Source organism: Dendrobates tinctorius, unplaced genomic scaffold (assembly GCF_039654945.1).
Source record: "Dendrobates tinctorius isolate UK_male_01 unplaced genomic scaffold, ASM3965494v1 ptg000158l, whole genome shotgun sequence".
NCBI classification, from domain to species: domain Eukaryota; kingdom Metazoa; phylum Chordata; class Amphibia; order Anura; family Dendrobatidae; genus Dendrobates; species Dendrobates tinctorius.
Window position 1 is genome coordinate 27,504,119 of NW_027361825.1, and position 123,646 is coordinate 27,627,764.

The 123,646-nt window shown below is 46.4% G+C and overlaps 1 long non-coding RNA gene and 1 pseudogene across 1 annotated transcript; both read left to right on the forward strand.

Annotated features, from left to right (window-relative positions):
- Positions 1-23,095: 23,095 nt before the first annotated feature.
- Positions 23,096-81,457, forward strand: LOC141051637 (cytochrome P450 2C23-like; annotated as a pseudogene).
- A 1,415-nt stretch (positions 81,458-82,872) lies between these two features.
- LOC141052009 (uncharacterized) lies at positions 82,873-103,112 on the forward strand. The gene is made up of 3 exons (XR_012220725.1): positions 82,873-83,114; positions 95,985-96,126; positions 102,793-103,112. It is a non-coding gene; the product is annotated as an uncharacterized lncRNA (long non-coding RNA).
- The last annotated feature ends 20,534 nt before the right edge of the window (positions 103,113-123,646 follow it).

Sequence of the window (123,646 nt, forward strand, 5' to 3'; positions counted from 1 at the left end):
AGCTGGCTTACTACTGTATCTCATTTCAATATCTAAGAAATCCCCGTTCTTTTGTCACAACCATTGCTGTCATTGCTATTAAAAAGAGACAGTATGCCAGCCCCAGAAAATGTGCAAAGCAAACCCAACATCTTAATCCTATCCCAACCTAACCTTAAGGCCTCGTCACACTAAGCGACTTACCAGCGATCCCGACACCGATATCAAGGTGTCAGGATCGCTAGTAAGTCGCTATGTGATCGCTGGTGAGCTGTCACACAGACAGCTTCACCAGCGATCAGCGCAGCGATGCCGAGCGCCCGGCATCGCTGGCCATCCCTGTAAAAAATAGAATCAAAATTAAAAATATAGTTATTCTCACCTTCCGACGTCCCGTTCAGCCATCCCGCCTCTCTCCACGCTCCGGTCCCAGTGATCCTTTGCACGAACGACCACGAGATGTCACGGTCTCGAGGGATAACAAAGTCTCGCGGTCATTCGTGCCAAGGATCACTGGGACCGGAGCGTGGAGAGAGGCAGGATGGCTGAACGGGACGTCGGAAGGTGAGAATAACTATATTTTTAATTTTTTTTATTATTTTTTACACCTGATCGCTGGTATCCCGCCTGTCACACACAGCGATGCGTGCTGGCCAGCGGGAGACCAGCGACCAAAGAAATGTCCAGAGGTTTCTTCCAGCGATCAGCGATACCGGCAGAGGGGCCGCTCGCGGATCGCTGTCACACACAGCGATCTCGCTGGTGAGATCGCTGTTACGTCACAAAAGTTGTGACTCAGCAGCGATCTCGCTACCGAGATCGCTTAGTGAGACGGGGCCTTTAGCAATCTCCTCAAAAATCAAGGTGCCATTCCCAATTTAGTAAAGGATATTTTCAATGTTGTTTTGGGGCTCATGCAGATATCCATACATGGACAGTCTGTAGGTATCCTGACCCAAGGCATATATCAAGCAGTCGAGTTCAGATTGGGAGACCAGCGGACAATCGATGCATTATGATCTGGGCTCGGACTACGTTTACCCAACGTTTGCATGAGCCCTTATTGTGCATAGAGCTTCGTTAGAGAGCCAGGTGGTATTTATAATGGTCAAAAAAGAGTATTTTCATCTCTAAAATCCTATCCCAATATGTAGTAGTTTATAATAATAAATATATTAGCAAATACCGGCAATTAGAAATGTAGCATAGTTCTTCTGATTAGCTATGTCGCTTACTCCATGTGAAGGTCATTGCAGTAGCTTAGGTATCCATAAAGATATTTGCTAATATTATTTTTATTACACGTATTACATATTGCGATTGGATTTTGGATATTTCTTTAAAGCGAAACGTTTTCTTTTAGTGATCCGTTGAGCTTACCATGTAGCTATTGTATGCTAAGTTGTATAGAGTTAGCAGTAGGAGTATCTGCATAAGTCTTTGAAAATACTATACTTTTTATGAAGAGGATAAATAAACATTTATTACAATTGAAGCAATAATTCCTGCTCTACAGTACAAATGATCAAAAATAGGGTGAACGTAAAGTCAGACATAAAGTACCTTGGACATGTTTACATTTCTTTTTCTTTCGGTAGTTTTGTTAGTGGAATTCCCCTAAGGGTGTGTGCACATGCTGTGGATTCTGCTGCGGTCCCGCAGCGGATTTGGCCCTGCGGGGTGTACAGTGCCATTATTCCCTATGGGAAATGGAAACCACAGTGCAGATGCTGCGGAATTTTCCGCGCATATTTTCTGCGGTTTCTAAACCGTAGAAAGAATTGACATGTCAATTCTTTCTGCGGATTCCGCAGTGGTTTACCATCTCCTCCATTGTGGAGATGGTAAAACCGCAGGCCAAAACCGCAGGCTAATCCACAGATAAACCGCAGGTCTTTTGACCTGCAGATTTATCTGCGGATTTTGAAAACCTGCGCGGATCAATCCACAGCAGATTCCGCAGCGTGTGCACACAGCCTTAAAGTCTAAAAAAAATCTTCAAAAACTTGGTGTTTCTGCTTCAAAAACTCAACCTCAAGATAGTGTGCAAACACCCTTTAGGCTTTCTTTACACTGATGTCTTTTTCAGGAGTTTTTAAGCATAAAGTCATCCTAAGAAACTGCTTAAAAAGCTCTTGAAAAATTCTTCAAATTAATTTAGATGGAAAATCAATTTTGCTGTTCATTTGAGCTATGTAAACGTATTTTTCTGACGAAATTTCGAAAATGCATGCCGCTATTGTGAAGTAGATCCTAAAAAAAACCTCTTCAAAGTTACAGTAACCCTATCCAAAGAAAAGGCTGTAAAAAAACTCTTCAGGTTAAAAAACTCATTAAAAATTCTTCAAAATAACTTCAGAAAAAAAACACCCCAAAAATGAGTTTCCTAAAGCGGTTTCTGCTTGAAAACGTGAGATTTTTTTTTTAACGCCCCCCAATAATTCAGTGTGAACAAAGCCTTAAATTTCTCGATGATAGTCTGCTTAGTTCTTGATCCATCCATGTGAAAAATCCTTCACTGACTATGAAATGAAATTGTCTCTCTAGTGCCACATATAGGTTGCAACTAAGGCTAGTTTCACACTAGCGCTTTTGAGCGCAGCGACGGCCTGCGCACGGCCGCCGCTAAGCCCCGCCCCCTGCCGTGCCTCCGCCGGTAACTCCGCCTACCGGCGCATGACGCTACATGCGTCCTGCATCCCCTATCTTTATCACTGGGGGCGCAGGCCGTGCGCAGTATGCATTTGGCGGCACATGCGTCCTTTTGACGGTGCGCTGACCTGCGCCAAACGCAACCTGCTGCAGTTTGGTTGCGCTCGGCATACCGTCAAAAAGGCGCATGCGATGCCAAACGCATACTGCGCACGGCCTGCGCCCCCAGTGATAAAGATAGGGGACGCAGGATGCATGCAGCATCCTGCGCTGGTAGGCGGAGCTACCGGCGGGGGCGGGGCTTAGCAGCGGCCGTGCGCAAGCCGTCGCTGCGCTCCAAAGCGCTAGTGTGAAACTAGCCTAAGTCAATGTTTGACCATTCACCGAGTTAGTTATCAGTTATGGCAGAGACTCATACAGTCAACCAGAGTCCCATTAGCCTTTACACAATTGATAGCTGTGGGCCAACCGATGGTTTGGCTGGCAGCTATCTCTCTCAACTCCTGCATACACAGGAGCGCTCACTCTACCAAGTGATCCCGTGTCCTCTACGAGAGAGCCACCACCATACTCTTCTTGTGTCAGCTTGTGTTGCCAAAAACAATAGACTCTCGGTTAACGTGTGGGGGGACGCTACTCAATAATGATGAGAAGAGTTGAGCGAAACGGGTCGAAAAAATTCAAAACTCGCCGACTTTTGGCAAAGTCGGGTTTCATGAAACGAAACCCGACCCTAGGATGAGGTCGGCCATGAGGTCGGCGACTTACGCGCCAAAGTCGCGTTTCAAAAGTTTGTTTTGCGCTCTTTTTCAGCCAATCAGGATCCACGGACACTGTGGGCAACGTGATAACATAGGCACGGGTCACCACCATCTTTCAGAAGGGCATGCAAGTGATTGGCTTGCTTTGGTGGGCGTCACAGGGGGTATAAAAGGGCGTGCACGCCGACCGCCATCTTACTTCTGCCGATCTTAGTATAGGGAGAGGTTGCTGCTGATTCTGTAGGGAGAGCGTTAGGCAGGGAAGAAGACAAAAAAACTGCTTCTGCTGCTAGCGATTTGGCCTGCACAACACACAAGTCACTGTGTGTGCAGTGCAAGGGGAGGCTATATTGTGGTGTATCAGTGGTGTTGGTTGTTGGGCTGCCTTCTAAGGCTTCCTGACACGCTGGCATTGCTGTTTACCCACTGCTCCGCAAACTGCTTTTTTAAAAGCAATCCAATCTCCCTTATCCTCTCGTCACTTTGGTCACAGGCAGCTGTGCCATCGAGCGTGTCACATAGCGCTCAGATATCAGTGGGCCGCACACAATCCACAAGTGTCCACTGTCCACAAGTGTACGCAGAGATTCAAAATCTCCATTATCCTCTCGTCACTTTGGTCACAGGCAGCTGTGCCATCGAGCGTGTCACATAGCGCTCAGATATCAGTGGGCCGCACACAATCCACAAGTGTCCAGTGTCCAAAAGTGTACGCAGAGATTCAAAATCTCCATTATCCTCTCGTCACTTTGGTCACAGGCAGCTGTGCCATCGAGCGTGTCACATAGCGCTCAGATATCAGTGGGCCGCACACAATCCACAAGTGTCCAGTGTCCAAAAGTGTACGCAGAGATTCAAAATCTCCATTATCCTCTCGTCACTTTGGTCACAGGCAGCTGTGCCATCGAGCGTGTCACATAGCGCTCAGATATCAGTGGGCCGCACACAATCCACAAGTGTCCACTGTCCACAAGTGTACGCAGAGATTCAAAATCTCCATTATCCTCTCGTCACTTTGGTCACAGGCAGCTGTGCCATCGAGCGTGTCACATAGCGCTCAGATATCAGTGGACCGCACACAATCCACAAGTGTCCACTGTCCACAAGTGTACGCAGAGATTCAAAATCTCCATTATCCTCTCGTCACTTTGGTCACAGGCAGCTGTGCCATCGAGCGTGTCACATAGCGCTCAGATATCAGTGGGCCGCACACAATCCACAAGTGTCCAGTGTCCAAAAGTGTACGCAGAGATTCAAAATCTCCATTATCCTCTCGTCACTTTGGTCACAGGCAGCTGTGCCATCGAGCGTGTCACATAGCGCTCAGATATCAGTGGGCCGCACACAATCCACAAGTGTCCAGTGTCCAAAAGTGTACGCAGAGATTCAAAATCTCCATTATCCTCTCGTCACTTTGGTCACAGGCAGCTGTGCCATCGAGCGTGTCACATAGCGCTCAGATATCAGTGGGCCGCACACAATCCACAAGTGTCCACTGTCCACAAGTGTACGCAGAGATTCAAAATCTCCATTATCCTCTCGTCACTTTGGTCACAGGCAGCTGTGCCATCGAGCGTGTCACATAGCGCTCAGATATCAGTGGGCCGCACACAATCCACAAGTGTCCACTGTCCACAAGTGTACGCAGAGATTCAAAATCTCCATTATCCTCTCGTCACTTTGGTCACAGGCAGCTGTGCCATCGAGCGTGTCACATAGCGCTCAGATATCAGTGGGCCGCACACAATCCACAAGTGTCCAGTGTCCAAAAGTGTACGCAGAGATTCAAAATCTCCATTATCCTCTCGTCACTTTGGTCACAGGCAGCTGTGCCATCGAGCGTGTCACATAGCGCTCAGATATCAGTGGGCCGCACACAATCCACAAGTGTCCACTGTCCACAAGTGTACGCAGAGATTCAAAATCTCCATTATCCTCTCGTCACTTTGGTCACAGGCAGCTGTGCCATCGAGCGTGTCACATAGCGCTCAGATATCAGTGGGCCGCACACAATCCACAAGTGTCCACTGTCCACAAGTGTACGCAGAGATTCAAAATCTCCATTATCCTCTCGTCACTTTGGTCACAGGCAGCTGTGCCATCGATCGTGTCACATAGCGCTCAGATATCAGTGGGCCGCACACAATCCACAAGTGTCCACTGTCCACAAGTGTGTGCAGAAATTCTAAAACTCCCCTGTCCTATAGACACCTTGTACCTTGTTTTACATTACTATATAGTTTGTTGGATTTTGTCTACATTTCTACCAAAAATGAGGAAGGCTGGTGGAAGAGGCCGTGGAATTGGGCGGGGGTTGGCAGCTGGTAATGATGGTGTTGGTGGTGGATCTGATGGTAGTGGCAAGAGCAAAATAGGACCAAATGCAGGAGGTGCTGACCCTGCGTCATCGTCTGTCTACATAAGGCCTCGAACGCTTAGTTTTCTAGGAGTTGGCAAACCGCTTTTAAAGGCAGAGCATCAGGAAAAAGTTTTGTCTTACATTGCTGACTCAGCCTCCAGCTCTATCGCCTCCTCTTCTTCAGTTGTAAAAAGTAAAAGCACTGAGTCGTCATTGGAGGCTCATGTTCATGAACCACACCTTTCCTTGTGTCCTTCACCCCAACCAAGATTGAAGGATGACGCAGGCCATACTACTGATTACTCCATGGAGCTGTTTTCACATACCATGCCTGGATTATCAAGTCAAATGGTGAATTACCCAGGCCAAGATGAATCTGACATGGAGTGCACTGATGCACAGCCGCTGATGGATGATTCTGCTGGTACATTCACTCAGAGCACTACATTGTCCTCGCAGTGTACAGAGCCAGATTTTGACCCTGATGACACTCAGGTGCCCCTTCCCGCACACTATACCACCATACACGGTGACACAGAGAAAGGTGCACAAGACATAGAAGAGGAGGTGATGGATGACCCAGTTGTTGACCCAGATTGGCATCCATTGGGGGAAGAGGGTGCTGCTTCCAATAGCTCAGATGAGGAGCATCCACAGCAGACATCGACATCGCAACAGCTGTTATCTGGCAGGCCCGGAGCACTCCAAAGACAGGTTCCAAACATCAAAAGAGTTGCTGGACAGCTTGTCCAGAGGGTCAAAAGATCACAGCGTGCTAGGCCGCAAAATGTCTGCCAAAGTAGGAAGAGTGCAGTGTGGCAGTTTTTTGAACAAAATCCTCATGATCAGGCCAAGGTTATCTGTAAGAAGTGCGCAAAGACCTTTAGCCGAGGGAAAAATCTGAAAAATTTGAATACCAGTTGCATGCTTAGACATTTAACCAGCATGCACTTGCAAGCGTGGACACAACACCAAACCTCAAGTGCCACATGTGCAACTGATCACAACGAAGGTAGTCAGCAACGCTACATTGTTTCCCCCACTGTAAGCACACCGGTTAGCACAGCAGCAAATGTTGAGGTGTCGTTGCAAGGCCACAGCAGTCAGGGAATCCCACTGTTATATCAACGAAAGACTGATTCTAGGCCATCAGAAAGAACACCAACTCCATCACCATCATCAACCCTCTCTCAGTCCGCCCTGTCCACCTCTACTTCCACCATATGCAGCTCTCAAGTCCAGCTCACCCTCCCAGACACTATGAGTAGGTCAAGAAAGTACTCAGTCTCTCATCCGCGTACACTGGGTTTGAACGCCCACATTGCCAAACTAATCTCATTTGAGATGATGCCCTTTCGGTTGGTGGAAAGCACAGCTTTCCGCGAACTCATGGCCTATGCAGTACCACGCTATGACCTACCCAGTCGCCACTTCTTCTCTCGCAAAGCCATCCCAGCCCTCCACCATCATGTGAAAGACCGCATTGTCCATGCACTCAAGCAGTCAGTGAGCGGAAAGGTGCACCTCACAACTGATGCATGGTCCAGTCGGCATGGCCAGGGCCGTTACGTGTCCATCACTGCGCACTGGGTTAATGTGGTGGATGCAGGGTCCACAGGGCACAGCGGTGGTGGGACAGTGCTGCCTAGCCCACGGTCTAGGAAACAGTTTGCTGTAGGCGTTCGACCCTCCTCCTCCTCCTCCTCCTCCAGAAGCGACAGCTCGTCCACAGAGCGCAGTCGTACGAGCACTCCATCTGCAGCTGCCACTGTTGCACACGATGTGTCCCCCTGTCGAGCAGCTAGTGGAAAGCGTCAGCAGGCTGTGTTGCAGATGATGTGTTTGGGCGACAGACACACCGCCGAGGTGCTGGCCGAGTACTTGAAGCGACAAACTGAGTCATGGCTGGGCAGTGTACATCTTGAGGCAGGCAAGGTAGTTAGTGATAACGGCCGTAATTTTGTGGCAGCCATAGCCCTTTCAAAACTCAGCCACATACCTTGCTTGGCTCACACCTTGAACCTGGTGGTGCAGTGCTTCCTCAAAAATTATCCGGAGTTAACAGCCCTGCTCCAGAAGGTGCGAAGACTGTGCGCGCACATCCGCCGGTCGCCTGTACACTCCGTTCGTATGCAGAAGCTGCAGCGATTGCTCCACCTTCCCAACCACCGCCTCATTATCGACATTGCAACAAGGTGGAACTCCACCCTGCACATGGTGGAGCGGCTGTGCGAGCAGAGGCAGGCCATAATGCATTTGTGGGAGGATACACGGCCAGGCACTTTGAGAGCAGACATGGAGTTGACAGGCGTGCAGTGGTCGAAGCTGAAAGACCTTTGTAAAGTCCTTCAGTGTTTTGAGGAATGCACACGGCTGGTAAGCGCAGACGACGCCATCCTAAGCATGAGCATCCCACTTATGCGTCTGCTCATGCAAACTTTGACGCACCTTAAGGAGCAGGCGTCTGCAGCCAATGTTGATGAGGAGGAAGAGGAGGAGGGAATCCTTGATGACATTCAGCCATTGTCTGCTCAGGGACCTCTCATGGACGAGGTGGAGGAAGAAGAGGAGGAGGAGGAGGATGATGGGGATGATTACTTAGGGGAGGAGGATGCATCTCGTGGGGCAAGTGAAAATGTTGGCGTGGCAAGGTCTGGTACAGGGTTTGTGCGTGACTGGAGGGATGTGGATTTGCCAGAAAGTGCTCCTCCACCCAGCACTCGCAGTGCATCATTGACACCGGGAACATTGGCCCACATGTCAGATTATGCCTTGCGGATCCTAAAAAGGGACCCCCGCATTGCCAAAATGATGAACGATGACGACTACTGGTTGGCCAGCATCCTGGATCCACGCTATAAAGGCAAATTACAAAATATCATGCCACAGGAGAACCTTGACCTAATATTGGCTAATAAACAAGCAACTCTGGTAAATCGGTTGCTTGAGGCATTCCCAGCACACAGCAGCGGTGATGGTTCTCACACGAGCCGTACGGGCCGGGGGCAGCTTGGCAGAGGTGTTCGTGGTGCACACAGCAGAAGTGGCGTTGGAGACAGGGGTTTCATGACAATGTTGTGGACTGATTTTTCAAATACCGCTCACACAACTGGTAATACTGCATCAATGGAAAGTGACAGGAGACAGCAGTTGTCAACTATGGTTACAAACTACTTTTCCTCCCATATCGATGTTCTCCCACACAGGTCATTCCCCTTTGACTATTGGGACGCTAAACTGGACACCTGGCCTGAATTGGCCCAATATGCCTTACAGGAGCTCGCTTGCCCAGCTGCAAGTGTGCTATCGGAAAGAGTCTTCAGTGCAGCTGGATCAATCCTGACAGAAAAAAGGACCCGTCTGTCAACCCAAAATGTGGATGATCTAACCTTCATTAAAATGAACCACGCATGGGTTTCCAAGGATTTTGTCCCACCTTCCCCTGATGACACATAGGGTGACAGAAAAATGGCTTGCTTTGGTCCACCTCTTCCTGGTACTTCACCTATTTCGCCTTTTGCATCAGTTGAATGTCCAACATCAACATATGCCACTTTCTAAAACTCCCTAACTGTGCTGCCTCCCCCCCCCATGGCCGGGGTCACCACCTAGCGCACGACACCGTGCGAGTGCCGTTGCCCTGGACAGGTGGGTAGGCCGACTCTTGGGCGTGGGCACTGGCACAGGGTCCCTCATAGTGCAATCAAGTGTCTCTGACGGTGGTGGTGCACACCCGCCGTCAGACACACCGCTGTACTATGAGGGGCCCAGTGCCAGTACCGACGCCCACGAGTGGGCCCCCCTTGCTTGGGCAGGGCCCCAGCATTTGCAATCTTTACCTCTCCCTGCTCCTCCGCTGTGTAATCTGGGCCGTCAAATCCATACTGTGCCTGACACCGTCTGAGCCTGCCTCCTGATGTATAGACATATATTTTGAATGTGTACGCTATCCATACATGTTATCCGGGGATACGGTACCCCTTCTAACCTTTGTGCAATGACGTGCAATCCATACTGGGCCTAACACCGTCTGAGCCTGCCTCATGCTGTATAGACATATATTTTGAATGTGTACGCTATCCATACATGTTATCCAGGGATACGGTACCCTTTCTAACCTTTGTGCAATGACGTGCAATCCATACTGGGCCTAACACCGTCTGAGCCTGCCTCCTGCTGTATAGACATATATTTTGAATGTGTACGCTATCCATACATGTTATCCAGGGATACGGTACCCTTTCTAACCTTTGTGCAATCACGTGCAATCCATACTGGGCCTAACACCGTCTGAGCCTGCCTCATGCTGTATAGACATATATTTTGAATGTGTACGCTATCCATACATGTTATCCGGGGATACGGTACCCCTTCTAACCTTTGTGCAATGACGTGCAATCCATACTGGGCCTAACACCGTCTGAGCCTGCCTCATGCTGTATAGACATATATTTTGAATGTGTACGCTATCCATACATGTTATCTGGGGATACGGTACCCCTTCTAACCTTTGTGCAATGACGTGCAATCCATACTGGGCCTAACACCGTCTGAGCCTGCCTCATGCTGTATAGACATATATTTTGAATGTGTACGCTATCCATACATGTTATCCGGGGATACGGTACCCTTTCTAACCTTTGTGCAATGACGTGCAATCCATACTGGGCCTAACACCGTCTGAGCCTGCCTCATGCTGTATAGACATATATTTTGAATGTGTACGCTATCCATACATGTTATCCGGGGATACGGTACCCCTTCTAACCTTTGTGCAATGACGTGCAATCCATACTGGGCCTAACACCGTCTGAGCCTGCCTCATGCTGTATAGACATATATTTTGAATGTGTACGCTATCCATACATGTTATCCGGGGATACGGTACCCCTTCTAACCTTTGTGCAATGACGTGCAATCCATACTGGGCCTAACACCGTCTGAGCCTGCCTCATGCTGTATAGACATATATTTTGAATGTGTACGCTATCCATACATGTTATCCAGGGATACGGTACCCTTTCTAACCTTTGTGCAATGACATGCAATCCATACTGGGCCTAACACCGTCTGAGCCTGCCTCATGCTGTATAGACATATATTTTGAATGTGTACGCTATCCATACATGTTATCCGGGGATACGGTACCCCTTCTAACCTTTGTGCAATGACGTGCAATCCATACTGGGCCTAACACCGTCTGAGCCTGCCTCATGCTGTATAGACATATATTTTGAATGTGTACGCTATCCATACATGTTATCCGGGGATACGGTACCCCTTCTAACCTTTGTGCAATGACGTGCAATCCATACTGGGCCTAACACCGTCTGAGCCTGCCTCATGCTGTATAGACATATATTTTGAATGTGTACGCTATCCATACATGTTATCCAGGGATACGGTACCCTTTCTAACCTTTGTGCAATGACGTGCAATCCATACTGGGCCTAACACCGTCTGAGCCTGCCTCCTGCTGTATAGACATATATTTTGAATGTGTACGCTATCCATACATGTTATCCAGGGATACGGTACCCTTTCTAACCTTTGTGCAATCACGTGCAATCCATACTGGGCCTAACACCATCTGAGCCTGCCTCATGCTGTATAGACATATATTTTGAATGTGTACGCTATCCATACATGTTATCCGGGGATACGGTACCCCTTCTAACCTTTGTGCAATGACGTGCAATCCATACTTGGCCTAACACCGTCTGAGCCTGCCTCATGCTGTATAGACATATATTTTGAATGTGTACGCTATCCATACATGTTATCCGGGGATACGGTACCCCTTCTAACCTTTGTGCAATGACGTGCAATCCATACTGGGCCTAACACCGTCTGAGCCTGCCTCATGCTGTATAGACATATATTTTGAATGTGTACGCTATCCATACATGTTATCCGGGGATACAGTACCCCTTCTAACCTTTGTGCAATGACGTGCAATCCATACTGGGCCTAACACCGTCTGAGCCTGCCTCATGCTGTATAGACATATATTTTGAATGTGTACGCTATCCATACATGTTATCCGGGGATACGGTACCCCTTCTAACCTTTGTGCAATGACGTGCAATCCATACTGGGCCTAACACCGTCTGAGCCTGCCTCATGCTGTATAGACATATATTTTGAATGTGTACGCTATCCATACATGTTATCCGGGGATACGGTACCCCTTCTAACCTTTGTGCAATGACGTGCAATCCATACTGGGCCTAACACCGTCTGAGCCTGCCTCATGCTGTATAGACATATATTTTGAATGTGTACGCTATCCATACATGTTATCCAGGGATACGGTAGCCTTTCTAACCTTTGTGCAATCACGTGCAATCCATACTGGGCGTGAGAACGGCTGGCGAGCTGTTAAGCAAGCTACAGTACCTGTCCAGACAAGTACAGGGATTCCCTAGCGAGGAGACTTATTTGATTGTTTTCTATGTTGGGACAGCAATTTTTGGGGAGCACTATACTCTGCAGAATGATAGATGGGGCCCACCATACACTGGAACATTCCAAAGGTGGACATCAGACACTGGAGCAGCATTTACAGGGCCCATTATACACTAGAGCATTAGAAATGGGGCCCATTATGTTTGGAGCATTATTTGGGCCCATAAGACAGTGGAGCTTCATCCATGGGGACCAACATATACTGTAGCATTATGTGGAGCTCATCATATACTGTTTCAAACATTATATGGGACCAATGATTCTGTATGGAGAAATAGATGGGCCTCGTCATGAGATGTAAAAAGTGAAGTATTTTTCATTGTACTATACCGCTATTTCTCTGCCGTATCGGAGCATGATGAGTTGTGGTATGTGTTAAAGGGGCGCTCTTTCGCCCAGGGCACATGAAAACCTGCAGCCAGCCCTCCCCCCCCACAAATTTAGCCAAATAACCCCCATTTTTCAGTGCGTAACTTGTATTATGAAGTTAATTAAGGTTGACAAGCTTAAGTAAGAAGAATTGATGCTTTTGGCATTCAAATGGGCACTGTAGGTGTGTTTCCTGTCCTCCTCTCACTGCCGACTTTTATTCCCCATTGACTTACATTGGGTTTCGTGTTTCGGGACGACCCCGACTTTTCCCTATAATCGGCCGATCTTGCTCGACCCGACTTTTGGAAAAGTCGGGTTTCACGAAACGAAACGCGACCCTAAAAAAGCAAAAGTCGCTCAACTCTACTGATGAGTATTGACAATTTGGTAACCACGCTGTCTTTCATATGAATGTTTCTGATCTCGTGATAAACTGAGTCATCTGTTAAAGAGAACCTGACCGCTGATATATGCTGTCGATCCAAGGGCAAGCATGTATCAGACACTGGCTCTGCGATTTCAGTCATATATGTTTGACTCTGAAACACAGATCAAAAATAAAAGCAATGAAGTGGGCACGGCAGAAAGATAAATCTAGTAATGATGGAAGTACACAGGGTGCAACTAATTCTCCTAAAGATATATATAAGAAAAAAGAAGAAGATAGCTTAAATAAAAGTGCACACACAGAGAATTTGAATAATACAGCGTTATTGAAAAAAAGTGCCAGAAGACGGTGACAAGCATTTAAAAAGACATGCAAATAGACACAAGAAGGAAAAATAACCCATATATCAACAAATATATAAATGTTATAAAATGATACACAGAACCAGATATGGCATGTAGATGGCAAATTGTATGATAAATATCACAGTAGAATGGGAGAACTCACAGGGAAATCCATACATAAGTGCACAATCCTCCATACTGCCCTTAGAATAGGTACAGGGGCTTCTCACAAAATTAAAATCTCATCAAAAAGTTAATTTATTTCAGTTATTCAATACAAAAAGTGATATCTAATATATAAAGCTCAATGTGTTTGTGTATGTATGTATGTATGTATGTCCGGGATTGGCATCCGCACCGTCGCAGCTACAGCCACAAAATTTGGCACAGTCACACGTCTGGACCCCGAGAGCGTCATAGGCTATGTTGTGAGGCGAAATTTTAACACCGCATGTTCCAATTCAGCAAACAATTTTGCCCCTATGTACATAATGGGGAAAAAGTGTATGTATGTGTGCATGTGTATGTATGTGTGTGTGTGTGTGTATGTCCGGGATTGGCATCTGCACCGTCGCAGCTACAGCCACAAAATTTTGCACAGTCACACGTCTGGATCCCGAGAGCGTCATAGGCTATGTTGTGAGGCAAAATTTTAACCCCGCGTGTTCCAATTCACCAAACAATTTTGCCTATTATTCTTATCATTTCTATGGTGTTATCATCCTTTTGTAAGGCTGGAAATAACACAATTTATTACTGTGACAACACAGACCACCCTCTGACACAGACTGCAGGGGGAGCCCAGTATCACACAGGATAGGATTAGATACACGGCTCAGCAGACAGTATCACACAGGATAGGATTAGATACACAGCTCAGCAGTCAGTATCACAAAAGATAGGGTTAGATACATGGCTCAGCAGTCAGTATGACACAGCATAGGATTAGATACACAGCTCAACAGTCAGTATCACACAGGAGAGGATTAGACACATTGCTCATTAGCCAGTATCACACAGGATAGGATTAGATACACAGCTCAGCAGTCAGTATCACACAGGATAGGAATAAATACACGGTTCAGCAGACGGTATCACACAGGATAGGATTAGATACACTGCTCAGCAGACATTATCACACAGGATAGGATTAGATACATGGCTCAGCAGTCAGTATAACACAGCATAGGATTAGATACACAGCTCAGCCATCAGTATCACACAGGAGAGGATTAGACACATGGCTCAGCAGTCAGTATCACACAGGATAGGATTAGATACACAGCTCAGCAGTCAGTATCACACGGGATAGGAATAAATACACGACTCAGCAGTCAGTATCACACAGGATAGGATTAGATACACGGCTCAGCAGGCAGTATCACACAGGATAGGATTAGATACACAGTTCAGCACACAGTATCACACAAAATAGTATTAGATACACGGCTCAGCAGACAGTATCACACAGAATAGGATTAGATACATGGCTCTGCAGTCAGTATCACACAGGATAGGATTAGATACACGGCTCAGCAGGCAGTATAACACAGCATAGGATTAGATACACGGCTGAGCATTCAGTAACACACATGATAGGATTAGGTACACGGCTCAGCAGTCAGTATCACACAGGATAGGGTTAGATACACAGTTCAGCACACAGTATCACACAAAATAGTATTAGATACACGGCTCAGCAGACAGTATCACACAGAATAGGATTAGATACATGGCTCTGCAGTCAGTATCACACAGGATAGGATTAGATACACGGGTCAGCAGGCAGTATCCCACAGGATAGGATTAGATACACGGCTGAGCATTCAGTAACACACATGATAGGATTAGGTACACGGCTCAGCAGTCAGTATCACACAGGATAGGGTTAGATACATGGCTCAGCAGTCAGTATCACACAGGATAGGATTAGATACACAGCTGAGCAGTCAGTAACACACGATAGGATTAGATACACAGCTCAGCAGAAAGTATCACACAGGAGAGGATTAGGTACATAGCTCAGCAGACATTATAACACAGGATAGTGTTAGATACACAAATACACATGTTGTTTATCAAAAGGCTCTTGAATGAGTTGAAAATAAAATACCATCAATACTTGGGTAATCATTTATTTAATTTGTGTTGCAAATCTGTAGTGTTCAATATATAAATAATAATCTTTATTTTTATATAGCTCTAACATATTCCGCAGCACTTTACAGTTTGCACAAATTATCATCACTGTCCCCGATGGGGCTCACAATTTAAATTCCCTATCAGTATGTCTTTGGAATGTGGGAGGAAACCGGAGTGCCCGGAGGAAACCCATGCAAACACGGGGAGAACATACAAACTCCTTGCAGATGTTGTCCTTGGTGGGATTTGAACCCAGGACTCCAGCGCTGAAGTGCTATTCACTGAGCCACCGTGCTGCCCGATGTGAAATGTTTTTATTATTATTATTATTTATTGTTATAGCGCCATTTATTCCATGGCGCTTTACATGTAAGGAGGGGTATACATAAAAACAAGTACAATAATGTTAAATAATACAAGTCATAACTGGTACAGGAGGAGAGAGGACCCTGCCCGCGAAGGCTCACAATCTACAAGGAATGGGTGAAAATACAGTAGGCGAGGGTAGAGCTGGTCATGCAGGGCCAAGTCTGTGATGCCAAGGGATGAGAGGGTCTGTAATAATAGGGAATGGTCCACTGTGTCAAAGGCAGCCGACAGGTCCAGAAGGAGGAGGACAGAGCAGTGTCGCTTGCTCTTGGCGGTTAAGAGGTCATTGGTGACCTTACAGTCATATGTAAAAGTTTGGGCACCCCTATTAATGTTAACCTTTTTTCTTTATAACAATTTTGGTTTTTGCAACAGCTATTTCAGTTTCATATATCTAATAACTGATGGACTCAGTTATATTTCTGGATTCAAATGAGGTTTATTGTACTAACAGAAAATGTGCAATCTGCATTTAAACAAAATTTGACCAGTGCAAAAGTATGGGCACCCTTATCATTTTCTTGACTTGAACACTCCCAACTATTTTTTACTGACTTCCTGAAGCACTAAATTGGTTTTGTAACCTCATTGAGCTTTGAACTTCATAGCCAGGTGTATCAAATCATGAGAAAAGGTATTTCAAGTGGCCACTTGCAAGTAGTTCTCCTATTTGATTCTCCTATGAAGAGTGGCATCATGGGCTCCTCAAAACAACTCTCAAATGATCTGAAAACAAAGATTATTCAACATAGCTTTTCAGGGGAAGGATACAAAAAGTTGTCTCAGAGATTTAACCTGTCAGTTTCCACTGTGAGGAACATAGTAAGGAAATGGAAGAACACAGGTACAGTTCTTGTTAAGCCCAGAAGTGGCAGGCCAAGAAAAATATCAGAAAGGCAGAGAAGAAGAATGGTGAAAACAGTCAAGGACAATCCACAGACCACCTCCAAAGACCTGCAGCATCATCTTGCTGCAGATGGTGTCACTGTGCATCAGTCAACAATACAGCGCATGCATATCGCCTTTTTGTATGACCAAACAACTCAATCTTTGTTTCATCAGTCCACAGGACCTTCTTCCAAAATGTAACTGGCTTGTCCAAATGTGCTTTTGCATACCTCAGGCGACTCTGTTTGTGGCGTGCTTGCAGAAACGGCTTCTTTCGCATCACTCTCCCATACAGCTTCTCCTTGTGCAAAGTGCGCTGTATTGTTGGCCGATGCACAGTGACACCATCTGCAGCAAGATGATGCTGCAGGTCTTTGGAGGTGGTCTGTGGATTGTCCTTGACTGTTCCCACCATTCTTCTTCTCTGTCTTTCTGATATTTTTCTTGGCCTGCCACTTCTGGGCTTAACAAGAACTGTACCTGTGTTCTTCCATTTCCTTACTATGTTCCTCACAGTGGAAACTGACAGGTTAAATCTCTGAGACAACTTTTTGTATCCTTCCCCTGAAAAGCTATGTTGTTTTCAGATCATTTGAGAGTTGTTATGAGGAGCCCATGATGCCACTCTTCATAGGAGAATCAAATAGGAGAACTACTTGCAAGTGGCCACTTGAAATACCTTTTCTCATGATTTGATACACCTGGCTATGAAGTTCAAAGCTCAATGAGGTTACAAAACCAATTTAGTGCTTCAGGAAGTCAGTAAAAAGTAGTTAGGAGTGTTCAAATCAAGAAAATGATAAGGGTGCCCATACTTTTGCACCGGTCAAATTTTGTTTAAATGCAGATTGCACATTTTCTGTTAGTACAATAAACCTCATTTGAATCCAGAAATATAACTGAGTCCATCAGTTATTAGATATATGAAACTGAAATAGCTGTTGCAAAAACCAAAATTGTTATAAAGAAAAAAGGTTAACATTAATAGGGGTGCCCAAACTTTTACATATGACTGTAGTAAGGGCAGTTTCGGTGGAGTGGTGTGACCGGAAGCCAGATTGTAAGTGGTCGAAGAGGGAGCAAGAAGAGAGATGGGAGGACAGTTCAAGGTAGACGTGTTGCTCCAGTAGCTTGGAGGCATAGGGGAGAAGTGATATAGGGCGATATCTAGATACAGAGAAAAGGTCAAGAGAGTGCTTTTTGAGGATAGGTGTGATGGAGGCATGTTTAAAGCTTGAGGGGAAAACACCAGTTGTTAGTGATAGGTTGAAGAGATGGGTTAGGGTTGGGATGAAGACTGTGGAGAGGTTTGGGATGAAGTGGGAAGGGATCGGGTCAAGTGCACAAGTGGTGAGATGTGATCTTGAGAGTAGAGTGGAGAGTCGTTCTTCTGTAATGGTGGAGAAGTTGGTTTTGGAGGTGGAGGGCTGGGAAGTCGGGAGGAGGGGCTCTGGGGGTTGTTGACCAAAACTGTCTCTGATGTTATGTTATGTTTTTATGTGCAATATAATCATTATAATTTGTTATATATAACTAACCACAGTTGGTTACTATGCCCAGGTAACGCCTGGCTCTTCAGCTAGTATATTATAGAGTCATTACAGAGTGATCTATTTCAAGTGTTTATTTCTGCTAATGTTGATGAGTATGGCATACAGCCAATGAAAAACCAAAAGTCATTATCTCAGTAAATTAGAATAATTAACAAAAATCACCTGCAAAGGCTTCCTAAATCAAGGGGAAGACATCTGACTTGACCAATGTCCAGAAGGCAGTCTTTGACACACTCCACAAGGAGGGTAAGCTACAAAAGGTCATTGCTAAAGAAGCTGGCTGTTCACACAGTGCTGTATCCAAGCATATTAATGGAAAGCTGAGTGAAAGGAAAAATATGGTAGAAAAAGGTGCACAAGCAGCTGGAATAACCGCAGCATTGAAAGGATTGTTAAGAAAAGGCCATTCAAAAATTTGGGGAAGATTCACAAGGTGTGGACTGCTGCTGGAGTCATTGCTTCAAGAGCCACCACACACAGATGTAACCAGGACATGGGCTACAAGTGTCGCATTCCTTGTGTCAAGCCACTCATGACCAATAGACAGCGCCAGAAGCGTCTTACCTGGGCCAAGGAGAAAAAGAACTGGACTGTTGCTTAGTGGTTTAAGGTATTGTTTTTAGATTAAAGTAAATTTGCATTTCATTTGGAAACAAAGGTCCCAGAGTCTGGAGGAAGAGTGGAGAGGCCACAATCCAAGCTGCTTGAGGTCTAGAGTAAGTTTCCACAATCAGTGGTGGTTTGGGGAGCCATGTCATCTGCTGGTGTATGTCCACTGTATTTTATCAAGACCAAAGTCAGCACAGCCGTCTACCAGGAAATTTTAGAGAACTTCAGGCTTCCCTCTGCTGACAAGCTTTTTGGAGATGGATATTTAATTGTCCAGCAGAACTTGGCACCTGTCCACACTGCCAAAAGTACCAATACCTGGTCTAAAACAACAGTATCACTATGCTTGATTGTCCAGCAAACTCGCCTGACCTTAACCCCATAGAGAATCTATGGAGTATTGTCAAGACGAAGATGAGAGATACCAGACTCAACAATGCAGACGAGCTGAAGGCTGCTATCAAAGCAACCTGGGCTTCCATAACACCTCAGCAGTGCTACAGGCTGATCGCCTCCATGCCACGCCGTATTGATGCAGTAATTGATGCAAAAGGAACCCCTGACCAAATTTTGAGTGCATTTTCTGAACATACATTTCAGTAGGCCAACATTTTCAGATTTTAAAATCATTTCTCAAGCTGGTGTTATAAAGTATTCTAATTTACTGAGACTTTTGGATGTTCATTGGCTGTAAGCCATAATCATCAACATTAACAGAGATAAACCCTTGAAATAGATCACTCTGTTTGTAATGGCTCTATATAATATATGAGTTTCACTTTTTGTATTGAAGAACTGAAATAAATTAACTTTTTTGATTATATTCTAATTTTGTGAGAATCATGTGTAGCTGAAAGATCTGCTGAGAGACCATGCTCTCGGAGTACTTACGGCACAGGTTGATCAGCAATTAATGTAACCAATGCAGAACTTTACGAGGTCAGTGTAACAAGGTGGCACGGGGTGGTAGTCGTGGGCGAGTTCACTAAACAACAGTCAGTGAGCACCCCGGCACTTTTTACATGAAAAGATAAATAATGTCCCTTGTACTGCATGTGCAGCATGCACCACAGCACACTCACAGGCTCTGTCAGAATTCCCCTCAACTGTTGCCATGTCAGCTTCACATTCATGAGCTGCGCAAATCACTTCAGAGATGAGGTCTTTTTCTAACAGCTTAACTTTACTAGACAGCAGCATATTCATCACACAGCAAAAGTCAAACACAGAGACATCTTCTTATCTGCATTCTTCACACAGGCAGCACAAGTTAAACACACAGAGACATCTTCTTATCTTTCCCTGTCATCCGGACAGACTCAGTTATTCTCAGCTTCCCTTTCCTGGCAAGCTCTATTATATCCCTGGACAATCCGTGTCCCACGTGTTTCCTTGGACAATCTCTGTCCCACTCGTGTTAAAGGCTCACCATATTCCTGCCATTTCCCTGGTTCGGCTGCGGGTTATAGGGTGACAGATTCACTGACTCAGTTGCCTCCTAATCCCAGCTGCTATCTTTGGATCCTTCCTTGGAACGGTTTTGTATAAGCTGGTGACCACCTGCACGATTCTCAGCCCAGGGCCCCTTACTGCAATCCACAGACTTATCCCCATGGCCTGTAATACTCTGCTCACACATCCTGCCCTTGTGCAAGGTGCCTGGGTGTCTGACAGAACCAGGAAGTATCTGTCCTATAACCCCCTGCTCTGTGACTCCTCCCATCTGGTTAACCCCCATGCTGCCTGTATCTAACTAATGCTTCTATCTATTCTATGCTCTATCTCTACTGTGCCCCCTCTATTCTAATACCCCCATGGTTCTGCACTACTTACTAATCTATCTCTAAGCTAAAGCACAATACATCACATTACAGTACATGACAAATACATTACAGTGCACACAATAGCAAAACATTAGTAAAACTTCAGGGTGCCACATGTGACACAGGTGAACAGCATTAAGGAGAGAGAAGGTACAATAGAGTTTCCATCACCTCCTTACATCAGCATAAGGAGAGCTAACAGCATTTGGTAATGTAGGACTCCATGTATCATATCAAAGCATAAATATATACAAGAAGAAGAGTGTTATCAGATTACATATAGCCAATTCTCCTGTGTCAAAGCAGCAGGACATCTCTTAATCAGCATGCTGCAAAGGGCAAGAGAGGTGCTTTGCTGGATAATCCTTGTACCCAATTTATATTCAGACTGGAGTACCAGTCCTGCTTTAGTAAATACTTTGGCTTGGCTTCTCATAGTCTATTTTGAATGCATTCTTTACATTCTCAGATTTCTCTTGGCAGCATTAGTAGGTCACGTGTAGACAGGACAGGAATTCTCATTCAGTGTGCTTTCTACACTCACACAATGAGATGCTGTGCTGCTCTTGAATAGAAAGCTTATGTAATTCAGCGGTGAGATCCAAGGTCACTCATAAAATTCACATACCAGGAAACAGTAGATTAGTTCCAAAAAGGGGACACTTGTTGGACATTGCCACTGTTAAGGCAAATCTAGATAAGTTCCTTTGAGGGTCTAGTTTCCAAAATATGGTCACTTGTGGGGCATTTCCACTGTTTAGGCACATCAGGGGCCCTCCAAAAGAGACATGACGCCCACAGACCATTTCATCAAAGTCTACATTCCAAAACGTCACTACTTCTCTTCCGAGCTCTGCCATGCTCCCAAACAGTAGTTTTCTCCCACATGTGGGGTACCAGCATACTCAGGACAAATTGGACAACAAATTTTGTTGTCCAATTTCTCCTGTTACTCTTGGTAAAATTAAAAAAATTAGGGCTAAAAAATGATTTTTGTGTAAAAAAATGTTTGCGTTTTTTCACGGCCGGGCATTATAAACTTTAGTGAAACACTTGGCGGTTCAAAGTTCTCCTCACACATCTTGATAAGTTCCTTAGGGGGTCTAATTTCCAAAATGGGGTCACTTGTGGGGAGTTTCCAGTTTCGGCAAATCAGGGGCTCTGCAAACGCAACATGACGCCTGCAGTCCATTTCATCAAAGTCTGCATTCCAAAATGTCACTACTTCCCTTCTGAGCCACAACGTGTGCCCAAACAGTAGTTTTCTCCACATATGGTGGTACCAGTATACTCAGGACAAATTGGACAACAACTTCGGGGGTCAAATTTCTCCTGTTACCATTGGGAAAATAAAAAATTGGGGGCTAAAATATCATTTTTGTGGAAAAAATGCTTGTTTTTTTCACAGACGGGCATTATAAACTTTAGTGAAACACTTGAGGGTTCAAAGTTCTCATCACACATCTAGATAAGTTCCTTAGGGGGTCTAGTTTCTAAAATGGGGTCACTTGTGGGGGGGTTTCCATTGTTTAGGCTCATCAGGGGCCCTCCAAACGCAACATGGCATCCAATTTCAATTCCAGCCAATTTTGCTTTGGAAAAAGTCCGAGCTCATCATACTCAGGACAAATTGCACAATTACATTTGGGGTCCAATTTCTCCTTTTACCCTTGGGAAAATAAAAAATTGGGGGTGAAAAGATCATTTATGTAGAAAAAAATATGACTTTTTAATTTTACGGCTCTACGTTATAAACTTCTGTAAAGCCCTTGGGGGTTCAAAGTGCTCACCGCAAATCTAGATAAGTTCCTTGTGGGGTCTAGTTTCCAAAATTGTGTAATTTCTGGGGGGTATCCACTGTTTAGGCACATCAGGGTCATTCCAAACGCGACATGGCGTCTGATCTGAATTCCAGCAGTTTTGCATTGAAAAGTCAAGCGGAGCTCCTTCCCCTCTGCCATGCGCCAAAACAGTGGTTCCCCCTCATAACTTACTCAAGACAAATTGCACAATAATTTTGGGGTCCAAGTTTTCCTGATACTGCGCTTGTGTGCCCCGGTCCGTGGTGCAGAGGGACGCTACTCAGCTCCTCCCTTAGTAGCGTTCCTCTGCACCACTGACTGGGGCACACAAGCGCAGTTCACTGCCAATTCTGTTGCAACCACAGATGCGCATACTACATATTTATCCGCCCCTCAATATCCAGAGTATAACCCCGATTTGGGACCCATCCAGACTAGATGTGTTATTCTATTAGTCATAGCTCATACAGCAAAACACCATTTCCAGACAGCTTGTTTAACACCGCTTGAATTTAATATCCAAGGATATTCTTTCTAGTTTGAGCTATGAAAATTTTCTGATGAAGGTCCTATGACGGGCCGGAAACGTTCAACATTTATTTTGTCTGGATTCACAATAAAAGGAATTGATTTTTTTTCCCGCAATTGAGTGCCAAGTTTATTTTTATTTAGTTGATGGGCTGGATACCCAAATTGAGCACCGACAACAATAATTTTTCCTGAGTGCCGTGCTATCTATAGCCATATATTGTTCTTGCACAGTGGCCTCTTTTAGCTGTGTTCGCACCTGAATAAATGTTACTACTACACATAGGAGCTGAGGCTGCCTGGTCTTATGCAATACAAGAGTAATATGATCCCAGACCCGACCGGTTTACAATAACTCCATGTTAAAGCGGATTGCTCCTTGTTGCAAAGATCATTGTCTTCTACTCTCTGTCACGTGCAACTAGACGTAAATGACTCCATGACCTTCCAACATTTGTATTTTCTGCTATCATGGTGATGAGCATTGCATCTACCCTGGTCCTGACCACAGTGGTCACCCTCATTATTTACCTGCTAAAATAGTGGAAAGGAGTAAATGTGAAGAACCTGCCCCCTGGTCCCATGCCTATACCCATCCTGGGGAAATGCCTTACAGATCAGCACCACAGAAATGCCAAAGTGCTTCATTAAGGTAAATTTACATATTTTTATTATTTCATGCATAGTTAATGAAGAAATGCAGGTCTTTAGCCATGGCAAGTTCCTTCTTGAGTATAATACTCTATGTATTATATTCCCAATTCTCTCTGAGTTGTAATGATCTATATGACATGTATGCTCTTTGGATCAATATCTCACTCTGACTCATTAATCATACGAATTGTTTAAATTTAGCTTTATTAACTACATTGTCATAAGCTGACCACTAGAGGATGCTAGAGGGTCATACAGCAACACTACAAGATGGATTTATGAGCATTTGCTAAAAATGACCATAATATGATGCCTCAATAGATGCTTTTGACCAAAGGGCAATAGTAGGTTCAGATCCCAGCTTCAATGGCCTGGTTGTCCTTCCAGTTAATTTGTAAGAATGATATAACGGATTATCTCAAAACTCTCCGACAAGCGACAGTTTGTGATGTTGTTGGACTGTCTTTCTCCCACTAATTGTTGTTACATTTCATTTATGCTTCCTCTGTTTAAAATTCTTATAATGGGCAAACCAACCTCTGTATGTATTTATTACATTTGACTTGTTGCATTTATGATGTGTGTGAGTAGGCAGAAGAGCTGAGTAATAGCTTTTGTGCTTCTCTATTCAACCTTGTATCACAGGAGTTTTTCACTTCTGCATCCTCTGACATTTATTAGGCCACACGATGTCAAAACATTGTCCCATGTGTGCATTGTCAGGTCGGCTTGTAGATGTCAGAGGTGCCAGGACACCTTGTCCAGGATATTGGCCACAGAAGTGAAGACTTTCCTTCGGCTGCCACAGAAGACGAGGCTGAATTCCAGACTTAGGCAATCCTTTTGTTCAACTCTAGTGGATTCCAATTGGGAGTGTGCAGGGATGATTTTCAGCCATGTGGCTCCAGACTGCATTCCCATGAGAGTGTGTAAGTGGCTCTGTGAGCTTCTCAATCAGTGGTTGTAGTAACACGTTGCCTGTATGTTGTGAGTAAATGCTGATTGGTGTTGATGTATGTAAGACAAGTGAGGCAGTACATGTCAGACCACTCCCAGTGTGTCAGGAGGTGTAGGGGATTGAAGTAGAATATCCCTTTAATGCCTCATCGCCTTTAAGGAGTTCCAATATAAACATATTGTAAAGGTTGTACAGATATGATTATCTCCGGTACTGCTACACTCTTGTGTATTACCGCTGTTCTCATTGGTACTGCCACAATATACCGTATGTGTTACCATTTTATACATATTATATTGTATTAGGTTTTCATATAAATGTATAAGTTTAGGGTAAGACAGTGCATCCTTTGGGTTCAATAGTGGAGGGCATTATTAGTATAGAGTTCATAGAAATGAGTAATCGTAGTTCTGTTGTGGGCCACTAGGTGGGGGTATACAAGTGGGCCTTGTTAGGTATAGCTGATAGGAAGTTCACATAGGGGTTAACTGTAGTAGGAGCTGCTATGGGTTAAGTAAGTGTAGGCTATAGTAATAAGTCAGAAGGGCGAGCATGCCCAACAAGTCCACAAGGGCTCTAAGCCCAGGACGCCATATCAGCGACATAACATTGTTGAAAAGAACAAAAGCACGGGCACAGTCAGACGTGCTGGATAAGACCGGAGCACCCAGGGAAATTGCAGTTTATGACAGCAGCAGGGACAGAAAGGAAGACATGGTCCAAAAGTTGTGCAGGGCGCAGAGTGTTCACCATGTGGCAGATCTTTAGTAGGGCTGAAGCCTGCAAATCTGGGGCGAAACAGATGAAAGGGTTCCCCTATGTCTTGAGGTCCTACAGAAGTGATGCTACGGTACTGTCAAGGGCGCTACTACCCAGTGGCGTAGCATGGGGGGCGGGGAGGCGGTCCACCCCAGGTGGCACATGTGTGGGGGCGGTGCGGCAGCAGCAGCAATTCCTCTCCTCTGTGGGAGAAGCGCGGAGGCACAGAGATATAATGCACAGAGATCAGGGGCGGACCAACCGCCTGTGCAGCCAGTTCATTTCAGGGGGCCCCAGGGAAGAGGGGGCCCCTCCAGCCTCCAGCACCACATGGCTAATTATGCATGCAAATTAGCCATGTGGACTTGTGGAGCCAGCAAGGAGGAGAGGAGAGCAGCCCCCCCTGCAGGAGGCAACGGGAGGGGTCTGACTCCTCCTGAGGCTGCGTGCTAGCGCAGCCCAGTGCAGAGGAGCTAGCCCTGAGGGCTGAGCTGGACTGAGGTGAGAATTCATCAGCGATCAGCCAGCAGCCCAGCGTCAGTGCCGTGGGAGAGGAGAGGAGGGAAGACTGTGGTGAAAGTGGACTGAGATCATCAGCGACCAGCCAGCAGCGTCAGTGCCATGGGGGAGGAGAGGAGGGAAGACAGACTGTCAGACTGTCACTCACACTGCCGACCCTGACTATGGCGCCGGCCAGACGGTGGCTGCAGTTCAGCCGCAGGTCAGTGTGACTGTGGGGGGGGCTGTATACCATGCTGGGCTGTATTATACCATGCGGGGGGGCTATATACCATGCTGGGCTGTATCATACCATGCTGGGGGGGCTATATACCATGCTGGGGGGCTATATACCATGCTGGGCTGTGTCATACCATGCTGGGGGGCTATATACCATGCTGGGGGGCTATATACCATGCTGGGCTGTGTCATACCATGCTGGGGGGCTATATACCATGCTGGGGGGCTATATACCATGCTGGGCTGTATTATACCATGCTGGGGAGGCTATATACCATGCTGGGCTGTGTTATACCATGCTGGGAGGGGCTATATACCATGCTTTGCTATATCATACCATGCTGGGTTGTATTATACCATGCTGGGGGGGCTATATACAATGCTGGGCTGTATCATACCATGCTGGGGGGGCTATATACCATGCTTTGCTGTATTATACCATGCTTGGCTGTATTATACCATGCTGGGGGAGGGGCTATATACCATGCTGGGCTGTATCATACCATGCTGGGGGGGCTATATACCATGCTGGGCTGTATCATACAATGCTAAGGGGCTATATACCATGCTGGGGGGCTATTTACCATGCTGGGCTGTATTATACCATACTAGGGGGGCTATATACCATGCTGGGCTGTATCATACCATGCTGGGGGGGCTATATACCATGCTGGGCTGTATCATACCATGCTGGGGGGCTATATACCATGCTGGGGGCTATATACCATGCTGGGGGGGGCTATACACCATACTGGGCTGTATTATACCATGCTGGGGGGGCTATATACAATGCTGGGCTGTATCATACCATGCTGGGGGGGCTATATACCATGCTTTGCTGTATTATACCATGCTGGGCTGTATTATACCATGCTGGGGGAGGGGCTATATACCATGCTGGGCTGTATCATACCATGCTGGGGGGGCTATATACCATGCTGGGCTGTATCATACAATGCTAGGGGGCTATATACCATGCTGGGGGGCTATATACCATGCTGGGCTGTATTATACCATACTGGGGGGGATATATACCATGCTGGGCTGTATCATACCATGCTGGGGGGCTATATACCATGCTGGACTGTGGGGCCATGCTGGGGGGGCTGTATACCATGCTGGGGGCTATATACCATGCTGGGGGGCTATATACCATGCTAGGCTGGCTATATACCCTGCTGGGCTGTATTATATCATGCTGGGGGGGCTTTATACCATGCTGGGCTGTATTATACCATGGTGGGCTGTATACCATGGTGGGCTGGGCTGTTTACCATGTGGTGCTGGGCTATATACTATGCGGCTGTTATATACCATGGGGGGTACATTTTACATTATATTCTATAAGGGCACACAGTGCGTCACCCAGCTTTGCACATAGACTTGCCTCTGCACCTAGCATTCACATGGTATGTCCATCCACCCAGCTCTCCTGCTCTCCTGCTGTCTGTCTATGAAGGACACACAGTGCGTCACCCAGCTTTGCACATAGACTTGCCTCTGCACCTAGCATTCACATGGTATGTCCATCCACCCAGCTCTCCTGCTCTCCTGCTGTCTGTCTATGAAGGACACACAGTGCGTCACCCAGCTTTGCACATAGACTTGCCTCTGCACCTAGCATTCACATGGTATGTCCATCCACCCAGCTCTCCTGCTCTCCTGCTGTCTGTCTATGAAGGACACACAGTGCGTCACCCAGCTTTGCACATAGACTTGCCTCTGCACCTAGCATTCACATGGTATGTCCATCCACCCAGCTCTCCTGCTCTCCTGCTGTCTGTCTATGAAGGACACACAGTGCGTCACCCAGCTTTGCACATAGACTTGCCTCTGCACCTAGCATTCACATGGTATGTCCATCCACCCAGCTCTCCTGCTCTCCTGCTGTCTGTCTATGAAGGACACACAGTGCGTCACCCAGCTTTGCACATAGACTTGCCTCTGCACCTAGCATTCACATGGTATGTCCATCCACCCAGCTCTCCTGCTCTCCTGCTGTCTGTCTATGAAGGACACACAGTGCGTCACCCAGCTTTGCACATAGACTTGCCTCTGCACCTAGCATTCACATGGTATGTCCATCCACCCAGCTCTCCTGCTCTCCTGCTGTCTGTCTATGAAGGACACACAGTGCGTCACCCAGCTTTGCACATAGACTTGCCTCTGCACCTAGCATTCACATGGTATGCCTTTCAGCTAACCCCAGCTTACCCCAGTGTTATTTATGACCTTGTTTACTCTGGCTTGATCATATACATCTGGTCCACTCTTAATTGTCTGGCCAAGATGAGCAGAGACCACTCCTCTCTGCTTCACACCTGACTGCACTTAGTTGTACATATATTGCAGAGTACAAGTCTGCATAGACTTCAGTCTGCATTGTGATTGCTATAAGTGTGTGCTAGAAGTGTGAAGATTAATTTAAGAATTAAAACCAGAAATGAACCAGAAGGGAACTGAAGGTAACTGGACACAGTCACTGTAAACAATGTTTCTGTTTGTTTTCACTTTCACCCCAATAATCCTTCACTTTCTGCTAATTCCCCTAATCCCTACTCCTAGTAAGGAACTGTTCATCTCTTCTTCAATCCTCCCCATCCACCTCACCTCCGCCTCAAAACTGTTCCTTAACATACAATCCTCTGTCTCCAAACACAGACAGCCCCCTCATGCCCTCTCCTGCTCCCACCTGGTAACACTTTCTCTGCTCCTTCTCACTGCTGGTGATATCTCTCCAAATCCTGGTCCTCCTCACCACATTCCCACAGTCATTTCTACCTCCCATCCACGCTCTATCACAACCTTCCGTAACCTCTCCAACCTTATACCCATTCACCCAGCCCCCGCTTCCCCAGTCCCACTAACAGGAGCTCTGTGGAACGCTCGCTCTGTCTGCAACAAGCTTTCCTACATCCATGATCTTTTTGTCACTACCAAACTCTCCTTCCTCGCCATCACCGAAACCTGGCTCACCCCTTCTGACACAGCCTCTCCTGCTGCACTTTCGTATAGCGGCTTCCACCTTTCTCACACCCCCCGCCCCAGCAGCAAACATGGTGGAGGAGTTGGTTTTCTCCTGTCAGATACCTGCTCCTTCACCCCAATCCCACTGCCACCCTCTGTTACCCTCCCTTCCTTTGAGGTGCACTCTGTGCGCATCTACTCCCCCTCCAACCTCCAACTGGCTGTCATCTACCGCCCCCCAGGGCCAGCCACCACCTTCTTTGACCACTTCACCACCTGGTTACTTCATTTCCTTTCCGCGGACATCCCTACTATCATCATGGGCGACTTCAACATCCCCATTGACACTTCCCTCTCAGCTGCCACTAAACTTCTATCTCTCACTTCCTCCTTCGGCCTCACTCAATGGTCTTCTACAGCCACTCACAAAGATGGCCACACACTGGACCTCATCTTCACCCGCCTCTGCTCCCTATCTAACCTCTCTAACTCACCTCTTCCTCTCTCTGACCACAACCTGCTCACATTCTCTTCCCTCTTCACTCCATGTCTACAATCCCCACCCCACAAACTTTCACACCCTCGCAGGAATCTTAAACACCTTGACCTACACTCATTCTCCGAATCCCTCCTCCCTCTTACAGATATAAGTTCCTTACACAATGCGGATGACGCTGCCGCTCTATATAACACCACAATAGCTGTAGCTTTGGAATCCGCTGCCCCACTTACACATACCAAAACTCGCAAAATCAACAGACAGCCCTGGCACACCAGCCTGACCAAAGAGCTGAGGCGAGCTTCCAGGGCTGCTGAGCGCAGATGGAAAAGATCCCACTCCAACGAGCATTTCATCGCATTCAAACAGTCCCTCACTACTTTCAAGACCACACTCGCCACAGCTAAACAAACCTACTTCTCATCTCTCATATCCTCCCTGTCTCACAACCCTAAACAGTTATTCAACACCTTCAATTCTCTCCTCCGCCCCCCAGCACCTCCTCCCTCCCCACTCATCTCAGCTGAAGACTTTGCCTCATTTTTCAAGCAGAAAATTGATAACATCAGGGACAGTTTTGGTCAACAACCCCCAGAGCCCTTCCTCCCGACTTCCCAGCCCTCCACCTTCAAAACCAACTTCTCCACCATTACAGAAGATCGACTCTCCACTCTACTCTCAAGATCACATCTCACCACCTGTGCACTCGACCCGATCCCATCCCACTTCATCCCAAACCTCACCACAGTCTTCATCCCAACCCTAACCCATCTCTTCAACCTATCACTAACAACTGGTGTTTTCCCCTCAAGCTTTAAACATGCCTCCATCACACCTATCCTCAAAAAGCCCTCTCTTGACCCATCCTCTGTATCTAGCTATCGCCCTATATCACTTCTCCCATACGCCTCCAAGCTACTGGAACAACACGTCTACCTTGAACTGTCCTCCCATCTCTCTTCTTGCTCCCTCTTCGACCGCTTACAATCTGGCTTCCGGTCACACCACTCCACTGAAACTGCCCTTACTAAGGTCACCAATGACCTCTTAACTGCCAAGAGCAAGCGACACTACTCTGTCCTCCTCCTCCTGGACCTGTCGGCTGCCTTTGACACAGTGGACCATTCCCTATTATTACAGACCCTCTCATCCCTCGGCATCACAGACTTGGCCCTCTCCTGGATCTCATCATACCTAACAGACCGGACATTCAGCGTCTCCCACTCACACACCACCTCCTCACCTCGCCCCCTATCTGTCGGAGTCCCACAAGGTTCAGTCCTAGGGCCCCTGCTGTTCTCTATTTACACCTTTGGCCTGGGACAGCTCATAGAATCTCATGGCTTTCAGTATCATCTTTATGCTGATGACACACAGATCTACATCTCTGGACCAGATATCACCTCCCTACTAACCAGAATCCCTCAATGTCTGTCCACTATTTCATCCTTCTTCTCCACTAGATATCTGAAACTCAACATGGACAAAACAGAATTCATCATCTTTCCCCCATCTCACGTGACCCCCCCTACGAACCTATCAATTACAGTAAATGACTGCCCACTCTCCCCAGTCCCACAAGCTCGCTGCCTCGGAGTAATCCTTGATGCTGATCTCTCCTTCAAACCACATATCCAAACCCTTTCCACTTCCTGCCGACTTCAACTCAAAAATATTTCACGCATCCGTTCATTCCTCACCCAAGAATCTGCAAAAACCCTAGTCCATGCCCTCATCATCTCTCGCCTTGACTACTGCAACCTCATGCTCTGCGGCCTCCCCTCAAACACTCTCGCACCCCTCCAATCTATTCTAAACTCTGCTGCCCGACTAATCCACCTGTCCCCCCGCTATTCCCCAGCTTCTCCCCTCTGTCATTCCCTTCACTGGCTCCCAATTGCCCAGAGACTCCATTACAAAACCCTAACCATGACATACAAAGCCATCCACAACTTGTCTCCTCCATACATCTGTGACCTCGTCTCCCGGTACTTTCCTGCACGCAACCCCCGATCCTCACAAGATCTCCTTCTCTACTCCCCTCTTATCTCCTCTTCCCACAATCGCATACAAGATTTCTCTCGCGCATCTCCCCTACTCTGGAACTCTCTACCACAACATATCAGACTCTCACCTACCATCGAAACCTTCAAAAAGAGCCTGAAGACCCACCTCTTCCGACAAGCCTATAACCTGCAGTAACCACCGATCGACCAAACCGCTGCACGACCAGCTCTACCCTCGCCTACTGTATTATCACCCATCCCTTGAAGATTGTGAGCCCTCGCGGGCAGGGTCCTCTCTCCTCCTGTACCAGTTATGACTTGTATTGTTTAAGACTATTGTACTTGTTTTTATGTATACCCCCCTCACATGTAAAGCGCCATGGAATAAATGGCGCTATAACAATAAATAATAATAATAATAATAATAATAATAAGGGGAGGCTGTTTTATATAATATGGGGGGCTACATTATATTCTATGTGGAGGTGGGCTGTATTATATTCTATTTGGGGCTGCATAATATTGTATAGGGGGCTGTATTACATTTATTATATTCTATGGGGGCTGCATTATACTATATGAGGAGGGCTACATTGTGTTCTATGGAGGGGCTACATTATACTATTTAAGGGGCTGCATTATATCCTATGAGGGGGTTGCCATATATTCTATGGAGGGGCTGCATTATACTATATGGGGGACTGCATTATATTCTATGGGGGGGTTACATTATGTTCTATACAGATATAATATCCAGTCCTGCATAGCCTCAATATTAGATAACAACAAATAACTTTGTTGCCCTATGAAGGGTTGGGGGGGGCCATAAAAATTTCTTGCACAGGGGCCCACTACAGTCTGTGTCCGCCCCTGACAGAGATATAATGCACAGAGATATAATGCACAGAGATATAATGCACAGAGATATAATCCGCAGGCCACTGCACTGTTATAGCCCTGCCCCTGTAATGACTGACATGAGCTGATATTACAGGTGACTGCCCCATTATAAGCTGATAATAAATACTCTCCGCAGCTGCTCCATTATAACCGTTTATCTGCGGTTTTATAACACTGCCCCATCACAGTGTGTATTATGCTACAGGACGTTATTATAGGGGGGACTGCAGCGTAATAACAGCGCGGAGGTGGCGTTGCCGACACGGAGGGGGCGGGTCCCGGCACGGGTATTAGAGCTGCGGGTCCAGGGCGCTGGGGTAGAGCAGCATGTCTGCCATGGATTACTCCTACCTGAACTCCTACGACTTGTGCATGGCCACCATGGAAGCGTCCGCCTACGCCGAGTACAGCAGCTGCAGCCAGGCCGGCTCCTTCCAGTACACCCCGATCTGGAGCAGCTTCTCCTCCAGCCCCGGCTGCCCCCCGCTCACCCTGGCCAGCTGCACCCTGGGCGGCCAGCGCGACCACAAGCCCTCGCCCTACTCCACAGGTGAGACCCCCGAGTGCAACATGGGGGGGCAGGACTGGAGTCTACCAATGCTGCCTCTGTCAGGGGTCTTCTCTAGGGGTCTCCAGTGCTGCCCCTGTCATCTGCCCCCCACTCCTGACCCCCAAAGATAAGTCAGGGGTCCTCTCTAGGGGTCTCTAGTGCTGCCCCTGTCATCTGCCCCCACTCCAGACCCACAAAGATGAGTCAGTGGTCTTCTCTAGGGGTCTCCAGTGCTGCCCCTGTCATCTTCCCCACACTCCATACCCCCAAAGATTAGTCAGGGGTCTTCTCTAGGGGTCTCTAGTGCTGCCCCTGTCATCTGCCCCCCACTCTGACATACAAGGATGAGTCAGGGGTCTTTCTAGGGGTCTCCACTGCTGCCCCTGTCATCTGCCCCCCACTCCTGACCACCAAAGCTGAGTCAAGGGTCCTTTATGGGGGTCTCCAGTGCTGCCTCTGTCATCTGCCCCCAATTAGATCTTTGAGTGTAGTGTGGGCTCTTCGTATGCTTCCGGATTATCAACGACCAAAGGGGCGTTTTTTCGACCGCCCCGGGTGCCACAAACAGTTGCTACGCCACTGCTACTACCCCGTAATGCACATGAGGATACAGAAAGCAAGAAAGGGAAAGTGCAGGAGGAATGCTGTGTGGACTGTAATGTAACTGATGTGTCCGGCAACGTTGAAAAATAAAGTAAAATCGTTGAGTTGACTTCTGAACCAGTATTTGTGTCCGTTATTTCAACCTTAAGCACTGAAACCAAGTGTACAGGAGCTGGGTCGCACTGCAGTGGAATCCCTGTCCATGGACCAGCACACCAAACAGGTACGCCAGTAGAAGCTGAAAGCTTTCCTGTTTGAGGAGGCCGGGAAACCAAAGCTCTCGTGTCCTTGGCCACGGCTACCGTCCTGGCCCCATTTTACAGAGGTATAAAGGGCTCCATTTCCTGCAACTCTGCTTCAGTCTCAGAGGGTATTAGCAGCAATTTGGAGATTTACATCCTGAATAGCACGTGCAATTTAGGTGGGAGACAGGCACATGAGGCACAAGATCCTCGGGGTGTTACATAACCTGTGTATGAATGATGCAGAAAAAAGTGCAAGAGCATGATGTGGCGCCCCTGAGGCTCAGTCGCCACAGAGGTACTGCACCTTCTCCTAAGGTGTAGTGCCCCACCACCTAGGTGGGGCACTACACCTCACTCCAACATCTGCATCCCACACACAGGATAGTTCAGTAGGTCCGCCTAGTAGCTCCACGCTGGGGGTAGCAGAGCAACCTTCGTGGAACCCTGCTTCGTAACACGAGATGTGCTGGGAGGTGGGTGGAGTTAGTATAAAAAGAAGGGGAAAGATAGAATTAGAGGTCAGTCTCAGAAGGACAGTCTGGGGTGAGTCCCAGAGAAGTCAGACAAGGGTCTGAGAGAGAGAGAGAGAGCAGGCTGACAGCAGGTCAGCCTGACGGGAGTGAGGCGGAGAAAGACAGTCAGTGACCTGAGCCAGCTGGCACGGGAAAGGAAGGAGAAGTGTTATGAATGAGTCACCGTAGGAGGCAAAAGCAGAAATACAAGCTAAGTCCAGAAAACCAGAGAAGTTGGCAACTATCAGATTGCAGACCCCTGAACCTATCAACACAACTAGCAGTAGCCGTGGGGGGTTCCTACGATGCCCTAGACCCCTCGATCACAGCCGGAGAATTACATAGGCCTAAAGAAAGAAAGGGGAAATCTAAACTGCCCCAGAGCAGACCCCAAAGCAATAGGCAGCCCCCAACATATAATGACGGTGAAGCAAGATGAAAATACTAACACAGACAGAAAGATAGACTGAGCAAAGACGGGGCCCAAAACTACCTAGATAGGAAAGGACAGGAAGGCTGCTGTCTGCAATCTGCCAAAACCCTATCAAAGACATAAGCCAAAAAGCTGATATGAAAAAGGCCCTGAAGCAGCTAGGCTTCAAAAACTAAATCAGCACTCAGGTATATTCAGAAGACAGAGCTAAATGAATTCAGCACACCCCAGCAGGGAATGGCAGAAATCCAGAAAAACAAAGCAAAACATAGTCAAAGCACCAAAGCAAAAGGCCGAGCAGCAAACTTAGCTTTAGAGGAGCAGGAATTCAGACTGGTCTCCAAGGATCCCACAGAGAAATCACCCGCAGGGCAGAAGGGCGTCAGCAGCCTTATATCCAGTCAGTAACTCCACTCAGCCAGTCATCATCATCAGCCTCAGGTGTTTGATAATCAGGCTCACTACCTTTCTTTACCAGAAGAGGGAGTTCCTCGGGCCTCAGTAATGAAGGGGAAAATGAACTCACAACAGTACCTCCCCCTTGAGGAGGGGTCACCAAACCCTCAACTACGCCACCAGGGCGATCAGGGTGAGCCTGATGAAAGGCACGCACCAATCTTTTGGCATGAATATCAGAGGCAGAGACCCAGGAATTATCCTCCTGACCATAACCCTTCCACTTAACCAAATACTGGAGTCTCCGTCTAGCCAGACGGGAATCCAGTACTTTCTCTACCTCATATTCCATGTTACCTTCAACCAATACAGGGTCTGGAAGTGCCACCCCCCGGAACAACAGGTTCAACAAACCTCTTCAACAAAGATTTATGGAACACATTATGGATTTTAAATGTGACAGGAAGAGCCAAACAAAAAGAGACCGGATTAATAATCTCCACAATCTTGTAAGGTCCAATAAATCTAGGCTTAAACTTAGGAGAAGCCACCTTCATAGCAATATTTTTTGATGATAACCACACCATATCACCAACCTTAAACTGGGGACCAATGGTCCTATGTCGGTTGGAAAACCGCTGGGCCTTTTCCTGGGAGAGAGATAACTTATCCACCACTTGGTCCCAGATCTGGTGCATTCTCTCCACCACAGTGTCAACACCTGGGCAGGCAGAGGGCTCCACCTGCCCTGAAGAAAATCGAGGATGAAACCCAACGTTACAAAAAAAAGGTGACATCAAAGTGGCAGAACTAGCTCTATTATTTAAAGCAAATTCGGCCAAGGGCAAAAATGAAACCCAATCATCCTGATCAGCAGAAATAAAACATCTCAAATATGACTCCAAGGTCTGGTTTGTTCTCTCTGTCTGCCCATTGGTCTGAGGGTGAAAAGCAGAGGAGAAGGACAACTGAATTCCCAGCCTGGAACAGAAAGTTCTCCAAAATCTAGACACAAACTGGACTCCTCTGTCAGATACAATGTTCTCAGGAATCCCGTGCAAACGAACCACCTGTTGTAAAAACAGGGGCACCAACTCAGAGGAAGACGGCAACTTAGGGAGTGGTACAAGATGAACCATCTTAGAGAACCTATCACAAATCACCCAAATAACAGTCATCCTGTGAGAGACAGGCATATCAGAGATGAAATCCATTGAAATATGGGTCCATGGCCTCTTGGGGACAGGCAAAGGCATCAACAACCCACTAGAGTGAGAACACGATTTAGACCGGGAGCACGTCCCACAGGACTGCACAAAATTCCTGACATCCCGAGACAAGGAGGGCCACCAAAAAAACCGACTCACCAGATCTCTAGTACCAAAAATACCTGGATGACCAGCCAAAGCAGAGCAATGAACTTCAGACATCACTCTCTTCTTCCACTGGTCAGGAACATACAACTTTCCACTGGGACAACGCTCAGGATTGTCCTCCTGGAACTCTTCCAGAGCACGTCTCAAATCGGGCGAGATGGCAGAAAGAACTACCCCTTCGCCTAAGATGGTAGCAGGCTTGGTCACCACAGGAGAATCAGCAAAGAAGCTCCTAGAGAGGGCGTCTGCCTTGACATTCTTTGTTCCAGGAAGAAAAGAAACCACAAAATCAAAACGTGTAAAAAACAAGGCCCACCTAGCCTGTCTAGGGTTCAAGCGCTTAGCCGACTCTAGGTAAATCAAATTCTTGTGGTCAGTGAGGACCACGACTTGATGCTTAGGTCCCTCCAACCAATGTCTCCACTCCTCAAATGCCCATTTCATGGCCAACAGTTCCCTATTCCCCACATCATAGTTACGTTCAGATGGAGAGAACTTTCGGGAAAAGAAAGCACAGGGATTCATTTTAGATGTTACAGGATCCTTTTGGGACAAAACAGCTCCTGCACCAATCTCAGAAGCATCCACCTCTACCTGGAATGGAAGTTAGACATCAGGTTGCCGCAAAACCGGGGCGGAGGTGAATCTTCGCTTCAGCTCCCGAAAGGAAGAAACAGCCTCCGGAGACCAATTTAACACATCAGCACCCTTTTTAGTCAAATCAGTCAATGGCTTGGCAATACTAGAAAATTTTGCTATAAATTTCTGATAAAAATTAGCAAAACCCAAAAACTTCTGGAGGGCCTTCAAAGAAGTGGGCTGAACCCAATCGTGAATGGCCTGTACCTTGGCCGGGTCCATTTCAGTAGTTGACGTGGACAAAATAAATCCCAAAAAAGAAATCCTCTGTACTCCAAAAAGGCATTTAGATCCTTTGACACACAGGGAATTCTCCCTCAAGATCCGGAACACGGTCCGAACATGTTCCACATGAGAATCCCAATCCTTGGAGAAGATCAAAATATCATCCAGATAGATAATCAAAAATTTATCGACAAAATCTCGGAAAATATCGTTCATGAAGCACTGGAAGACAGAAGGGGCATTAGTGAGCCCAAAAGGCATCACCAGGCACTCAAAATGTCCCTCCGGAGTATTAAACGCCGTCTTCCATTCATCCCCATGCTTAATGCGAATAAGATTATACGCCCCCCTGAGGTCAAGCTTGGCAAACCAGCAAGCACCTTTAACTCTGGAGAATAGATCAGAAATCAGGGGTAACGGATACTGATATTTAACAGTAATTTTGTTGAGGGCACGATAATCAGTACAAGGTCTTAATGATCCATCCTTTTTGGCTACAAAAAAAAACCCGGCACCTAAGGGTGACGAGGACAGTCTAATATGACCCTTCTCCAACGCCTCCTTAATATAGGATCGCATAGCCTCGTGCTCAGGTACAGATAAATTGAAGAGCCGACCCTTGGGAAATTTACACCCCGGGCTCAGTTCAATTGCACAGTCATAACTCCTATGAGGAGGCAGAGACGCAGACTCATTCTCACTAAATACATCATAAAAGTCCGCCAAATAATCAGGAACATCATGCGACTGAGGAGAGGAGGAAAACACCGGAGCCTCACTAAAGGCACACCGACAACCCCAACTCACCACAGACACAGATTTCCAATCCAACACTGGATTATGAATCTGTAACCAGGGAAACCCCAGAACAATAGTATCATGCAGATTATGCAACACCAAAAATCTGCAATTTTCTTGATGGTCTGGGGCGACCCGCATTACCACCTGGGTCCAAAACTGGGGTTTATTTTTAGCCAAAGGAGTAGCATCAATCCCCCTCAAAGGGATAGGCGTCTGCAGAGGTGTCATCGGAAATCCACAACGTTTAGCAAAATCCAAGTCCATTAGGTTTAGGGCTGCTCCCGAATCCACAAAAGCCTTGGCGGAAAATGTGGACAGGGAGCAGATCAGAGTAATAGCCAGAAGAAACTTAGGTTGAACACCCCCAACAGAAAACGTGTGTGCAAAGCGTTTCTCTCGTTTAGGACAGACAGAAATAATATGCGAGGCATCTCCACAGAAAAAACACAACTTATTACGCCTTCTGAACTCCTGACGCTGCTCTCTGGAAAAAACTCTATCACATTGCATAGGTTCAGACATTTGTTCAACAGGTGGCAACACCTCTCGTGCAGCTTTGCGTTCGCGCAAACGCCGATCAACCTGAATGGCTAATGACATAGAATCGTCAAGACCAGAGGGAACAGGAAATCCCACCATAGTATCTTTTACGGCTTCGGACAACCCCTTCCGAAAGAGAGCAGCCAAGGCATTATCATTCCAGGTAGTAAGTACTGCCCACTTTTGGAATTTTTGACAGTACAATTCTGCAGAATCACGACCCTGGCTCAATGCCAGCAGGGTCTTTTCAGCCTGATCAATGGCATTAGGTTCGTCATACAACAACCCCAAAGCTTGAAAGAATGCGTTCACATTAGTCAGAATAGGATCATCTGGTTTCAAAGAAAACGCCCAATCCTGGGGATCGCCACGCAGCAAAGAGATGACAATTTTAACCTGCTGCGCGGAGCTCCCTGACGAGTTAGGCTTCAAGGCAAAAAATAATTTACAATTATTTTTGAAATTCAAAAATTTAGACCGATCCCCATAAAATACATCAGGTGTAGGAATCTTTGGTTCAGCAGCATGTGAATGAGCAAGGTAGGCGGAAATTCCCCGCACTTCCGCAGCGAGCAGCTCCACACGATCAGACAATTGCTTTATCTCCATTGAGAGAAAAAAAAAATTCCCCCTACGGCCTCAGAGATATAGATGAAAAAATATACACACTTTTTTTTTTTTTTACAAATCTTTCCTGCTATTGAGTACCCTAGGATCTGCGGTATGGCGGGTGATTCTGTTATGAATGAGTCACCGTAGGAGGCAAAAGCAGAAATACAAGCTAAGTCCAGAAAACCAGAGAAGTTGGCAACTATCAGATTGCAGACCCCTGAACCTATCAACACAACTAGCAGTAGCTGTGGGGGGTTCCTACGATGCCCTAGACCCCTCGATCACAGCCGGAGAATTACATAGGCCTAAAGAAAGAAAGGGGAAATCTAAACTGCCCCAGAGCAGACCCCAAAGCAATAGGCAGCCCCCAACATATAATGACGGTGAAGCAAGATGAAAATACTAACACAGACAGAAAGATAGACTGAGCAAAGACGGGGCCCAAAACTACCTAGATAGGAAAGGACAGGAAGGCTGCTGTCTGCAATCTGCCAAAACCCTATCAAAGACATAAGCCAAAAAGCTGATATGAAAAAGGCCCTGAAGCAGCTAGGCTTCAAAAACTAAATCAGCACTCAGGTATATTCAGAAGACAGAGCTAAATGAATTCAGCACACCCCAGCAGGGAATGGCAGAAATCCAGAAAAACAAAGCAAAACAAAGTCAAAGCACCAAAGCAAAAGGCCGAGCAGCAAACTTAGCTTTAGAGGAGCAGGAATTCAGACTGGTCTCCAAGGATCCCACAGAGAAATCACCCGCAGGGCAGAAGGGCGTCGGCAGCCTTATATCCAGTCAGTAACTCCACTCAGCCAGTCATCATCATCAGCCTCAGGTGTTTGATAATCAGGCTCACTACCTTTCTTTACCAGAAGAGGGAGTTCCTCGGGCCTCAGTAATGAAGGGGAAAATGAACTCACAACAGAGAAGGAGAGAGAGACGTAGAACTGTAACCTGCACTTCCATAAGAGAGAAAGACAAGTACGGAACGAAGGAGTAGGAGAACAGAGAGGAGTTGTGGGTTGGAAGAGGAACCCTGCCTATAGGTTCTCAGCGCAAGGCCGGGGCCCGGTCCCCGAGGTTGTACGGACACTTATGGTTCTGCAGCAGACACCGGTGGAGTAGTTGGCTGTAAATGCACTACTCCGATCTAAGACTTGGGACACAACAGCAACACGGATAGAGAGCCGGGATCCAAGAGGTCCCTGATCAGGCTACAGCTGTCTGTCATACAATTAGAGTTGTTAGGAACATCTGACAGGAGGAACTTCAGAGAACCACGGTACTGGAACTCTTCACACTAAAAGGCGCAATAGAGGAGTCGTTCAGGAAAGGCACATGTTGGTGGAGTGTTGGAGAGGAGAATCCTGACTTGCCCGGGATCTTGATTGAGTCTCTACCCCGGAGGACATGGCACAGAGGCAGGCACCAGTGGGTACCAAGAACTGTGAATAAAGCTTTGAAACTGCAAGCCCTGGTGTCCCTCCATTCATTCGCCGCTAACACCTTCAGCACCGCTACATCTGGGTAACAACATCCACTCCATTCTGTGCCTCTACTCCTCCATTGCACCTATACTGCCCTGGGATTACAGCTCCACCTGTGGGGAGCTACACCATCTTTGCTGCACCACACTATCAGTCCCAGCAGATCTGCAAGCAGCATTGGCTTACCATCTTACTTGCCAAACACCACGGGTGGCGTCACAAACTATTCACATAAACTATATTATAAACTTCACCGCCATTGATATTGGGCGCCCAGGGCCATGGACCGGGTCACCGCTTCTGTGACACGCACATCCCCCTGACACCGGCCCGGTACTGAGTACCCCGCTGCCCTGGGCAAGCTGGGAGGGTGACCCAATAACCTTATTACAGACTGTAGAGTATTGAGAGCACGGATGACCTGAGTGAACCTGTGAAACAGCAAGTCAAGGAGGTGACACAAGGGCAAGCACATCTGTGAAAAGGAGTTTGCAAGACTTTTGAGAGACTGTTATTCTTTCTTCTGATTTCATAGTGTAGCAGTGGTGTCTCATGGTGTAAGCTTGTTGAATTGATCTCCCATATCAAGTTGTGATTTCTCCTGTAGTGGCTACAGAATGACCAATTTTGCCTAAGGTTCACATAAATTCTACCCCTTTTTGACCCTAAAATTTCTTGGATTGAATATAAAAATTGAGACAGTGGCAATATTGGGATTGTTGGCAGCTATGCTTGTATTGTAGATATGCCATAGGTATAAGAGGATAAATAATGCAAGGGTACTTTACTGGGCCATCAAAATGTCATCCTAAACTCCATTTGGTTTTACTGTGATTTGCTGTGGTTTTATGGTTTTCAGGCACAAATTTTTAAAAGTCATCTGTAAAGAAGGCACGGCCAAAAATTTCATCATAAAACTACATGATGTGTACTGAAGTCTCCTGAATCTTCCCCAGCATGAAGACAATGACAGACCCACTAAATTTCTAAAATGAAAAGATGGTGTCACAGGGACATGCTGTTTTTATTGTCATTTAATCTCTCTCTACAGGTAAGCAAGACCTACGGACCCATATACACCACCTATCTTGCCAACTACCGTGGGATCATACTCATTGGTTACGATGCTGTTAAAGAGGCCTTGGTGGACCATAGTGATGTATTTAGTGACCAAAGAAACTTAAAAGTGAACAAAATATCGTTTAAAGATTATGGTAAGCTATAAAGTAAAGAAACCAGTACTTGATTCATCTGGACATGTATTTTGGACATATTTAATGATGTGTACAGATAGAGGGAGTAGAGATTAGAGCCTGAGCTGTCAAAATCATTGAAAAGTGCCTACAAGGGTTATGGCTCAGTTGCCATTTTTCTTCATCTTGTTAAAGGTATCTCCCTGAGTAATGGAGAAAGGTGGAAAACAATGCGACGGTTCTCTCTTATGACCTTGAGGGGATTTGGTATGGGAAAGAGGAGAGGATCCAAGAAGAGGCCCAATGTCTGGCTGAAAGATTCATGAAATACAAAGGTGTGTAGGGGAAATATGAGTATTGTGCAAAACTACAGAGGTTGTAAGTCCAGTGATTTCTGATTGTGTCGCTCACAGTCCATATTGAATAAATCGAGATGTTTTGAAAGTTTCAGTTCTAATTTTCATCATTTGTAGACCATTAACATGTCTATCCATCCTGTGATTTCCATAATTCCACAACATTTTCTTCTTGGTGTTGCTATCTATATATTGATGAGTATACATACTCACTAATGCACTATTCATGTCGTTTAATATGGAAACTCAACTTTTTGATGGATCTTTCAAGAGTCGGACATTGTTATCAGCCATCGGACCCCATAGACCTATTTTATCCAAATACTGGACTTCTTTAAAAATTTTCGTTTGGATTGTCTGATTTTCCAAAAGAGGATTTTCATCTGTGCTCCTCTTTTATCCATTGCAGCAGGGTTATGTTAAAGGGAATCTGTCACCTATTTTTTCGTATCAGGGGCTTATCTACAGCATTCTGTAATGCTGTAGAGAAGCCCCCGATGTAACCCGAAAGATAAGAAAAGTGAGTTATATTATATTCACCCGGGGGTCCGGTCTGATCCGATGTGTGTCGCGGTCCGTGTCCGGTGCCTCCCATCTTCTAGCGATGACGTCCTCCTACTTGCTTCTGGTGCACTCCTGCGCAGGTGTACTTTATCTGCCTTGTTGAAGACAGAGTAGATTAATGCAGTGCGCAGGCATCGGGAAAGGTCAGAGAGGCCTAGCGCCTGCACACTGCAGTACTTTGATCTGTGCTCAACAGAGCAGATAAAGTATGCCTGTGAAGGAGCATGACAGAAGCAAGGAGGAGGGCGTCATCACCAGAAGATGGGAGGCGCCGGACCCCGACCGTGACACCCATCGGACCAGACCGGACCTCCGGGTGAATATAATGTAACTCATTTTTCTTATCATTCAGGTTACATCGGCGGCTTATCTACATCATTACAGAATGATGTAGTAAGCCCCTGATGGTGGTGGCTGCAGCTTATATACGAAAAAATAGGTGACAGATTCCCTTTAAAATGCCAAGATGTCAAGAGCCTATGGCTACCCTCTTGAAAGAGAATACTCCGCTGACATTCAATATCAGACTTTAGCACTGTTTCCAGAGCTAATTAAACACTACCGTTTTCTCCCTTTCCTATGATGAAAAAGGAGTATTCTGAAATTATTCCATAATAGATGGCGGTAATGGCACGGTGGGGGCAGGCTTTGCAGTGTTGAAAATCTCTCCCCCATGTGTTCACCCACCTATCCACTCTCTATCCCCATGTGCTGATGTCGCCCATCTGTGCTCTCTTCTTTAACCTGTCTACCCCATGTGCTATCCCCGTTGTCTGCTGTCTCTCTCCTTCCTGTGCTGTGTTCTCCCCTCATGTGCTGTCCTGTTTGAGCTGTCTCGTCCCTGTGCTCTGTCTCTCTCACCCTTTGCGTCTGACTGTGTACAGAACATACTACAGCTCCTGGCAGGGGAGGAAGCAAAAGACAATACTGACATTACAGCAGGAGATCGCAGAGGATACATTTTGTGAGGTAAAATATTGATTAAAAAGAGTCAGTGAAATATTTTACCTCACAAAATGAATCCTCTGTGATCCCCTGCTGTAATGTCAGTCTTGTCTTTTGCTTCCTCTCCTGCCCAGGAGATGTGGTATGCTCTGTACATGGTAAGACACAGGCAATTTTTAAAATGAACTTTCGTTCGTGGGAAAACCCCTTTAATGTGACTGGCTTCCTCTGCCTGTAGGCACGTCACGCATCTTCCGCCGGGATCAGCCGAATGATTCCCTGCGCCTGCGACGGTGTTCCGCTGGTGATACCGCACAAGAGGCTGTGTGAGTGTGTAAGTGTTAGTGTGAGGTGCATACGGCGTATAGAGTGTGTGTGTGTGGTGCAACGGTGTTCCGCTGGTGCTACCGCGCAATAGGTTGGTACCAGCAGCAGTTTCCATATTGAGACACCCATCAATTGGGTGTCCCAATTTGGGGGTTGGTGTACTTCCTCCACTTGGAATTCTGGGATACCATGAGATCTGGACAGAACAGGAAATGAATACATTACAAGGCAATTATATAAATAGATACCTGCCTCCTTTTAAGTAATTACTTAAGGTAGAAGAGTGGGCAAAGACAAAATTTCAGGTGCTTCCCTCATCTCAAACCTAATGCTCTAAGTAGATGTTAGTGTACCACCTCTTCCATTCTGACATTTTAAAGGATCCATAAACATTAGATGAATGTTGCCCTAACTAGCTGTCATCTAATTTGTATAGGGGTATCCTAATTCTCCCCAAATGACAGATGTTAGGAGAGGAGAAATCAGGAATACTGGATCTGAACATGCCGAATCATTGTTTTTAATGCCAACAGCGCTGCCCGGTTTAGGATTGCAAAGTTACCAAACCCAAAACAGTTAAAAATAAAATAAAAAACTTAATTAGGGTCACTTATATCTGCATGTCTACAGTCAGAAAAAGAAAAATGTCAAAACTTTTGAGTGTCAGTGTAAGGCAAATATTTCATCCCTTCATAGTTACCATGACCATCAAATGTACAGTAGGGCAAAAAAGTATTTAGTCAGTCAGCAATAGTGCAAGTTCCACCACTTAAAAAGATGAGAGGCATCTGTAATTTACATCATAGGTAGACCTCAACTATGGGAGACAAACTGAGAAAAAAAAATCCAGAAAATCACATTGTCTGTTTTTTTTTCATTTTATTTGCATATTATGGTGGAAAATAAGTATTTGGTCAGAAACAAGCAATCAAGATTTCTGGCTCTCTCAGACCTGTAACTTCTTCTTTAAGAGTCTCCTCTTTCCTCCACTCATTACCTGTAGTAATGGCACCTGTTTAAACTTGTTATCAGTATAAAAAGACACCTGTGCACACCCTCAAACAGTCTGACTCCAAACTCCACTATGGTGAAGACCAAAGAGCTTTCAAAGGACACCAGAAACAAAATTGTAGCCCTGCACCAGGCTGGGAAGACTGAATCTGCAATAGCCAACCAGCTTGGAGTGAAGAAATCAACTGTGGGAGCAATAATTAGAAAATGGAAGACATACAAGACCACTGATAATCTCCCTCGATCTGGTGCTCCACGCAAAATCCCACCCCGTGGGGTCAGAATGATCACAATAACGGTGAGCAAAAATCCCAGAACCACGCGGGGGGACCTAGTGAATGAACTGCAGAGAGCTGGGACCAATGTAACAAGGCCTACCATAAGTAACACACTACGCCACCATGGACTCAGATCCTGCAGTGCCAGACGTGTCCCACTGCTTAAGCCTGTACATGTCCGGGCCCGTCTGAAGTTTGCTAGAGAGCATTTGGATGATCCAGAGGAGTTTTGGGAGAATGTCCTATGGTCTGATGAAACCAAACTGGAGCTGTTTGGTAGAAACACAACTTGCCGTGTTTGGAGGAAAAAGAATACTGAGTTGCATCTATCAAACACCATACCTACTGTAAAGCATGGTGGTGGAAACATCATGCTTTGGGGCTGTTTCTCTGCAAAGGGGCCAGGACGACTGATCCGGGTACATGAAAGAATGAATGGGGCCATGTATCGTGAGATTTTGAGTGCAAACCTCCTTCCATCAGCAAGGGCATTGAATATGAAACGTGTCTGGGTCTTTCAACATGACAATGATCCAAAGCACACCGCCAGGGCAACGAAGGAGTGGCTTCGTAAGAAGCATTTCAAGGTCCTGGAGTGGCCTAGCCAGTCTCCAGATCTCAACCCTATAGAAAACCTTTGGAGGGAGTTGAAAGTCCGTGTTGCCAAGCGAAAAGCCAAAAACATCACTGCTCTAGAGGAGATCTGCATGGAGGAATGGGCCAACATACCAACAACAGTGTGTGGCAACCTTGTGAAGACTTACAGAAAACGTTTGACCTCTGTCATTGCCAACAAAGGATATATCACAAAGTATTGAGATGAAATTTTGTTTCTGACCAAATACTTATTTTCCACCATAATATGCAAATAAAATGAAAAAAAAACAGACAATGTGATTTTCTGGATTTTTTTTTCTCAGTTTGTCTCCCATAGTTGAGGTCTACCTATGATGTAAATTACAGACGCCTCTCATCTTTTTAAGTGGTGGAACTTGCACTATTGCTGACTGACTAAACACTTTTTTGCCCCACTGTATCCTGATCACAGATCAAGCATGATAAGATAACAATAATAATGTCTAACAGTTTCTGTATTTCTATAAGCAGATTCCCCTTTCGATCCTAAATATTTGCTGGTATTGGCCGTGTCCAATATAATTTGCTCCATTGTGTTCGGAGAGAGATTTGAATATGAGGACAAGAAGTTCGTGACTCTCCTTTCCTACCTAAGAGAGATGTTCCATCTATTGAGTTTACGCTCTGCACAGGTGAAGCTGAAATTAACATTTCTGCTCTGAAATCATTTCATGTTATTTGTACAACTATATAATTTAAATGAATTGTATATTGTTAGTAAATATATATTAGCCATCATTATCCTTATAGAAGTTGATCTCCAGCTAAATAACAAAAATTTTCCACTTTCCACAATTTGTTAATATTCCTCCTCTGTTAAATATGATAGAACGGAAATTCTACAAGACACAAAAAACAGTCTTAAAGGGAACCTGTCACCCTCCCCCTGGGCATTTTTAACTAAAAGAGCCACCTTCAGCAGCACTAAGGCTGCATTCTGTGAAGGTGGCTCTTCCATTTCTGACCCCCAGTAATGCCGAAATATTAACTTTTATAAATAGGTCCTCATACCTGTAATGCGTCCCATAGGTATTGTGTGTCCCCCTGAAGCAGCCACCTCCCTGCCATCAATCATGTCTCTAGCGTATGGGCCCTGCCTCCTATAGCCATCCATCATGCCCCTGTGCTGCCGTCTGGGCCCCGCCTCCTATAGCCATCAGAGCTGGGAATCTGGGGCCTCCACAGCAGGCAGGCGTGATTGCCTGATATCAGTTCACAGGCAGCGCGCACTGCGCATGCCCAAGAACTGTTTTCACAGAGCAGGCACCAGCATAGGAGACAGAAGGAGGCGGGGCACAGACGGCAGCACAGGGACATGATGGACGGCTATAGGAGGCGGGGCACAGATAGCAGCACAGGGGCATGATGGATGGCTATAGGAGGCGGGGCCCAGATGGCAGCACAGGGGCATGATGGATGGCTATAGGAGGCGGGGCCCAGACGGCAGAGCAGGGACATGATGGACGGCTATAGGAGGCGGGGCCCAGACACTACAGAGACATGATTGACAGCGGGGAAGGCGGTTGCTTCAGGGGGACATACCATACCTATGGGACGCATTACAGGTATGAGAACCTATTTATAAAAGTTAATATTTTGGCATTACTGGGGGTCAGAACAGAAGAGCCACCTTCACAGAATGCAGCCTTAGTGCTGCTGAAGGTGGCTCTTTTAGTTAAAAATGCCCAGGGAGGGGGTGACAGGTTCCCTTTAAAGGAGTTGTCCACTATTGAAATATTGATGACCTATCCGTGGAGTGAAACAGTGTTTACCCCTTCCTGATTTCCTATCATTTTGCATGTTTGTCACACTTAAATGTTTCAGATCATCAAACAAATTTAAATACAAGACAAAGATAACACAAGTAAATACAAAATGCAGTTTTTAAATGAAGGTCTTTATTATTAAGAGAAAAAGAAATCCAAACCTACAGAGCCCTGTGTGAAAAAGTAATTGATCCCCCTTAAAACATATATTAACTGTGGCTTATCACATCTTTCAAAAGGTGAATTCAATTTCCATACCCACATCCAGGCCTGAATACTGTCACACCTCTTCCCAAACAAGAAATCACTTAAATAGGACCAGCCTGACAAAGTGGAGTAAACCAAAAGATCTTCAAAAGCTAGACATCACGCCTCGATCCAAAGAAATTCTAAAGCAGACCACAGTGAAAGTCATTATCCACAAATGGCAAAATCATGGAACAGTAGTGAACCTTCCCAGGAGTGACTGGCCAACCAAAATTACCCCAAGAGAGTAGGAACGACTAATACAAGAGGTCACAAAAGTCCCCACAACAACATCCAAAGAACTGCCAAACTCACTTCAGCAAAGGTCAGTGTTCATGACTCCACCATAAGAAAGAGACTGGGCAAAAATGGCCTGGATGGCAGAGTTTAAAGATGAACACTACTGCTAATTAATAAGACCATAAAGGCTCAGCTCAGTTTTACTAGAAAACATCTTGATGATCTCCAAGACTTTTGGGAGAATACTCTGTTGGAATGATGAGACAAAAGTTGATTTTTCTGGAAGGTATATGTCCCATTACATGTGGCATAAAAGTAACACACCATTTCAGAAAGGGAACATTACACCAACAGTAAAAGATGGTGATGGTAGTGTGTTGGTCTGGAGCTGTTTTGCTGCTTCAGGACCTGGAAGACTTGCTGTAGTAAATGGAATCATGGATTCTGCTGTCTACCAAAAAATCCTGAACGAGAATGTCCCCGGCCATTTGTTCGTGACCTCAAGCTGAAGCTCACTTGGGTTATGCAGCAGGATAATGATCCAAAACACACCAGCAAGTCCACCTCTGAATGGCTTAAGAAAACAAAATGAAGACTTCGGAGTGGCCTAGTCAAAGTCATGACCTTAAACCGATTGAGATGCTGAGGCCTTAAAAAGGCGGCTCATGCTTGGAAACCTTCCAATGTGGCTGAATTACAGCAATTCTGCAAAGATGAGTGGGCCAAAATTCCTACAGAGCATTGTAAAAGACTCATTGCCAGACAAACATGCAAAAGAATAGGAAATCAGGAAGGGGCTGAGGACTTTTTCACACCACTGTATATAGTCATAATAAATGGAGTCCTTTTTCATTATTTACATCCCAGTCATCCTCCTGTACCAGAGCTGTCACTTTGCCACTCATTTATAGTGCTGGTCACTAGCCTCTTATTTCCAGTGCCATAAATGCTAATTCTGAAGTAATACATATTTTTTTATTCTTTATGACAAATAAACATTGAGGCCTGAGGATGGTAACTACAGAAGAGTGTGATACTAAAGAATAAAGTTGACCTTCCCCTATACAATTCCTTTCCAATATATTCAAAGAAAAAAGCTTCATAAAAGCAATATAATTCCTATTGTGTAATTCTGTAGATACTTTTGTGTTATTTCAGCTGCTCAATATGTATCCAGATGTGATGAAAATCCTCCCTGGACCACATCAGAATTTATTCATACTTTTTCACAAGCTAAAAGACTTTGTCTTGGACTTGATCAAATCTCATCAAAATACACTAGACAGTAGAGATGAGCGACTTTGCCTTTTTTCGGATCGAGTCGGGTTTCACAAAACCCGACTTTCGCAAAAGTCGGGTCGAACGAAATCGGCCGATTTTTGTGAAAAGTCGAAGGCCGACTGAAACACGAAACCCAATGTAAGTCAATGGGGAATAAAAGTCGGCAGTGAGAGGAGGACAGGAAACGCACCTATAGTGCCCATTTTAATGCCAAAAACATATATTCTTATTACTTAAGCTTGGAAACCTTAATTTACTTCCTAATAATAGTTAGGCATTGAAAACTGGGGGTTATTTGGCTAAAGTTGTGTGGGGGGGGTTGGTCTGGCTCCAGATTTTCATGGGCCCTGGGCCAAAGAGTGTCACTGGGCTCGTTTAAAACATGCCACAATTCATGATCCTCTGATACGGCATAGAATTAACGGTATAGTACAATGAAAAATACTTTACTTCTTGCATCTCATGACTGATATCCATTTTAAATTCTCCAATAAATCCAAAAACAGACAGTATATTCCTCCATATAGTATTATGGGCACTGCATAGTGCGCCATACAGAGTAATGAGGCCCATATATTTCTCCATACAGAATCATTGGTCTCATATAATGTTCGATACAGTATATGATGAGCTCCACATAATGCTACAGTATATGTTGGCCCCCATGGATGAAGCTCCACTGTCTTATGGGCCCAAATAATGTTCCATATATAATGAGCCCCATATCTAATGCTCCAGTGTATAATAGGCCCTGTCAATGCAGCTCCAGTGACTGATGTACCTTTGGAATGCTCCAGTGTATGTTGGGCCCCAGATATCATTCTCTAGATTATCATGCTCCCCAAAAATTGCTCCCAACCTTTAAAACAATAAAATAAGTCTCCTCGCTAGGGAATCCCTGTACTAGTCTGGACTCCTCGTCGTCCCCATCTTCCCTCTCTCTGCACTTGGACTGTTTAGGCAGAGGGCGTACAGACGTGATGTCATCACGCTCTTTGACCAGAATGTCACTGTCAGGAAACACGCAAGACGTCACGGCGGAGGAGCAAGGAGAGGTAAGTATTTCAACTTTGTATGTGCTGTGATCCTTACCAAGCAGGGGGGCCCACTCGTTGGCGACAGCACTGGCACAGGGCCCCTCATAGTACGGCGGTGTGTCTGACGGCGGGTGGGCCGAACCTGCACTTTCATCTGCACCTTCCTCTTTGTCACCGTGTAAGGTGGTATAGTATGTGGGAAGGGTAACCTGAGTTTCATCAGGGTCAGATTCTGGCTGTGTAGAGTGCGAGGGGAATGTAGTGGTCTGGGTCAATGTTCCAGCAGAATCATCTAGCATTGGCTGGGCATCTGTGCACTTGTGGCACCCCAAGGAGTACGTTCGCCACAGTGGCATTACCTTCCTCCTAGGGAGTGTGATGTCATGCTTGTGAGCAACGAAGGATCTCTCTAGCAGGTAAACCAATTGGGCGGCGTTATTCCCACGAGTCACGACCCTCCAAACAGCGTCCATGAAGGCAAAGTGTTTGTTTTCCGGGGGCAGTATGGTTGTGTGGTGCCTCTGAGGCTCAGTCGCCACAGAGGTACTGCACCTTCTCCTTAGGTGTGGTGCCACACCGTCTGGGTCAGTTGGGAGCTCCTTTCCACGCTCCAACACCTGCACCCACACACAGGATAGTTCAGCAATGAACCAGATTGCAGCTCCTTGCTTAGAGGGTAGCAAAGCACCTTTCGTGGGTCCTTACTTTGTAACACGAGATCTGCTGGGAGGTGGGTGGAGATTCATATAAAAGAGTGGGAAAGTGTAGGATTACAGTTCAGGTCAGTCTGGGGAGAGTCTCAGAGGGGTCAGTCTGACAGAAGATCAGTCTGGGGTGAGTCCCAGAGGAGAGAGGACAGTCAGTCAGGAGAGTCTGAGGATGGGTCTGAGGAGAGAAGGAAGGAGTGCTGCAGCTGCCTCAGTGATCTGGGCTAGCTGGCACGGGAACGAGAAGAGAAGGAGAAAGACGTAGAACTGCAACCTAGGCTTCCATAGAGAGAAAGACAAGTATGGAACGAAGGAGAAGTGAGAACAGAGAGGAGTTGTGGGTTGGAAGAGGAACTCTGCCTATAGGTTCTTAGCGCAAGGCCAGGGCCCGGTCCCTGAGGTTGTATGGACACTTATGGTTCTGCAGCAGACACTGGTGGAGTAGTTGGCTGTAAATGCACTATTCCCATCTAAGACTTGGGACACAACAGCAACACGGATAAAGAGCCGGGATCCAGGAGGTCCCTGATCAGGCTACAGCTGTCTGTCATACAAGTAGAGTTGTTAGGAACATCTGACAGGAGGAACTTCAGAGAACCATGGTACTGGAGCTCTGCACACTAAAAGGTTCAATAGAGGAGTCATTCAGGAAAGGCACATGTTGGCGGAGTGTTGGAGAGAAGAATCCTGACTTGCCCGGGAGGTTGATTGAGTCTCTGCCCCGGAGGACATGGCACAGAGGCAGGGACCAGTGTGTACCACGAACTGTGAGTAAAGCTTTGGAACTACAAGCCCTGGTGTCTTCCATTCAATTGTGCGTCAACGCCGCCAGCACTGCTACATCTGGGTGCCGTCACTCCTCATGCCGCCTGTGCCTATACACTGCCCTGGGGCTACAGCTTCACCTGTGGGGAGCTCCACCATCTAAGCTGCAACACACCATCAGCCCCAGAGGATCTGCACGCAGCGTTGGCTAACACCTAACTTGCCAAACACCACAGGTGGCGTCACAAACTATTCATTTAAACTACATTACAAACAACAGCAACCGCCATTGATTTGGGCGCCCAGGGCCACGGACCGGGTCGCCGCTGCTGTGACACACATCCATCCCCCGGACACTGGCCCGGTACCGAATACCCCACTGCCCTGGGTGTGAGGGCGACCCAACTGCAAAGCTGAACCTTAAAGGAATGTCCAGAAGGGCACCACCAGGATTGGTGCCTGCGGCTTAGTTTGACTCAACACGGGCAACCTCAACCATCCAGCCACAGAAAAGATGCCCACATTGCAAGCTTAATTCCATTAACGAACGAGACTCCATCATGCCCCCGCGGTCCGCGTCCAGCTTACTAGAGGGACACTCAAGGCTCTGGCATGCGAGATCGGCCAATAACAGGTCTGTCATGCCCTTACATGTCCGTGGCTGCATGCGCGCTACACTGAAAGGACCAGCGTGTGTCGCTTACAGGTGCAGATAACTCGCTGAACACCGTTAGTGATGGGGATATGTGATTACAATTCTTCCCTGCGAAAGAGGATTTCCCAGTAAGTGCAGGTCAACCGGAATTCCAGAAAAAAAGGAAAAAATTAAGTGTCCAAATCAGAGGTGCTGAAGCTTGCTTAACAGCTGGGCTCTTCTGCTGAGTAGCACACAGTTCTTACCTAAACAGGCGGCATAGCTTTGTGGCCAACTCTGCTGACTAGCATACAGTACACAGTTACTAGGCCCAAAGTATTAAGTGGTGTAAATGCAGTCAAAAACTGTTTCTTTTATAAACAGGTGGCATAGCACGGTTCACGGGTGGGCTCCTCTCCTGAGTAGCAGACACAGTTACTAGGCCAAAAAGGATTTTCATGACAATATGCGCTAAAAAATTATTAGGAGCACACACGGTGCAGCTCCTTCACAGGTGTACTACACCGCTGGCTACCAGACATGGCCTGGTAACTGTATATTATCTTTGAAAATCATTATTAATGTGAAAATATAGTTACGCGTTTCTTTAAGGAAACTTTCTGGAACGGAAACTCAAACAGACGAATTGTAATCAAAGTTTTGTAGTTCAACAAACAGATCTAACACCGCCCAAAACAGCTAGAATTTGAACTTGGCTAACAGTTCCACTCAAACACCACTCAGCTGTAATCAGGAGGCAGACTCAGATGGTCTCAGGCACAGTATGGATTCGACAAGATTGCAGAAAGTAGAGAAAGGGTACAGTATCACCGGATTACAGGTATATATAGCATAGTTTACACATTACAAATATATGTCTATAGATCAGGAGGCAGACTCAGACGGTCTCAGGCCCAGTATGGATTTGACCAGATAGTACAAATTTGAGAAAGGGTACATTATCACTGGATAACATATATATATGTAGCATAGATTAAACATTTAAAATCTCCGTGTTGTCAGTATGGATTAGACAACAATCTAAAAAGTAGGAAAAAGGAAATGTATTTGAAGCGTACACCAGTATACACTTTTAACGATATTTTTAAATCTTCATATATATTTCTGTCTCAGTAAGACAGTCCAGACTCTCCACAATAGGAAAATGAGATGCATAAAAGTAGAGACATAAAGTCTAGTGATTGCAGAAATGTAGGAATTACTAATCACGGGAAAAACTTCCGGGAGAATTCTCAGTGGCGATGCTGACCCTCAATTACTTTTTGTGTGTGGAGACAGCAAAAACAGTTCTTTGTGAAGAAAGGGTTGCTGTATCGCAGTACCATTGATCCCATCACCGTTACTCATCTCCATCAAATTTTGATCACAGGGAGAGATGTAGACATGGTGCTCACTGCCTATCGTGATCTTTCACGTAACTTTGGAGTGCAAAAGACAGAAGCCACAGGCCGTAGGCGATTCTAGTGGATTGGCATGAGAGGGCACATTTAAAAATGTGCGCAGGTATGTCACACGTCTGTGAGTAGGAAAACTGCAAAAGCTGATGATAAACCACCACTGCATCTCATTGTGAGTCGACGTCCATAAGAAATGGAAGCCATTGATGATCTGATGCTAGAGCCCGGCCAGCAGGACAGAGCATAGCTACGTCTTAACCATCATGTATCAGTTCACCAAATTTGTAGTGGCAGTCCCAGTGAAGGATTTGACAGGCCAGACTACACAGCGGAGGAGAAGGGAGAGGTAAACATTGCAAATGCTGGGGCCCTGCCCAAGCAAGGGGGCCCACTCATGGGCGTCGGTACTGGCACTGGGCCCCTCATAGTACGGCGGTGTGTCTTATGGCATGCAACCCCACCATCAGAGACACTTGATTGCACTATGAGGGACCCTGTGCCAGTGCCCGTGCCCAAGAGTCGGCCCACCCACCTGTCCAGGGCAACGGCACTCGCACGGTTGCGTGCGCTAGGTGGTGACCCCGGCCATGGGGGGGGAGGCAGCACAGTTAGGGAGTTTTAGAAAGTGGCATATGTTGATGTTGGACATGCAGCTGCTGCAAAAGGCGAAATTGGGCAAGTCTGAGGAAGAGGGGCAACCTATGTGTCATCAGGGGAAGGTGGGACAAAATCCTTGGAAACCCATGAATGGTTCATTTTAATGAAGGTTAGATCATCCACATTTTGGGTTGACAGACGGGTCCTTTTTTCTGTCAGGATTGATCCAACAGCACTGAAGACTAGTGTTGAGCTTTCCGATACCGCAAGTATCGGGTATCGGCCGATATTTGCCGTATCGGAATTCCAATACCGAGTACCGATACTTTTTTCGTATCGGATACCGGAATCGGAAGTCCAAAATGCAATGAGCCACTTTTGTGGCTCTGATTGGCTGCCGAAATGACGTCATCATGATGCGCTGTCTGTGCGCATCATGATGCGCCGTCAGTTTGGGCCTTCGGGGGGTCTGTGCCGACTGTCCAGGGGTCTGTACCGGCCTGCCGGGGGGCTGTGCCGACTGTCCGGGGGTCTGTACCGGCCTGCTGGGGGGCTGTGCCGGCCTGCCAGTGGTCTGTGCAGGCTCCGGGGGTCTGTGCCGACTGCCCGGGGGTCTGTACCGGCCTGCCGGGGGGCTGTGCCGGCCTGCCGGTGGTCTGTGCAGGCTCCGGGGGTCTGTGCCGACTGCCCGGGGGTCTGTACCGGCCTGCCGGGGGGCTGTGCCGGCCTGCCGGTGGTCTGTGCAGACTCCGGGGGTCTGTGCGGGCATCATCCAATGGGACTACAAGTCCCATCGGGCGATGCCTGCTACCATGACAGTGATTGACACATTAGCCAATGATGGGACAGTAGTAGTCCCATCATCCGGCTAATGTGTTGAATGTAAAAAAAAAAAAAAAAAAAAAATTACATGCTACATACATGCTAGATACATACAACATGCATACTACATATATACTACATGTAACATACATACTACATACATGCTACATACTACATGCATACTACATACATGTTACATACTACATACATGCTACATACTACATGCATGCTACATACATACTACATGCTACATACATACTACATACATACTACATACATAATACATATATACTACATGCATGCAACATACATACAACATATATACTACATGCATGCAACATGCATACTACATATATACTATATATACTACATGCAACATACATGCTACATACTACATACATACTACATACATACTACATGCTACATACATACTACATACATACTACATACATAATACATATATACTACATGCATGCAACATACATACAACATATATACTACATGCATGCAACATGCATACTACATATATACTATATATACTACATGTAACATACATACTACATATATACTACATGCTACATACATGCAACATACATACTACATACTTGCTACATACATACTACACACATACTACATACATAATACATATATACTACATGCATGCAACATACATACAACATATATACTACATGCATGCAACATGCATACTACATATATACTATATATACTACATGTAACATACATACTACATATATACTACATGCTACATACATGCAACATACATACTACATACTTGCTACATACATACTACATACATGCTACATACATACAACATATATACTACATGCATGCAACATGCATACTACATATATACTATATACTACATGTAACATACATACTACATATATACTACATGCTACATACATGCAACATACACACTATATGCTACATACATGCAACATACATACTACATACATGCTATATACTACATGCATACTACATACATACTACATACATGCTACATACATACTACATACATACACTACATGCATGCAACATACATACTACATATATACCACATGCATGCAACATGCATACTACATATATACTGCATATATACTGCATGCATGCAACATACATATATACTACATACAATATAGACATACAGTACATATAACATAGAGTACATACTCACCGTCACTTGTCACTTTGATCCCCCAAGCCATTGTCGCCTGAGGAATAAATATCAAAATAAAAAAACACCAATTTACTTACCCCGATCCGCAGAAGTCCACGAGGGTCCCACGTCGATCTTGCGTGGAGAACAGCAGCATCAGCTGATGCTACCATTCTCTACCAGCTCCAGGAATACAATGACGGAAGGTAGGTATCCTTCCGCACTGTATTCCTCCACCACTGAAAAAAAAAAGTCCCTAGTCTCACTTTATGGCAAAAGCTGCGTGGGAACTTGGTGTTTTTTTATTTTGATATTTATTCCTCAGGTGACAATGGCTTCGGGGATCAAAGTGACAAGTGATGGTGAGTATGTACTCTATGTTATATGTACTGTATGTCTATATGTATGTATTGTATGTAGTATATATGTATGTTGCATGCATGTAGTATATATGTTGTATGTATGTTGCATGCATGTAGTATATATGTTGTATGTATGTAGTATGTATGTAATATGTAGCATGTATGTAGTATTTATGTTGCATGTATGTAGCATGCATGTAGTATATATGTTGTATGTAGTATGTATGTAGCCTGTATGTAGTATGTATGTTGCATGTATGTAGCATGTAGTATATATGTATTATGTATGTAGTATGTATGTAGCATGTATGTAGTATGTAGCATGTATTTTTTTTTTTTTTTACATTCAACACATTAGCCGGATGATGGGACTACTACTGTCCCATCATTGGCTAATGTGTCAATCACTGTCATGGTAGCAGGCATCGCCCGATGGGACTTGTAGTCCCATCGGACGATGCCTGCACAGACCCCCGGAGCCTGCACAGACCACCGGCAGGCCGGCACAGCCCCACGGAGCCTGCACAGACCACCGGCAGGCCGGCACAGCCCCTCGGCAGGCTGCACAGACCCCCGGGCAGTCGGCACAGACCCCCGGAGCCTGCACAGACCCCCGGGCAGTCGGCACAGCCCCCCGGCAGGCCGGCACAGCCCCCCGAAAGGCCCGTACAGACCCCAGAGAGGCTGTACAAGGCAAAAATAGGGTTTTTCTTATTCCGATACCGGAAGTCCCATAGACTTGAATGGGACTTCCGGTATCGGAATCGGCGATACCCGATATTTTTTTTAGATCGGCCGATCCATTCCGATCCGATACTTTTAAGTATCGGACGGTATCGCTTAACACTACTGAAGACTCTTTCAGATAGCACACTAGCAGCTGGGCAAGCGAGCTCCTGTAAGGCATATTGTGACCATTCAGGCCAGGTGTCCAGTTTAGCGGCCCAATAGTCAAATGGGAATGACCTGTGTAGGAGAACATTGATATGGGATGAGAAGTAGTTTGTAACCATAGTTGACAACTGCTGTCTCCTGTCACTTTCAATCGATGTAGTATTACCAGTCGTGTGAGCGGGACTTGAAGAATCAGTCCACAACATGGTCATGAAACCCCTGTCTCCAACACCACTTCTGATGTGTGCACTACGAACACCTCTTCCAAGTTGCCCCCGGCCCCTACGGCTCATGTGAGAACCATCACTGCTGCTGTGTGCTAGGAATGCCTCAACCAACCGGTTTATCAGAGTAGCTTGTTTGTTAGCCAATATTAGGTCAAGGTTCTCCTGTGGCATGATGTTTTGGAATTTGCCTTTATAGCGTGGATACAGGATGCTGGCCAACCAGTAGTCATCATCGTTCATCATTTTGGCAATGCGGGGGTCCCTTTTTAGGATCTGCAAGGCATAATCTGACATGTGGGCCAATGTTCCCGGTGGCAATGATGCACTGCCAGTACTGGGTGGAGGAGCACTTTCTGGCAAATCCACATCCCTCCAGTCATGCACAAACCCTGTACCAGACCTTGCCATGCCAACATTTTCTCTTGCCCCACGAGAAGCATCCTCCTCCCCTAAATAATCATCCCCATCATCATCCTCCTCTTCTTCCTCCACCTCGTCCACGAGACTTCCCTGACCAAAAAATGGCTGACTGTCATCAAGGTTTCCCTCCTCCTCTTCCTCCTCGGCTGCAGACGCCTGCTCCTTAATGTGCGTCAAAGTTTGCATGAGCAGACGCATAAGTGGGATGCTCATGCTTATGATGGCGTCGTCTGCGCTTACCAGCCGTGTGCATTCCTCAAAACACTGAAGGACTTTACAGAGGTCTTTCAGCTTCAACCACTGCACACCAGACAGCTCTATGTCTGCCCTCAAAGTGCCTGCCTGTGTATCCTCCCACAAATGCATTACGGCCTGCCTCTGTTCGCACAGCCGCTCAACCATGTGCAGGGTGGAGTTCCACCTTGTTGCAACGTCGATAATTAGGCGGTGCTTGGGAAGGTGGAGCAATCGCTGCAGCTTCTGCATACGACTGGAGTGTACGGGCGACCGGCGGATGTGCGAGCACAGTCTTCGAACCTTATGGAGCAGGCCTGTTAACTCCGGATAATTATTGAGGAAGCACTGCACCACCAGGTTCAAGGTGTGAGCCAATCAAGGTATGTGTCTGAGTTTTAAAAGGGCTATGGCTGCCACAAAATTTTGGCCGTTATCACTAACTACCTTGCCTGCCTCAAGATTTATGACTGCCCAGCCATGACTGAAAGTAGTCGGCCAGTACCTCCGTGGTGTGTCTGTCGCCCAAATACATCATCTTCAACACAGCCTGCTGACGCTTTGCACTAGCTGATCGATAGTGGGACACCTCGTGTGCAACACTGGCAGCTGCGGATGGAGTGCACGTGCGACTGCGCTCTGTGGACGAGCTTTCGCTTCTGGAGGAGGAGGAGGAGGGTCGAATGCCTACAGCTAACTGTTTCCTATACTGTGGGCTAGGCAGCACTGTCCCACCACCGCTGTCCCCTGTGGACCCTGCATCCACCACATTAACCCAGTGCGCAGTGATGGACACGTAATGGCCCTGGCCATGCCTACTGGACCATGCATCAGTTGTGAGGTGCACCTTTCCACTCACTGATTGCTTGAGTGCATGGACAATGCGGTCTTTCACATGAAGGTGGAGGGCTGGGATGGCTTTGCGAGAAAAGAAGTGCCGACTGGGTAGGTCATAGCGTGGTACTGCGTAGGCCATGAGTTCGCGGAAAGCTGCGCTTTCAACCAACTGGTAGGGCATCATCTCTAACGAGATTAGTTTGGCAATGTGGGCGTTCAAACCCAGTGTACGCGGATGAGAGGATTAGTACTTTCTTGTCCTACTCATAGTCTCTGTTAGGGTGAGCTGGATTTGAGAGCTGCATATGGTGGAACTAGCGGTAGACATGGCGGACTGAGAGAGGGTTGATGATGGTGATGGAGTTGGTGTTCTTTCTGATGGCCTAGATTCAGTCTTTCGTAGCAATAACATTGTGATACCCTGACTGCTTTGGCCTTGCGACGACACCTCAACATTTGCTGCTGGTGGTGTGCTAACCGGTGGGCTTACAGTGGGGGAAACAATGTAGCGTTGCTGACTACCTTCATTGGGAGCAGTTGCACATGTGGTACGTGAGGTTTGGTAGTCCGTCCACGCTTGCAAGTGCATGGTGCTTAAATGTCTAAGCATGCAACTGGTGTTCAAATTTCTCTGATTTTTCCCTCTGCTAAAGGTCTTTGCGCACTTCTTACAGATAACCTTTGCCTGATCATTAGGATTTTGTTCAAAAAAGTGCCACACTGCACTCTTCCTACTATGGAAGACATTTTGAGGCCTTGCACGCTGTGCTAATTTGACAGTCTGGCCAAGCTGTCCTGCAACTCTTTTGGTTTTTGTAACCCGTTTTTGGACTGAATCAGGCCTGCCAGATAACAGCTGTTGCGATGTCGATGCCTGCTGCGGATGCTCCTCCTCCTCTTCTGAGCTATTGGCAGCAGCACTCATTTCCCCCAATGGATGCCAATCTGGGTCAACAACTGGGTCATCCATCACCTCCTCTTCAATGTCATGTGCACCTTCCTCTGAGTCACCGTGTATGGTGTTATAGTATGCGGGAAGGGGCACCTACGTTTCATCAGGGTCAGATTCTGGCTCAGTACACTGCGAGGACAATGTAGTGCTCTGAGTGAATGTACCAGCAGAATCATCTAGCTGTGGCTGTGCATCAGTGCACTCCATGTCAGATTCATGTTGGCCTGGGTAATTCACAATTTGACTTGGTATGGTATGGTATGGTATGTGAAAACAGCTCCATGGAGTAATCTGTAGTGTGGCCTGCCGCATCCTTCTATTTTGGTAGGGGTGAAGGACACAAGGAAAGGTGTGGTTCATGACCATGAGCCTCCAATGACGACTCAGTGCTTTTATTTTTTAAAACTTCAGAAAAGGAGGCGATAGAGCTGGAGGCTGAGTCAGCAATGTAAGCCAAAACTTGTTCCTGAAGCTCCGGCTTTAGAAGCGGTTTACCTACTCCCAGAAAAGGGAGCCTATGAGGCCTTGTGGAGCCAGACGATGATGCAGGCTCAACACTTCCTGCATTAGGTGCTATTTTGCTTTTGCCACTACCAGCAGATCCACCACCACCACCAACACCATCATTACCAGCTGGCAACCCTCGCCCACTTCCACGGCCTCTTCCACCACACTTCCTCATTTTTTGGGAAAATGTACCCAAAATAACACCAACTGTATGGTACTGTAAAACAAGGTACAAGGTGTATATAGTAGTGGGGAGTATTTGAATCTCCTTACACACTTCTGGATACAGAAGTATTCTCTCAGGCCCTGTGTATATTACACCACAATGTAACAGGCTGATATTGGATGGTGTAAAAAATCTCTATAGAGGACTGGGGAGAATTGGAATCTCTCTACAGACTTGAGGACACTGTTGTATTCTCTCAGGCCCTGTGTATATTACACCACAATGTAACAGGCTGATTTTGGATGGTGCAAAAAATGTCTATAGAGGACTGGGGAGATTTGGAATCTCTCTACAGACCTGAGGACACTGTTGTATTCTCTCAGGCCCTGTGTATGTTACACCTCAATGTAACAGGGTGATTTTGGATGGTGTAAAAAATGTCTATAGAGGACTGGGGAGATTTGGAATCTCTCTACAGACCTGAGGACACTGTTGTATTCTCTCAGGCCCTGTGTATGTTACACCTCAATGTAACAGGGTGATTTTGGATGGTGTAAAAAATGTCTATAGAGGACTGGGGAGAATTGGAATCTCTCTACAGACGTGAGGACACTGTTGTATTCTCTCAGGCCCAGTGTATATTACACCACAATGTAACAGGCTGATTTTGGATGGTGTAAAACATGTCTATAGAGGACTGGGGAGATTTGGAATCTCTCTACAGACGTGAGGACACTGTTGTATTCTCTGAGACCCTGTATATGTTACACCACAATGTAACAGGGTGATTTTGGATGGTGTAAAAAAAATGTCTATAGAGGACTGGGGAGATTTGGAATCTCTCTACAGACCTGAGGACACTGTTGTATTCTCTCAGGCCCTGTGTATGTTACACCTCAATGTAACAGAGTGATTTTGGATGGTATAATAAATGTCTATAGAGGACTGGGGAGCTTTGGATTGTCCCTAGAGATTTTAGCAAGCTGACAATCATGCTCTCAGTCCCAAATATGGCAGCAGGCAGCCTAATAAGCAGGACTGCTACACACAAAAGTGTGGAAAAATGAACGCTTGGTAGCTGGGCAAAAAAGAGGATGAAAAGTATTTTTGCTTTTAAAAAAGCAGTGTGAAAACAGCTGTGCAGCTATCAGGGAACCTTATAAGGCAGCCTAATAACCAACAGAGCTGATGCACCAAAATATAGCCTCCCCTTGCACTGCACAGTAACTGGTGTGTTGTACAGGCAAAATCGCTAGCAACAGAAGCAGTGTTTTTTTATCTTCTTCCCTGCCTAACGCTCTCCCTACAGAATCAGCAGCTCTCCATATTCTGAGATCAGCATAAGTAAGATGGCGGTCGGCGTGCACGCCCTTTTATACCCCCTGTGACGCCACACAAAGCAAGCCAATCACTTGCATGCCCTTCTCCAAGATGGCGGTGACCGCTGCCTATGTCATCACGTTGCCCACAGTGTCCGTTCTTCCTCATTGGCTGAAAAAGGGCGCTGAAGCATCATTTGAAACGCGACTTTGGCGCTTTGGTCGCCGACCTCGTGGCCGACCTCACGCTAAGGTCAGGTTTTGTTTCATGAAACCCAACTTTGACAAAAGTCGGCGACTTTTGAATTTTTTCGACCGGTTTCGCTTAACTCTACTAGACAGGAACTGTCCAAGGGACTTTATTGACTGCTTTCTTATAAAGATGGAGGAGGCGAGTTAATATACTCCATATCTACTGCTATTTTTCAGTAGAGGAAAATCTGCAGCAACAAGATCTGTAAATTTAACTTTTCAAATAGGGGCAATAAATACAAAAAGTGAAATACAAAATAAACCTTAGTACCTACAAAAATCTGGGGAATCTCAATTCTCCATCAAAGGTCTTTTGGGGTTGGGAGGAGGGAGATGCAGCTGCAGAATCTTTTCCTTTGCATGCTTGAGAGTTTCAATAATAGGTAGACATTTGATTGGTTTAGAGCACACTGCTCTGACATCACTCTAGGAAGATACAGACCAATCTATCCTGCTTAACTTCCTTCTCATTTGCATCCATTACCAAGAAAAGCATGCTGGCGAGTGGAAGGATGGAAGGAAAATGACAAATATTCAGGACTTTTTCCTATAGTTTTCTAACCACTTTCAGTCCTTGTTGAAAAGTTGAGTATCTTTAACAGCACTTTCTTTAATAATTTTGCCCCCTTATGGACAATAATTTAGATCACAACACATCTCATAGGTTATTCAGAAATAGGCATTTATGTCTTGGTGCATTTTGGATGGTCTGGAGAAAGAAATAACCAAATGTTTGCAACTCCCAGGAAAAAAATAATAAAAAAACAGAGTTTCATGAGGACAACTTACAGGGGGCGGTTATTGACCTGTTTTTTGCTCGGACGGAGACTACAAGTATGACCATGACGTATGCTATCCTGATTCTGTTCAAGTACTCTGAAATACAAGGTAAACTACCAATTCATATACAGTGAAACCTGTTTTAGATGAGCATGCAAGAGTATATCTCTATATTTAATCGTCTTATCATGTCTGTCTGTAAGCGAAATCCCGCGTCGATGATTGGTCACGGCCGGCCGGGCTCAACCAATCAGCGATGCGGGATTTCCGTGACAAACAGACAGACAGGTACTGTATGATAATGAGTATGGCGCCGGAGATTGCGACTACATACTTACATAATTACCTAACCGGAAGGAGCGTTGCCGCGGCGCTTCTCTTCTTACGGTGACCGGGGCAGGAGGCTGGGGGAGGAGTGTGGCACTGACGCCGGAGTACGCGCATGCGCATAGCGCTATCAGGCGCCATTTTCCTGAAGACACATTTGCAGTGTGTCTTCAGGAAAATGGCGCTGGACAGTGCGGTGTGGGCATGCGTGCACTCCGGCGCCAGTGCCACACTCCTCCCCCAGCCTCCGGCAGAACGGGACAGTGCTGGACCACAGCCAAGATGGGTGAGTATAAACGTTTTTTTTTTTTAATGTGTGCAGTTTCCTAGGGGTGAGGGGGACCATACATACCAGGTAAAGGGGGTGAGTGGTACCATGCATACCACGAAAGGGGGGGTACCATGGTATGCATGGTCCCCTCACCCCCCTTTTGTGGTATGCATGGTACCCCTCACCCCCCTTTCCTGGTATGCATGGTCCCGTCACCCCCCCTTTGCTGGTATGCATGGTCCCCTCACCCCCCTATCCTGGTATGCATGGTCCTCTCACCCCCCTATCCTGGTATGCATGGTCCACTCACCCCCCAATCCTGGTATGCATGGTACCCCTCATCCCCAATCCTGGTATGCATGGTACCCCTCACCCCCCCTATCCTGGTATGCATGGTCCCCTCACCCCCCAATCCTGGTATACATGATACCCCTCATCCCCAATCCTGGTATGCAAAGTATCCCTCACCCCCCTATCCTGGTATGCATGGTCCTCTCACCCCCCTATCCTGGTATGCATGGCCCTCTCACCCCCATTTCCTGGTATGCATGGTCCTCTCACCCCCCTATCCTGGTATGCAAGCTACCCCTCACCCCCTTATCCTGATATGCATGGTCCCCTCACCCCCAATCCTAATATGTATGGTTCTTCTCACCCCTATTAAACTGCACACATACAAAAAAAAATCATTTATACTCACCTTTCTTCCCTGTGCTCCAGTGCTGTCCCATTCTGCTGGAGGCTGGGGGAGGAGTACAGTGCCGGAGTACGCGCATGCCCATACAGGTATGCATTCAGTGTCTATGCGTACCGCAATCTCCAGCGCTATACACACTCCTCTTACCTGTAACCGCTGGATGACTTCTTCTGTCTGGAGCCAGACGCGCCTGCTTGCGCAGTCTATAAAGGCTTTGGACAGCGTTAAGCTTGTAGCATTATATTATAGATTATTTGGTCATTATAATTAATACTATTATTTTCATTCATTGCTATGTCTTATATGCTCTACATGCGGAGGAAGTTCACCGACAGCAATACTGGGACACTCAAGTGATGGGTGTCTCAATATGGAAACTGCTGGTGGTACCAGCCTCTTGCACGGTACCACCAGTGTAACACCATCGCACCACACACACAAACACACACACACTGTATACGTCGTACGGACCAAATAGACACAAACGCACACTGTATGTGCCGTATGCACCACACACACACACACACACACACTGTATACGCACCACACACAATGTATATGCCGTACGCAGCCCCTTGTGCAGTACCACCAGCGGAACACCGTCGCGAACACGCAACCGCCGGATCAGCTGAATGATTTACTGACAGTCGCCATCTAAGTACAGGAGGAGCACATGCGATGTGACTTCCACTATCTGTCTGCACAAAGATGGCGGCAGTCTGATTTACTGCACCTGTGTGAATTCTGCGCAGGAGCAGTGAATGATTCGGCTGATCCCAGCAGCAGATGAGCGTCGTGTCTACAGCCAAAGGCAGCCAGTCACATTAAAGGGGTTTTCCCACAAATGAAAGTTCATTTTAAAAATTCATTTTCTGAGGTAAAATATTTCACTGACTGTTTTTAAACAATATTTTACCTCACAAAATGTATCCTCTGCGATCTCCTGCTGTAATATCAGTATTGTCTTTTGCTTCCTCCCATGCCCAGGAGCTGTGGTATGTTCTGTACACGGTCAGACACAGACAATTTTTTTTCATGTTAATAAAATGTTGCCTACCTTCTTTTGCTTTCATTCTAACACAGGGGGAGGGGTGAGTTAGGAAAGTGGACTCAAAGGGGGGAGATAGCTCAAATGAGAAAACACATGAGGGAAGAAGACAGCATGGTGGTGGAGAAAGAGAGAGAAAACAAGGGGGAGAGCACATGGGGTACACAGGTCAAAGAAGAGATCACATGAAAGGAGAAGACAGCAGATGGAGAGAGAGAAAGAGCACAGGGGTGAGAGAGACAGAGCACAGGGGGAGACAGCTCAACCGGGACAGCACATGAGGGGAGAACACAGCACAGGAAGAAAAGAGACAGCAGTCAAGGGGGATAGCACATGGAGTAGACAGGTCAAAGGACAGAGCACAGACGGTAGAAGTCTGCACATGGGGAATGAGAGTGAATAGGTGTTTGTGTAATAAGGTGCAGGAGGAATATATGTCACCACGGAGCTGGCAGACCAACAGTAAAAGGGGAGATTTATTTACAGGGAGTAATACTGGTAAACATATAATAAAACAGAGAAAATGCTTTAAAAGGTAATATCAGAAATTGGAGAAATAACAGAGGTGCAAAACAACAGAAAGTTATTCTCTTAAGGGGAAGAAACTTATCAGTTCCTGGAGATCTTGATTGCAGAGATCACTCTTCTCCCACGTAGGCACCAAGGCACAAGGGGTGCTTGATGTCCTCTGTATCTGGGGTCCTAGGTATAGTCCAACTGGCGTATGGGGGGGTTAACGGGGGAGCCCAAGGGGTATGCAGATGGCGGTATCCCCCTGTATTCAAGGTCCTTCCCTCTGCTGCGGCAGCGGCGTTCCCTCACCAGGGTCAGGGGCTCTGCCTGGAACAGTCTCTCTTGGCAGGTCAGTGTCACGTTACGGTATGTTCCTTGGTCACAGGGAAGCGTCTCAGGGTAAGGCAGGGTCTCACTGCAGGGGAGCGTCTTGTCAAGGCATGCGGTCAGTTGGTGTGACAAAGTCTCTACCAGGAGGGGAGCGACCAGCCCTCCAAGAGGTGCAGTGACAGGCTTCTCATACTCAGTCTCATGCCCAATGCTGACTGCCTGTGTCTGCGGTCCCTCAGTGTTCAGTCACTGCACCCATCTCCTCTCCTCTCCTGTGTCAGCGTCCTCTCTACTCCCATCCCTGCGCTGCTCTGCTGAAAGCGCGTGCAATTCTCCCGCTCTCAGTCCTGCCCTCTTCCTGTTCCTGGTTCTAGTCCAGTTCCCTAAAGCATCCCCCGGGGAACCTAATGCCCTGCTCGATGGTTCCGAGCACGGAACTAGGAAGGCAACTCCCCCTCGGCTCCTTCGGTGGTTCACCCCCTTACATTCCCCCTCTCTGTGAGCTCGCCATTCCACGGGCGAGAGTTTCTGGAGTGTTTGCTGACAATCGTCCAGACTTCGTACAATTTGCTGCCAGATGAATTCGTCCTGATTGTAGCATCTGGGGGGCTCACCTGCCATTGATCGTTCAGAACATCTCTTATCAGTGGAGGTTGTGGAATCAGCCACCGGGAAAGTGGAAGTTGGAGCCTAAACAGTTACTTCCGTCGTTTTAGGCACCAGCCCAGTTTCCGGGTCTCCCTGAAGGAGTAGAGTGTCTCCGTCTTCTTCGTCCTCAGGAATGAACATGGGTTCAGCCACCGGGGGCGCCGGGACAGATGTCACGACTGGAGGATCTTGAGACAAACAAGGACACAGCATATTACGATGTAATGTACGAGTGGGGAGTTCTTCACCTGTTTCAGGCTGATCTTCGTAGATGGGTCCCCGCCTACTGAGCCGTCACTTCACCCTACACAGGCTCTTCTCCCACCGACACTCCAATTTGCTGTTAGGGCGCTTCTCTCTGACTAAGACTCGATCCCCTGGTTGTAGGGCTGTCCCCTTCTGGGGAGGGACCTGCTGTTGTTCCAACCCTCGGAGCCGGTTCTGCACCAACCGTTGAATGGTCCGTAGCCGGCGATGATTTTCTTGAACCCAGGAGTACACTCCCATCCGCGGGTAGTCCTCCTCGGGCTCTAATGCCAATTCAGCCAGTCCCTTCCTGGGTTGGCCGAAGAACAGTGAATAGGGCATGAACCCTGTGGTACTGTGTTGACGGTTATTGTATGCCGACACCAATTCGGGGACGGACTCAGTCCAGCACGCTTTCTGATCTTCTTCAAGTGTCCTCAGCATTTGGATCAAGGTGTGGTTGAATCTCTCACAAGCTCCGTTCCCCTGTGGATGGTAAGGGGTGGTTCAAGACTTACCGACTTTGTACAAGTGATGCAACTCTCCCATCACCTTTCCCAGGAAGCAGGCTCCTTGATCCGAATGGATTAGCTTGGGACACCTGTATACTTGAATGAAATGTTTACAGATAGCATAGGCCACAGATTCGGCAGTCTGGTCCCGAGTAGTGGTCGATCATCACCAGGCAATGTTCATAGCCCTGGTGTGCTGGGCCAATCGTCAAGTAGTCTATGGCCAGTAACTCCATGGATGCAGAGGACCTCACCATTTCTGTAGGGGCTCGCTGTTCCGGCGGCTTAACTAGTTCACAATTTCGGCACTGCTGACATACTTTCTCCACGACGGTCCTCATGTGGGGATGATAGAACAACCGTTGCAGCCACTGAAATGTTTTTTCCGTCCCGAAGTGTGTCCCCTTCTCATGTGCTTCCTTAGCCACCTGTTCTACCAGGGACGAGGGGATGATCGTTTGTCAAAAGAAGCTCAGTTCAGATTGTAGGTACACTTTCCTGTACAAGATTCCATCCCGTAACTGTAGTCGCTCCCACTGGCGCAACATTTTCAACATCTCAGGGGCATGGCTGCCCAATCACTCTGGCCGGGCACCTGTTCGGTTACGAGCCACCACCTCAGCTGGGCTATCTCTCCATCTTCTTGCTGTATCAGGACCCACTCTTCATAGGGTTGTTCCAACAAATTCTCGGGTGAACTTCCTTGAACTGTCTCCTGCGTCGCTGCCACCATCCTGGCAGTTCCTCCAAATTCTGGAACTTCTATAGCCTCCAACTCTTGATCCCAGCTGGGCGCTGGCGGGCGGTACTCTACTCGCGAAAGGGCATCCGCATGAGTATTCTCCACTCCTCTCCTGTAGGAGATCCTGTACCGGAATTTTGCCATTCATGCTACCCAATGTTGTTCTAAGGCCACTACCTTTGCTATTTCGAGGTGGGCCAATGGATTGTTATCCGTGCGAACGTGGACTTCCGAGCCGGCCAAATACTCTCAAAATTTTCAGTCATCGCCCACACCAGCGCCAACAACTCCAGCTTGAGTGAGCTGTAATTTTCCGGATTTCTTTCTGAATCATGTAAGGAGCGACTGGCATATGTGATGACACGCTCCTTCCCGTTCTGCAACTGTGAGAGTACTGCCCCGAGTCCTTGTAGACTTCCGTCAGTCTGCAAGATGAATGGCTGCATGAAATCAGCGTAGGCCAACACCGGGGCCTCAGTCAGGGTCTTCTTCAGGGCCTGGAATGCCTTCTCCTGTTGCTCTCCCCAGTGTATGTTCCTGTTCTTCGCACATGAGGGTACTCCTTTCAGCAGTTCCAGGAGGGGGTTTGCGATGCGGGTAAAATCCTTCACAAAGCGCCGGAAGTATCCTGTGAGTCCCAGGAACGCTCGTACATCCTTCACTGTTTTTGGGGTCGGCCACTCCTGCACCGCAGCGATCTTCTCCTGTGAGGGCTTCATTCCCTCGGCGGAGACCACATGCCCCAGATAGTCAATTTGTGTTCGGAAGAGGTGGCACTTCTGGGGTTTCACCTTCAAACCAAATTTTTGTAGCTGACTCAGAACTTGCTCCAGTCTCCGGAGATGTTCTTCAACGGTGGGAGCAAAGATGATTATATCGTCCAGGTAAATCAGGGTGGCTTCGAAGTTCAGGTCCCCCAGACACCGCTCCATGAGACGCTGAAATGTTCCCGGGGCGTTGGCCAGCCCGAAGGGCATGCGGTCGAACTCAAATAGTCCCATTGGGAGAATGAAGGCCGTCTTGGCTCGGTCTTGTTCAGACATGGGTACTTGCCAGTACCCGCTGGCCAGGTCCAGTGTGGAAAAATATCGGGTATTTCCCAGTGCTGACAGGGACTCCTCTATCCGTGGTAGTGGATATGAATCTCGCACTGTGCAAGCGTTGAGCCGGCGGCAATCCACACAGAAATGTAGAGTTCCATCTTTTTTCCGCACCAAGACGATGGGTGCAACCCACAAGCTCTGACTCTCACGGATCACTACCTTCTTCAGTATCTGTGACAGCATTCCCTTGACCTCATGATACATTTGTGGGGGTATCTGGCGATATCTCTCCCGTATCGGTGGCGCGTCCCCAGTTGGGTATATCATGGGTAATGGCTGTCGTGCGCACAAAAACATCGTCATCCTTTGCGAACATCTCCTGGTACTTCCCCAGCAAGGCCTCCACCTGGGGAACCTGATGAGAGGGCATTTCTGAGAGTTCTGCCCACATTTGCTCTAGTATCCGTCAGCCTTCTTGAAACACCCGGGGATCTGGGGCGACCTCTGCTTTCACCGTCACCAACCATGGGTCTTCCGCTTTGGCAGTCAACTGCTCTGTTTCGGAGGGCACCAGCTCGTCTGGTACGCCTAGAATGTGGGCCAATTCTGCTCTGGGAGCCAGGGTCACATCAGTCTCTCCCAAGTTCACACAGCACACGAGGAAGCTGCTGTTTTGCACAGTGGCGAGGGTCCGTGCGACTTGTATCCCTGACGGCAATTGGTCAGCTGGGCTAGGCTCCACCTGCACCTCTGCTCCTTCTAGTGGGACTCCTGCTCGCACAGGCAGGGGAAGCATGGCCTGTCCAGGGGTAGCAGTCGGTTCACAGAAGCAGGGATGATGACTTTGCCTAGTTCTTTTCCACCGCTGCAGATTTCCCAGACCCGTGCTGCCTGGATCAGTTGTTGAAAGACCTTCTTCTGTGGGGTCTGATCACTCCACTGTCATAAGAATTGATCTGGGGTCTCATTGAGTAGTAGGCTTCCGAGGTCTTTAAGCACGTTCATGCCCAGGGTTACAGTATGATCCCGAGTGGCTTCTCCATCTACCTATACTACTCCTTTTCTCCCCACATCTTCTCCACAGACTTCTACGTTCAGCCACACCACCCCTGTGACCGGCATGTGTAGGTGATTGGCTGCCGTAAGTTTAATGACTGGGCCCCACTCAGGCCGCAGCGCTTCTGTGAAGTGTCTATGGAAAAAATTTTCGGGCATGGTTGTCACTTGTGAACCGGTATCTACCAGGCATCACACAGCTCTCCAGCTGATTTCGGCCCAGACCAAGAGGCACATGGAGACAAGGCTGGTGGAACTATTTTCACTCTTCCTCTGTTCTTCTCGCTCCGGGAGGTGTCCCTCGCGCTCGGAGCCCCCTAGTTTAACGGGAGCCGCGGGGATGGTCGGCTCCGCTGGGGACACCACCGGGCAATATAACCGGGCTCTCCACAAGTATAGCATGTGAGAGGGTGTCTTCACGGGGTAGCTTCTCTGAGGATGGGTCCGATGAGGAAGGAAGGAGTGCTGCAGCTGCCTCAGTGATCTGAGCTAGCTGGCACGGGAAAGAGACAAGAAGGAGATAGATGTAGAACTGCAACCTAAGCTTCCATAAGAGAGAAGGAACAGCGTGGAATGAAGGAGTAGGCGAACAGAGATTAGTTGTGGGTTGGAAGAGGAACTGTTATGAGCTCATTTTCGGGTTTGCCTCTGGCTTCTGGTGAGGGTTATGGAGCTGGCTGTGCTGACAGAGGAGTAGTAAGTTCTCTATCTGGACTCCCTCTGTTGGTGAAGGGAGGTAATGAAGCTGATCTAAATGGCAGAGACCGGCCACCTGAGGAAGAGGACTGCGATTGGACATCAGGAGTTTCTGATTGGATTTAAGGCAGCCGACTCCCTAGTTTCTTGCTGGTGATTTTTCCTGACTGTGGCTCCTGGTTTCCAGTTTGGTTCCTGCCTTCCTAAAGCTAAGTTATCTCTGCTATTGTTCATATGAGTTTTTGTCTGGTTTACTTAGTTTTTGTGTTCAGCCAGCCCTGGCTGGGACTGGGCTGAATCTCCATTTTTTACCTGATCAGTTGATCTCTTTTTCTCTGTCTTCAGAATATACCTGAGTGCTGATATAGTGATTTGAAGTCTAGCGACTTCAGGGCCTTTTTCTCTCAGACGTGTTGGACATTCTTTTTGGCAGGGTTTTTTGCGTGATTGCAGACAGCAGCTTTTCTTTCCTGTCCTTTCTAGTTAGCGAGGGCCCCATCGTTTCTACCTGTGTCTGTGTTTTCATCTTGTTTCACCGTCAATACATGTTGGGGGCTGTCTATTGCTTTGGGGTCTGCTCTGGGGCAAGCTAGATTTTCCCTTTCTTTCTTTAGGCTTATTTAGTTCTCCGGCCGTGACAAGGCGTCTGGGACCACCGTGGGCACGCTCCACGGCTACTGCTGGCTGTAGTGGATGGGATCTGGGGTCTGCAATCCGCTAGTTGCCAACCTCTCCAGTTTTCAGGGCTTATCTTGCTTTTTGTTTTTTCCTCCTCGGTGACTCATTCATAACAGAATCACCAGCCATACCGCAGATTCTAGGGTACTCAAAAGCAGGAGATATTTGTAAAAAAAAAAAAAAGTGTCAGAATTTTTTTTTATATGTATATTTTCTCCTCTTTTTCTCTGGGGCCGTAGGAGGATTCTTTTTTTTTTTCTTTTTCTCCTTGATGGAGATTAAGCAATTGTCTGATCGTGTGGAGCAGCTCGCTGCTGAAGTGCGGGGAATTTCCGCCTATCTCACTCATTCACATGCTGTTGAACCAAGGATCCCTGCTCCTGATGTGTTTTCTGGGGATCAGTCTAAATTTTTTAATTTTAAGAATAATTGTAAATTATTTCTTGCCTTGAAGCCTAACTCATCCGGGAGCTCTGCGCAGCAGGTTAAAATTGTCATCTCCTTGCTGCGCGGCGATCCCCAGGATTGGGCGTTTTCTTTGACACCTGAAGATCCTGTTTTGACTAATGTGGATGCATTTTTTCAAGCCTTGGGGTTGTTATATGATGAACCTAATGCTATTGATCAAACTGAGAGAGCCCTATTGGCATTGAACCAGGGTAAGGATCCTGCAGTTATAATACTGTCAGAAATTCCAAAAGTGGGCGGTCCTTACTACATGGAATGATAGTGCATTGGCAGCTCTCTTTTGGAATGGTTTGTCTGAGACTTTAAAAGATACTAAGGTGGGATTCCCTGTTCCCTCTGGTCTTGACGATTCTATGTCATTAGCCATTCAAGTTGATCGGCGTTTACGTGAACGCAAGACTACACGGGAGGCGCTGCCACATTTTGAACAGATGTCTGAACCTATGCAATGTGATGAAGTTTTGTCTAGGGTGCAACGTCAGGAGTTTAGAAGGCGTAATAAGCTGTGTTTTTTCTGTGGAGATGCCTCTCATGTTATTTCTGTCTGCCCTAAACGAGAGAAATGTTTTGCACACACATTTGCTGTGGGTGGTGTACAATTTAAGTTTCTTTTGGCAATTACTCTGATCTGCTCCTTATCCACATTTTCCGCGAAGGCTTTTGTGGATTCAAGAGCGGCCTTGAATCTAATGGACTTGGATTTTGCTAAATATTGTGGTTTTCCTATGACACCTCTGCGGACGCCTATTCCTTTGAGGGGTATTGATGCTACTCCTTTGGCGAAGAATAAACCTCAGTTTTGGACCCAGGTGATAATGCGGGTTGCGCCAGACCACCAAGAAAATTGCAGATTTTTGGTGTTGCATAATTTACATGATACCATTGTTTTGGGTTTTCCCTGGTTGCAAATCCATAATCTGGTTTTGGATTGGAAATCTGTGTCTGTGGTGAGTTGGGGTTGTCGGTGTGCTCTTGGTGACACTCCTGTTTTCTCCACCTTTCCCCAGTCGCATGATGTTCCTGACTATTTGGCTGATTTTTATCATGTATTTAGTGAGAGCAAGTCTGCGTCTTTGCCTCCTCATAGGAGTTATGACTGTGCAATTGAATTGAGACCTGGGTGTAAATTTCCCAAGGGTCGACTTTTCAATTTATCTGTACCCGAACACGAGGCTATGTGATCTTATATTAAGGAGTCGTTGGAGAAGGGTCATATTAGACCATCCTCTTTGCCCTTAGGTGCTGGGTTTTTTTTCGTGGCCAAGAAGGATGGTTCATTAAGGCCTTATATTGACTATCGCTCCCTCAACAAAATTACGGTTAAATTTCAGTATCCGTTACCCCTGATTTCTGATTTATTCTCCAGAGTTAAAGGTGCTTGCTGGTTTACTAAGCTTGACCTCAGTGGGGCGTATAATCTTATTCGCATCAAGCATGGGGATGAATGGAAGATGTCGTTTAATACTCCGGAGGGACATTTTGAGTACCTGGTGATGCCTTTTGGGCTCACTAATGCCCCTTCTGTCTTCCAATCTTTCATGAATGATATTTTCCGGGACTTTGTGGATAAGTTTTTGGTCATCTATCTGGATGATATTTTGATCTTTTCCAGGGATTGGGATTCTCATGTGGAACATGTTCGGACTGTGTTCCGGATTTTGAGGGAGAATTCCTTGTATGTTAAGGGATTGAAGTGCCTTTTTGGTGTACAGAGGATTTCATTCTTGGGATTTATTTTGTCTCTGTCAACTATTGAAATGGTCCCGGTCAAGGTACAGGCTATTTATGATTGGGTTCAACCCACTTCTTTGAAGGCTCTCCAGAAGTTTTTGGGTTTTGCTAATTTTTATCGTAAATTTATAGCTAATTTTTTTGGTATTGCTAAACCACTTACTGATTTAACTAAGAAGGGTGCTGATGTGCTGAATTGGTCTTCAGAGGCTGTTTCAGCCTTTCAGGAGCTGAAGCGGAGGTTCACTTCTGCTCCGGTTTTGCGGCAACCTGATGTCTCACTTCCTTTTCAGGTGGAGGTAGACACTTCAGAGATTGGTGCAGGAGCTGTTTTGTCCCAAAAAGATCCGGTGACGTCTAAAATGAATCCCTGTGCCTTCTTTTCCCGAAAGTTCTCCCCATCTGAACACAACTATGATGTGGGGAATCGGGAATTGTTAGCCATGAAATGGGCATTTGAGGAGTGGAGACATTGGTTGGAGGGAGCTAGACATCAAGTTGTGGTCCTCACTGACCACAAGAATTTGATTTACCTTGAGTCGGCCAAACGCTTGAACCCTAGACAGGCTAGGTGGGCCTTGTTTTTTACGCGTTTTGATTTTGTGGTCTCCTTTCTTCCAGGCACTAAGAATGTTAAGGCAGACGCCCTTTCTAGGAGTTTCTTTGCTGATTCTCCTATTGTGACCAAGCCTACTACCATCCTAGCTGAGGGGGTAGTTCTTTCTGCCATCTCGCCCGATTTGAGACTTGCTCTGGAATAATTCCAGGAGGACAAACCTGAGCGTTGTCCTATGGGAAAATTGTATGTTCCTGACCAGTGGAGGAAGAGAGTGATGTCTGAAGTTCATTGCTCCGCATTGGCTGGTCATCCAGGTATTTTTGGTACCAGAGATTTGGTGAGTCGGTCTTTTTGGTGGCCCGCCTTATCTCGTGATGTCAGGAATTTTGTGCAGTCCTGTGGGACTTGTTCCCGGTCTAAACCCTGTTCTCGCTCTAGTGGGTTGTTGATGCCCTTGCCGGTGCCTAACAGGCCATGAACCCATATTTCAATGGATTTTATTTCTGATCTTCCTGTCTCTCAGAGAATGACTGTTATCTGGGTGATTTGTGATAGATTCTCTAAGATGGTCCATCTTGTACCACTCCCAAAGTTGCCATCTTCCTCAGAGTTGGTACCCTTGTTTTTACAACATGTGGTTCGGTTGCATGGGATTCCTGAGAACATTGTATCGGACAGAGGAGTTCAGTTTGTTTCCAGATTCTGGAAAACCTTTTGTTCCAAGCTGGGAATTCAGTTGTCCTTCTCCTCTGCATTTCACTCTCTGACCAATGGGCAGACAGAGAGAACAAACCAGACTTTGGAGTCCTATTTGAGATGTTTTATATCTGCTGATCAGGATGATTGGGTTTCATTTTTGCCCTTGGCTGAATTCACTTTAAATAATAGAGCTACGAGGGGCGATCCAAAAGTAATGATAATCAATAATAAACACAATGAATCTAGTCAAAATTATTTTTTATTTTTCTACATAGTCTCCTAACAAGTCTATACATTTAGTCCATCTCTTTTCTAAACATAGAATTCCCTTCGAAAAAAATTCTTGATATTGACCCTCAAAAAACTCCCCAACAGAGGTTATCACGTCGCTAATGTCGTCAAATTTCTTGCCCCGGAGATGTTCCTTGAGCCGAGGAAAGAGAAAGAAGTCACTGGGGGCTAGATCTGGTGAATAGGGGGGGTGTTCCACCAGTTCAAAGCCCGCTTCTTCAATGGTAGCCATGGCAACTGCAGCTTTGTGAGCCGGTGCGTTATCTTGGTGAAACAGCACTCCAGCCCGCAGTTTGCCACGCCTTTTCTCCTTGATAGCCTCCCACAAGCTTCTTATTTGTTCTGCGTAGTAGGAGCCCATAATAGTGGCTCCCTTCTCCAAATAGTCCACCACAATAATTCCATCAGCGTCCCAAAAAACGGACGCCATAACCTTCCCTGCTGAGCTTAACACTTTGAATTTCTTCGGCGTCGGTTCGTCGACTCGTTTCCATGTCATCGATTGTTGTTTAGTTTCGGGATCAAAGTGGTGGATCCAGGTCTCATCCACGGTCAAAAAAACGTGACAAAAAATTCTCCTTGTCTGCTTGGAACTTTTCGAGATTTGCTATTGAAATGTCAACTCGTTTCTTCTTTTGCTCGTCGGATAACATTTTTGGCACCCAACGCGCGGAAACCTTTCTCTTATGCAATTCTTTTGCAAGGATTCTTTGAATACTGCCATATGAGATCCCTGTGACCTCAGCTACATGCCTGATAGTCACTCTTCGATCTGCCAACACAACTTCTTCAACTTTTTTCACGTTTTCTTCATTGAGGGACGTGGTTGGGAGTCCTTCGCGATGTTCATCTTCCGTCGATGTTCATCCCAGCTTAAATTCCTTGGCCCAGCGTGCAACTGCGGAATATGGAGGAGAAGAGCCCCCAATGTTTCCACCAAGTCGTTGTGTATGTCTTTGGTAGACATTTTTTTCAAGCAGAGGTATTTGATGACAGCTCTGAGCTCGTTTTATTTCCATTTTGATGTTCACTCCTTGACAGTTCGTATTCAAATGAATGTAGCTCCCGGGAATCGTGGCCTATTTAAGTGATTTTTTTTTCCTAGACTAGTGGGTACCTAAGAGAGAAGAAAACATTTTATTTTAATTTCTGTGTGCAATAGAAATAACCGATTATCATTATGTAGTTCTGCCACCTTGATGTCGCCCTTTTTCTGTAACTTTGGGTTTCATCCTCGATTTTCTTCAGGGCAAGTGGAATCTTCAGCCTGCCCAGGTGTTGACACTGTGGTAGAGAGAATGCAGCAGATTTGGGACCAAGTAGTGGATAAGTTGTCTCTCTCCCAGGAAAAGGCCCAGCGGTTTTCTAACTGGCATAGGACCATTGGTCCCCGGTTTAAAGTGGGTGATATGGTTTGGTTGTCATCAAAGAATATCTCTATGAAGGTGGCTTCTCCAAAGTTCAAGCCAAGATTTATTGGACCTTACAAGATTTTGGAGATTCTTAATCCGGTTTCTTTTCGATTGGCTCTTCCTGTTACGTTTAAGATCCATAACGTGTTTCATAAGTCGCTGATGAAGAGATATGTTGAGCCCGTAGTTCCTATGGCTGCACCTCCTGACCCTGTATTGGTTGAAGGTAATGTGGAATGTGAGGTAGAGAAAATACTGGATTGTCATCTGGCTAGACGGAGACTCCAGTATTTGGTCAAGTGGAAGGGTTATGGCCAGGAGGACAATTCTTGGGTCTCTGCGTCTGATATTCATGCCGATAGATTGGTTCGTGCTTTTCATTGGGCCCATCCCGATCGGCCCGGTGGCGTGGATAAGGGTTCGGTGACCCCTCCTCAAGGGGGGGGTACTGTTGTGATCTCATTTTCGGGTTTGCCTCTGGCTTCTGTTGAGGGTTATGGAGCTGGCTGTGCTGACAGAGGAGTAGTGAGTTCTCTATCTGGACTCCCTCTGTTGGTGAAGGGAGGTAATGAAGCTGATCTAAATGGCAGAGACTGGCCACCTGAGGAAAAGGACTGCAATTGGACATCAGGAGTTTCTGATTGGATTTAAGGCAGCCGACTCCCTAGTTTATTGCTGGTGATTTTTCCTGACTGTAGCTCCTGGTTTCCAGTTTGGTGCCTGCCTTCCTAAAGCTAAGTTTTGTCTGCTATTGTTCATATGAGTTTTTGTCTGGTTTACTTAGTTTTTGTGTTCAGCCATCCCTGGCTGGGACTGGGCTGAATCTCCATTTTGTCTCTGATCAGTTGATCTCTTTTTCTCTGTCTTCAGAATATACCTGAGTGCTGATATAGTGATTTGAAGTCTAGCGACTTCAGGGCCTTTTTCTATCAGACGTGTTGGACATTATTTTTGGCAGGGTTTTTTGCGTGATTGCAGACAGCAGCTTTTCTTTCCTGTCCTTTCTAGTTAGCGAGGGCCCCATCATTTGCTCAGCCTATCTTTCTACCTGTGTCTGTGTTTTCATCTTGTTTCACCGTCAATACATGTTGGGGGCTGTCTATTGCTTTGGGGTCTGCTCTGGGGCAGTTTATATTTTCCCTTTCTTTCTTTAGGCTTATTTAGTTCTCCGGCCGTGACAAGGCGTCTGGGACCACCGTGGGCACGCTCCACGGCTACTGCTGGTTGTTGTGGATGGGATCAGGGGTCTGCAATCCGCTAGTTGCCAACCTCTCCGGTTTTCTGGGCTTAGCTTTCTTTTTGTTTTTTCCTCCTCGGTGACTCATTCATAGCAAGGAACCCTGCCTATAGGTTCTCAGCGCAAGGCCGGGGCCCAGTCCCCGAGGTTGTATGGACACTTATGGTTCTGCAGCAGACACCGATGGAGTAGTTGGCTGTAAATGCACTACTCCCATCTAAGACTTGGGAAACAACAGCAACACGGATAGAGAGCCGGGATCCAAGAGGTCCCTGATCAGGCTACAGCTGTCTGTCATACAAGTAGAGTTGTTAGGAACATCTGACAGGAGGAACTTCAGAGAACCACGGTACTGGAGCTCTTCACACTAAAAGGTGCAATAGAGGATTAGTTCAGGAAAGGCACATGTTGGCGGAGTGTTGGAGAGGAGAACCCTGATTTGCCCGGGAGGTTGATTGAGTCTCTACCCCAGAGGACATGGCATGGAGGCAGGCACCAGTGTGTACCACGAACTGTGAGTAAAGCTTTGAAACTGCAAACCCTGATGTCCTCCATTCATTCGCCGCTAACACCTTCAGCACCGCTACATCTGGGTATCAAAATCCACCCCATTCTGTGCCTCTACTCATCCATTGCACCTACACTGCCCTGGGACCACAGCTCCACCTGTGGGGAGCTACACCATCTTTGCTGCACCACACCACCAGTCCCAGTGGATCTGCAAGCAGCGTTAGCTTACCATCTTACTTGCCAAACACCACGGGTGGCGTCACAAACTATTCATATAAACTACATTACAAACATCACCGCCATTGACATTGGGCGCCCAGGGCCACGGACCGGGTCACCGCTGCTGTGACACGCACAACCCCCCTGACACCGACCCGGTACCGAGTACCCCACAGCCCTGGGTGAGCGAGGGTGACCCACTTGGTCCGCTCTGTCCGTGTCTTCGTGTGACATCCTGCCGACTACGCCAAATGTAATAAGGTGCAGGAGGAATATATGTCACCAAGGAGAAGGCAGACCAACAGTAAAAGGGGAGGTTTATTTACAGAGAAAATGCTGTAAAAGGTAATATCAGAAATTGGAGAAATAATAGAGGTGCAAAACAACAGAAAGTTTTTCTCTTATGGGGAAGAAACTTATCAGTTCCGGGAGATCTTGATTGCAGAGATCACTCTTCTTCCACGTAGGCACCCAGGCACAAGGGGTGCTTGATGTCCTCTGTCTCTGGGGTCCTAGGTATACTCCAACTGGCGTATGGGGGGTTAACGGGGGAGCCCAAGGGGTATGCGGATGGCGGTATCCCCCTGTATTCCAGGTCCTTACCTCTTTGTGGCAGCGGCATTCCCTCACCAGAGTCAGGGGCTCTGCCTGGAATAGTCTCTCTTGGCAGGTCAGTGTCACGTTACAGTATGTTCCTTGGTCACAGGGAAGCGTCTCAGGGTAAGGCAGGGTCTCACTGCAGGAGAGTGTCTTGTCAAGACACGCGGTCTGTCGGTGTGACAAAGTCTCTACCAGGAGGGGAGCGACCAGCCCTCCATGCGGTGCAGTGACAGGCTTCTCATACTCAGTCTCCTGCTCGATGCTCACCGCCTGTGTTTGCGGTCCCTCAGTGTTCAGTCGCTGCACCCATCTCCTCTTCTGTGTCAGCGTCCTCTCTGCTCCCGTCCCTGCGCTGCTCTGCTGAAAGCGCACGCAATTCTCCCGCTCTCAGTCCTGCCCTCTTCCTGTTCCTGGTTCTAGTTCAGTTCCCTAAAGCATCCCCCGGGGAACCTAATGCCCTGCTCGATTGTTCGGGGCACTGAGCTAGGAAGGCAACTCCCCCTCGGCTCCTTCCCCTCAACGCTGCAAAGCCTGCCCCCATAGTGACATTACCGCCCTCCCGATGTTATTGCATCGGGCCTCCATCTAGTATACTCCATAAAGATCTTGTCTAATGGTGATGACCTCTTTTGCCCCAACTTTGCGATTACCCTTGTCTAGTCATACATTCTTCTACAGTGCCAGGTTCATCATAGGTGCTATGTATTCTGGCACATAAAGAAAGGTTACAAGTTGAGGACTTAATGGCATAAGGACAGGGTAACTCCTTTACCAGTGGACTGCCAGTTGTTTTGCGTTCCTGTTATATTCACTGCCGCTTTAGTGCAGTGTTCCTATAATTTACTAACTTAACTTGCAGAGAAGGTCCAAAGAGAGATCGACCATGTCATTGGCCAAATATTACATTCCAAAGGTCAGCCAAAATCATTCGAAAATATTTATTTTTTTCCCTTTAACTTGCTGGGTCATCTAATACATTTTTCAAACTCTTAGTGGATCAGATGGAAATAAAAGAAAAATGTCCAAATACTGTAATCTGAAGTTTAAATATAGATTTTTTTTTAATATAAAGTGAATTTACCTATTGCTTAAATTAGTTTTTTGAGGGTTAAATTACCGTAAATTTTTTCAGCCAATTTTTATTTTTATATGTCACAATTTGTATTTAAAATAAAAAATTAGAAATCTTGTAATTTTTGACACTGGCCTCTATTACTTTTTAAAACTTAACTTTCAGGAAATTCACATGCACATTAGCAGCAACAGACAGACTCAGACTATATCTAAAGCATCTAATGACTATGTGCAAAGAACATTGTGAAGGAAGAAGGAGCCAAGACATAATCTATTGTGATTAATGGATCCATCCTCTGTTATAAACCTTGTATGGAGGTGTGGCTCCTTATTGCAATCCTGCCTGTGATCATGAGCATGCGGAAAACTCTTCAGCAGAAAGTATGAGTCTAAAATAGCCCCAGTGGCCAGTGTGAAAATTGCAAAATGTATAATCTTGCATTTTTTAATAATATATGTGGCACAAAACCTAATTGAAACAATTGGCCATTTATTGATAACTTCATTGTACTTTATTTTGTAACATAATACCAATTCTGGATATATCCCCTTAAATGTGTTGTAGGCTTAAAATTATCCCTTTATAAATTGATCTTAGTAGAGTTTTTCTGCTGTGACCTTTGGTTAGCAACTACAGTAAGTGTTTGATTTACCAGCAGTGCCACCACAGGAAAGAAGGAATATTAGTATAGTTTCAGACTAATGCATTTGATCGCAGTGCACGGCGCTGCTAAGCCCCGTCCCCTCCGGTCATCTCCTTCCTACTATCGCACATCGCTGCATGCGATCTGCGCACCCTATCTTAAGCATAGGGTGCACAGACTGTGCGCTAGTAGGAGTTTGCGTGCGCTGCGCCCTTTTGACGGTGCGCCAATGTGCGCCGAATGCACTATGATGCATTTTGAAAAAGGGCGCAGTGATAGTAGGGAGGAGATGACCGGAGGGGACGTGGCAGGGGTGGGGCTTAGCGGCACTGTGCTCTGCAATCAAATATGCTAGTCTGAAACTAGCCTTACACAGCTTTTTTTGTGAAATAAGTGTGCAGACTATGTAATATAGTGTACTGCTAAGTCCTCCAAAACACACTTTATAGTCATTTCCTGGCAGATCTGTTAGAGTCTTGGAGGACAATTCCATAAAGGGGTGTTTAAAATGTTGCAGTGTGGCTAATGGTCACATAGTCGATGAGAGGTATGTATCACAGAGATTGCTTGTCTCTGTGATGTAACCCGGAGTATTTTCTCTAGTGCATGAAAGCACTAAGAGGTTCGTTTGTTGCACCTGTGTCAGGGTTGCCGGTAGCTATGAGAGATGGGCGGGTCAGGCTCCCCACATACCTCACCTCTGGGAGTGGTTACAGCCTATATAAAGGTGGCTGTTTGGCACATGGTCTGTGTGTTGGGAGGGAGAAGGCCTCCAGTGTGTGGCTCCAGACCGTGCCTGAGTACTGGACATTACTCCAGCCTGTGTGCCCACAGGCCTGGTGGAGTAGAGCCCTGCGATGGACTTTTGTACTTTGTTTTGCCTGTTTACTTTCTGTTTTTGCTTCTGGGTTTATGACTTAATAAACCCACATGAACTTTTAAAGGAATGTGACTCCTGTTTTCCTCCTGTCGCACCTGAGTAAGTACAACCCCTACAATGTAAATACATTCCCTTTAGCTTAGTATTTTATTGAGCATGTTTCCTTTATTTCCAGCTGTTATCTTGGCTGAGAATGGCTCTTCTGGTGACCCGAGTTGCCTGTAGCCTTAGTCATGCAATTTTCTCTCTGTCAACAAGGTTTACAGGAGGGATCTGCAGAGTTTTCATAATATAGAACTCTGAGTCATGATGATGATTTATAATAATTTATAACAATCTAAAAGAATTATCACAATATTATCATATCCAGTAGTTTAGCAGGTTCGATTTAGCAGATGTTTGTTTTAGCTGCCGATGGTTGACCAGGACACCCGAGGAGAATGTGTTGTGCTATCTGCAGTGGAGCTCTGCCAGCACCTATATAGTTTACATGAAGTTTATGTGGATTTAATAAAGTAATTTGTTGTTTTGCGACAGTTTGCAAGTTTTACATTCATCTTCATAGGAGATTTTTAGTCCGAAATCAGATTTTTTCTTTATTAGGTTGAGGATTAAATAAATTTCTGGTGAGGATGTTCTCAGTATTTTATACTCTAGTGCAGGGTTTCCCAACTCCAGTCCTCAAGGCACACCAACAGATCATGTTTTCAGGATTTCCTTAGTATTGCTCAGGTGATAATTGCTTCACCTGTGCAATACAAAGGAAATCCTGAAAACATGATCTGTTGGTGTGCCTTGAGGACTGGAGTTGGGAAACCCTGCTCTAGTATATACCAGGAGTAAGACATAATCCGTGGCACTCAGCCATTTGCTTTTAATCCATAAAATTCCTCTATATTTTGTGCACATATAATGGTGAGATGACAAAGAGAACACAAAGATCGTTTCACACCATGTGGAGCTTTCTCAATGCTCTGATCATTGCATCTCCTGTGGAAGACTGATCACTAGAGTTGAGCGAAACGGGTTGGTCAAATTCAAAAGTCGCCGACTTTCGCTGAAGTCGGGTTTCGCCGATCGAAACCAGACCATAGCGTGAGGTCGGCCATGCGGTCGCCGACTCGAGCGCTAAAGTCGCGCTTCCCATAATGCTTTCAGCGCATTTTCTCAGCCAATGATGGAGGATGCACACTGTGGGCAACGTGATGACATAGGCAGTGGCCACTACCATCTTAGAGAAGGGCATTGCAGTGATTGGCTGGCTTTGTGTGGCGTCACTGTGGCTATAAAATCCCTGAACGCCGACGGCCATCTTACTTCTGCCGATCATAGCATAGGGAGAGGTTGCTGCTGGTCGTTCTCAATAGGGAGAGTGTTTAGGCAGGGAAAAAAAATATACTGTATGTGCTTCTGCTGATAGCGATTTTCACTGGACAACACAACAGTTAGTGTGCAGTGACAGGGGAGGATATATTTGTGTGCAGCAGCGCTGGTGGTTATTAGGCTGCCTTATAAGGCTCCCTGATATCTGAATTGCTGTGTGCACACTGCTGTGCAGAGTGCTTTTTTAAAAGCAAAAATACGTGTATTCCTTTTCTCTGCACAGTTACTGAGCGTTCATTTTTTCACACTTTTGTGTGCAGCAGCGCTGGTGTTTATAAGACTACCTGATAGCTGCACTGCTGTGTGCACACTCCTGTGCAGACTGCTTTTTTAAAAGCAAAAATATTTTTATTCCTTTTTTCTGCACAGTTAGCGAGCGTTCGTTTTTGCACACACCGTATAGAGGTGTACGCTCCTCACACACTACTGTGTACCAGCTGGTATCACAGACAAATATATGCTATCTGTGTGTCACTCCGTAAATAGATGGATATTTTCATTTTTCCATACATACACTGTATAGAGCGGTATTGTATATCTGCTGTTTGTATTGCGGTCAAATCTATACAGAGACAGCGTCTGTGTGTGAGACTCCGTAAATACATAAAAGGAAATTTCAATTTTTCCATACACCGTCTAGAGCTGTCCGCTTGTCAAACAGTATCCTACATCTGCTGTTTGATAATGGTCAAATCTATACAGAGACAGCGTCTGTGTGTGACTCCAGAAAAAAATAGCCGCACATGTAAAATTTTCCATACATACAGAGGTGTACGCTCCTCACACACTACCGTGTGCCGGCTGGTATCACGGACAAATATATGCTGTGTGTCACTTTATAAATAGATAGATGGATATTTTCATTTTTCCATACATACACCGTCTAGAGCTGTTATCAAACAGTATTGCATATCTGCAATTTGTATTGCGCTCAAATCTATACAGAGACAGCGTCTGTGAGTGACTATGGAAAAAAAGAGGGACATTTAAAATTTTCCATACATACACCATATAGAGGTGTATGCTCCTCACACACTACCGTGTACTGGCTGGTATCACGGACAAATATATGCTATCTGTGTGTCACTCCGTAAATAGATAGATGGATATTTTCATTTTTCCTGCTTCTGATACAGTACCGTATATCTGCTGGTTGGATTACGGTCAAATACATTCTGGGAGAGTGTCTCTGACTAAGGAAATATATAAGGAGATTTACATTTTTACCTACACCTAATACAGCTGTACGCACCTCATACAGTACCATATATACTGTATCTGTCTTGTTAGATGTTACTTGTTGTATCTGTTGTTATATATTATGTTGCCTCTTTGCCACAAAGAATTCCTTGTATATATGTAATATGTACTTGGCGATAATAAATTTGATTGATTGATATCCGCTGTTATTCTTGCTACATTTTCACAAGCATGAGGAAGTATGCTGGAAGAGGTCGTGAACGTGGGCAGGGGGGCAGTCGGAACTTATGGTGGTGGTGGTGGTGCATCTGCTGGTTATGCCAAAAGCACGACAGCAGCTAAGGCAGGAGGTTTTGAGCCTGCGTCATCGTCTGGCACAAGAAGGCCTGTAACAGCTTTTAAAGCCAGAGCATCAAGAATAGGTTTTGGCGTACATTGCCGAAGCAGCCACCAGCTCTATTGCCTCCTCTTCTGAACATTCAAAACCTGCAAGCATTGAGTCGTCAGTGCAGGGTTCTGGTCAGGAAAAACAACTTTCCTTGTGTCCTTCACCCCCACCAAAAGTGAAGGATGCGGTAGCCCACACTTCAGATTACTCTATGGAGCTCTTTTCACATACCATGCCTGGGTTATCCAGTAAAATCCTGAATTTCCAAGTCCAAGATGAATCTGACATGGAGTGCACTGATGCACAGCCACTGTTAGATGATTCTACTGGTACATTGACCAACAGCACTACATTGCCCTCGCAGTCTACTGAGCCAGAATCTGAAACTCAGGTGCCCCTTCCCGCATACTATACCACCTTACACGGTGACACAGAGGAAGGTGCAGATCAAATTGAAGAGGAGGTGATGTTGACCCAGATTGACATCCATTGGGAGAAGAGGGTGGTGCTGGCAATAGTTCACATAAGGAGAAGGATGGGCAGCAGGCATTAACATCTCTGCAGCGGTTATCTGGCAGGCCCGTAACTGTCCAAAAGCGTGGACCAAAAACGTTGCAGGACAGCTTGGCCATACGGTCAAATTAGCACAGCGTGCAAGCCCAGAAAATGTATACCATAGTAGGAAGAGTGCAGTTTGCCACTTCTTTGTCCAAAATCCTACTGATTAGGCAAAGGTTACCTGTAAGAAGTGCAGAAGGACCTTTAGCCAAGGGAAAAATCTCAGAAATTTGAATACCAGTTGCATGCTTAGACATTTGACCACCATGCACTTGCAAGCGTGGACGGACTACAAAACCTCAGGTAGCACATGTGCACCTGCTCCGACTGAAGGTAGCCAGCAACGCTCCATCGCTACCCCCACTGTAAGAACACTGCCAACGTTAAGCACACCACCAGCAATAAATGTTGAGGTGTCGTCGCAAGGCCAAATCGCTCAGGGAATCACAATGGTTTTGCAACGAAAAACTGAATCTAGGCCATCACCACCAATACCATCACCATCACGAACCCCCTCTCACTCCATCCGGTCCACCGCTAGTTCCCCCATATGCAGCTCTGAAGTCCAGCTCACCCTAGCAGACCCTCTGAGTAGGACAAGAAAGTACTCATCCTCCCATCCGTGTACACTGTGTTTGAACGCCTACATTGCCAAACTGGTCTCATTAGAGATGATGCCCTACCGTTTGGTTGAAAGCAAAGCTTTCCGCGAGCTCATGGCCTATGCTGTCCCATGCTATGACCTACCCAGTCGGCACTTCTTTTCTAGAAAAGCCATCCCTGCCCTCCACCTGCATGTGAAAGACCGCATTGTCCATGCACTCAAACAATCAGTGAGTGGAAAGGTGCACCTCACAACAGATGCATGGTCCAGTAGGCATGGCCAGGGCCGTTACGTGTCTATCACAGCGCACTGGGGTAATGTGGTGGATGCAGGCTCCACAGGGGACAGCGGCGGTGGAACAGTGCTGCCTAGTCCATGGTATAGGAAACAGTTGGCTGTAGGCATTTGACCCTCCTCCTCCTCCATAAGCAAAAGCTCGTCCACAGAGCACAGTTGCACAAGCACTCCATCCGCAGCTGCCTGTGTTGCACACGATGTGTCCCGCTATCGAACAGCTAGTGGTAAGCAGCAGCAGGCTGTGTTAAAGATGATGTCTTTGGGCGACAACAGACCGCGCAGGTACTGGCCGACTACTTGCAGCGACAAACTGAGTCATGGCTGGGCAGTCTACATCTTGAGCCAAGCAAGGTAGTCAGTGATAACGGCCGGAATTTTGTGGCAGCCATAGCCCTTGCAAAACTCACACACATACCTTGCCTGGCTCACACTTTGAACCTGGTGGTGCAGTGCTTCCTAAATAATTATCCGGAGTTAACAGCCCTGCTCCATAAGGTGCGAAAACTGTGCTCGCACATCCGTCGCTCGCCCGTACACTCCAGTCATATGCCGAAGCTGCAGCGATTACTCCACCTCCCCAAGCACCGCCTAATCATAGATGTTGCAACATTGTGGAACTCCACCCTGCACATGGTTGAGAGGCTGTGTGAACAGAGGCAGGCTGTTATGCATTCGTGGGAGGATCCACGGGCAGCCAGTTTGAGGGAAGACATGGAAATGTCGGGTGTGCAGTGGTCAAAGCTGAAAGACCTCTGTAAAGTCCTTCAGTGTTTTGAGGAATGCACACGGCTGGTAAGCGCAGACGACGCCATCATAAGCATGAGCATCCCACTTATGCGTCTGCTCATGCAAACTTTGACGCACATTAAGGATCAGGCATCTGCAGCGGAGGAGGAACAGGAGGAGGAGGAGGAGGGAAGCCTTGCTGGCAGTCAGCCATTGTCTGGTCAGGGAACTGTCCTGGACGAGGTGGAGGAAGAAAAGGAAAGAAAAGGAAGAGGAGGAGGAGGATGAGGGGGATGATTACTTTGGGGAGGAGGATGCTTCTCAGGGGGCAAGAGAAAATATTGGCGTGCCAAGGTCAGGTACAGGGTTTGTGCGTGACTGTAGGGATGTGGATTTGCCAGAATGGGCTCCTCCACCCAGCAGTGGCAGTGCATTATTGACACCAGGAACATTGGCCCACATGTGTGATTATGTCTTGCGGATCCTAAAAAGGGACCCCCGCATTGCCAAAATGATGAAGGATGATGACCACTGGTTGGCCAGCATCCTCGATCCACATTACAAAGGCAAATTACACAACATCATGCCACAGGAGAACCTAGAGATAATATTGGCTACCAAACAAGCAACTCTGGTAAACCGTTTGTTTGAGGCTTTTCCTGCACACAGCAGCGGTGCTGGTTCTTCCACAAGCCGTAGTGGGCACAATGGAAGAGGTGTTCATGGTGCACACAGCCAAAGTGGCGTTGGAGACAGGAGGTTCATGACCATGCTGTGGACAGATTTCTCAAGAACCGCTCACACGACTGGTAATACTGCATCGATTGCAAGTGACAGGAGACAGCAGTTGTCAACTATGGTTACAAACTACTTCTTCTATTTCGAGGTTCTCCCTCACAGGTCATTCCCCTTTGACTTTTGGGCCAGTAAACTGGACACCTGGCCTGAATTGGCACAATATGCCTTACAGGAGCTCGCTTGCCCTGCTGCTAGTGTGTTATCTGAAAGAGTCTTCAGTGCTGCTGGATCAATCCTGACAGAAAAAAGGACCCATCTGTCAACCCAAAATGTGGATGATCTAACCTTCATTAAAATGAACCATGCATGGGTTTCAAAGGATTTTATTCCACCTTCCCCCGATGACACATAGGTTGCCAGTAAATTGCCTCGCTTTTGCACTCCTCTTCTCCGGACTTGCCCAATTCCGCCATTTGCAGCTGCTGAATGTCCAGCCTACACATCAAAATAGGCCATTTTTTAAACCTCCCTAACTGGGCTGCCCACCCCCCCAACGGCTGGGGTTACCACCTGGCTCACCCGGGCAAGTGCCGTTGCTCTGAACAGGTGGATGGGCACACTCTTGGCCGACGGCACTGGCATAGGGCCCCTCATAGTACAAGAGAGTGTCTCTGACGTTAGGGGGGCCCACTTGCTGTCAGACACACCAGCATACAATGAGGGGCCTGTGCCAGTACCATCGCCCACGAGTGTGCCCCCCTACTTGCTCATGGCCACAGCACTTGCAAGTTGCAATACTTACCTCTTCCTGCTCCACCGCTGTGTAGTCTGGGTAGTTAAATCCTTCACAGGGATGGTCACTACAAATTTGGTGTACTGATCGATAATGGTTAATATGTAGCTATGTCCTGTCCTGCTAGCCTCTACCTTCAGATGATCGATGGCTACCTTTTGTAATTGACGTCAACTCACAATCGGATGCAGTGGTGCTTTATGATCACCTTTCACAGTTTTCATAGTCACAGACGTGTGACATTCCTTCCACCATTTTTCAATGTCTCCTCTCATGCCAATCCAAAAGAATCGCCTACGGCCTGTGGCTTCTGTCTTTTGCACTCCAAAGTGACCAAACAGATCATGATAGGCAGTGAGGACAATGTCTACATCTCTCCCTGTGATCACAATTTGATGGAGATGAATAACGGTGATAGGATCCACGCTACTGCGATACAGCAATCCATTCTTCACAAAGAACCGTTTTCGCTGTCTCTACAGGCAAAGTTATTGAGGGTCAGCATTGCCTCTGCAATATCTACTGGGAGGTTTTCCCGTGATTAGTAATTCCCAAATTTCTGCAAACACTCGACTTTCCGTCTGTACTTGTATCCATGTAGTTTCCAGTAGCACAGAGTCTGGACTGGCTTACTGAGACTGAAATATATACGAAGATTTAAAAGTTCCACAACCCTGTATACTGGTGTATGCTTTGAATACATTTCCCTCTATCTACTGTCTGTGTCTGACTCCGGAAGTATAGAGGGAAATTTACAATTACCCCTTGACTGGATACACATGTTATCTGCTGATACAGTACCTTTGCTCTAAATTTTTTATTACGGTATCATCCATACTGAGTGAACATGTGTGGTTTTCTCCTTCTATATACTATATACAGCTTGTATCTTGTTATCCAGTACCTTTTTTTCCACATTTCGTATTATGGTCAAATCTATACTGAGTGAGCGTCTGAGAGTGACTACAGGACTATCTTTACGGAGATTTAAATTGTACCCTTTAATATATATACTTGCTATCTTGTTATCCTGTACCTTTTTTCCACATTTTGTATTATGGTCAAACCCAGACTGAGTGAGCGTCTGAGGGTGACTCCGGAAATATATACCGAGATTTCAAATTTGCCCAACACTTTATACAGCTCTACGCTTCTATTTAGATTCTGATGTAATCCATGTAATCCATAATGAGCTTGTGAACGTCTGTGTGTTACTACGGGAATACATTTTGAGATTTAAGATTACTCCAACACTGTATACAGCTGTACGCTTGTGTTAAATTACCCATTTACAGCTTTTCATATTCTCGTGTAATCCATACTGGGCCTGAGAGCGTTTGTGTCTGCCTCCTGAAATATATAAGGAGATTCAGAATGTTTACACTATACTATGTATACCTTGTATCAGGTGATACTGTACCCTTTTTCAACTTTATATTTTATTGTGTAATCCATACTGAGCCTGCGAGCATCTGTGTATGACTCATGAAATATATACGGAGATGTACTATTATCCCTAGACTGTATAGAGCTGTACGCTTCTGATACAGTACCATATATCTGCTGGTATTTTGGGTCCATTTTCCCAAACATGAGGAAGTATGGTGGAAGAGGCCGCGGACGTGGGCATGGGAGGCCACCTTGTACTGATGGTGGTGGTGATGCATCTGCTGGTAGTGCCAAAAGCACAATAGGAGCTAAGGCAGGAGGTGTTGAACTTGCATCATGGTCTGGCTCCGGAAGGCCTGTAAGGCTCCCTTTTCTGGGAGTAGGTAGACTGCTTTTAAAGCCGGAGCATCAGGAAATGTTTTTGGCTTACATAGCTGAAACAGCCTCCAGCTCTATCACCTCCTCTTCTGAAGTTTCAAAACATGCAAGCACTGAGTCATCAGTGCAGGCTTCTGGTCAGGAGCAACCCCTTTCCTTTGGTCCTTCACCCACACCAAAATTGAAGGATGCGGCAGCCCACAATTCAGATTACTCCATGGAGCTCTTTTCACATACCATGCCTGGATTCATTCAAAATGGGGCCCATCATATTCTGGAGCATTCTAAATGGGGAACATTATTTATGGAACTTTTTTTGGCCCATCATACACTGGAGCATCATCCATGAGGCCCATCATATACTGGAGCATTCCAAATGGGGTACATCAGACACTGGAGCAACATTTACGGGGCCCATTATACACTGGAGCATTAGAAATGGGGCTCATTATATATGCAGCATTATTTGGGCCCATAAGACAGTGGAGTATCATTCATGGGGACCAACATATACTGCAGCATTATGTGGAGCTCATCATATACTGTATGGAAAATTATATGGGAAAAATTATTCTGTATAGACAAATATATGGGGCTCAATATTCTGTATGGTGCACCATGTGGTGGCCATAATACTGTATGGAGTAATATACAGTCCGTTTTTTGAGCTATTGTAGAATTTAAAATAGATATCAGTCATGTCATGTAAGAAGTGAAGTATTTTTCATTGTACTATACCTATATTTCTGTGCCGTATCGGAGCATCATGAATTGTGGTATGTGTTAAAGGGGCGCAATGACACTCTTTGACCCGGGGCACACGAAAACCTGGAGCCAGCCCTACCCCCCCACAACTTTAGCCAAATAACCCCCAGTTTTCATTGCATAACTATTATTATGAAGTAAATTAAGGTTGACTGCCAGGAACACCGCACTGCACTTGCTCACTGAGCCAGTGCGCGTGTCCTGAGTACAAAAACTGGGCTCAAAGATACCTGTGGAGCCGAGCGGCAGTGGTGAAGATGTGTGCTTCAGACTAACAGGACCTGAAGCACGTGACTGCTGGGGGCATGGCCTAAGCTCCACAGAGCTAGGAGCTGAGGAAAACTCCTAGAAAGGTTACGGGACAAGTCACCAAGGGGCACAGACAGATGTAAACAATATCAAGCCGGGGTCAAAGCACGAGATAGCACGACAGTACCAAAGGGTTAGACTGAGCAGATAGTCAGGACGTAGCAATAGATCAGAAAACCGGAATGGGCAAAAGACGGTACAATAGGGACAAACTGTAATGGAGTAACGATAGCCAAGCCAGGAGGTCAGGAACAAAGAAGACAATCGTACCAAAATGTGAGACAGAGAACAGAGTGAGGGGAGAGACTGGGTCATACACGGGAAGCAAACAAGCAATGCAGTATACAAGCACACCAGGGGTCAGACACACAGCCAGAATAACAGTATAGCTGACAGGGAATCCTAGTCTGGAGTGAGTATAAATACCCCTCCCAGATCCAAAGGGAGGCCAGCAAAATTAACCCTGAGAAAACAGGACATTAACCATGTCCTAACCATGACATTGACAAGCTTAAGTAATAAGTTTTGATGTTGTTGGCATTGAAATGGGCACTGTAGGTGTGTTTACCGTCCTCCACTCCCTGCCAACTTTGCTTCCCCATTGACTTGCATTGGGTTTTGTGTTTCAGTCGGACCCCGACTTTTCCCTATAGTCGGCCGATTTAGTTCAACTCGACTTCATGAAACCCGACTCGACCCTAAAAAAGGCAAAGTCGCTCGTCTCTACTGATCACCATTGTTGCGTATCCTTCCAAAGTCATGTCCAAGAAGAACAATAGGGTGGTGTCGACCACTTGAGATCTTTTAAATAAAATCTTTATAGTATAAAGCTATACCACTATCCGAGACCAGGGTGAGAAGGTGTGCACATGGAAACTCATCACCTACTCAACATCTTTATTATCAACTCTGCTATTTATTAAAGGAAAGCTGTCAGTAGTTTTTTGATATCCAATCTAAATGGAACATGATGTAGTGCCAGAGTTGCTGATTCCAGTGATATATCACTTATTGGGATGTGTTTTGTTGTTTCAATAAAAGCAATGTTTTATCAGCAGGAAATTATCAATACAAGACTAGTTGTCCTGTGCCTCCTTGTTGAACCATGTACCCATCACTGATTAGCAACTTTCTGTCAGTACACAGAAAGCTGTCAGTCAGTAATGTGGGTGGAGTTATACATGGCTCAGCATTCTGAGCTCTGCTAGAGCTGCAGCAGAGAAAACAGTGATTGTATCAAAGCTGGTCTGATTGGCAGCTTTTTATGATGAGGGTGTAACTCTTTTACCTGTCTTTTTCTGAACACCTCTCAGCTGATTTCTGAACACATTTTGGCTGGGTTCAGATGGCCATATTAAAACTTGGAGCAGTTGCTTCATTGCAGATGTAACTAGCTCCGTGTGCAACATCGTGTGCTCGTCAGCAATGAGGACAAGTGCTGATCTACTGGCTATTACATGCAAATTACATGCATTAAAGCCCACTGACAATGAATGAATTGCACGACTAAGACTACGGTCAACTCTGATCATTGAGCAGGTCCAGTTTTAGACAAAGTGGGTCCCCGGGCAAAAGTTTAAAGTGGGGCCCCAAATGCTAATTTATCACACCATCACACAGAAATATTTCTGTTGTATTTAAAAGCGTTAAGATCAGGCCGCTAAACAAGTGCGATCGACAATATTGAAATCGTTCGATGCTTGTTTCTAGGTCTGCTTAGGGTAGGTACACACATATAGTAATTGGCAGCGCTTTGGATGCAGCACATGCCCGCTGCATCCAGAGCACTACCAGCTTTTGAACACATGTGTTCATTGAACCGTGCGGATTCACTGTGTCCAATCCATTATGCGGGTGAAATTTATCTTGCGGTGACAATTAAAGATAAATTGACATGCTGCGGTCTGGAAATACGCGCCTCATGTCCTTCTCCGCGGGTGAGCTGCAGGCATCTATGGGATTTCTTGATATCCCATCCACTATGCTGTAACATCTGGCCGCTGCACAAGTATGCAGCGTACAACCCGCATCATTTACTGACCATGTGCACCTACTCTTACTCCGGGTGAAGAAATATGATTAGTACAGATAGTCCTCGATACAGTATAATGCAGGCCCCAAATAGCACATATAGTACAATGCACTCCTCATGGTCCTTGGTAGAGTATACTGCAGCCCCCCTCATAGAGTATACTGCAGCCCCTTCATAAAGTATACTGCAGCTCCCTCCTAAAGTATACTGCAGCCCCTTCAGAGTATAAAGCTGCCCACCACACAAAATAGAATGCTGGCCCCACCCCCACAAACACACAGTATAGTGCAGTCCCCTTCCCACACAGTGTAATGCAGCGCCCTCTGAGTATAATGCAGCCACACACACACTGTATTATGCAGGCCCCACCCCCACACATTATAATTCAGCCCCCCACAAACGCAGAGTATAATGCAGCCCCCACACACAGTATAATGCAGTCCCTTTCACGTACAGTATAATGCAGCCCCCCAACACACACAGTATAATGCAGCCCCCCAGAGTATAAAGCAGCCCCCTCAGAGTGTAATGCAGCCCCCATAGTATAAAGCAGCCCCTCAGAGTATAATGCACCCCTACGCACAGTCTAATGTAGCCCCCACAAACACACTGTATACTGCAGCCCACACACACAGTATAATACAGTTCCCCCACACACAGTATAGTGCATTCCCACACACAGTATAATGCAGCTCCCTGAGAGTATAATGCAGTCCCCCACACACAGTATAATGCAGCCTCCAAAGAGTATAAAGCAGCCCCCACAGAGTATAATGCAGCCCTACACTCAGTATAATGCAGCCCCCTACAAACACAGTATAGTGCAGCCCCCCACACACAGTATAATGTAGCCACCACACACAGTTTAATGCCGGGCCCCTCTTACTCAGGTGCCTCATAGCGGCCACGGACTGGGGCCCCTGGAGGATCGGGGCCCTTGGCTGCTGCTTGGTCTGCCTGCCCCTAACGCCGGCCCTGTCTCTGAGGAGCCATTAATGGATATTACTGGCTGTTAAAACTACAGATATTAATAAACAAAACATGCTCAATTAAAAAGTTCACAAAATTAAAAGGGGATGCATATAAAATTTTAATTTATGGAATTAAGAGATTTAGAGTGGCATGGTACTTCTCCAGGACTTTTACAAATTACCGTAGCTCAAAAATTAATAAAAACATGCATTTAAGTAAATTAAAAAAATTGTCTGCAAAGATGTCCACATCACTTGAAGTGTACCTCCACTTTCAAAGCCAAATTGATTGCAGCGCAGGATTTTGCAGTATACTGTTTTTTCTCCATCCCTCTATTAGATGTTTTTGCTGTCAATTCCTGTTTTTTTTATATCTCATATTCATATCCTTTGTGAATAATTAATAAAATGTAAAAACTTATTTTTCCTTTTTTTCAGGGAACCCTGATCATTCCTGTGCTATCTTCTGTCTTAAAAGATCCCAAATATTTCAAAAATCCTGAATTGCTTGACCCTGGACATTTTCTTGATGAGGATGGAAATTTTAGGAAGAATGATGCCTTCATGCCATTTTCAACAGGTATTTATATCCACATTTACACTGATTTGTTATGAATGAGTCACCGTAGGAGGCAAAAACAGAAATACAAGCTAAGTCCAGAAAACCAGAGAAGTTGGAAACTATCAGATTGCAGACCCCTGAACCTATCAACACAACTAGCAGTAGCCGTGGGGGGTTCCTACGATGCCCTAGACCCCTCGATCACAGCCAGAGAATTAAATAGGCCTAAAGAAAGAAAGGGGAAATCTAAACTGCCCCAGAGCAGACCCCAAAGCAATAGGCAGCCCCCAACACATAATGACGGTGAAGCAAGATGAAAACACTAACACAGACAGAAAGATAGACTGAGCAAAGACGGGGCCCAAAACTACCTAGATAGGAAAGGACAGGAAGGCTGCTGTCTGCAATCTGCCAAAACCCTATCAAAGACATAAGCCAACAAGCTGATATGAAAAAGGCTCTGAAGCAGCTAGGCTTCAAAAACTAAATCAGCACTCAGGTATTTTCAGAAGACAGAGCTAAAGGAATTCAGCACACCCCAGCAGGGAATGGCAGAAATCCAGAAAAACAAAGCAAAACAAAGTCAAAGCACCAATGCAAAAGGCCGAGCAGCAAACTTAGCTTTAGAGGAGCAGGAATTCAGACTGGTCTCCAAGGATCCCACAGAGAAATCACCCGCAGGGCAGAAGGGCGTCGGCAGCCTTATATCCAGTCAGTAACTCCATTCAGCCAGTCATCATCATCAGCCTCAGGTGTTTGATAATCAGGCTCACTACCTTTCTTTACCAGAAGAGGGAGTTCCTCGGGCCTCAGTAATGAAGGGGAAAATGAACTCACAACGGTACCTCCCCCTTGAGGAGGGGTCACCGAACCCTCAACTACGCCACCAGGGCTGATCAGGGTGAGCCCGATGAAAGGCACGCACCAATCTTTTGGCATGAATATCAGAGGCAGAGACCCAGGAATTATCCTCCTGACCATAACCCTTCCACTTAACCAAATACTGGAGTCTCCGTCTAGCCAGACGGGAATCCAGTATCTTCTCTACCTCATATTCCATGTTGCCTTCAACCAATACAGGGTCTGGAGGTGCCACCCCCGGAACAACAGGTTCAACAAACCTCTTCAACAAAGATTTATGGAACACATTATGGATTTTAAATGTGACAGGAAGAGCCAAACGAAAAGAGACCGGATTAATAATCTCCACAATCTTGTAAGGTCCAATAAATCTAGGCTTAAACTTAGGAGAAGCCACCTTCATAGCAATATTTTTTGATGATAACCACACCATATCACCAACCTTAAACTGGGGACCAATGGTCCTATGTCGGTTGGAAAACCGCTGGGCCTTTTCCTGGGAGAGAGAGAACTTATCCACCACTTGGTCCCAGATCTGGTGCATTCTCTCCACCACAGTGTCAACACCTGGGCAGGCAGAGGGCTCCACCTGCCCTGAAGAAAATCGAGGATGAAACCCAAAGTTACAAAAAAAAATGGTGACATCAAAGTGGCAGAACTAGCTCTATTATTTAAAGCAAATTCGGCCAAGGGCAAAAATGAAACCCAATCATCCTGATCAGCAGAAATAAAACATCTCAAATATGACTCCAAGGTCTGGTTTGTTCTCTCTGTCTGCCCATTGGTCTGAGGGTGAAAAGCAGAGGAGAAGGACAACTGAATTCCCAGCCTGGAACAGAAAGTTCTCCAAAATCTAGACACAAACTGGACTCCTCTGTCAGATACAATGTTCTCAGGAATCCCGTGCAAACGAACCACCTGTTGTAAAAACAGGGGCACCAACTCAGAGGAAGACGGCAACTTAGGGAGTGGTACAAGATGAACCATCTTAGAGAACCTATCACAAATCACCCAAATAACAGTCATCCTGTGAGAGACAGGCATATCAGAGATGAAATCCATTGAAATATGGGTCCATGGCCTCTTGGGGACAGGCAAAGGCATCAACAACCCACTAGAGCGAGAACACGATTTAGACCGGGAGCACGTCCCACAGGACTGCACAAAATTCCTGACACCACGAGACAAGGAGGGCCACCAAAAAAACCGACTCACCAGATCTCTAGTACCAAAAATACCTGGATGACCAGCCAAAGCAGAGCAATGAACTTCAGACATCACTCTCTTCTTCCACTGGTCAGGAACATACAACTTTCCACTGGGACAACGCTCAGGTTTGTCCTCCTGGAACTCTTCCAGAGCACGTCTCAAATCGGGCGAGATGGCAGAAAGAACTACCCCTTCGCCTAAGATGGTAGCAGGCTTGGTCACCACAGGAGAATCAGCAAAGAAGCTCCTAGAGATGGCGTCTGCCTTGACATTCTTCGTTCCAGGAAGAAAAGAAACCACAAAATCAAAACGTGTAAAAAACAAGGCCCACCTAGCCTGTCTAGGGTTCAAGCGCTTAGCCGACTCTAGGTAAATCAAATTCTTGTGGTCAGTGAGGACCACGACTTGATGCTTAGCTCCCTCCAACCAATGTCTCCACTCCTCAAATGCCCATTTCATGGCCAACAGTTCCCTATTCCCCACATCATAGTTACGTTCAGATGGAGAGAACTTTCGGGAAAAGAAAGCACAGGGATTCATTTTAGATGTTACAGGGTCCTTTTGGTACAAAACAGCTCCTGCACCAATCTCAGAAGCATCCACCTCTACCTGGAGTGGAAGTGAGACATCAGGTTGCCGCAAAACCGGGGCGGAGGTGAATCTTCGCTTCAGCTCCTGAAAGGAAGAAACAGCCTCCGGAGACCAATTTAACACATCAGCACCCTTCTTAGTCAAATCAGTCAATGGCTTGGCAATACTAGAAAATTTTGCTATAAATTTCCGATAAAAATTAGCAAAACCCAAAAACTTCTGGAGGGCCTTCAAAGAAGTGGGCTGAACCCAATCGTAAATGGCCTGTACCTTGGCCGGGTCCATTTCAATAGTTGACGGGGACAAAATAAATCCCAAAAAAGAAATCCTCTGTACTCCAAAAAGGCATTTAGATCCTTTGACATACAGGGAATTCTCCCTCAAGATCTGGAACACAGTCCGAATATGTTCCACATGAGAATCCCAGTCCTTGGAGAAGATCAAAATATCATCCAGATAGATAATCAAAAATTTATCGACAAAATCTCGGAAAATATCGTTCATGAAGCACTGGAAGACAGAAGGGGCATTAGTGAGCCCAAAAGGCATCACCAGGTACTCAAAATGTCCCTCCGGAGTATTAAACGCCGTCTTCCATTCATCCCCATGCTTAATGCGAATAAGATTATACGCCCCCCTGAGGTCAAGCTTGGTAAACCAGCAAGCACCTTTAACTCTGGAGAATAGATCAGAAATCAGGGGTAACGGATACTGATATTTAACAGTAATTTTGTTGAGGGCACAATAATCAGTACAAGGTCGTAATGATCCATCCTTTTTGGCTACAAAAAAAACCCGGCACCTAAGGGTGACGAGGATGGTCTAATATGACCCTTCTCCAACGCCTCCTTAATATAGGATCGCATAGCCTCGTGCTCGGGTACAGATAAATTGAAGAGCCGACCCTTGGGAAATTTACACCCCGGGCTAAGTTCAATTGCACAGTCATAACTCCTATGAGGAGGCAGAGACGCAGACTCATTCTCACTAAATACGTCATAAAAGTCCGCCAAATAATCAGGAACATCATGCGACTGAGGAGAGGTGGAAAACACCGGAGCCTCACTAAAGGCACACCGACAACCCCAACTCACCACAGACACAGATTTCCAATCCAAAACTGGATTATGAATTTGTAACCAGGGAAACCCCAGAACAATAGTATCATGCAGATTATGCAACACCAAAAATCTGCAATTTTCTTGATGGTCTGGGGCGACCCGCATTACCACCTGGGTCCAAAACTGAGGTTTATTTTTAGCCAAAGGAGTAGCATCAATCCCCCTCAAAGGGATAGGCGTCTGCAGAGGTGTCATCGGAAATCCACAACGTTTAGCCAAATCCAAGTCCATTAGGTTTAGGGCTGCTCCCGAATCCACAAAAGCCTTGGCAGAAAATGTGGACAGGGAGCAGATCAGAGTAATAGCCAGAAGAAACTTAGGTTGAACACCCCCAACAGAAAACGTGTGTGCAAAGCGTTTCTCTCGTTTAGGACAGACAGAAATAATATGCGAGGCATTTCCACAGAAAAAACACAACTTATTACGCCTTCTGAACTCCTGACGCTGCTCTCTGGAAAAAACTCTATCACATTGCATAGGTTCAGACATTTGTTCAACAGGTGGCAACACCTCTCGTGCAGCTTTGCGTTCGCGCAAACGCCGATCAACCTGAATGGCTAATGACATAGAATCGTCAAGACCAGAGGGAACAGGAAATCCCACCATAGTATCTTTTACGGCTTCTGACAACCCCTTCCGAAAGAGAGCAGCCAAGGCTTTATCATTCCAGGTAGTAAGTACTGCCCACTTTCGGAATTTTTGACAGTACAATTCTGCAGAATCACGACCCTGGTTCAATGCCAGCAGGGTCTTTTCAGCCTGATCAATGGCATTAGGTTCGTCATACAACAACCCCAAGGCCTGAAAAAATGCATTCACATTAGTCAGAATAGGATCATCTGGTTTCAAAGAAAACGCCCAATCCTGGGGATCGCCACGCAGCAAAGAGATGACAATTTTAACCTGCTGCGCGGAGCTCCCTGACGAGTTAGGCTTCAAGGCAAAAAATAATTTACAATTATTTTTGAAATTAAAAAATTTACACCGATCCCCAAAAAATACATCAGGTGTAGGAATCTTTGGTTCAGCAGCATGTGAATGAGCAAGGTAGGCGGAAATTCCCCGCGCTTCCGCAGCGAGCTGCTCCACACGATCAGACAATTGCTTTATCTCCATTGAGAGAAAAAAAAAATTCCCCCTACGGCCTCAGAGATATAGAGGAAAAAATATACACACCCTTTTTCTTTTTTTTTTTTAACAATCCTTTCCTGCTATTGAGTACCCTAGGATCTGCGGTATGGCGGGTGATTCTGTTATGAATGAGTCACCGTAGGAGGCAAAAACAGAAATACAAGCTAAGTCCAGAAAACCAGAGAAGTTGGCAACTATCAGATTGCAGACCCCTGAACCTATCAACACAACTAACAGTAGCCGTGGGGGGTTCCTACGATGCCCTAGACCCCTCGATCACAGCCGGAGAATTAAATAGGCCTAAAGAAAGAAAGGGGAAATCTAAACTGCCCCAGAGCAGACCCCAAAGCAATAGGCAGCCCCCAACATATAATGACGGTGAAGCAAGATGAAAACACTAACACAGACAGAAAGATAGACTGAGCAAAGACGGGGCCCAAAACTACCTAGATAGGAAAGGACAGGAAGGCTGCTGTCTGCAATCTGCCAAAACCATATCAAAGACATAAGCCAACAAGCTGATATGAAAAAGGCCCTGAAGCAGCTAGGCTTCAAAAACTAAATCAGCGCTCAGGTATTTTCAGAAGACAGAGCTAAAGGAATTCAGCACACCCCAGCAGGGAATGGCAGAAATCCAGAAAAACAAAGCAAAACAAAGTCAAAGCACCAATGCAAAAGGCCGAGCAGCAAACTTAGCTTTAGAGGAGCAGGAATTCAGACTGGTCTCCAAGGATCCCACAGAGAAATCACCCGCAGGGCAGAAGGGCGTCGGCAGCCTTATATCCAGTCAGTAACTCCACTCAGCCAGTCATCATCATCAGCCTCAGGTGTTTGATAATCAGGCTCACTACCTTTCTTTACCAGAAGAGGGAGTTCCTCGGGCCTCAGTAATGAAGGGGAAAATGAACTCACAACACTGATTATTCATATGTCACTGTACACTGGGATTACCGCATTAGGGCAAATAAACATTATTAAAGGGAGTAATGGCCACAACTAGTCTCTAAGGTTTTATGGAGTGAGATTATGGCCAATCAGCTAATCAACAGGCTAGCTTTAACTGAAAGGGTTTGTCCAAGTCTTTTACATAGATGACCTATCCTTAAGATAGTTCCCTAAAGGGCATGTCACACTAAGAGATATCGCTAGCAATATCGCTATAACTTGTGACGTTATAGCGATATTGCTAGCGATATCGCTGTGTGTGATACTTACCTACGACCCGCTCCCCCACTGGTTATCGCTGATTGAGCGAGAACGTCCAGGACTGTTTCTCGTCGTCTGCTTCCTGCGGCGCTTCCTGCTGTGACGACGAGCGATGCGTGGAGCCGGGCGGGAGGACGCAGGATCGCCTGGTGTGACAGGTAAGTAGCGACCCCCGTCCCCAGCGATGTCGCTAGTGAGATCTGCCTGTGTGGCAGCTCACTAGCGACCACTTAGCGATGTACCAGCGATCCTGACCGCGTCATATCACTGGTCGGGATCGCTGGTACATCGCTAAGTGTGACAGTACCCTTACTCCATAGACTAGAGTAACATTTCTGGCACAAGAATCTCTGAAACTTTTGATAAGTGGCTCCTCCACTCATTTTCACGGAGCTGCCCATAACTGGCACAAAAGCAACAAAAAATGTACAAAAATTTTGTGACTTTACAAAGTGTTTTATGAACTTTTCCAGGGTAACACTTTGATGAATCTCGGCCTATCTGTTTAGCTTATTTGTCATGGTTGCCTTGATGGTAGACAGTAGTTTATCTTCTGTCTTTCCAGGTAAACGTCTATGTATGGGAGAAGGTCTGGCTCGTACTGAAGTCTTCCTTTTCCTTACCACCATACTGCAGAAGTTTACATTGAAATCCACCATGGACAAGAAGTATTTAGAGATCACACCAGAACCCAACAGCAATGGAACTAGACCTCGGCCCTATGAGATGTGCGCTGTCCTCAGATGTCCATTCACATTTATACTTTTTGTAGAACTTCCTACAATCATTTATACTTTTTAACAAGAATCTATAGACCTAATACAAAAACAATTGAATATCCCCATGATAAGATTGGCTTTCCAAGATAAAAGTTGTTGACTTCTCCTTACGAAATGCCTTCACTTCCATGTCATAGCGGCCTGTAATGTATAAACAGATTCTAACTTCTGGAATCCATGTAGATCACCAAAACAAAGTGGCTAAAGGCTCTTTAGCTTTAACTCCTGCACAACAGCTCTCCTGTGCACTGTGTTGCATGGGACTGATACAACATTCAGTAGGTAGAGGAGCTGCAGAATTATATTTTTTCTTCGAAAGAATGATGGGGTTTACAGATTCGGTCCCTTGCACTTGCTAGTAGTCCAACTTTTGCCAAGAAAGTTCTATAAAATGGTTCGCAAAAGGGCAAGACTTAGTAAAACTATGCCAAAAAAAATTCTTCGATGGTCCTGGGTGGCAGAGTCTTCCAGGCAATGAGAAATTGATGACATATACAGTAGTATGCAATAACATTTTCTGCTGTTCAAGCATATATGTTCATGCATGCTTGAATGAACATGTATGTTTTAAATGAGAAGAGGGGAATAAGTTGCTGCCAGGCACCTATGGTGGTGGCAGGGTCGGACTGGCCCACAGGAGAGTAGGAGAGTCCTTCAGTGGGCTGCTGTAAAGGAGTGGGCCACCACCCTCTTATATGAGCAGTACTTGGCACCAGCGGCGGACTGGAACACCTTGGGCCCACCAGAGAAAATCATTCTTGGGGCCCACTATGTAGCTGCATAGAAAGAAATACAAGACCACCTATTATGCTGTAAAACACATTAATATTCGGGTATAATATAAGGTAGAACATATCTTAATTATGTAGCAGGAGTTGGGGTAGCCTACCTCATAGAATATAAATATAATGCAGCCTCCTCATAGAATATAATGCAGCCATCTCATAGAATATAATGCTGCCCCCCTCATAGGGTATAATGCTTCCCCCCCTCATAGGGTATAATGCTGCCCCCCCCATAGAATATAATGCTGCCCCCCTCATAGGGTATAATGCTGCCCCCCTCATATAATATAATGCTGCCCCCCATAGGGGTATAATGCACTCCCTCATAGGGTATAATGCACCCCCTCATAGGATATAATGCTTCCCCCACTCATAGGATATAGTGCACCCCCTCATAGGGTATAATACACCCCCTCATAGGGTATAATGCTGCCCCCCCTCATAGGGTATAATGCTTTTATATAGATACGTAGATATAGATAGATAATGGATAAATACATAGATATAGAGAGAGGTAGCTATAGATAGAAAGATAGATATATAGATAGATAGATACAGATATATATATAGATAATAGATAGATAGATAGATAGATAGATATAGAGATAGACAGATATGGGATAAATAGATAGATCTATGGATAGATGGATAGATAGATATATCGATAATAGATATAGATAGATATAGATAGCTATAGATAGAGATAGATAGAAATAGTCTATCTATATCTCTCTAGATCTATCTCTATATCTATTTATCTCTATATCTATCTCTCTCTCTCTATATCTAAAATAGAGATAGATAATATAGAGATAGATATAGAGATAGATATGGAGATAGGATAGATAGTTAGAGATATAGGGATAGATAGATAGATAGATAGATATAGAGATAGATATATAGAGATAGATATATAGAATAGATAGATAGATATAGAGATATAGAAATAGAGATAGATAGATACAGAGATAGATAGATATAGAAAGAAATATAGAGAGATAGATATAGAAATAGATAGATATATAGATAGATAGAGATAGATATAGATATAGAGATAGATAGAGATAGAATAGATAGGATAGAGAGATAGATAGATAGATAGATATATATATAGACAGATGATAGATATAGAGATAGATAGATAGATATAGAGAGAAATATAGAGAGATAGATAGAGGGATAGATATAGAGATAGATAGATACAGTAGAGATAGATAGATATAGAGATAGATAGATACAGAGATAGATAGATAGATATAGACATATATAAAAAAACAAAACATAATACTCACCTCTCCTCCTCGGTCCCACACTGATCCCGGCTTCAGTGTCAGGAGCTGCCCCGTCTGCCAGACACACAGCGGGTGCGCGATGTAGTGACGTCATCGCGCACCGGCTGTGAGTCAGCAGAGGGGACTGATGGGAGAGAGAACGTCAGATGACGCTCTCTCCCATTACAATTGAGGGTGGTGCCGGCCCTCACTGCCGCATAGCGGCTTACTTTGCTGTGGGGCGGGGCCCCTGGGGGAGTGGAGATGATGAAATGATATTCACTGCTTTCCATGCCCATGTGGGCATGGGAAGCAGTGAATATTCATTTCTCTTTAGCAGCGGGGACAGGGGCTCCTGGCTGCTGCTCTGCTGGTACAGGGCCCCTAGCAGCTGCGTGGTGTGCCGCTATTAGCGACACACCACTGGCTGGGGGCCCCTGGAGCAGCGGGGGCCCTAGGCAACTGCAGGCCCTGTATGCCAGCAGGTGCCAGGGCCCACCGGAGAATCCTCCGGTTCTCCGGTGGGCAAGTCCTACGCTGCTTGGCACAATACACTTGAGTCACTATGTACAGACAATGGCAGCATCTTATTTATTTAACAATTAACCCGGTTTATTACTATAGAAATTTATGAATGAGGATAAAGTCATATTTGCAAGTAGCTGAAAAGTGGGGCCCTGAAGTTGATGTTTCTGGTGGGCCTTTGGCACTCCAGTCTGACACTGGGTGGTGGTTCATTTTATGGAAAGACGTTCTGTCAGTGGTCGCCTGGTAACTCTAAATGGAAACCACAGATAAGCTTAGCACAAGCCACTTCGTTTGCCACATCTCAGATCTTGCTTGGACCACGGAATAAGCTGCTGTTCGGTGATGCAGACTAGCAGAAGTGGTTAGGTACAGAACCAAGAGGGCAAAAAACTACAAAATCAGAATCTATAAAAATAGCCAGAAACACAAGCAAGAGGTCAAAACAAAAAACAATGATACAACAAGAAGCTAAACAGATAGGACTAAACCAGAGAAGCACAAAACTACAGTCATGGCCAAAAGTGCTGGTACCCTTGAAATTGTTCCAGAAAATGAAGTATTTCTCCCAGAAAACAATTGCAATTTCATGTTTTGTTATACGCGTTTTTATTTCCTTTGTGTGTACTGGAACAACACAAAAAACAGCAAAATATATAAATTGGACATAATTTCACACAAAACCCCTCAAAAATGGGCCAGACTTAATATTTTTCTGCACACCCTGTGGAATAGATAACTGCAATTGTTTCCTATAACCATCTACAAGCTTCTGACACCTTTCAACTGGAATTTTGGATCACTCTTCTTTTGCGAAATGCTCCAGGTTTCTCATATCTGAACGTGCCTTCTACCAACATCAATTTTAAGATCTCTCCACAGGTGTTCAATGGGATATAGATCTGGACTCATTGTTGCTACTTCAAAATTCTCCAGCACTTTGTTTCCATCCATTTCTGGGTGCTTCTTCTATGTTTGGGGTCATTGTCCTGCTGCAAGACCCATGACCTAGGACACAAACCCAGCTTTCTGACACTGGGCACTGAATTGCGACCAAAAAACCTTTGAAAGAAAAAAAGAGGGGGTCTCCAGCACCAAAATTAGTGAAAAAAGATAAAACTCACATTTATTAGGAAGGTTTTAATTTTAAAACCTTCCTAATAAATGTGAGTTTTATCTTTTTTCACTAATTTTGGTGCTGGAGACCCCCTCTTTTTTTCTTTGGAATTGGATTTATAGTGCCAGTTGAACCGCACTGGACATCTCCTGGCATCAGACTGCTTATGGACTATATGGACACTGATGTACGGTAGGCTGAATATTTTTTCCTCTTTTTCTGCAGAAAACCTTTGATAATCTTCAGATTTCATGATGCCTTGTACACAGTGAAGACACCCAGTGTCAAAGGCAGAAAAAAAAACAAACAAGACATTTTTGAACCTCCACCATATTTGACTATAGGTAGTATGTGTTAAGCGCCGGGATTCTCCTGCTGCACAGGGTGGATCCCAAGCCTTGTCTGTCTTTGGTCTCGACCACTGCGGGTCCTACTCAGCATAGACGTCGGTCCCAGCATCTACCTCAGGCTTATGCTGTGCGCTTGGTTACTGCTGGTTTTCCTGCCAAGTCCTTAGTAACCAATGATATTCGGGGACAGTATAGCACTCTGGAGTCTAACTCCGGAGATCACTGTACTAAGCATGTCCGTGAGGTGGCACCTTCTCATTGGTGGTCGGTCTGTGGTATTCGCAGGTATGCAGGATGCAGTGACGAGATGGAGGTGGGACAAGCTTAAATGCAAACTTTTTATATAAATCGGACGAGTAACTGGCAAGCTAACAATCATTTTCCACGCAAGGAGTTAAACAACAATACACTTAAACAACCCGATATATACTACCCGGCCCGGGCTGGTACTATATGACCTTGATATTGCCAACTACAAGTCCTGGAATTATTATCAACTACCAACGGAGTGTCACTTTTCCTGCTCTGACATTCAGAAGAGTTGGTGTCCGGGAGGTGTCCGTTCGGCGTCTCAGCCACTGGGCCCAGCTGGTGAGGAGTTGTCGCAGGCTTCTGGCATTCCGATGCCCTGGTGTGGAAGAGGCACAACAGGCCCCGGGAGAGTTCCTCGATGTAGGGGCCCATTGCGGAGGCAAGGCGGTGGCAGCCGTGGGCCTGGATGTATGGGCTGCAGCTGCGGTCTGGAATGGGTCGGAAGCGGCGAGTGACAGCGTACAGGCCACAGCCGCGGGATGGAGTGGCACAGTGGCGGCTGCAGGTGGCAGCATACAGGCCGCAGCCACGGGCCGGAGTGGAACAGTGGAGGCTGCGGGTGGCAGCGTACAGGCCACAGCCGTGGGATGTAGTGGCGCAGTGGCGGCTGCGGGTGGCTGCGTACAGGCCGCAGCCGTGGGCCGGAGTAGAACAGTGGCGACCACAGGTGGCAGCATACAGGCCACAGTCGTGGGACGTAGTGGGGCAGTGGCGGCCACGGTTGGCAGCGTACAGGCTGCAGCCACGGGACAGAGTGGGGCAGCAGCAGCCGTGGTGGGCAGTGCACAGACCGCAGCCGCGGGACAGTCGGGCAGTGGTGGTGGTCACGGGTCTTTGTGTCTGGAGCGCAACTGTGGGGGTCCGGTCAGTGGCACTCTGCTGTGCTGCTCGGCGCTGTCCTCTCCCTGGTACCGGTGAGTCCCCGTCTAATCTCCTTGGCAGGCGCTGACTTCTTCTGGCTCTCCGGCACCACCTAGACTTCCTACTCCTTCTCTCTCTTTCCGTTGAGTGCCCCCTGCTGGCGTACTGTGCTCCTTTCATAACCGCTCCACCCCCACACCTTCTAGATTTGTCTCTCGTCCGTTCTCTAATTATGTCCCCCGGAAACAGATCTCCTAGGAACCTTGGTGACAGCCCCCTTGGTTCCGGACCGGTTGCATAGCGGCGACTCCCCCTAATACAGGCCATCAACTGGTCTGGTTATGTGGCAGCTCTGGATTGGTCCATGGGCAAGGTCCTGTCTAACAGGACTTGAGCCTACTGTATAAAAGGCTCTCAGAGGCGTATGCCGGCGCGCTAGTGTCATTTGTGATTTTGTGTATGAGTGGATATGCTACCACTCTGTGTGCACATGTGCCCTTCTTATAGCAGTAATTTTGTGTCTAGGCAGGGTAGTGTAGGGTGGGAACTCCCGCTTGGCTTTGTGTCTGACTCCAGTCGTGTGTGCGGTTAACACAGCTGAGTTTCAGGGCAAGCACAACCACCAGCCTAGACTTCCCTAGTGGGATATATAGTGACCCCAACTAGCGTCATATTTGCTGTAACCCTGTGACGTTTAAGAGGGTATAGCACTCAGAGCTCTTTTGTTCTGTACCGCTCAGTGAAGTAACTAAGCTGGGTACTCTGTGTATCGTTCACACGGTGTGTCGTCTAACACTGTGTGATCTATCAATCCCTTGCCATCTTGGTTCCGCCATTGCTCTATAGCAGCAGTTTTACATCTCTGCACGGTGGACCCCGGGTTGTGATTGCACTCTATTATACACCTTTATTTAGTGCAATCCGCCAACCCTAATATTATTTTCTTTTCTTTGTTGGCCTCATTCCATTTTCGGTAAACAGTAGAATGTTGTGCTTCACCAAAAAGCTTTATCTTGTTCTCATCTGTCCACAAGATGCCTTCCCAGAAGGATTTTAGCTTACTCACATACAATTTAGCAAACTAGAGTCTAGCTTTTTTATGTCTCTCTGTCATCAGTGGGGTCCTCCTGAATCTCCAGACATAATGTTTCATTTTATTCAAATGTCTAAGGATAGTTCACCCTGATACTGATGCATCCAGAGCCTGCAGGACAGCCTGAATTTCTTTGGAACCAGATTGGGGCTGCTTATCCATCATACGGACTATCCCGGACTTTCTTTCATCAATTGTTCTCTGCCGTCCATGTCCAGGGAGATTAGATACATTAAAATGGGCTGTAAACTTTATTATGTTGTGTAACAACCTGCAGGAACGCGGGATGCAGTATCGCACGGGGAGGCAGAGCAAGGGTTAAACAGATTTATTTACAGGGGGATGTGCTCCACGCAGGGAGTGAGGGATTGTAGGGTGACGGCTAGGAATGGGGCAGAACTGGAAGTTTGGCAGGGTAGGTGAGGGACGAACGAGAGTTCAGTAATAAAGAGGTTAAACTTATCGGACTGTAGTCTTCTGTTGTGACGGAGTACAGGGTTCCAACGGTGGCACCGGCAACAGCGGCGCAGGTCGTCTTGTTGCAGTCTCTGTCAGGCGGGAATCCAACGGTGGCACCGACAACAGCAGCACATGCTGTCTCTCAAGTCTCTGTCCACGATAAAGAAACAGCCTCAGAGGAAAACAAGAGGATGCTGGGCGGTGAACGGGGGTCCTGCTCTCACCACTCTTAGTCACAAGTCCACACTCAGAACGTGTCACCGCAGGGACAGTGCCGCGCTCCTTGGTCAGTCCAGCTACTACTCTCAGGGGCTCAGATCTGTCACTGCGCACGTCAGCCTGCATGCACTATCGTCTGTCTCAGGCTTGTCAAGGGAGTCTCCTCTGGTCACGGAGTCTGGCGGGTCCACGTTTACACAGAGGGCGCTCACCGCGTACTGTCAGTCTGTCTTAGTCCTCAGCAGGAGGTCTTTTTTGAGTAAATGGTCACTCTTGGGCAGAACTGATGCGGTGCTCACTGTCTTCTAGTGTACGGCACCTGGCTTAGCTCCGCACAAGCCGCACGCTCTGCTCTGCTGGCACAGCTCCGCACACTCTGCTCTGCTGGCACAGCTATGCACACTCTGCTCTTCTGGCACAGCTAATTCCTCCAGCACCAGAGCTCCTATTCCAGGCAACAGCAGCACGGCCTGTCACAGGGCCGGCACTCTCTGGAGGGGGAAGCAGAGCGCGTTCTTCTCTGCTCTGCGTGCTGCACTTACTTGATGCCAACTCCTGCTGCTGCGTGCGCTTTTCCTTCTTATACCCCTGTGTCAACGTGCTCTCCCTGGGCTCTCCATCCCACTTCTGTCAGAAGGAAGATCCATCTCTCCTCTCCTTCCCTCCTACAACAGGGAATGGTTCGCCTCCCTCAGGCTTTCCCCAGATACAGAGGATGCAGCCCCCTCAGTTCCGGACCAGGCATGCAGGTACCCACGGTCCGGTCCATCTCCTTACAGTTGCACACCATGAAATTATAACCTTGCGATTGTTGATAGCTTTCAATAATTTTTGGTTCAAGTCCTAAGACAGTTTTCTTCTCCTCTTTCCATTCTCCATGTTTAGTCTGGCACATAAAGACACCCAATGCAAAGATTGAGTCAACTTCTCCCCTTTTTATCTGGTTTCAGGTTGTATTATCACATAGCCCACACATGTTACTTGCCACAGGTAAGTTTGAATGAGCATCACATGCCACAATTTTGGAAAGATGCCAACAATTTTGTAAGACTCATTTTGTGTGAAATGATATCCAATTCACCTTTTTTTCATTTTTTTTGTGTTGTTCCAATACACACAAAGGAAATAAACATGTGTATAACAAAACGTAATACTTAATTTTCTGGAACAATTTCAAGGGTGCCAACAATTTTGGCCTTAACTGTATATTTTGCAGTGTGGTGCTTTACAATTAGCTGGAATGAGCAGTATGAGCAGGAGGCAGAGCAAGAGTTAAAGGGTTTATTACAGGGGATACTCCACGCAGGGAGAGAATGAATTATAAGGGGAGTAAAACTGAGTGTTGAAACAGGGTAAGAACAAATGTTTATGAGACAGGTAAACTTATCAGTCTGATGGTGTCCGGGCTGGGGAAACTTGAAATCCAATGGTGGCGCGGCAAGTGGCACGTGAATTCTCTGGCCTGATCACGAAAGTCAAGGCATTGTCTCTTAACAGAAGTGGTGTATCTTGGCTCTCCTATGTTCCCGGGGCGGTGTACGTGACACGGAGCAGTATGTAGTACCGCCGGAGTGTGACTCATTGCGGAGGCCGGGGTGAAACTACCCTGCTCGGTATGATTCACCTGGTCGGAACTAGGTTGCGTGCTCGCAGAGGTCAGCAGAATGGTGAGGGTCATATTCTCTGCAACCAGATTGAGCGGGTACACAGATTCACGTTGCTCACAGTCAGTATGCACAAAGGCTGGGAATTTGCAACATGGGCCTGGACTGCAGTGTCGCTCCACGGAGAGTGAATCAGCCTTGTAGTCCCATCGGACGATGCCTGCACACAACCCCCGGCAGGCCCGCACAGACCCCCAGCAGGCCCACATAGACCCCTGAGAGGCCCGCACAGGCCCCCGGCAGGCCCGCACAGGCCCCCGGCAGGCCCGCACAGGCCCCCGAGAGGCCTGTACAAGCCCCGGCAGGCCCGCACAGACCCCCGAGAGGCCAGCATAGACCCCCGAGAGGCCCGTGCAGACCCCGCCCGCACAGGTCCGCCCACGCACCGCCCACACTCTTTCCCCCTCCCGAACTGGATGTGCAAGGAAAGAAAGGGGTTTTTTTTACTTCCGATATTTCTGTCCCATAGACTTGCATTGGACTTCCGGTATCGGAATCGGCGATACCCGATACTTTTTGGGTATCGGTCCAATCCAATCCGATCTGATATTTCTCAATATCGGATGGTATTGCTCAACACTATTCATGTATAATTACATACATAAAAATTGTAAGAAACTGGACAGCCCACCACGAATGAAAAACATAAGTGTTGTGAAAGATAAAAAGTGTCAAAATGTGATACATGAATGTCATTATACATATAGAAGTATAAACAGGGTGGGCCATTTATATGGATACACCTAGGTGGGCCATTTATAAAGCTGGATCCATGGTCCACTTCAAAATGGCCACCATGGTCACCACCCATCTTGAAAGGTTTTCCCCCTCCCATATACTAATGTGCCACAAACAGGAAGTTGATATCACCAAACATTCCCATTTTATTTTTTTGTATCCATATAAATGACCCACCTAGGTGTATCCATATAAATGGCCCACCCTGTATATTGATATTTACATACAGTGGGGAAAAAAAGTACTTAGTCAGCCACCAATTGTGCAAGTTCTTCCACTTAAAAAATGAGATAGGCCTGTAATTGACATCATAGGTAGACCACAACTATGAGAGTCAAAATGAGAAAACAAATCCAGAAAATCACCTTGTCTGATTTGGCAAGATTTATTTTGCAAATTATGGTGGAAAATAAGTATTTGGTCACCTAAAAACATGCTATATTTCTGGCTCTCACAGACCTGTAACTTCTTTAAGAGGCTCCTCTGTCCTCCACTCATTAACTCATTTTATGAGTATAAAATACACCTGTCCACAACCTCAAACAGTCACACGTCAAACTCCACTATGGTGAAGACCAAAGAGCTGTCAAAGGACACTAGAAACAAAATTGTAGCCCTGCACCAGGCTGGGAAAACTGAAACTGCAATAGGCAAGCAGCTTGGTGTGATGAAATCAACTGTGGGAGCAGCAATAAGAAAATAGAAGACATACAATACCACTGATAGTCTCCCTTGATCTGGGCTCCACGCAAGATCTCACCCCGTGGGGTCAAAATGATCACAAGAACGGTGAGCAAAAATCCCAGAACCACACAGGAGGAACTAGTATATGACCCCCATAGAGCTGGGACCAACGCAACAAAGGCTACCATCAGTAACACACTACACCGCCAGGGACTCAGATCCTGCAGTGCCAGACGTATCCCCCTGCTTAAGCCAGTACATGTCCGGGCCCGTCTGAAGTTTGCAAGAGAGTATTTGGATTATCCAGAAGAGTATTAGGAGAATGTCATATGGTCTGATAAAACCAAAGTACAACTGTTTCATAGAAACAAAACTCGTCATGTTTGGAGAAGACAGAATGCTGAGTTGCATCCAAAGAACACCATACCTATTGTGAAGCATGGGGGTGGCAACATCATGCTTTGGGGCTGTTTTTCTGCAAAGGAATAAGGATGACTGATCCGTGTGCATGAAAGAATGAATGGGGCCATGTGTCATGAGATTTTGAGTGCAAACCTCCTTCCATTAGCAAGGGCATTGATGATGAAACGTTGTTGGGTCTTTCAGCATGATAATGATCCCAAGCACACCGCCAGAGCAACAAAACAGTCACTCTGTAAGAAGCATGTGAAGGTCCTGGAGTGGCCTAGCCAGTCTCCAGATCTCAACCCCATAGAAAACCTATGGAGGGATTTGAAAGTCCGTGTTGCCCAGCTACAGGCCCAAAACATCACTGCTCTAGAGGAGATCTGCATGGAGGAATGGGTTAACATACCAACAGTGTGTGCCAACCTTTGTCATTGCCAACAAAGGAGATATAACAAAATATTGAGATGAACTTTTGTTAATGACCAAATACTTATTTTCCACCATAATTTGCAAAATAAATCTTGCCAAATCAGACGTGATTTTCTGGATTTGTTTTCTCATTTTGACTCTCATAGTTGTCGTCTACCTATGATGTCAATTACATATTTTTAAGTGGGAAAACTTGTACAATTGGTGGCTGACTACGTACTTTTTTCCCACTGTAAATTAAATGCAAACAGATAAAACAATTAGATGTAACTAATAAAAAATGTCAAATATTAAAAGTACAGTCATTAGTCCTAAGAAAAATGTCTTTTACAATTTGCTTATTTATCAGTTTGTGCCCACAGTCCAAAATTTCTTTAGCGACGACAGGAACAGAAGAAGCTGTAATATTCATCCATATATATGCAATAATCATGGCGGCTTCTAGAAACAGTGATCAAAATGAATAAAATGAATAAAAGTTTAAAACATAGCATAATTCTGAAAGGACACAAGATATAAAAAAAAGGATGAAATATGCTACAAAAATGGGACAAAGATAAAATTTTAATTGAGGCCTAGGGGATCAGGCGTGTTTAATGTCCAAATCCACATGGCCTCCAGTCTCGCCAATCAGTTAGTAACCTGGGAAAAGCATTACAGTTCATGCTGATCCCAGCGGTCTGGTGCTGAAGGCAGCACTCATCGTTGTTGCCTGGACTTCCAGAGATCAGCCCGACCAGGCAATGTAATGGAAGTAGTATTCAGCACCAGGCTGAGGGCGCAGGGCGCAGCCAGCAGGAGGTTGCAGTCGGACCCTCTAATGCAGTGGTCCGCAGTGTCCTCCCTGACGGCTGCGTTCTGCCACCCCCCGGCCTGGGAGTCGGCGGTTCTCTGTGTCAGCTGTCAAGCTGACAGTCGGCGCAGAGAAGGAGCGCGTGCCGGCTCCCAAGGAACAATTGTGATGGCGTCTATACAGACGCCAGCACAATTGAAGCTGTGACCGCCGGGTCAGAGCGATGTCAGCAGCGTGATTAGGTCATGTGATCACGCTGCTCACGTCACTCCACGGCGCCCAGAGAGAACCCTGGTGGTAAGTGTGCTCCACTGTGGAGATGAAGAACCACTGAAGATGGGAGATGAGGGGGAGTTAATGAGTGGAGATGGGGGGGATTTGTAGAGGGGATGGGGGTTAATGTGTGGGGGCGTTAATGAGTAGGAATAAGGGTTAATGTGTGAGGGGGTTAATGAATGGGGATGGGGGTTAATGTGTGGGGGCGTTAATGAGTGGGAATGGGGGTTAATGAGTGGGGGAGTTAATGAGTGGGAATGGGGGTTAATGAGTGGGTATAAGGGTTAATGTGTGTGGGGGTTAATGAGTGGGAATGGGGTTAATGTGTGGGGGTATTTGGAGTGGGGATGGGGGTTATTTAATCTGTGGGGGATTTGGAGTGGTGATGGGGGTTAATGAGTGGGGATTGGGTTAATGTGTGGGGGATTTAATGTGTGTGTGGGGATTTGGAGTGGGCATGGGAGGTTATTTAATGTGTGTGAGGGATTTGGAGTGTGGAGGGGGTTATTTAATGTCTGTGAGAGATTTGGAGTGTGGATGGGGGTTATTTAAAGTGTGTAGGGGATTGGGGATGGGGTGATTTGGAGTGGGGATATTTGAGGACACAAAATGAAGAGTATGTATGAGAAAACAGTATGGGGGATTGGTGCTGACACAGTATGATGGGAGCGAACGGGTTAATGTAAGTGGACACAGTATGGGGAGTGAGGATGATGGGATGTGTGCAGACACAGTATAGGGAGTCAGGGGTATGTGTGAGCAGACAGTATAGAGAGTGAGGGGGTAAATATATGAGGAGACAGTATGGTGAACAGTGGGGATGTTAGAGGAGACAGTATGAGGAAGGAGGGGAATAGTGTGAGGCGACAGTATATTGCAGATATTTGTATTTAGGGAGATTATTATGACACTTCTATCTTTAAGGGGATCGTGTGGAGATTTGCTACAGAAGACCGGAGAAGATGGAAGTCTGCAGAGATGGCTGGTGATGAGAAAACTCATCATGGGGTCTGGACAAGAAGAAGAAAAGGAGAACGACATCATCTATAAGGTACCTGGATGTAAATGTTATTTGTGACACTGAGTAATTCTCAAGTTTTTATTTATGTTAGGAACATTAAAGGGGTTGTCCAGGTTTGTGCCGAGTCTGCAGTCATTCTATGTGACTGCAGACTTCTGAATTCTCGCAGCGCTCACTGAACGCTGTTAGGATTCTCTTGTGCCAGTAACTTACATACATACGGTCACATGCTGACTAGACATGTGTGGCCTCACTCAATGACAATGAACAGAGCGAGGCTGGCCACGTCTAGTTGGAGTGTGGCCAGAAGTATACAAATCACATACTTGTGCTGACATGATTGTACATCGGCAAGGGAGAATCCTAAAAGTGTGCAATGCATTCGTTGTGAGAATTCAGAAGCTGCAATGTCAGGATTCAGCTCTGCAGGTTCCAGTAGTCATCACATGGACACTTCACTCATATGCGATTTTCATAGTTATGGTCCTGTGACAACGAGCTTCTCTTCCTGCTTCTCTCAGTTTTTTACTGAGCATTAGGGAGAGCAACTCGTGGTACATGGCTAAGTGTGCAAGTCGCATATGTACTTGGGCGGGGGGGGCGCCGAACTGAATTCTTGCCCCGGGTGCCAGAAAGCCTAGATACGCCTCTGGGAACAAATACAACCAAACCATGACCAGACCACAGTGACCGTATAATACTGCATACAAGGAACAAATTCTGCCAGACCATAAACAGAACACATAGTGACCAACTAATATCACAATCAAGGGACAAATACAGCCAAACCATGACCATACCACATAGTGACTGCATAATATGACATATTACCAGCATATAGGGACAAAATAATACCACATACAAGGAGAAATACTGCCACACCGTGACCAGACCACAAATTACCACCACATAGTGACTGAATACTACAATACTGATCATTAATACAACCACAATAATAACAACACTTATTACCACCAGTAACATTATACACAGTACCTCTGTATTTAGTGTCAGTGTACAGGTAATACAGGGATCACCAGTGATATTATACACAGGAACCGTGTATATACTGTCAGTGTACAGGTAATATAGTGATCACCAGTGACATTACACACAAGAGCTCTGTATATAGTGTGAGTGTACAGATAATACAATGATCATTGGTGATATTATATACCGGAGCTCTGTATGTAGTGTCAGTGTACAGGTAATACTGTGATCACCAGTGACATTATACACAGGAGCTCTGTATATAGTGTCAGTGTACAGGTAATACAATGATCACTGGTGATATTATACACAGGAGCCCTGTATATACTGTCAGTGTACATGTAATATAGTGATCACCAATGACATTACACACAAGAGCTCTGTATATAGTGTCAATGTACAGATAATACAATGATCATTGGTGATATTATACACAGGAGCTCTGTATATAGTGTCAGTATACAGGTAATACAGTGATCACCAGTGACATTATAAACATGAGCTCTGTACACAGTATACGGTATATAGTGTAAGTGTACAAGTAACACACTGACTCACCTGTGATGTCTGTAGTTGGAAGTCTTTCATCTTCATCCAGTGCAGACCACCATCACTTGTTCCAGCAAGGACTCGTCTCTGCCGAAAATAGCACAGTTATCTATAGTGATCACTTCCAGAGCACATTCCCCACTATTTTCCTCGACTTCTACACTGTCAGATGAAGAAAAAAAAGACAGTGCAGCCCAGCACAGTAGCAGGACCCCCTTTTGTTCTCCCCCATGGAAGACAGCAACCTCAAAAGTAAATTAAATTACAGCAGTAAGGCTGGTTTCACATTAGCGTTGGCGCACAGTCAAAAGTGCGCAGCACACTACTTTCACACTGGCAGCGCATGATCTGCGCACCCTATGCTAAAGATAGGGTGCGCCGATCGCATGTGTGCAAATGCGATAGTAGGCGGTGATCCTGGATGGGGCAGGCAGGGAGCCGGATCGGGGCGGGGCTTACCGACGCAGTGCGCAGCGTTGTTTCAACGCTAATGTGAAACCAGCGTAACAATGTCCCCTGATTGGCCCCTACAATAATTATGTCCCCACTTGCCACAATAAACCAATAATGTATGTTCCTCATACTGACCTCCATACAGTAATTGTCACCCCTTTATTTAATAAGGTGCCAGATCCTGGGCCTCTTTATTTAATGTCCCCATCCTGGACCCCAATGTTCAGTTCTAATTGTCACGCTCGCGCCTTGGCTAAATGGTGCGAGCCGGGGGTTGTGGCCCCACTGTGCCACAGACCAGACTACCCTGGAAGGTGCGACAGCTACCTTGGTCTTCACTGGAGCCTCTGATGGTGAGGTCAGGCTTGTGCGGCAGATAGCTGTCGGGTGCCACTCCAGGGTGGTGTCTGGCTGTGGCTGCTGATCCCACTTGGAGACAAGTCACTTGGACAGATGTGACTGACAGGCAGACTGAGACACAGGGCAAGAAGGTACGACAGATACAGGGCAAGCAGGTGTGGCTTGGAGACACTGGGCAAACAGGCACGGCTTGAGACACAGGACAGGCGGGCACGGCTTGAGACACAGGACAGGCGGGCACGGCTTGAGACACAGGACAGGCGGGCACGGCTTGAGACACAGGACAGGCGGGCACGGCTTGAGACACAGGACAGGCGGGCACGGCTTGAGACACAGGACAGGTAGGGACCTGTTCACACAGCAGGTGCAGGTATGGATGCAGGCAGGCGTGGAATATGAAGGAATAGGTCTGGACCTGTTCACACAGGAGGTGCAGGTATGGATGCAGGCAGGAGTGGAATATGAAGGAACAGGTTTGGACCTGTTCACACAGGAGGTGCAGGTATGGATGCAGACAGGCAAGAGTGAAATAAGAAGGAACAGTTTTGGACCTGTTCACACAGGAGGTGCAGGTGAAGGCAGGAGTGGAGAGAGAAGCTGCAGAAAGAGGTTCTGCAGCGGCAGCAGGAGTGGAGCGAAGCTGAACCACAAGGTCTGTGGAGAAAAGCTGCATCAAGAGGTTCCGCAGCGGCAGCAGGAATGGAGCAAAGAAGAACCACAAGGTCTGTGGAGAGAAGCTGCAGCAAGAGGTTCTGCAGCGGCAGCAGGACTGGAGCAAAGCAGAACCACAAGGTCTGTGGAGAGAAGCTGCAGCAAGGGGTTCCGCAGCGGCAGCAGGAATGGAGCAAAGCAGAACCACAAGGTCTGTGGAGAGAAGCTGCAGCAAGAGGTTCTGCAGCGGCAGCAGGAATGGAGCAAAGCAGAACCACAAGGTCTGTGGAGAGAAGCTGCAGCAAGGGGTTCTGCAGCAGCAGCAGGAATGGAGCAAAGCTGAACCACAGGGTCTGTGGAGAGAAGCTGCAGCAAGAGGTTCTGCAGCGGCAGCAGGAGCCGTGCAGACAGAGTGGCTAGAGTGCAGATGCACAGATAAAGCTGCCAGAGTGCAGGTGCACAGACAGGGAGGACACAAGGAAAAACACAGCAAGGAAGGGAGCCACGGACAAGGAGAAAGGGAGACTGATAGACAAAGGTAAGACTGAGTTCAGACAGAGACACAGACAAAGACACAAGGACCAAGACTTCTGCCTCCTGGCAGGCGGACAGAGAAATGCTAGGCAAGGTACCAAGACACAAGAGTACGCAGTAAGAGCCTTCAGAGAAGGCAAGACAGGGCCTGGCTGGCTCAGCAGCAAGGAGCTAACTGAGTTTAGACATTGCTCAGGCAATGTTTCAGTGGGATTGGCGAAACTAAATAGTCAAGTGCTCCAGGTGATTGGTCAGGGACAGATTACCCAGGTGCACCCAGACTGCATAAGAACCAGAGAGTTCAGCCGCCGCCCCCCTATACACAGTCAGGAAACATGGAGAGCAAGCAGGAGAACAAGAGGCATAGCACATGGAGCTCAGGGCTGGCAACAGACAGATTTCACAGCATGGCTTGAAGCAGAAAGTAAGTTGGTGTGCGGGGGATGGGAGGCCATGAAGTGATGCCAGCAGGGTTGTTACACTAATGTCTTCATCCTGGGCCCCCATGTCCACTTTAATAATGCCACCTCCCTCTGCCCATATGTCCGACCCTATGGCCACAACCTTGCCCAATCACAGAGGGGGATTCTTCTCACCTTCATGCGTTTCCCGGCGTCCTCTTGTGGCTTCATATTTGGAGTGGTCGTTAAAATGGCTGCCGACTGCCGCTGCGACAGGGCGCTCTGCTCTGTGACAGGCCGCGCGCTGACATCACATAGCAGTAACATTGAAAGGCCGATGGCTTATCAAAGGTTGCAGGAGTAGTTTAACAAAACTGTTATGTGACATCAACACACAGCCTGTCACAGATCAGAATGCCCTGTCACAGCTGCAGCCGGCATTCATCTTGACGTGCGTTGCCACCAGGGTCTGCTCCAGGTTTTCATGGACCTTGGGCGAAAGAGTATCAGTGGGTCCCTTTAACACATACCAGGATTCCAGATGCATAGATAAAAAATACAGGTATAGTACAATATATGGGCACCTCATAGTCCTCCATACAGTATTATGGGCACCACATAGTCCTCCATACAGTATTATAGGCACCACATAGTCCTCCATACAGTATTAAGGGCACCAAATAGTCCGCTATACTGTATTATGGGCACAATATAGTCCTCCATACAGTATTATGGGCACCACATAGTCCGCTATACAGTATTATGGGCACCACATAGTCCGCTATACAGTATTATGGGCACCACATAGTCCGCCATACAGTATTACAGGCACCACATAGTCCGCCATACAGTATTATAGGCACCACATAGTCCGCCATACAGTATTATGGGCACTATATAGTCCTCCATACAGTATTATGGGCACCACATAGTCCACTATACAGTATTATGGGCACCACATAGTCCGCCATACAGTATTACAGGCATCACATAGTCCGCCATACAGTATTATAGGCACCACATAGTCCGCCATACAGTATTATGGGCACAATATAGTCCTCCATACAGTATTATGGGCACCACATAGTCCGCTATACACTATTATGGGCACCACATAGTCCGCCATACAGTATTACAGGCACCACATAGTCCGCCATACAGTATTATAGGCACCACATAGTCCTCCATACAGTATTATGGGCACCACATTGTCCGCCATACAGTATTATGGGCACCACATAGTCCGCCATACAGTATTATGGAAAGCATCATACACAAAAGAAATGAAACACCATAGGGATGTGCCTGCCCCTATACTGGCCTGTGTATCCCTGCCTGTCAGCAGAGGTTGGAGCCCTAGGACCTGCGCATTGGCTCCCCGACTCCTTGATGGCTATCCTTACTACCCCTACAAGACCCTATGGTGGCAGGGGTGTGATAAGCTACTGAACAAGTAGGTGAGAAAGAAGAGAGATGTCTATGTGGAATCTTCTTAGACGTCTTCACAGGTAGTCTTCTCCCTTAAGATGTTGCTATAATGCCTAATCTCAGTCTAGAAATATATTTTCTTCAGATGACTAGTATCTCTAATATGATTAAGTTAAATATAGAGAGAAAACCCCACACACACAGTCAGAAGAAGTACTATCAGGCAGGGCCGTTTTTAGGGAGGTGGGACAGGGGTACGATCGCCCGGGGTGCCACCCAAGCCAGGGGGCACCGGCCTAGTGCCTAGCTGTCTGTGTCTGTCTCCCTACAAGCCAAGACAGGCGCGCGATAACCACCCGCCCTGAAGTGAAACATCCGGCAGAAAATAATTATTCACAGTGACAGGCTCAGCCAGCAGGGCGCCGCGCACGGAGATAGTGTAAGTGAGTGACGTCACACTCACTCCTATAACTCACTTGCCTGCTCCTGAGCGCCTCTGTTTCCTATATAATATCCTGGATTTGCCAGTAAAAGACGAGCTTATGGGTCTATGCAAGAACTTGGAGCAAATATTAAGCCTCACTGTTGAAGATGCTACTCTGCAATGTGATGTAAACGGCATGCAGTTATGTGAAGAGCTAAGATATATCCAACCTACTCTAAGCCAAGATTGTGTTACACCCCTTGCAACACATACAAGATACCCACTCGCATGAGCTGTTCCCAAACTTATGGATTGCAATGAGAATTTTATTGACTATTCCAATTACTGTTGCAAGTTGTGAAAGGCGCTTTAGCAAGTTAAAGCTAATAAAAACATACTTGCGTTCTACAATGACGGAAGAAAGATTATCGGCCCTGGCTATTTTATTGATCGAGAGCGAGTTGGCAGAGGAAGCAGACTATTCTGCTGTAATAGACCTTTTTGCAGCAGCAAAGTCAAGGAAAGTGAGCCTTTGAACTTTGATGCCTTCGAGGATTGGATTGATGCAAAGGTAAGACACGTTTATCTAAGTTTATCTAAAGTATTCAGCATGTTAATGTTCGGGGGGGGGGGGGGCGCTTTTTTGATGTTCGCCCTGTTGGCAAAATTCCCTAGAAACTGCCCTGCTAAAATGGAGTACTTAGCTTAAACATAAGATGTATGACATTCGGCTTGATGGTCAGTGACAATCCCCTCTCAAGATATGATTGTCCCTGACCATCAAGCCGAATGTCATACATCTTATGTTTAAGCTAAGTACTCCATTTTTTGCATCACACTCCTGATGAACCTCGGAAGAGGGGAAACGCGTTGAGTTATGGTGGAGTTAAACCTGTTGGTTTCTGTAACATTTGTGCACACGATTATGTGATTTGAATAGGCATATTTTGCTTAATGTCCAATTGTATTGTCCGTATATGAGGGGCTACTGGATTATGAAACTGATGGAGAGAGGGACTATTCAATCTCCCTCTTTTGCCATGACATGATTATACGGAATATTCCATCTATAAGTTGCACAGCCTATAAGGGAGTGGACCATTGAGTCCATCTTCAAAGTATACAATTCATGAATGAATAGACTACTGAATCCCCATGTATAGTGGATTTAGTTATTGTGCAATGTGATTTACAATGTGGACATATGTATTTGCTGCAGTATCATGTTGATTATAAATAATTGAACTATATATTTTTTACATTATTTATATTTGTTTGCATGGTTTGTTTTGTGGTGCACCACACCTAGTTTGGGGAATTTTCAAGGGGACATTTTTTCATATGTATATTAATGACCTGTGTACCTAACTATTTGGTGGGCCCAAAAATTTTAGTGGCCCGATAGTAGTTCTTCTGACTGTGTGTGGGGGGGATTTTCTCTCTATATTTAACATAATCATATTAGAGCAGTCGAGATACTAGTCATCTGAAGAAAATATATCTCTAGCCTGAGATTAGGCATTATAGCAACATCTTAAGGGAGAAGACTACCTGTGAAGAAGTCTAAGAAGATTCCACATAGACATCTCTCTTCTTTCTCACCTACTTGTTCAGTATCTTATCACACCCCTGCCACCATAGGGTCTTGTATGGGTAGTAGGGAGAGCCGTCGAGGAGTGGGGGGGCCAATGCGCAGGTCCTAGGGCTCCAACCTCAGCTGACAGGCAGGGATACACAGGCCAGTATAGGGGCAGGCACGTCGCTATGGTGTTTCATTTCTTTTGTGTATGATGCATTGCTAATTTTAGTGTATCTTTGTATATATTGACTAATAAAGGTTTGACT